The sequence below is a fragment of the Aulonocara sp. 'chitande type north' Nkhata Bay genome, linkage group LG3, assembly GCF_057382095.1.
Source record: "Aulonocara sp. 'chitande type north' Nkhata Bay isolate Kocher_YH1m ecotype deep benthic linkage group LG3, A_spYH_male_GT1.1, whole genome shotgun sequence".
NCBI lineage: Eukaryota > Metazoa > Chordata > Actinopteri > Cichliformes > Cichlidae > Aulonocara > Aulonocara sp. 'chitande type north' Nkhata Bay.
In genome coordinates, this window is record NC_141346.1 from 41,834,801 (window position 1) to 41,954,485 (window position 119,685).

Consider the following 119,685-nt stretch of genomic DNA (forward strand, 5'->3'; position numbering starts at 1 on the left):
GAGCATTTAGGTGTGTGTAAATGGTCTGATCTACTCAGGACTGGAATGTTCCAGCAAATTCACCCCAAAATCCGACCGTGCTATCCTGAGAAAAACTGCAAAAACCCAAGAGCTACATCTCAGACTCTACAGGCTGCAGTTAGCACGTTAAATGGTAAAAGTTCATGATAGTGTATTCAGAAGAAAAAACAAAAGGACCTTTGGAAAGACGAGACTAAAATTAGATGTTTGGCCATGATGCACAGCACCACGTTTGGAGAAAAACAAAAACTTCATACCAACTGAAGCACGGTGGTGGAGGGGTGATGACTTGGGCTTCTTTTGCAGCCACAGGACTTCGGAACCTTGTAGTCACTTCCCATGAACTCCTCTTTGTATGGAAATATTCCAGAGTTAAGCTTGGCCCAAAATGATGTCATGCAACAGGACCATGATCTCAAGCACAGCAGGAAATCTCTCAAATAAAGGTGTTGCAAGGTTTCAGTCAGGGCCTGGACCTCAACCTGATTGAAGTGGAGCCTTAAGAGAGATGTGTACAAATGGATATCTGCGAACCTCAATGAACTGAAGCAGCGTTATAAAGAAGAGTGGGGGAAAATTCCTCCACCATAATATGAGATACTGACAAAGTAATATAGAAAACAATTACTTTAAGATATTGCTGCTAAAGGTGGTTCAACAACATCATGGTGTTTACTTAAGTTTTCACAGTCCTGCACTGAGTCCTGTAAGTCCCTGTACTAAACATCCACATGTCAGCCAACGGCAGATGGCTTCATGAAATGTTAGCGCAAAGAGTTTTAAATGGTCTTGTAGATCAATGTAATGTTAGCATTTAGTTTAACCAAATAGTATTTATGGTGTCATCTTACAAGTCCAGCAATATTTCACCGTCAAGTCCTGCACATCTCTAATCCACAGTCCTCAATACTTCTTTTGATCTGCAGTCCTTCAGCATTTTGTGAATCACACACATACTAAGCCCGTTTTGTGTGAAAACGCCATCAGAGAATCCCGGCACTCACTTTTTATTGTGAGTGACACGTTAACGTCTTTGCTTTTTGATTTTGACTCACTCTGATGTTGAAATATTATTGAGCTGTTGCCTATTGCATCCCCCCCCCCCCCGCTCTGTCTTTCACCTCCTTCTGGTAGTAGCTGGCCTTGGTGCTGAACCCGCACCATTGTCAGCATCTGCTGGTAAACAGCTGACAACAACGGGGCAGATTAATGCCAAACAGTGAGCAAGCCTGAGGAACGCTTTGCATGTAAAGCAAGTCTAAGTAGGAGAGCAACAAAGAGCTAAAATGCAATGAATTTCTACAATGACCAGTCCGATTCCACACGCACACACATCTGAAATACAAACACCTCATTAGTCAGGCATTTCAGATGCTTTATTTGTACGTGAGAAAACATCCACCGCGCATGCATTTGAATGTGTGCACATATTTTGCTTTAAACATGAGCACACATGTGGTTCCACGCGTTACGGTAAATCCAATTACGGTGTGTGGTCCAGGAGAAATCTCGCCAATGCACAAACACACACACAGGCCACACAGTTAATGAGCCGCGCCGGCACCAGCCACAGTTTTGTCGCCCCTTCTTTTCCTCTTCTCCGAGCATTAATGCATTTCTCTCTCCCCGGCTCCGCGTGTCAAAGGATTACGGTCTCATTTGGAGTTGGTGTTTTTTCCTCGTGTGCCTCTGTCAGGACACTGCCACACTGCAATGAAATGTTAATCTTCACTAAATATTTTTCCAGTTACAGGATGCGACACATGATGCAGTCAAACAAATCCATCTCTACAAACTGCGCCCGTTCGTTCACATACATATATATCTTTTGCAGTCATCTTGTAAAATTGTGGATTGGAATTCATTATGATTTCTGGGTTGCATCCTAAAAATCCCATTCTTCCTTCCTTCCTGTCAACTTGAACACACAAATCTCTTTCCTTGTCTCCACGTTCCCTCTCTTTCTGCCTTTCTTTTATACCCACAGTTATTATAGACTCTTTGATGTCTGGCTATTCTTGCGCCTCGCTCAAATAAATGGAGCATTTGGACTAAGAGAGCCTGAAAAAATCAGGGAGAATGGAACCCAGCGAAATGTCATATCCCCACCGTACATTATTTTAGCAAATACACACTCACACACGCACTGCTACTCTCCTAAACAAGTTGTAGAGAGCAAATGAGAGCAAAGCGACGCGCTGATGGAAGCAATGAGCCGAGGGAAGGGAGGAGGGCCGGAGCGTGAAAGGTGCAAAAAGATGAAAGCTAGGAACATGAGAGCGCAGAGAAAGGAGACGAGGTGATATATTTACATGTAGCGAAAGAGCGTTTGCTTTTAGGATGAATTTTATGCTGTTTGCTGTCACTTTCTAGACACTCTCCCCTCATCTCATTCTTATTCTCTTATCAGCAGGTCTTCCATTTTTCTCCCCCCTCCTTTCATTTCCTTCCCTCCCTTGCCTACGTTGCTGCCTAGTCATTGGAATTCATTCATTTAATCCTGACAGCTCTGGTAGATACAGCACTTAGTGCTTATTGAGGAGGTAATTCATCTTTAATTCTCCCATCCCCTACTGCAAGTTAGTCATGCCTAAGTGTCTTCACAATGCCATCAAACGTAAGCGCAGCTTTCTTATACACGGACAAAGAGTCAGCAGCTGTACCTCGAAACGAAGTACAAACGATTGCTGGAACTGTAATGGACACACATGCCAGCTTTATACATGCTCTTTAAAAATGAAGTATGCAGCATTAGCAGCTGCTTAAACTTGCAAAATCTTGTAATAACAACAAGCAGCATTTAATTTAGATATATCCATTTAATGAGGATGAAAAGATGCTCGCTTTAAAATGATTTTCGTCAAACGAATCCAAAGGGGGGGGAAAACACTTTATTTCGTGGTGATACTTTCCACCCAAGTTTGTTCAATCTCGCCAGCATTTTTTTTGGTTTCCTTCTCCCAACAGCAAGCTGTAATGAGACACTGTTTGTGACATTGTATGAAGCCTTATTAAAGTATTGTTTACAGCTCTTCGGAGTGGAAAAACTGCGGCACAATAAATAACAAGTTCATGCTGTAGCTAGAAAAGAAAATCCAGCCCAACTCTAAATAGTTCTTGGCTTACATAATGCCTCTTATTTAAAGCCTCTGCACAGCTGGTACACCTACACTGAAGTTTTCCCTTATTGTTCCTGATTGGACCGCTTGTCAGGACTGGGAGGGTGTGAATAGGCTGCTGATTGTCTCAATGATTCACCTTTTACTTTTTTGTTTCGCCTGATACAAGTGAAATGAATCCATCTTCACAACACTAAATGCTTAATAACACGAGGAGTTCTCACAGTAGCAAATAATTCCAACGGAAGCGCTAAAAGCTAATATTAACAGTAGCATGCTAAAGCTAGTTCTTTGAGCTGAGTAACCAGTACACTTTATTCAAAACAACACTGGAAGCACTAAATGCTTAATAACACGAGGAGTTCTCACAGTAGCAAATTATTCCAACGGAAGCGCTAAAAGCTAATATTAACAATAGCATGCTAAAGCTAATTCTTTGAGCTGAGTAACCAGTACACTTTATTCAAAAGTTAGTTTCTGACAAGCAAAAAGAAAAAGAAAGCTCTCTTTTTAAGCCAATAAAATCAACTGAACTCATAGAAACTACCACAAGTGTGCATCAGTGTGTTCCATTTAAAATGGGAAGATGGAAATTCAGACTTCCCATCTTGGCTGGAAGACCAACTCAATTGGCACTAAAACACACAAGTGCGTAAAACAGTGACCTAAATGGTCACTTTAGGCTGTTTCTCAAAGTTGAGCCAGAGACTCCCATGTTCAAAAGCTAGCTTTATGGAAAAAAATAAACACGTTTATTTCACCTAGCAACATTTAACACCAGCAACCACTCGCCAACACATGCACTATTTCTATCGTAACCGGTGGTTGTATCACGTCCAACAAAACGCACAACTCTCAAGAAACGTGCACATGACGTCACATAAAAAAAACCTCTATAGCCAAATTTTTTGTATTATTGAATTTCTACCTTATTCATGTTGCTACAGTATTTGTTTTTAACTAAAAATAACATGTAACACCTTCTTCTACTCATTTTTTTCAGCTGGAATTGCAAACGTTAGCTATCCTGTATCGTGGGCAAACCCCACTGGCACATCTTAGTATTTTGGATTTTCCGCTGTGGAATTTTCTCTCTGGAAATTTGACCCGTTCAACAAACAGCAAACAGAATAACAACTTTTAATAGCACACCGTTTTTTTGCGATGTCATTTCACCTCTGCATGAATGCACAATTTCATCAAGTATACAAATCAAATGTTGAAGGTGAAATGATCGCTGTTATATTTACCCGTCCATAGTGACATTACAGCACGCACAGACGCACACAGAGCGGCACTCAGAATGATCCCTCACACAGCTTTTCAGACAAATCCAATAAATTGCTGCAAATACAACAAATTATGAATGCAAACTCCACAGCTAGCAGTAAATAATCTATGCTAATTTGTTTTCTCTATGGATGCCTACTAAGTGTTTTATGGCATTTGCAAACAATGCAAGACTCCATGCTGGTTTACACAAACGCAACACCCACACACGCTCGCACACACAGGCACAAAGCGCCACGGCATGACAGGATTGGCTGCTCTGAATCCCCGGGCCGCTTCACCAAAATGTAACTAGACAAAGTCCTTGCATCACACACGCACACACACATACAGCCAGAATGCAAAGAGAGGGATTCCCCAGACACACAATCACGCTGACACAAACACGCATGCACGAGTGAATGAGCACACTTTAACACAGTTCACACACAAACAGCACACCCAGAGTCACATGCTTGCACAAGCACATCTGACCACAGCATGCAAGCATCCAAGGAGATTTAATAACAGCATCGGACAGGAGGGAAGAAATCTGCCTTGCTAAAGGGCTTAATGACCTCATCTGTGGCCGGCAGCCGACATGACTGATAACATCCAAGAACACGCTCGCACACTGCCAGAGGCTCATCGTTTCCCGCTCTCTCAAACACACTCCTCACTGTGTTGTAAGGGTTTAATTTTACACCAGACTACGCTGCACCCTGATTAGCAGCGAGCTGCACCTTCCGCAGATTAAAAGCAAAACAAACAGGCTTCTTTTTTTTTTCTTTTTTTTAAAGTGAAAATTGCATACGCTGTCAAATCCGGCAGTGAGCTGAACAGGTACAGCAGGGTTCACCACTGCTACAACAGCAAGACCAGACAGATAAATAACATAAAATACACACCATACACTGCACACAAACAGCTAAACACCATGAGACAGAAGACGGGAGTGAGATGGGGATTTTAAGAAGGAGATCAAAAGATGAATTGCGATTTCCAGAGAGAGAGAGCAGGAAACAGATTATCCCTGCTCCGACTGGTGCTTCAGTTTTACCCGTTTTCTGTCTTGGCTTGCGTGTTACATGAGATGTGGCGTTTCTGTGGAACAGTGTGTTTGCATCCTTGCTGTCTCATTTTCTTTTCCCTGTTTTTGAAGTCTTCTATAATCTGCTGTGTGTGTGTGTGTGTGTGTGTGTGTGTGTGTGTGTGTGTGTGTGTGTGTGTGTGTGTGTGTCTGCAGGTTTCTTCTGTACCATTAAATAGAATAGATCAGATACATGTGTGCTTTCCACCTTCCTCCGAGACACTCGAGTGTGCGCCTAAACTTGTGTGTCTGCAGCATGACACTTCTTAAAGTGGATTTTCCAACTAATACCCTTCAACTTATTTCTCCCCACCTTCCGGCTACTTTATTTCCACTCAAATTTTCAGCGTTGCAGTGTAACAGCACGCTATCCGGGCCCCATGCTGTTTCCTGGATACTTCTCCATTTTTTTCTCTCATTACTTTTCCCTGATCCATTAGGACCCCTATGGCGTAAAGCTCTACCGGCCCAGCTCTCCGGGATTGGGAGGAAGAGATATCCATTTCTAGATGTAAATAAATCTGTTACTTCCCTGACAGCACAATTCATTAGTTCTCGCAGCAATCTGCCTGTTCACGCAGAGTGCTTCGGCGAAGCAGCAAGTGTGTGTGCATGTGTGTGTGTGCAGCAAAGAGGGGGTGTCAGGAAAATGTGTCAGCCTGCTCTTTAGAGGTTTGGATGTGATTACAGGAGGAAAATGCTTTCAAAGGACAGAGCAGCATGTGTACAGAAGTTAACAGTGGCTAATTGCAGTATGGCCCATTCTGTTACCTCACTCCGGACTGTATTTGCTTCTTATTAATAACCAAGTTTGTTTTTTTTAAATGTTTTTACTTCTCAAACTGGTGCGCTGAGGAGTGGCTTTCAGCATGATATACAAAGTATGAAATGCCTGTCTTTAATTCCTAAATGTATGCCGGCTCTCCGTGGTCTTCCTGGCTGAAGGATTGTAAAATAAAGTTACCATGTAAATATTTACCATTAGCCAACAGTGAGGAGTTAAGAATGCTTTAAAATCAAATATGGGAATTCCATCTTTTCAAAGAAGGCGATTGTTTATCACTTAAACTGCCTCTACCCACAAAGTGCAGCCAATCATGACACGTGCAGCATTAAATAGATGATTACTCTAAATAAATTCCCCAAGGTGTTGAGATGCCTGCTAACTTGTGGTGATGACAGGTGACTGTATAATGAAGCCAATCGGGCAGGTAATGACTTAAACTGCTGTCAGATTTGAAGTAAACACCTGAAATGACCTCCAACAGGTGCAAATGATACCACTGACTAACATACGATGGATCTGGAGCAGCGGTCCCAAACTTTTTTTACGCCACAGATGGGTTTAATGTCAGACAATATTTTCACGGACCGGCCTTTAAGGTGTCGCGGATAAATGCAACAAAATAAAATGATACGACCAAGACAAAAACTGTGGTATTTTGTAAATATAATAATAAATGCGATTTCACTGTGTAACTGTGTAACTTTATTAGCAGTGTCCTCCAACAACATTGAGAGTAACATCCTCCTCTCTGCCCCATAATGCTCTCTGGTCGCTATGGTAACGTGTAAATATTTCTTTCAAAATAAGACACACAAGTAAAAAACGGGAAACAACCCAGGGAAACCAAGTTAACAATAAAAACCCTAAAAACAATAAATTTCACACCCGAACCTCAACTCTCCCGGCCCGGTACCAAACGACTCATGGATCGGTACCGGTCCGTCGCCCAGGGATTGGGGACCGCTGATCTGGAGGGTTTTAGGGAGCAGTTAAATATTATATAACCTCCCGACTCACAACTGGGTATAACTGGTGCTATCTTCGTGGATTCTCTCTCAGCACTTTCATCCACGAAAGTTCAACAGTAGGATCAATCAACAACACATTCAAGTTAAACTTTGGGGGGAAAAAATCACCTTACGTGTATCTGGAGAGTTCTTCTTTCCTTGGAAAACAGGGTTTGTACCCTGCATGGAATGTAAGAACTACTATAGCCCCATAATAAGCTCCAGACATTATTCTTATATCGATCCCAAACACTTGAATTTCAATGCAAGTGAATCAGCTCTAACAAGGCTATGCTAGATTGCTTTGTATCAATGTTATACCGGTAATTTCTCAAGCATACAGTACCTGTTTTGGCACAGTGTGTTATCGATGTAATATTCATTAGTTGCTTGTGTTTACTGCTGTTTGCAAATAGTGTGATTATGTCTCTCAAGCTTATTCGGTGCTCTTTGCATCTTTGCCTCCTCCTCAGTGATCAGATCTGCTCTGGTGAGTTGAAGCCACACAGTGAGAACAACACTTCTGTCCTGATAACATCTGCTTTGCCACTGTTTCCCTTTGAGAATCTAAGCACCTTTTCAGTGCCAACACTTGAGGGTTACCTGATGCTTGGTGTCAAAGGGCCCAAAGAGTTTTATAATGAATATCACTTTTAAGCTCCTGGCTGCTGGAAATTTTTTTTCAAGAAGTTGACGTTTAAATATTGGCTGGATTTTGAGTTTGAGCCTGATTGCCATTAAAACCTCAGTTCATGCATCTCAGTTGGCAGCAGTGCCTATAACTGTCAGCTTTTCCATGTGGAAAGGCACCATCAGTGCTGAAAGGTAGATACAGGCTAAACAATGCAAACTGCAATCTTCATCTATCCCTGCCAGCATGGATTTAGAGTACTGTTGGGCAGCTGAGATGGTTTCCACAGGTGTCTCATAGGTCGCTACACCCCACTGAGTCAGTTCTGACCGTGCCAACAGCTGCAGCAGCAAACTGCGTTTCTGCCTCCAATGTTTGCTTTGCAGCCTGTGAGTGGCAGCTCGCTCAGAGTGTCAAAAGTGAGGCTGAAGCTGTCACTGAAAAGCTGATGGAGGCCCTGAAACAGCACATTTCCGTTTCCATAACAGCTGATGATTTCAGTGAAGCTCTGCGTCGCCTATTTGCTAACAAAGCTGCTTCCAACTAAAAGCTCACAATGCAAGCACATTAACAATGCTATTCATTTAGGGAGCCGCTTCAGAGCCCAGACTCATTTTGCTGATGGGTTTTTTTTTTGTCTTGCTTTCTTGGATATTTTAAACTGTGAATTTCATTATAACCATGCTTTTTGCAGACAAAGCCGTGTTAGCAGTGTTAACAGTGTTAACAGTGTTCCTTTAAATTAAAAACATACCCATTTGACCAAACTGGTAACACTGATGGAGACCAGGTGAAGATGGGAACAAGAAACCTTTAAACCTGTCACTCAGCAACAGAGGTTTCACTCAGCAGTGAGCCATTAAGGCCTCATTCCCTGACAGCTGGGTGAATAGTTCCTGAAGTTGCTGGTAGTGAAATTGGTTGCAAAGAGGCATACTGTGCTGCATTGAAAACCTCCTTGCAATTGCTTTGGTTTCTTGTAGATTGCCGTAATTTGTCTGCAAACACAAAAGCAATAGTGAAAAATCCAACAAAAATATTCAAAGTAAATTTTGCACCTTTTGAAATGTGCAGGATGAAGTATTTGTAGCAATGTCCGTGTGTGGTCAACCGTGACAATCTGCTAGCAACCATAGCAATCCCAAGTAAGTGTTTGGTGTAGCATATGCAAGCAATTTCACAACGAAACACCCAGCAACCCTTGACAACCAATCAGCAATCAGTCATTCTTTTAACCTCACAACCAGCCTGTAGGACTGTCTCTGGTATCTGGGACCAAAAGCAAAACTAAACAGATTGGGGTTAGCTAACTCAGCTGCAGGCGACTGGTCAAAATACATCACAACATATTTTTTGTGAGATTTTTGTTGCTTTGCTGCTAATTTAATGTTTGCCTCTTCTAAAGAGTCATTTAAGGAATACTGTATCCACCGAATCTTGACTTTAGCCGTTCAGCCGTGCTAGCCTCTTCCCCTACCGCTACGTTCATGTGCCGCTCGTGCGTCACGCAACAAAAACCCCTGAGCAGATAAGTCTGTGCTTTCCGTACAATGTTACATAATAGATAGGCAAAGAATCAACGCAGCACAAAAGAAAAGATTATTTTGGTGTGTGTGTGTGTGTGTGTGTGTGTGTGTGTGTGTGTGTGTGTGTGTGTGTGTGTGTGCAGAGAGGGAATATATGTGTGTGTGTTAGGACGAAGGCAGGGACAGAGAAAACTAATTAGCGCAGCACTTTAAGGATCACGGGCCACAGACTGCTGCGAGTGGGGACTGCCACAGACAATCCCAGTCAATTTTCCCACTCAGCGAAGAGAGCTGAGGCATGCTCTGACATTGTGTTTTATCTCAGCGGGCCTCTTCACTCATGTCAGGAGCTGGAGAGACAGGGAGGAAAGAAAAGCGAGAGAACGAAAGGGAGAGAGATGGAGGCAATGGTTGGTCAGAGAGTTGAGGGGGGGAAAAGTTGAGCAAATTAAAGAAAGAAGGATCAGTTAATGAAGACAAAAGAGTAACAGCGCAAAAGGGAGACAGTTTCGAAGTAAAATCCAAAACACACAGACAAAAAAAAAGTAGAAAAGGGAGACGGAGACAAAGAGAGCAAAGGCAAAGCTTCAGGGTTTAAACAGTTGCACTTCTTAAGGACTGTTCTCAGCTTTTAAGATGTAAATCAGCGGTATTTGAAAAGGCAGCGCTTTAAAAATATTGGTGTTGCACTGACAAAACATCGCTACATCTAATCAGTGACATTTGCTGAAATGTCAGCGGACTGTAGCTCGTTCACAGGGAGAGGGGAAAAAAAAGATGTGCAACCTGGAAGCAATTCGATTGTCGTGGACACGTCCAGACAATTGAAAGGAAAGAGTCCCTTTGTGAAAATCATTCAGCTGCCAAAACACAACAACGGGCAGTTTGACTCACAACGGGGCTCCAGTGCACTTTTGATGAATACCGTCCTAAAGCGCTCCCGTGCTGCCTGGGGAAAACACATTAATACAGTAGCTGTGTAAAAGCGCCTGGCGTAAACACGGAGCGAGCGCCCATATGGCTCCTGCATATGCAGTTGAATCTAATGCGAATAAATCATTGTACGAGACAGGCTTTGCACTTTAGCTGCTATTTTTATGGCCTCCCTGCCATTAGCATAGACACACAATACCCATCCACCCTCTTTTTGCACGATACAATACGCATCAGGCCAAAGCGGTGGTCTGCTGGAAAGCATCACGGATGTCACCACAGTGGATTAGATGGAGCCAAAAATGCTGAGGAGGCATGTGAAGGAGTTTCTTACTATTCTCACTAAATTAACTTAAAGAAAATTGGCATAACTCTAAGTGCATCGTCATTATTTTCTGTGCAATCACTCACTGTCCCCAGATCATGAATGCTGCTTATACGGGCTGATCGAATGACTTTTCATCCCTTCACGCCCCTCAGGGTGATTCTGGATGAGGTTGGGGATGTTTTGCTCTGGAGGAGCAGTGGACCAGCATTATTATTTTTAGGATGATTAATAATAAGAGGAAGGTGATCTTAAGGTTTCTTCCACTGTCATCATCCAGTAAACACTTCTGTGTGTTCAATACTTCTGTTTAGGGCTACAGATGTGCACAGCTAATGACAAATGTGTTTAAAGCTGATTAGCGACTGTGAGCATGTTCCCATGCTACGCTAAGATGCTAATCAAGGGCACTGGAAAGAGTGGTGCCCTGTCCCGAGCTATTTTTAGACCACAGATCACTGCATCCCCCACAATCATTCACTCGAAGTAATTAGGTTAATAAAAGCACTAACAGGGAGAATATTTAGACTTTAAGCTCGCCTGTAATTTCCTAAATTAATGTTGGTGTTATATTTATGTCCTCTGTTCTTCTTCTTCTTCTTCTGTACCATCCTCTAAAGAGAGACGCCAGCTTATGTCAGACTTCTCTCTTCTTCTTCTTCTTTTGACTACCCCTTTATGGTCTGCTACAGTGGCTCATCTACCTTCATCTCCACCATCCTTCTCTGTCACACCAACTCTCCTTCCCCTCATGTCCTCCTTCACTACACTGACAAACCTCCTCTGAGATCTTCCTCTCCTCCTCCTCCTTGGCAGCTCCATCTTCAACATCCTTTGTCCAATATGTCCTCTTTCTCTCATCTTCACATGTCCAAACCATCCCAGCCTTGTCTCTCTAACTTATTCTCCAAACCGCTCTGCCTGAGCCATCCCTCTGATGTACTCATGTCTTTTTGGTCACTGTCAATGAAAATCTGAGCATCTCCAGCTCTGCCTGCTGTCTTTCTGTCAGAGCCACTGTTTCCAAACCATACATCACTGCAGGTCTCACCAAATCGCAACACAGCACTTTTATTTACATTTGATCACATCATAGCATCATCAGCGGGTTTGATAGTGCAGCACTGTACTGTACAGCTTCACAACCTGAGCTGCTAGTTTTATACAGGTGTGAAACATTTTTGTAGTCTGGGTAAATGGACATTGATGTTAAATGATCACCTTTTAAAATGGACTCTCTGGGTAAGAATCTCTATTTCATTGACTGCTGTATCCATGCCGTTTGCTCATTCTCATATTTGCAGACACTAATGCCTGCACACAGTGTGTGCAATGATCGTTCAGTCCTCCTGCCATTCTCCATATGGGGGGCAGCACAATGAATGAAAATACAAAAAATTCTTGGAGACTTAAGCAAAAACAAGAGTGCTATTTCCATTCATACCACCCTACTCTCTCCTCCAAACTCACACACACGTTCTGAATCTGCTGGAATTCATTAGCCAGCCCGCTGCTTTATAGCGCACTGTTGTCAGCGCATAATTAGCAGTTGAGGGTTGTTTATGATGGCTTTGCAAGTGGAGCGGGAAAATGTGTGGCGAGAGCATGGTCCGAGGTTAAGACAGGCCAAGAAGGGAAGGAAAAGAAGCAGGGAAGACCCAAAGCAACCAGTGCAGATTAGCATTCGCAGATGGTGAAGAGAACATAATTAGATGATAAAACTGTCTTCAGATGGAAGAAAGAAATCCTGCAAGGAGTGGGGAAATGCTCACAACATGGGCATAAAAAGCTTGTCTTCTTGAAATCCCAGAGAGATTACTTTATAATCATGGACAAACACTCAGCTTATTTCATGATGTAAACATGATGAACTAGAGAGTACATATTTAGCACAAATATATATACATATAATTTTTTTTTTATAATCAAACAAATGTTATTTTTTCAAGGCTTATGTTGAGATCAAGATAATTATTTTGTGCTCACAGGGAAACAAAACTTGTGGCTACAATCCTCACTGGTCTTCCATAAGACGCTAATGTTAGCACAGTGTTGCAAAATTGCAGCCCAAACACAGCCAAGGTTCCCAACCACATATGAAAAATATATGGCACCAAAAAGTTTAGATTATGACTTGTGTTTTATGTTCTATCACCAGAAATCAGACGGATGCTTTTACAGTGTGGCCAGAATCAACTAGTAACGTTCATTTCCTCATCCTACCATTAGCATAGCAATAGCACGATGTTCGACTCTGCTACCTAGCTGACGAGTTGGACGTTGGACAACTGGATGTAGCCATTATGTCACCGACCAATCTGTGAACTTTAGATTTAAAGGCTTTAGTTTCTGCTCATCAGTGTTTTGTTTGTTTGTTTTATTTTTCATTTATTGGAGTTAGAAGAGATAATATTTTTACAAGAGGCTGCTAAGTTATCAGCTAACGCTAGCTAACATCATCTGCAAGATGCCTCTACAGACATGGCCGTGACTTCAAGATGGGAAAAATGAAATGGAGGAAGAAGTACCTAAAACCGGAATTCTTTTCCATGACCAGCAGGGAACAAAATCCTCCAATTTGAAAAGTAGTCACATTTAACATTCCTTGGCCCCCTTTTTCTATGTACTTCCTGATTAGCTAATGGCTTCAATCACTAGTTGCAAGCTTCACTGATTACAACATGGCGTCCACTTTAGTGGTTCTGGTTTTTATATGGTGTTTTTTTTTCTATTCTTTTCTACTCTACCTAAGCATACATGTCACAAAATGCTTTCCATCTAACATTCACACTCCGATAAACAAACTCAGGGTTCAGTATCTTACCCAAGGGTACTATGGCATACAGACCAGAGAAGTCACGGATCAAAAACCTGCCAGATAGCAGACGACCCCGCTCTACCTCCTGCAACCCCAACAACCCCATTTTATAAATTCTGATCCTCATAAGAGGCAAACATTAGAATAAAACTGGGCAGGATTTAGATAACGACCTTCTACAGTACCAACGTGCAGCAGTCTGCGCTTACAACCAACATATGTAGAAGAGCATCTCTGAATGTACATTGAACCTTGAAGCAGAACCTACAACAGCAGCAAACCACACTGAGTGCCAATGCTTTCCATAATTCCTTTGTAAATGTACAATGTCAGTAAAGGGCTGTTCTATTCTGTTCTGTTTCTGTCAGCTAACAACAGGAAACTGAGGCTACAGTTTTGCACAAGCTCAATGACACTGGAGAATAAAAGATTGGAGAAACGTGACCTGGTGGTCTGATTTCTCCTGTGATATTCTTCCATGAAAGTATGGATCTATCCTGCCTTCAATGGCCGGGAGTGGCCACGTCACAAACTTTTTGTACCTGAAAGGCCAATGAGTGTTTATGTCTCGGGGTGGACAAGTTTTTATTTGCATGTGTTGCTGTGTTTTATTAGTTTCATCTTTTAATAATGTACAGTGTTTTATTCTTATGGTTTTACTGCATGTTTTATTGTATAGCAATTGAAAATGTGACGTCATTTCTGGGGTAAAACCGCAAAGGATTGTATGTACAAGTGGCAAGTGGTACTAGCGGCACGGGCTATTACAGGACAACAGTTGCACAGAGATAAACAGAGACACAAAGAATGGCAAGAAGCTGTTGTATTATTAACTGCCACAGCCGATCGCATGACAGCCATGGGAAGCCGATGGGTAAAGAGATCAGTTTTTATCGGATTCCTTCATGGAAGAAAAATTGTTCAAGTCATGTTTCCGAACTCACGAAGAGGCGACAGATGGCCTGGATTGCAGCTATTCGAATACCAAATATAACGTTCCAGAACACTCCAGCTGTTAGTCTGCTCCAAGCATTTCCACAAAGGTAAGTCTTTTGTTGTAGTTAAAACGTAATTTATCAAATAAATCTTATATTGATTTGAACTGAATTCGTTGCGCTATGCTGCTTTGTTCACTGTGGCTTTGCGGGCTAATGTTTGTTGTGTTTTGTAGGAAAACCAGCCTACAAAATGCTGGAATGCGATCCACACTGGGCACCCTCTATCAACCTGGGTCATACCGAGTTCAAAGCTGCTACCACAGCGAGATTTGATCAGTTAAGAGAGAGAGCGATATCAAAACAGCCACGAAAAGTCCTGCGTATATGTGCTCAAGTGTTGTATTGAAGCAATCAAGTGATGAATAACTGTTTTCCAGTATGTTGTTTTGCAATGTTTTTTTTTTTTTTTTTTTGGGGGGGGGTTGTCAGTGTTGATTTGTTTTTCACCAAAGCAGCTACTAAAACATAATGAAATACAATTTTGCCTCTTTCTTGTAAGATTCTATAATAAAATGAAACAATGCCAGTTATGAATAAAAACAATAAATTGAATGAATTATGAAACACTTATTTTATTTCTATTGGATCTGAAAATGTTGTGTAATACTACAACCTGAAACGACAAATAGATTGTGTTGGAGATAAAGAAACAATTTTAACGACAGCTGTAAAATGAAATAGTCCAAATCAGAAAATAGATACACCAACGTAAACTGGACCTGGGCTTGTTGCAGGGATCTGAAGTTACTAAACATTTTGTGAGTGTATGCACTAACACTTAGGACCATATAATAATAAATATGTCCATGATGAAAGTTGGGCAGCGCGCTAACGTCCTTACTCCACCCTATATGCTCGTGTGGGTCTGACCCTTTCACTCCTTTGATTTTTTTTCCTCGTACCTTTTTTTTTTTTTTGCCTTTTCGTCATGTCTGTCTTTGTACGGACCTGCCGTGTTTTCCGTCGATTTGTACATATACATACATTTTGCAAATAAAATGCAAGTAGGGATTAAAACCGCAGAATTAATGATTACCGGTCCTGGAAATGCTAGTGCTTGATGCAGTGTTTTGATTTTGCTGCCACTCGTACCCACAATGCAATGCGCGAAAGTCACGTGGTCTGTCGATCTCTATATATTAACTTATCCCGGAGAGACTCCACCCCCTCCTGATCACTAATTGCACACACGTGGAAGGTCACAGAGGCCAATAAGGGGGCCTGGCAGGACAGAGACCGCAGCGGCGGCGACAGAGAGGTGGGAGGACGTTCTCGAGCGGAGCTCAACTGGCAGCAGCAACAGGCTTGGAGGCCCTGGCAAGTGGGCTGCAGAGAGGCAACGGGGATTAAGGAATATTCTGCAGCGTGCTGGAGATTCACAGCTGGGAGACGGGAAGAGAAGTATCGAGCGAGATACCTGACGCACACTTGGGCCTAGGATAGCGGCAGGCAGAGTTCTGACCTCTGCCTTGCGGGCGGCAGCCGGCGAGTCTTTACATGTACACTTTTATTTTAGGTCGGATGATCAATGTTAAATGTTTTTGGGGCTTATCATTGCCCGGCTTACATCATATGAAGTGCCACGTCCCCTCAGCTGCAGCGTGTTCTCAGCTTGATGCCATTAAGAGCGAATTACAGACCAAAAAAAAAAGAGCCGTGAATTACACACTACACGATTTACTGTGAACCGCTCCTTAATATGTAGGTAATTTGATTCCAGCACAGAAACTGCACTGGCTTTCGCCTACAATGAATGCTGTTACACAGAGCTAATTTACACAAAATAAATCATTAAACGGCTAATGCCGAGAAAATGGGGACCAAGGGTAGAAAATGAAGATTAATTTTCATGAGACCGCTCTCGCATTTCTGTTTGTGTACAAATTAAATGGGGAACAACACAATAATTAGAGAGCTTTGCAGAGAAAGGTGTATTTTTCTTTTTTGCTTTGACAGAGCATGGCCGGGTGTTCACGTTAAATTGGGCTCCAGCTGCGCGCCACGCAGATGTGAGAGCGCTATTGAACCAAATCATAAATTACCAAATGTCACCTTGAATGGAAAAACTGTTATTAAGCTTTACACCCGCTTGAAACACTTTCAATAAACAGAGACTGCACGAGGCAATTTATTGACCATGTGGCGCGTCTAGACTTGCCTGCTATGTCCGCTGTTACTATAGGCTGCTATAGTCGGTGGATTGATATTCGTCCACGACTGGCGCCCTGCGTGTTTGAGCTCACTTTTTTTTGTGACACGAAGCCAGCAGCCATCATTATCCGCCTCGATTCCTCTGACCCATGCGTACATCACAGCAAACAAACGCACACACAATCAGAGACACACGCAGAAAATCAAAGGTGTGTTCATCTCCGAAGGAGGCTGAATCAGTGTCTGATCTGATCTCGGGTCAGCCAGCCTCCCATCAGCAAAGCATTGCTCATAGTATGTGTTTTTCATGTGTGTGTGTCTGTGTGAGATCAATACCCAGATACAGACAGCTCAGCCCCACCCTGCCTCAGGTCTGGGCTCCGGGGAGCACACGCATACAGGGAAAAGAAAGAAGCAAAAGGTCTGACAGAGCTGGAGCTTTTAACCACCGAGTCTATCTTCGCTTCTGGCGCAAAACAGAAATAAAGCGAGGACAGAGAGGTGGGGAGGCAGAGGACAGTACGGCTCAGGAGAAACTGGTTAAATCGTGCGATTCGTGTGCACAGCGGGGTGGGTGTGGGCAGTGAGCGGGAGATTAGAAATGACAGATAAGGAATGTGACAAGGACGAAGAGACGGAGGGAAAGCGGGCATAAATACAAGAGAAATGCAGACTGTGGCATAAATAAGGACCTACTGTAGCAGAAAAAGAAAAAAAGTAAATTGATGGCCTTTGAGTTTTGTTTTAACTGTCTTTTCTCCCGCTTTAGCGTAAATGGCAACGTGCCGCAAAAAGGCCAGCTGTGAGTTGCCAAATGGATGTGAGAGCATGTGGAGGTGAGCTGTAGGAGTCTTCCTATATTCAAAGCGTTTTTTGTATTCTCTGATTCTGCGTTTCTATGAGGCTCTTTTATGAGTGACTGAAGGAGTGGAGTTATGTGAGATCAAGAGACAAGAGGAATAAGGAGAGAGGAGGTTCCTTCAGGCGTCCGCTGTGCTCCACTTGCCTCGGAAAGGTGTAAATTGAAATGAAAATGGGATCTGACTTTGATTAAAAACTTTTATATCCCCACATCTTCCACCTTTGCCTGCTCAGCCTCGTCGTTTCCCACAGAAAACTTTTATGAAGCCTCGTATTTCTTTTTGTATTTAGACTTTTTAGTGAAAAGAGGGTTTTTTTGTTAATCGATGCAGATTAACACCATTATGACTTTACTCCCAGGAACTGTACAGCTGGAGCCGGTTGCTGATTAGCTCAGTATGACCAATTTTCGCCTGGTTCCTTCTTCACGAGGAGCCGTCAGAGCGGGCAGCTGCACAGGTTTGGTCTCTCGTAAAGATCTTTAACTTGTTTAGCGACTGTGTAAACTACTAAAGGTCTTTACACATCAGAGGTGTAAAATTCGTGTGATTATTTTGTGAATTAAAAATATTTTTGGACTCAGCCTTCTTCTTAAGTAGCTTCAGGATGAAGAATAAACACATCTGACCAATCAGATCACTGCATTTGGCAACAATTGTGCTTTTAACTCAAGACGTGCACCTCTGTTGCATACACAATGGCATGAAGGTAGTGGAGACCCAGCTAGATGGTGATCAGTTGGCTCTCTGGAATGATTTCTCAGCCTCTTCAGATACAGTCCCAACTCTACCAGCAAGAGTTCACCTGAAATCTGTACGAAAGCAGCCGTTTTACAGCTTCAACTCCTGGATCAAACCATTAAATTCTCCCTGTTGCTACCTTCTCCTGAGAAATGGATGAATCCTTTTTCTTCCTTTTCTTCTTTGAAACATCAGGACCAGCTCATCATCACTTGAAGTCGACTCCGTTTTATCGAAGTGCATTTTTGAGGATGAATCATTTGCAAAATCGTAATGCTTTCGATGTGTATATACGTTACATGACAAGTTCACAATCCTTTTCAATATTTTTGCAATGGGCTCCGTGTGTAAAAGCCTTGAGATTGGAAAATGGGACACAGCTAGGCTCCACTGGTAACTAAGGCCCCAGTCACATGGGCTTAGAGACTAGTTACCAACTCCCTGAAGACCACCTATTGTTCTCTGGCTGGTTGGAGAGTGGTTGCTGGAGTAAGCCAGCATTTAAAATTATGAAGCTAATCACACAGAGGTGCATGGCCTGCACAAAAAAACTTCGATATTACCTCGTTATTATTCCACATGCTCGTGAGTTTCTTGTTATCTGTGCCTGTAGTTCCCAGTTTAGATTCAGATGACGAGTTTGATAGGTCCCTTACTGTTCCCTGAGTCTTGTCTTAGTGTTTGTCCTTTTGTTCCCTATCACTTGTGTCTTGTTTAATTTTGGGGATTTTTTTTCTCTGACATGTGTTGGGTTTTACATCATTTGTCTTGTTTACCAGATTAGCTGTCTTCCCACCTTCCCACCTGTTAGTCCTCCCCTCATTTGTCTCCTTTTGTCTTTTGTCATGTTATCCCTCTTGTTTCTAGGTTTTCCCCTAAGAGTCCTAGTATTTGGACTTCCTTGCACCTTCCATCCTCCTATTAATTTGGACTTGGGTATCTCCATTTGGGCCCACATCCTGCCTGCCACTAACTTACCATCTTCATCAAATATTAAACTCTGGGGTGTTTGGCATAAAAAAAAAATGAAAATCCGCTGCACTTACACCTGTAACCGTCCAGGACATTGTTTTGACCCAATGGAAATTCATGTAAAACAAAAACCCGGGCAGGTCGGGTTGCTTGGTGACACAATTATTTACAAAAATTTGATGTGAAGGTTGCAATAACATAAAGCAGAGCCAACTCTTGTAACTCTTTTAAATGGCACCATCTAAAATTCATTTTTAACTTTTTCAACTTTTTAAATTTTTAACTTATTTTACGGTATTTAAATGACAAATTACAGACGTATAGTGTTTGTTTTTTAGCAACGTCGAATATATCATTTCACTTTATGATGTTTAAAGAAATAAAGTCATTTGTAACGCTAATAAACCTCCAAACCTTAATCTAAAATACTAATTTGGTCAAATTTTACTTATAAGGAAAAAAATGATAAAAGATAAAAACTTAGGATAATAATAATAATAATAATAATGATGATGTATACTTTATTGATCCCCGAAATGAAGCTTATACATAAGTTCAGTAAGCAACATATGTAATCACACATCTATCTACTCCCGGGTGTTTGGTGGCTAGTCTATATCTTCAACTTTCCAACACTATCAAGCTCATTGCTGACATCACTGGTGTGGTCCAATCATCTGTCTGCCCGCAATCTTCCGACCAATCAGCCTCGATTCCAGGTTCTTCAGCTCTGACTGCTTACCTGTCATTCTCCCATGCAGACTCCTCTTCCCATCTCCACCTCTCTCATGTTACTCATAGTTCCAGCTAAGCCTTCATCTGCATCACCACCACCCTCTAGACTCCAGGGGGTTCTGTCTAATACCTGTCACCGATGGGAATCCGTGATGGGCCCTCAGAGTCCAACAAATAACTTTATTGATTCTGTTTATTAGTATGTTCAGTTCATCCTAACAATCTCATCTTATTAAAATGACTTCATTGCTACAGGACAGGTCAGTTTTAGTGTTAATGCTATAAAGTTTGAGATTTTAACGTGAAATTGACCACAGGGATCGACTCCCTCCTGAGCCTGCCTCAAGTGGCAGCTAGAGGAACTGCAGTTTTCACAACTTCTGTATTGGCTCCATTTTTTAGCTCCAGATGCTGCTCCTTGTATAGGGGAAGTAAACAAGCTAGCAAAGCTAATGAAAAGCACCATCTGTCCACCATTCGGCAGGTTACAATCAAAATTTCTTGTCAGGAAAAGTGAAAGTATAACCATTACGTTCACCATTTTTATGCTAATCGACATAACATTTCCGTGTAACCGCAGCACACAACCTTGACAAGCCATTCTTCTGTGAGAAATCAAATCTGAGGTTTAAATGATTATCGATCGGATTCTCCTATATTCTCTCCCATCTAGAATATTCACAGGCCCCAAAGACATGAAAAGACAGCTCAGAAATTTCATCCATCAACAAACACCTTTGATTCTGCCCATGCACAACAGAGCCCTGCCTCATCAAAACACAAACCACAGACGGATGAAGAGAAATGGATTAGAAAGTCAAAGTCTTTGACGCGCTGCTCAGAATTTATTGATTGCCTTCCTTTTTTTCACCCGTCTGCCCCTTTTCTTTTACCCTCCTCTCCCGCTTTTCCCTCCACTGAATTTTTGCAAAACCGCTGTAATCACTGGCAATTTGCAGGGAGCCTCACAGCTGGACACTTGCCCGCTGCTGACAGAGTGCGAGCATGTCGGAGCGCAGAGATATGTGTGTGTGTGTGAGTCTATGCGTGAAGGAGTTGTGTGTTTATTGTGCCTTCATGCCATTGTGTCCAGAAAGGTTCATTTTGGGAGAACAGGGATCCATCTCTGTATTGGAATTAGTGTATAGGTGAGGGTCCAGAGGGGACAGGAGGAGATTTTTATAAACTGTTGATTACCTAGGGGAGTCCCTCGACTTAAATTGAGCTGGAACCAGATACACGCACGCACATGCAGTTTTGGCACATCCACCTTTCATTGTGGTGTAGCAGTGTGCCTCTATCTCACACTGTCAATCTTTAATCCTTGCAGTATGCAGTATCCATTATGCTCTATGCCCATGTAGTGATATTGTGTGATTGGACTAAATGTTGTGTACCATTAAAAATAAAACAAACAGAAACACTCTTGTGCTTTAATGGCACTATTAGGAATCTCTGCCATATTAATCATGCCTAAGCCTGTTAGGATCCGTGTCACTTTCTTAGGATTAGTTAGCATTCTGGGAAATATGATGATGAGAAGCTTAATATCTCTCTTTATTCGTAGCTACAGCCAGGAGATGCTTAACTTAGCATTAGCATTAAGAGGTAAAACATCTAGTATCACTCTGTAAAGGTTGAAAACCAACCAGAGAGCGTTGTTTGTTTAAAGTGTCTAAAAACAAGGTGAGTTAAAAGAAGGTGGTGGATGGAGGGTTGTGCAGTAGAGTTTGGGTGGGGTGGGAGCAACATCAGCATGATTGCGGGGTTGTTATGAGCTGCCATTTTGTTAGGTACACCCTGCTATTACTGGGTTGGACCCCTTTTTTTGCCTTCAGAGCTGCTTTAAGTCTTAATGGCACAGATTCAACAAGGTGCTGGAAACATTCCTCAGAGATGTTGGTCCATGTTGACATGACAGGATTACACAGTAAATGCTTTAAATCACACAGTGGTGTAAATTTGCTGTTCCACCACATCCCAAAGGCGCTCTATCGGTCTGAGATCAGGTGACTGTGGAGGCTAGTGAACTTATCAGAATCAGAATCAGAATCAGAATCGTGTTTATTGGCCAAGTATATGTGCAGACACATACAGGGAATTTGGTTCCGGTAGATGGCGGCTCTCAAGCACAGCAATGTAAATCTCACACACACAAGTGTCTATATATACACATTACACATACATACACAAAGCTATGTAAACCAACTATAAATAACGAATCTAAACTTATATACATAAAATACAGAAATGAATGAGGTGGAATGAATACTACAGAATGTACATAAGGTGCAGTTGCAGTCTGGCAGTGGGAGCAGTGTGACAGGTCAACTGTTAAGAAGGGAGATGGCGAGGGGAAAGAAACTGTTCCTGTGTCGGGTGGTCCTGGTCTGCAGGCTTCTGTACCGTCTGCCAGAGGGCAGCAGATCAAAAAGTCTGTGTGCAGGGTGTGAGGGGTCTGTGATGATTTTCCCTGCCCGTTTCCTGGTTCTTGAGAGGTACAGATCCTGGATGGAGGGCAGGGGGGTGCCGATGATCCTTTCTGCTGCCCGTACAGTCCGCTGCAGTCTGCTCCTGTCCTGTTTAGTGGCTGCTCCATACCAGACTGTGATGGAGGAGCACAGGACAGACTCAATGACCGCAGTGTAGAACTGGATCAGCAGCTCCTGTGGAAGACTGTACTTCCCCAGTTGTCTCAGGAAGTACATCCTCTGCTGGGTCTTTTTGAGGATGGAGTTGATGTTGGTCTCCCACTTCAGGTCCTGGGAGATGGTTGTACCCAGGAACTTGAAGGTCTTCACAGTTGACACAGGGCTGTCTGATATGGTGAGGGGGAGCAGAGTTGAGGGATGTCTCCTGAAGTCCACTGTCATCTCTACAGTCTTAAGAGTGTTCAGCTCCAGATCGTGCTGACTGCACCAGAGTACCAGCCGCTCAACTTCCTGCCGGTATGCAGACTCATCACCATCTTGAATGAGGCCAATGACAGTGGTGTCATCTGCAAACTTTAGGAGTTTGACAGCCGAGTTCTTGGAGGTGCAGTCGTTAGTGTAGAGGGAGAACAGTAGTGGTGAGAGGACACATCCTTGAGGGGCACCAATACTGAGGGACCGGGTTTCAGAGGTGATCTCCCCCAGCCTCACTTGTTGCTTTCTGTCTGTCAGGAAGCTGGTGATCCACTGACAGGTAGCTGGTGACACGCTGAGCTGGGAGAGTTTGGAGGAGAGATGTTCAGGCACAATGGTGTTAAAAGCCGAACTAAAGTCCACAAACAGGACCCTGGCATAAGTTCCCGGGCGGTCAAGGTGTTGCAGGATGTAATGCAGCCCCATGTTCACTGCATCATCCACCGACCTGTTTGGTGGATTATTGTCATGTTCAAGAAACCAAGCCATCACAAGGTGGGTACACTGCGGTTAGAAAGGGAAGGACATGGTCAGCAACAACACTCATTTAGACTGTGGTGTTTAAATGATGCTCAGTTTGTACTAAGAAGCCAAAAGTGTGCCAAGAAAATGTCCCGCACACCATTACACCACCAGCCTGAACTGTTTATACAAGGCAGTTTGATCTGTGCTTTATCCTACATTTATATAGTGAAAGATCACACTAACAGTTTCCTCAAGGGGCTTTAACATAACCCTACAATAATTCAGAGAAAACCCCCAAACTGAGCAAGCTCTTTGGCGACAGCGGGAAGGAAAAATCCTCTTTTAACAGGAAGAAATCTCCAGCAACACCAGCACAGGGACGGGCAGCCATGTGGCACAAAGGGTTGGAGGTGAGGGGAGATCAAGCTTTCATTTTGTCTACATCAAATTCTGACCCTACCACCTGAACGCTGGAGCAGAGATCGAGACTCATTAGACTAGATACTAGATGTAATTATGAGCTGTATCCTCAGTTTCCTGTTCTTAACTGACAGGAATGTCATCCAGTGTGGTCTTCTGCTGCTGCATCTGTTTAAAGGCTTTTGATATTGTGCATTCAGAGATTAGCATGAGATGGATGAATGGATCCAAGGGGTGCCAGGAAAATACCTTTGTAGTAAAGAGCGATTGTAAACTTGAAGCAGTCTGGCTGTTTCCTCAACAAGGCATTTCCTCCCAGACTGGATATTTCCTCTTTTTCAGTTCATACTCAAATGGACTGCACTCAAATATTCAGCTTGATTTTCATCAGCTTGCTGCCATGTGATTGGCTAATTAGATATTTACATTACTGACCAGTTCAACAGATGTACCTAGTATATTTGTATTTATACTTGTTTTGCACATATACTGTATTTTATCCATGTTTGCTTGTCATAAATAAATGTAACATACTGGGGTGTTTGGGGGTGTTTTCTTATTATTTGTGACTAAAGATCTAAATTTACTAATTTAAAAAAAAGGTCGACTCTGTCCTGTGTAGAGCTGAAATCAAACAAAGAAAAATTACTGTGATAAAAAAAAAAACAAATAAATAAATCCAGCACTGATAAAGAAGAAAACAATCTAAAACGGGCACACTTTAGAGAAACTGTGAGTGCTGGTGGTTGATTTTCCTGCCCTGCAAAGGCCACAGCTGTCAGCCTCAAGACTTTCAAAATGACTCCGTCCAACGGCAGCGGGAAACATTAGAGGTGAAAGCCCTAACGCAGCTCGGGCTAAATTTTAGATGAGACTGAGAATATCGCTGTCTGGTGTGAAAAGTCTCGCAGTTTCCTTCTTCCCCGTTTGGCTGGACGAAGCGAGAACGAAATCAACGTTACGACTCTGTAACATGCAGCGTGTAACGTGATGTAATTATGTGATGGTCATTGAGATCCTGTGCATTATTAGGCTTTTTATTGTCACGCGTGTCGTTCGGCACCATGTCGGACATGATTGCCTCCCAGTAATTTTCAGCTTGGTTTGTACGGTGTAATAGCCATCGCGGTACAGGTTTGCTTCCATTAGAGCAGATGGGGAAATCATATTATCAGTGTCACCTGATTCTTCACAGATATTATAAAATTAGTAATGAAGAAGATATCAGGTTGTAAGAAGAACTAAACTGACTCGCACACTTTTGCTGACTACTTCTGGAGCTGCAGCTCCAATGCGATCTCACTCCGGGGCGTCAAAAACTGCCGTTCTGTCACAATGTGCTGCAGAGGCACTTGCAGGCTCTTGGCATCGTTGCCTCCTGTGTTGATCTATCTTTTCTACTTGTTATCCATCTTTCCTCTCTCTGTGAGTGTGGCTTTTGTGTTTCACTGGGTGCATGGCAGTTTTACTGGTCCACAAGTTTTCACCATCCACTCTCTGCAATAAAACGGTCTGTGCATTCATCACTCGTCTACACTGAGATGTACAGTAGTATTGTACCATATACCCCAAAAGACCTCTTTGCTCTCAGACTGCTGGCTTACTTGTGATTCTTCGAGTTTCTAAAAGTAGAATGGGAGGCAGAGCCTTCACCTCCCGGTTTGTTTTCAGGAAACAGACACCCTGTCTGCTTTCAAGATTAGGCTTTAAACTTTTCCACTTACCTCCTTTCGCTTTCCTTATTGTGATATACCACTATTGCATTTAATCTTTATTAATGACTAATCTCTGCCTTTGTCTTTCACAGTGTGTATTTTGTCCTGGTTCTGCTGCAGGCTTCTTCCTGTTAAAAGGGAGTTTTTCCTTCCCACTGTTGCCAAGCGCTTCCTCACAGGGGGTCATCTGATTGTTGTTTTCCTTTTTTTGTTTGTTTAATATTGTGTCCGTGTTAAGGTATAGAAAAAAGCACTTGAATGCTCACTAATATTGTAGGATCTTTACCTTACAATATAAAGTACTTTGAGGCAGCTATTGTTGTAAATGAACAGTATCGCCGGGCTAACTATGAGAAGTTGAGATTTACTGGAGCACTTGTGGTTTTGATTCTTTGACATTTAACCTGCCTGATCTGTCCTTGTCCTCCTGTGTCTTACAAGCTTGTGTAAAGCACGAGAGGCTTTGACACTCTGGTTAACACACCACATAAATCATTATTTCAGCACAAACGTCTTTTCTTTTAGCCACAGAGTCTTTGAAATGCAACAATTCACAGTTTTGCTTTTCAGGGAAAAAGACACCGACAGCGCACACCGACCAGTGTCTTTCTCCGACTCTCATGCACAATAGGTGCAATCCATTCCAAGTAAACATCAATACCAATCAATATCAGGACAGCCTGGTGCTATTTGTAGTAGGCTTGGCGATCATTAGAAGACAGTGCTGTGGTGCAGCGGGTTAACACTGCACAGTCCCCTGACAGTGGCAAAAATGTGCTTAATAATCCTCAAGATCAATAAAAAAGGGGGAAAGAAAACATTCTTTATGTTATGTGCATGTCTTTTCATTTCTCTTGTTTTGTTATGTTTCCGTTTTTTGCCCCCAAAATAAAAAACGGGGTACTACCAAAAGACAGGAATCCAATAACTGAAATAAACAAAGGTACGCACACAGTTTTAACACCTCTCTTTTATTTTTATTTTACACACAATCCCAAGACGCTACACGGTCACCCTGAACCTGCCGTTTCCACACCATCTGATGGTTTTACCCCAGAGATGACAAGGGCATATTTATTGTCAGGGCACTCTTCTCTGAAAGGCCACGGGGGAAAAGATTTAATTGGTTCGGGTGTGCCGGTCAGGAAGACAAATTGCAGAAAAATACCTCTGGGAAATAAAGGGCATGCATCCAGATATTATCCATGAGACACACAGTGGTCATATGTGACTGTGTGCGTACTCGTGTGCACTTCTCATGCAAAGTCTGTTGTCATTGATTCTCCCAGAGCCCTTGAATATAACTCCACCACAGGACTGGATGACTTTTGGATGGCTGATTGCAGAGCTGGTGACAATTTAAAGCAAAACTGCATCTACTTGTTTTTTCACAATTAGTTTTATAAAACTGGATCTAACCTGTTAGCTGACTTCAATCTAGTGTTGGTGTTACAAAAACATAAAAAGCAGTGGGTTTCATTTTGACTTGTTTGGGGATTAGGAATCAGTCCAGTGGGGAAACAACAATTAAAGGTCAGAATTTATGAACCTGAAAGGCCATAATTGCAGCACTGCTGGACTCAGGATTACTGTTCAGGGGGACCGTGAATCTTGTCACATATAAATAATGGTGTGCTGTGTTTTTATTAGCCATACTTACAGCATCACTCTAGGGACAGCATTCACAGACCTCCACTGCGACCCGGACTGAAATAGAAGATATTCATAATCTCCAGACGATAACTCCACATGAGTCAACGCCGGAAGAGTGAAAATGTCTCAACAGTGGATTAGATTGCTTAAAAAAAAATGAAAGGCATAATCTCCAGAGCTCCAGTGACATTTAGTTGCAAACATTGTGACAGTACAACCTGACTGAAAACTAAAAATATTTTCACTTTTAATATTTCTGTAGCCCATAGCAACCATGACCATAATCCTATGGTCGTCACACTGATGAACACTTAGATCATTCGCATACTGTCTCTACTAAAACATCAACTATGCCTGCTGTGAACCAGAGAACCCTGAATACTCTTACATGTAGTATGTGCAGAATACAGGAGTACAGGGAGTGCAGAATTATTAGGCAAATGAGTATTTTGTCCACATCATCCTCTTCATGCATGTTGTCTTACTCCAAGTTGTACAGGCTCGAAAGCCTACTACCAATTAAATTCAAATTCAAATTCAAATTTTATTTGTCACACACACACAACCATACACAGTATGACATGGGGGTGAAATGCTTGTAGCTGTACAATGCCCGACCATTAAATGACAGAAGAAAAGTTCTACAATATTTACAATTTACTACAAAAATTTACAAATTAACTTAGGAATTTACAGTAAAGAATGTGAGCAGAAGAGATTATAAAGATAAGGATTATAAATTATAGAAATTATAGGAATTATAGGATTATAGGAAATGTGTGGTGGTGCGTGTGGTGATGTGTGTGAGAGTCCAGTCTTATAGTGACGTGTTTGGGAGAGTCCAGTCCTACACCTGGTTCAGGCCCCGAATAGCCTGGGGGAAGAAGCTCCTCCTCATTCTCTCTGTTTTGGCCTTAAGGGAGCGGAAGCGCTTCCCAGACCTCAACAGTGAGAAGAGTCCATTGTTGGGATGGGAGAGGTCCATCATAATCTTCCTAGCTTTGGACTTGCACCGCTTGGTGTAGATGGACAGCAGGTCAGGGAGCTCTGATTGAATGATGCGTTCTGCCGAGCGCACCACCCTTTGCAGATCTCGTCTGTCCTGCTTGGTGCTGTTCCCAAACCAGGTGCAGATGTTTGACGTCAGGACACTCTCGATGGTGCAGGAGTAGAAGTTCTTGAGCACCTTCAGTGGCAGATGGAAGTCTCTAAGTCTTCTGAGGAAGAAGAGACGCTGACGGGCTTTCTTAACCAGGGTGTTGATGTGACAGGACCATGACAGGTCCTGAGTGATGTGGACACCCAGGTATCGGAAACTGTCCACTCTCTCCACTGGCGTGCCACTGATGATGAGGGGTTTGTAATTCCTCGCCTGCTTTGTAGTGAAGTCCACGATCAGCTCCTTAGTCTTGCTGACGTTTAGGAGGAGGTTATTCTCCTGGCACCAGGTCTCCAGGTTCCTAATCTCCTCCAGGTAGGCCGTCTCGATGTTGTCGGAGATCAGGCCCACAACAGCAGTGTCGTCAGCAAACTTGACAATGGAGGTGGTGTCGGATGTGGCTACACAGTCATAAGTGTACAGTGAGTACAGCAGGGGGCTTAAAACACAGCCCTGAGGCACTCCAGTGCTGAGTGAGATGGAGGGGGAGACTTGTTTTCCTACCCTCACTGATTGGGGTCTGTCTGTGAGGAAGTTGAGGATCCACTGACACAGTGATGAGCTGAGTCCTAGATCCGTCAACTTGGTGAAAAGCTTAGAGGGAATTATTGTGTTGAATGCTGAACTGTAGTCCACGAACAGCATCCTAACATAATTCCCTCTGCCAGTGTCCAGATGACTCAGGGATGTGTGGAGCAGGTGAGATATGGCATCGTCTGTGGAACGATTAGTCCGGTAAGCAAACTGAAGTGAGTCGATGGTGGGAGGAAGTGAAGAAGTGATGTGATCTCTCATCAGTCTTTCAAAACACTTCATCACAATTGAAGTCAGTGCTACTGGACGGTAGTCATTGTGGCAAGCGGGCTGTTGTTTCTTTGGAACAGGGACAATAATGGACCGTTTGAAGCACGTGGGAACCACAGCTTGGGCCAGGGAGAGGTTGAAGACCTCCGTGAACACCGGTGCTAGTTGATCAGCGCAGGCTCTAAGGACCCGGCCAGGGATTGCATCTGGTCCTGCTGCCTTCCTGGTGTTCACCCTCCTGAAGGTGTTCCTCACGGCATGCTCTGTGATGACGAATGCATTTTCTTCACTGGTGCACTCCGAGCGCGCGCAGCCGTTTGTTGTTTTAATTGCTGCGGCGTCGAAGCGAGCATAAAACGTGTTCAGCTCATCAGCCAGTGAAGCATCGGCATTCATCATTGAAGAAGCTGGTCGTTTATAGTCCGTTATAGTCCGCAGTCCTTTCCACAGGCTCCTAGAGTCGCACTGTCGTAGCTGTGACTCTAGTTTTTCCCCGTAGCTCCGCTTTGCCTTTCGGACCGCGCTGCGCACGTTGTAGGACGCAGCCTTGTATAGGTCCATATTACCGGAGACAAGCCCTTCATTGTAGGCAGCGGTGCGTGATCTCAGAGCGTCGCGGATGTTTTTATCCACCCACGGCTTCTGGTTGGGAAACGTTCGGATGATAGTTCTTTCTGCTGTGTCGTCCGCTAGTTTCCCGATAAATCTCACAACCGCTTCCGTAAACATGTTGATGTCATCAGAGCTGCGCCGAAACATGTCCCAGTCTGCGTCATCCAGTGCGTCCTGCAGCGCGGCCACCGATTGGTCCGTCCAGCGAGCGACCTCCCTCCTGATTGGTGGTTGCTGCTTTAGCCTTTGTTTGTAAGCAGGTATGAGGAAGATGGCGGAATGGTCCGATTTTCCAAATGCCGGCAGGGGTTGAGCCTTGTAACAGTTCTTGAACGGGGTGTAGCAGTGGTCTAATGTCCTCGTGCCCCGGGTGGGGCAGTTGATGTGCTGGTGAAGGTTGTGAAATGTCCGTTTGAGATTCACTCTGTTAAAATCTCCCATAACAATGAGTGCGGCATCTCGGTGAAGTGTTTGTTGATGTGTGAGAGCCTCATGTAGCTCACATAAGGCAGTGTCCGAGTCCGCGTGAGGCGGAATGTAAACAGTGCAGGCAATGACCGCAGTGAATTCCCGAGGGAGATAGCAAGAGCGTGTGAGTGGGGAGATGTTTGTGCTGTCGCACCATCTGTTGTTCACCATCAAACACACTCCACCACCTCTTTTCTTCCCCGACTCCATTGTCCTGTCCATGCGGTAAACCGAAAAGAACCCCGTCGGCTGCACGGCGTGGTCTGGTATCGCTGGGTTCAGCCAAGTCTCGGTGAAGCAGAGGAGGTTGCAGTCCCGAATGTCTCTCTGGAACTTGATTCTGGCTCTGAGGTCATCAAGCTTGTTCTCGATGGATTGAACATTGGCTAGCAGGATACTGGGCATGGGTGCGCGGTGTGCGCGAGCCCGTAGCCTGTTCCTGATGCCGGCTCTTTTACCTCGAGGCCGTCGCTTAGGGTCGCGTCCTTTGTTCTCTCTCAGGATCTCCTTTGGCCAGGTTGGGTCCGGAGTTAAACATGGTGAAATTAAGCATATTAGGTGATGTGCATCTCTGTAATGAGAAGGGGTGTGGTCTAATGACATCAACACCCTATATCAGGTGTGCATAATTATTAGGCAACGTCCTTTCCTTTGGCAAAATGGGTCAAAAGAAGGACTTGACAGGCTCAGAAAAGTCAAAAATAGTGAGATATCTTGCAGAGGGATGCAGCAGTCTCAAAATTGCAAAGCTTCTGAAGCGTGATCATCGAACAATCAAGCGTTTCATTCAAAATAGTCAACAGGGTCGCAAGAAGCGTGTGGAAAAACCAAGGCGCAAAATAACTGCCCATGAACTGAGAAAAGTCAAGCGTGCAGCTGCCAAGATGCCACTTGCCACCAGTTTGGCCATATTTCAGAGCTGCAACATCACTGGAGTGCCCAAAAGCACAAGGTGTGCAATACTCAGAGACATGGCCAAAGTAAGAAAGGCTGAAAGACGACCACCACTGAACAAGACACACAAGCTGAAACGTCAAGACTGGGCCAAGAAATATCTCAAGACTGGTTTTTCTAAGGTTTTATGGACTGATGAAATGAGAGTGAGTCTTGATGGGCCAGATGGATGGGCCCGTGGCTGGATTGGTAAAGGCAGAGAGCTCCAGTCCGACTCAGACGCCAGCAAGGTGGAGGTGGAGTACTGGTTTGTGCTGGTATCATCAAACATGAGCTTGTGGGGCCTTTTCGGGTTGAGGATGGAGTCAAGCTCAACTCCCAGTCCTACTGCCAGTTTCTGGAAGACACCTTCTTCAAGCAGTGGTACAGGAAGAAGTCTGCATCCTTCAAGAAAAACATGATTTTCATGCAGGACAATGCTCCATCACACGCGTCCAAGTACTCCACAGCGTGGCTGGCAAGAAAGGGTATAAAAGAAGCAAAACTAATGACATGGCCACCTTGTTCACCTGATCTGAACCCCATTGAGAACCTGTGGTCCATCATCAAATGTGAGATTTACAAGGAGGGAAAACAGTACACCTCTCTGAACAGTGTCTGGGAGGCTGTGGTTGCTGCTGCACGCAATGTTGATGGTGAACAGATCAAAACACTGACAGAATCCATGGATGGCAGGCTTTTGAGTGTCCTTGCAAAGAAAGGTGGCTATATTGGTCGCTGATTTGTTTTTGTTTTGTTTTTGAATGTCAGAAATGTATATTTGTGAATGTGGAGATGTTATATTGGTTTCACTGGTAAAAATAAATAATTGAAATGGGTATATATTTGTTTTTTGTTAAGTTGCCTAATAATTATGCACAGTAATAGTCACCTGCACACACAGATATCCCCCTAAAATAGCTCAAACTAAAAACTACTTCCAAAAACATTCAGCTTTGATATTAATGAGTTTTTTGGGTTCATTGAGAACATGGTTGTTGTTCAATAATAAAATTATTCCTCAAAAATACAACTTGCCTAATAATTCTGCACTCCCTGTATTTACCCCAGTCAACATCATGACCACCTGCCTGATATTGTGTTGGTCCCCCTTTTGCAGCCCTGACCCATCAAGGCATGGACTCCACGGGATCCCTGAAGGTGTGTGGTCTGTGGTATCTGTCACCAAGCTGTTAGCAACAGTTCCATCAAGCCTGTGAGGTGGGGCAAGTCAACACCTCATACTCATTGTTGCGCTCTTCCACCATTCCTGTTTTGTGGCAGGGACCATTATCCTGCTGAAAGAGGCCACTGTCATCAGGAAGAACTGTTTCCATGAAAGGATGTACATGGTCTGCAACGGTGCTTAGTAGGGGTGCAACGATACTCGTATTGATATTGAACCGTTCGATACAGTGCTTTCGGTTCGGTACACATATGTATCGAACAATACAAAATTTTTAATTTATTTTATCAACTTTTCTTCTGACGATGCTGTCTGTGTTGAGCGCTCAGTGAATCTCCGTTCAACTACTCCGCCTAGGCTGCACTGTCGAGCGCAGATCCACTGAGTGCATCACAAGCTAGCAAGACAGAAGTTAAGCTCGTTGCAACATGGCAACTGCCTCAACGCTACCTGAAATTGAACCTCTCCCACCCTCATTCAGATCTGGCGTTTGGAACTATCTTGGTTTTCATGTGAAGTATGACCCTGAAGGTAAGCATGTCATGGACAAAAGTAAAACAGTATGTCAGATGTGCCACGCAATGCTCAATTTGTGGGAACTAGTGCATTAGCGCAGTCAGCTTGTTAACGTGTTGATGCCGTCCAGCCCCACGCACGGGGCGATTCGCGGTAACTTGTTAACGGAGATTTGCCGCGTTATGGCATTGTCATTTTAACGAGATTAACGCTGACAGCACTAGTGTGAACACAATGAATATGACTGCACATTTACGCCGACATCATCCTAGTGCAAAGACAAGTGGAAGCTGACAAAAACAACAAGCATGCATGCTACAAACTTTACCGAGTCATTTAGACAGCCGTTAGCATATGATTCTCCTTATGGGGACCTGATATGTTTAATATGCTGCTGAGAATATAGCCCAGAAGAAGCGGATAGTATAGCTTTTATTTTGGAAAGAGCCATTTCTCTGTAATAAACTCTCTTTTCCAAAGATGAGTGATTCCTCCATCAGATTTATTTTTTTTATTTTTTTGTTTCAGCAACATTAAATTTAAAAACTGTACTTTTGAGTTAAAATATACATTTATAATTTTAATAAATGATAAATTAAAAAGGCATGAACATTTTTTGTATCGAAAAAATATCGAACCGTGACACCAAAGTATCGAACCGAACCGTGAATTTTGTGTATCGTTGCACCCCTAGTGCTTAGGTGGGGTCAAAGTAATGTTCATATGTATGACGGGACCCAAGGTTTCCCAGCAATTTCCCACTGTCTGTTTGCCTCCCTACTATAATGCATCGTGGTGCCAGGTGTTCCTCAGGTAAGTGATGCAGCTACAGGCAGCAATCCATGAGGAAAACGTGACTCATCAGACCAGGACACTTCCTTCCATTGCTCCATGGTCCATTTCTGATACTCATGTGTCCATTGTTGACACTTTCAGCCATGTGGGTTCACTGCTCCACCACAGTTCCTTCCTTCCTTCCTTGGACCATTTTTGATAGATACTGACCACTGCAAACCAGGAACACCCCAAAAGAGCCGCAGTTTTGGACGTGAACTGACCCAGTCGTCTAGCCATCACAAATTGGTCCTCTTCAAACTGGCTCAAACCCTTATGCATCCCCCTTTTTCCTGCTTTTAAAACAAAATATTCACATGCTCCAGCAATGATAATCAGTGTTATTCACTTTACCTGTCAGCGGTCATAATATCATGACCGATCAGTGTAGTAACCGCTTATCAATCTCTCATTTATTCCATAATTTATGGGAACATCTTTTCACTCTGCACCACTGCACACAGTTAAATGTTACATGTTTTCATCATCTATTCTGTTTACATTGAGAGCAAAGAGAAATGCTCATGCACACACCTGGCCAATAAAACTGATTATAATTCCATTACAAGAATATTCAATGAAATTATAACAAAGATGTCACATTAAGATTAATACTGATTGGTTCCTAAATGCATTTATTTTATATTTATATTCATTAATGTGTAAGATTTGTATTAATTAATTTCCCTGTTCTAAACAAATGAGTACTATCTTGTACAGTTTGCACAAACACTGTCATGTGCACTAGTGTTTGCTCACTCCACAGACCTACTTTCCAGGTCCTGAGCTACATGTACTGCCTTTTATCAGATACCGGAAACCCCACTGCACACACGCACACGCACACACACACACACACACACACACACACACACACACACACACACACACACACCTAGAAGGCTATTTTTAGGAGCTTACAGGTCCTGAGCTACATGTACTGCCTTTTATCAGATACCGGAAACCCCACTGCACACACACACACACACACACACACACACACACACACACACACACACTTAGAAGGCTATTTTTAGGAGCTTACAGATCTTCATTTAGCAGCAGCCATGAGCTCATGTGAGTCTCAAGGAAGAGGCTGTTTTTATTTTTGTCCTATTTTTTCCCACAAAGTGGATTTCTAACCACGAAGCAAATGTATCAGTCTGACAGCACGACACAGATCGCTTTCTAATTTTAGTTTATTAGCTACAGTTTCTATTTATAATCCAATTTCATTCAATTTTATTTATGTAGCACCAAATTTATAAGTGCAAATACATCTTTAAAATGTTAGATTTTATTCCAGGCTTTTTATTATCGCTCAGACATCATGACGTAATCATGGTCTGTAACCAACGCAATTTTCTGTTTGTCCCATCAATCAGAAGAGGCAGACTGCTGTTAGCAGAGCCTGCACTTTCACTCCACTGTGTGTGTGTGTATTAGTGTCAGAGTGACAGGGTTTTCAACATGGCACAACATTTAACAGGAAAAGGGGGGAGGGCTCGTGACAGGCTGCAGCGGTCATGGTTTATTTGACAGGCGGTCTCCCCCACAACACTGTCAAACGACTGAATGCGGAGAATGACGTCCATAGAAACTCCTAAAACAACAACTCAGCGTCTCTGCCATTTCTGGAGGTTTCTGTGCAGCTGAGCCTGTGATCGGTGAAGAGGCATACCTCCTCATTCGTGCAGGAGATGCTATCTTTCATCCGGGATGTGTTAGGTTTGTGTTCTTCTGTAGCACGTGTGTCACATGGAGCATTGTTGAAAAATAGCATTTCTGTTTGGGCTGATGTGCACCTGCTAATACTCTGTGTCCCTGACGGTAAATGCAGCCAAAATGAAGCCGATGCTGTTTAAGCTCAACATGTTGTACAGTGGCATGAGTTGACATCTACAGGGATCAAACATGGATCTTCTGGACTCTAAAGATAAATATCTCACTCGATGTCTCACAAGACAAGAGCAAAGTAGAAAAAAGGAAAAATAAAGGTGCAATATGTGAGATTGCTCTTCAAAACAAAAAAGTCAACACAAGAGGGTAGCATTTCTGTCCATCTTTGTAGCTGAAAGAGAAAACACATGAAAGAAAATGGCAACGTGGTTGACAAAGACAAGCAAACTGAGGTGAAACAGACAAAAAACATTTTTTAATTAGAGTTAAATTAGGGGGTTAATCAATTTCAGCAACTGCACTAGAGGGGCAACCTCCCAAACAGGTGGAGACCACTCACATTTTTTCCATCCTCATCTTTTTTTAACTGTGTTTTCACTAGTTTTGCAACTGAGTTGTCTCAGTGTCACTATTTCGATCAAGCTGTCTGTCTTTTTACTGTTTTTACAACTAGAAAACACTTAATGTAAAAGGAATTGGATTAAAAAAAAGACACATGGGTGGTCCTGGGCTTTATATAGCATCATTCTGTGTATGTATGCATGCCCTGATTCAAGGAAGAACCACCAGATTGGTCTACATTACATATGAGCTGCTGTCCCAAGTGTTAATAAAGGTTAACACAGATTGTTTGAATCTGTTTGCACACATACTGTACTGTTAGCATCAGAATTAGCATGCCTGATTAGCACTGATGGAAAACTGACAGCACATGAGTTACAGTAAATGAACCCCATGGGCCTGCCAACAGTGTATTCAGAGTTAAAAAGACATTTAGGGCTGACGAGCAGTAAACAGGATGGCCGAGATTATGCACAGACACACAAACACAGCCCCTCCTGGGAGAGCTGCTCAGCTACAGCACAGGTACCCACACAGCAACTCTCTCTGAGGGATTTGAAAGGGCTTCCAGTGACTGTCAAAACTTCATCCAACTCACTGTCTCTCCATCTGAGGCACAGAGAGTGTGACAGTAGCTGCTCATACCACTGTCTGCACCACCGAGCTGTCAATTACTGGAATAGCGTGAAGCCATCACTTAGCGCTTGTGTGTAAATGTAAATGTAGATCTGCTGTGCAAAAGCAAAACTAGAGTCCTCTCATCAAAGCACTGCTCTGTGGCTGACCTACTGATATTGAAATCAAACCGATCAGTTAATGCCAAACCTGTGATAGCAGTGAATATTATGACTTGACACTTGGCACACAGAGCAGAGTTACCAGGGTTACCAGTAGGACCTTAAGAGAGCTGTGAATAAACAGACAGTGGGCCAAACTTTCCCCACAATAAGGTGAGATACTGATAAAATCACACAGAAAATGATGACTTCAAGTTATTGCTGCTTAAGATAGCTCAACAAGCTGAATCACGGGGCGTATAATTTGACAAACTGCTTCTGCATTTTTGGCTGATGTTTTGTTAAATAAATAATGACACAGTGTTGTAGCTCATCTGATTTTAAAATTTTAAGTTAAATTTTCACGTCTTCTTATATAAAATCTGCATCGACAGAGTGAATACTTTCTTTTTACCGTGACTGTATTTTGAAAAAATAACTGAAATGTGTGGCAGCATCTGAGTTGACCTCATGAAAATCTTTTAAGGTTCACCGTTAATCTAATAACACACACTGTGATGCGTGATAAATAGCTGTGTGTGCGTGTGTGTGTGTGTGTGTGTGTGTGTGTGTTAAACTGCATTACCAAATGTATAGTGAGATGCAGCTGCACCGCTCGTAGCCAAGAAGAAAGTGGCCAGCTGAAGATGTGTTAGGAAACTTGCTATCAAATTTGAATATTTAACGAGCGTCAGTTAAAACACTGATTAATTTGAGGGCGCTCCAGAAGTTGCTAGAGCATGAAAGACAAAATTAGGAAGGAGGGACCATGGAGACAGAAAGACGTGTGTGTGTGTGTGTTCATGTGCACACACATGTGCTGGTGAAAGGATTCAAACGCAGACAAAAGCCATCCTGAAATATGATGATGTTGAATTATGAAATCAGGAATAATTGCCGTCTCTATCAGCTGCTCCTCCTTAGCCGCTCTGTTTTCACACAGCATATGTAGTTTTTAATGATGAACGTGGATTTGAGGTTGTTTAAAAAAAACAAAAAACAGTGAGGAACAGTCTTAAGAACAAGAAGCCTGAGCAGATGCTGGGTAATTAATTAACTCATTCACTGCCACGGTTTTTGAGCATTTTTACTCATTTTTGAAGAGCCACAGAAAACTGTGTGTTATGATCATATAAACGCTGAACCTACCAAAATGAAGAACAGACTCTCTTCTTCCATCCAAAAAAAGAAGCTTGTTTCTACCATTTTCCATTCTTTAGTAATCAGCTGTAGAAGAGAGGTGGGTTCCACCAAAAATGCCTGTTTTGACCAAAAAAAGGGAGAAAACGAGCTTTTTGTGAAAAATACATTTCAAGCAGTCTGATGTTCACTGACAAGCTGCCCGAGGTTGTATTCTAGCCCCTCCCATTGAAAAACGTAATTGACGTCTATAGACGTCAATTGAAAAACTTACGTTGAGTGAATGAGTTAAAGAAGTTAGCCATGTTAGTTCAAAGAGTGGTTGAAAACTCCATCTGTATCTGACTTGTTAGTGTCTGCTCGTCTGCTCACAAAACGTGTTCCAGTGTATTATATTAATCTGACAAACGTCCATGCAAGGTGATGCACAGGTGTCCAAAGTTTTGACGCTTTGGTTTAAATTACTTGTGTTCAAATTTGGGACCTGCACTATGAAGTAACTTTAACACTATCTTGTCTGGATTCAGTTACCCTAACATTAGTATTCAGGTTAAATGGCATCAGAGTGAGCTAAATGGACACACACGAAGCCGGCGTGGTCTGGCAGCTAGTCTCTCTGGCTGTTGGTGGAGCTCGGCATGGTCTGGCAGCTAGCCTTGCTGGCTAGTGTTGATACCCGGCGTGACCTGGCAGCTAGCCTCGTTAGCTGGTGGTAGAGCCTGGCGTGGCCTGGCACCTAGCCTCTCTGGCTGGTCAATCACATGATAGAGTGAGGCTAGCTGAGCTCACCCGAAACCTTGGTTGATTGTGACCCACACCAATTTTCACACCTTGGCTCGCGTGATTAGGTAGAGGATCAATAGGGGGTCTATGACCCTCTTGAGGGGACACTCCCATAGGGCTTAAAATCTGGGACTTGCCAACAATTGCTCTTAGAACTGAAGAAGCTTCTCGGATTACAGGTAAAACGTCTTCAAGGGAACTTTCCAAGCTCCTTTGACTGGATAAATGTCCCAACAGCAGCGCGGTTTCTTTAATATTAGTAAAGAGGTTTAAAAACATGTAAGAGTAGATGAAAATAACCCCTGCTGTGGATAAATCTGCACTGTGTGTGTGAGTATATGTATATACAGAATGTGCATGCTGAAGTGTTTTGGTCAGTAAGAGTGGAAAACACCTATTTGAAGCCACACAAGCAAGAAGGGAAACATGCCAGCTGGACAAATGAACAAACTTCTCATCTATCATTAAGACACGCGGGAATCTGATGAATTATAATTGTTATATTAAATTAGAACAGCTAAAGTTTTGTTCCTTCAGCTGCATCCTCAAACAGGATGGTTTAAAGGTGAGAGAGGAAGTAGTAGAGAATAAATATAAAAACACAATTCAAGCCTAGACTTAGTCAACCTGCCATGTTTGTCTCACACATCAGGTCTCATCTACTGGAGTTAGGAACTGAATATCTGACTGTAAACCTGAAATAACTGTTGTTACACACTTCTCACCCAGCAGTAACAACAATATTGATCTTTGCTTTAGGTTGGGTTTCAAAACCTTATGCAGTCTAAAGCTACGAAGGACTTTTTCATTCAGCTTAGACAGCGATCTAAAATCCACTCATTCCTGCCTCATTCTCACTTAGAAAAGGTCACTTGTGCTTTCATTCTTTCCATACTTGACTATTGTAGCCTGTACACCGTACAGTCATCAGTCATCATAACACACACAGGCTACAATTAACTCAAAATGCCACCACGAGGCTTTTAACATCAGTCCTTGCAGCCTTTCGCTGGCTTCCTGTTAGTTTTAGAATCAATTTGAAGATTTTAAAAGGCCCACATGGCCAGGCCAACATGCATCTGTGAGCTGCTGACTCCAGTGGGGGAAATAATTATTTGATCCCCTGCTGAATTTGTAAGTTTGGTCACTTACAAAGTGAACAGTCTCTAATTTTTATGGTAGTGCGATTTTATTTGAGAGAGACAAATTATTAACCAAAAATCTAGAAAAACTTCACATAAAAGTTCTAAACTGTTTTGAACATCATTAAGTGAAGTAAATATTTGATTCTCTACAACCCAGAGAGAACTCTGGCTGCCACAGGCTGGGCCATTACAATCAGTCAGTTACAAATACTCCTGATCTCAGATTGTTACGTGTAAAAAGCACACCTGTTCCTCCCATTCAAACCTCTCCACCACCACAAAAACATCCGACCACTGTGCTGACCAACAGGGGTTTCTTCATTCAGTGCTAACTCATGTTTTGCTTTGGTTTCCAATACTTATTTCACTCAGTGACATGCAAATAAATGTCTAACTTTTATACGTTTTATGTGTTTTTTTGTATATACTGTATGTTCAGTATGTCTCTGCCATAAACCTGCGAGGGACTGCGGGTGAAAATAACATGATGGATTTAAACGCTCATGTAGATTAATATATACAGTCAGAGAGGGACAGACAGCAGAGCAGAGGACAGACGGGGAAAAGGGTGAAGGACCAAAAAGATGCAAAAGTAGCTCAATTAAATAAAAACACTTCATTCCAACACCATGATTGACTAATGTTGAAAACCTTTTTAATTACAAAGAAAAGCTTGATGCAGCAGCACTCTGACCCCCACAGTTAGAGGTGTTTTCATTCTCAGTATGAAGCAGCAAGGATACCATGTAGTTTGACCTTCTGGTTCCTCATATCTGTATCCGTGGCTTTCAAATGCAAAAAAAAAGAAAAAAAAACCCAAATGCTTTTATCCAGCCGCTCTCCTCCAAGGTTATGACTGAATACAATGTTCCTCATTATTTCCACCCTGCACTCACCAGCAGCCTAAAGCTTCCATGTAAAAGCGACGGCCTTTGCATTGCTCAAGGGCTACAACTTGTTGGTTATTCATTTCCTCCCACGCAACTTTCCTACATTTCTACATTTCCTACATTCCAGTCACAAAGCGCATCTGACCTTTAAAATTCTACTACAGCCATCTTTTTTTGTTTAAATGCAACTCCTGACCTCCCTCCCCTCACACCTCCTGCCAATCATACGGCGCATTACAGATGTGCTTTGGGCCAATGGGATGGCAAGTGGCATGTGCAGATGTTACCTGCGCTTAGGAGATGGTTTGAGTGGCAGGTCCAGATGTTCCAAAACACCTTAAAAGGTGATCGGGTGTAGATGCGTGCATGCTGTTGCACGCAGAAATGTGTAAAAGCACACACGGGGTGCCGGGGAGTTTATTTTTATGTCACTTGTGATGTCAATGAAATAAACAGACGAGAGCATTGGTTTAAAATCGATCGCAAACATTTCAGGGATCCGACGCACACGGAGCAGCACATGAAACTCTCTGGTCATAAATATTTTGTACTTGTAAATCGGTTTTGTACTTGTAAATCAGGATTTGTGTGCGTAAAAAAGATTTGTGTGTGGACTTAGCCAAAAAAAAACCCTGCAAGTTACAAGTACGAATTTTGACCCTATTTTTCTTCCTTTCATCTGATTGGTCAATGTCATGTCAATCACAAATGTAACAATCCAATCAGAGAACAGATGGGTTTGGCTGTCGGAGGGGTGCTTTTTTTGAACTGCAGGTCCTTGAAGGGTAATACAGTTTGAAGCTGGAGGATCTCTATATAAATATCCGATAGCAGTTAGGTCCCCTAACATTCAGCAGCTGTTGAAAGGGTAAAGTTGTGGTATATCAGTGGTTAGAAATACCATTATTATTTTAGGATTAGTTTAATACAAAGTCAGGGCTGACCCGGGACCATTGCTGTGAGTCACAGTGCGCAGCATAAAAGTCCTTTCACATGGGACGCAGGATGTGCTGCTAATGCTAACTGCTAACTAAAAGCAAAGGATCCAGAATTTGTTGCGCTGGCTGCTGGGCTCTGTGGGTTTTTGCAGCAGCTCTACCTGTACTAGATGCACCTGCTCCTTGTCTTTTCTATCTCTGACTTTATGTGAACTACAAGAGTTTCTGGTTTTTTTGCTAGTTCTTCAAATGTTCAATAAAAACATCTATGCTAATTCATAACGAAGAAAGCTTTGTAATGAAGACTGTCATTTCCAAAACACTGCCCGCCCCCACCCCGCGGTCCGCAGCGCTGTTGAAAAGGCTGTGGAAGTCCCTGTATTAAACACGTAGTCCTGTGACACAAAAATCACCAAACTCGGACGACCACAGACTGTTTTCCTTCGTGGTGATGAAGGAAAACGCTGGGTTGGCATGTAAAAGGGCATTTTTTTCCCTTCAAAGACCTGCAGTTCAAAAAAAGCGCCCCTCCGACAGCCAAACCCATCTGTTCTCTGATTGGATTGTTACATTTGTGATTGACGGGACATTGACCAATCAGATGAAAGGAAGAAAAATAGGGTCAAAATTCGTACTTGTAACTTGCAGGGTTTTTTTGGCTAAGTCCACACACAAATCTTTTTTACGCACACACAAATCCTGATTTACAAGTACAAAATATTTATGACCACATTTTGAGCCCATACACATGCACACGACGGCTTCTCTTAGGAGAGCTACCTGAGGCACCATTTCTTTCTCCGTGGAAGACACGTCGACATGGCAACCTGCTGAAGCGGCAGCTAGTGGCCTTCTTATCAATTCAATCCAAATGACTCTCCGGCAAAACAACGACGACTCCTCAAACGGCTGCACGACGCTGGCAGACGCAAGCTCGGCACTCCGCCTCAGACCTTGAGATTTACACAAATGCACTTTGTGCAAACACACGCACCTACACGCACACAGAGCAAATAAAAATTCAAAATTAATGTTGAGTATCCACAAATTCTCTGTAAACATCTTTATAGTGTATGCCTTCTCTGCTTATACAAATGCATAAACACACTATCATGTTGACAGCTTTATAAGTAGATTTCACTTTCATCTCACTCTCTTCTGGACACGCACACACACACTTTCAGGCACACACACATATACGCAGCCACATCCCCGTGGAATCCATCTTCATTTGCTACGTTTGAGAGCAGCCCTGAGATCCAGCGTGCTTCTCCTCCATACGTCAGCCTTGTGTCTCCAGACGCTCCTCCATGGTCTTCTCTGCTGTCTAATCAGAGCAGCGGTGTATCACCCAAACCAAAGGCAAGGGCATACTCCTCTCTCTCAATTATCTCCCTACAGATTAAACTACAAAGTCCTGATTTATAACAAAACATTGAGTAAAAAATATTACCTTATCTGAGTTACTGGCTAAAACAACACGAGTTAGCAGCGTGACTGAGCAGAGGTCAATCTGGGAATGTGAATGTGTAAAATCCAGGATTTCCATGACATCCAAAAGCAAAAATATGACCGTCCACGCATTTATTATTTGAGATAATAATCAATTTTATTATATTTTAAACTAGAATTTATTTAAACAAGTTTGTTAGGTTGCGAAATAAACTTAAAATAAAATAAAAAAGATGCATGACTGTTAATCTAGGACAAGGGGCCCAGTCAACACAATTATCAAATTATCACAGCATATTTGCACTACATTTAATTGAAAGTAAATTAAGTATGTTAAAATGTTTCAAGTCCCTTTGCATTTGAGCAGTGCTGCAGCAAAGTCGACATGTCGATGACTTTTCTGAAGGAAAAGCTCAAAAGATGAAGGATGAGTAGTTTAGTTTGTTTTTCTGTAAAAAAAAAAAAAAAAAAAAAAAACCTTGATTATTAGGCTACGTTCACACTGCAGGTCTTAAAGCTAAATTCCGATTTTTTGATCAAATCCAATTTTTTTGTCTGCTTGTTCACACTACAAATAAAATGCGACAGCAAACGTGCTCTAGTGTGAACGCTCAAAGCGGCCCGCATGCGCAAAAGAAGACGTCACACACAACACGCTCTGTTTAGACCCAGAGCAAACAATATTCTTTGACTGATGGCCTTAATATAAAGACTTCGGACTTCACGTTTCCCAATTTTTGCTTTAAGTTATTTTGTTATTTACATAATAATGCAGATAACCTAATAATTATCCTTATTGCTGTTTTAGAGAGGAGCAGTGCTTCAAAGGATAGTTGCAGATTTCTGTCAGAATCTGCAGATTATACAGTACAAATAAAATGTTCACGTTTCTCCAACGTTGTCTTCCCAACAGTTTCACTGACATCTACACTGGATGGCCAGGAAGCGTTCGCGATGTCTTCTCCGGCGCTGATAATTGGCGTCTGTCTTGTGTCAGTGACGTAAAAGATGGATTTAATGCGACATGACCGTTCAAACAGCAGTCGCTTTCTAAAACATCGGATATGAATCGGATTCAGTACCACATATGAAAGTGACCCAGATCGGATTCGAAAATATCGGATTTGTGCCGTTCATACTGTCATACCATGATCGGATATGGACGCATAGGGTCAAAAAAATCGGATTTGATGCGCTTTCGCCTGCAGTGTGAACGTAGCCATAGATGTTGAAAATATGCACTCATACTGCAATTTATATGTGCATGTGGTATATACAAATGCACAAATGTTTATGAGTGTACTTGTTATACGGTGACCCATCCAGTCGGTCTGTGGTGACCTGTGCTTAATGGGCGTCTCTCTACAGCTGTGTTTATGTTACTTGAGCAAAGCCGAATCATTTTTGGGGCTTTTGGTAGTCTAAATGAAAAAGATCGTGCTCGTAGCAAAAGCTTAGATAAATGTTTCTATTTCCCAACCTCTGGCTGCAGGTGTTGTCCAGGGTGCTGACATCAAAAACTGGAAGGATGATGTTGATAATGCTGATCATTGCTATATGCTGAGGTTATATGCTGCACTGCACTAAGAGAGAGCGAGACAGACAGAAAGAATGTGAGATGAGTACAACGTGGCAGTCAGGGCCCAAAAATGTCTGTCCCAGAGTTGCATTTGCTATGTCGTGGCCAGCTGCAGCTGATTGCGGCACGGTGCGATACATAAAACATAACCTATCATTTTTAATGCACTCATTCAGATACTGTGAATGAGAATCAACAGGGGGGACATCAACAGTGGGAAAAAAATCTACGTAGCTTTCACGTCTGAAAAATAATGACGTGACAGTAACTTCGTAAAGCTGCATTCTTTTTAATGGCCATCAGGGGGCGATACCTGGTGGGTGCAAAGTGCCAGTGGAACTATTGGAAAACAACCCTCAGACCTGAACTCAGTAAGCACTTTTGTCAGACGTGCATTTCAGGCCACCTTGAATAAAACATGAAGTCCATTTTACAGCAGGATTTGCCAGGATCTCCTTATCGGCTCGCAACTTGTGACTGACCCGTCGTTTGCTAACGACAGCGGAGAAAATCCGATGAACAGAACAAGCCAGGATCAGCAGGGGAAGGCCACAAATCAGTGGCTTACATTACATGTAGTTAAAATCATTATTTTTACTGTCTATTAAAGGAACAGCTAGAGACACAGAGAAAGGCAGGCCGGCACCAGAGCCGTGGGAATAACTAACAATCATGGAGTAGTGCACACAGAAAAATGACACCATCAGCATTAAGATTTGTTCCCCATCGGACTCAGCTTCACAGCCGCTGGGTACAAAAATCTCTCAGGAAACCAAAAGTAAATAAAAGTAAAGGACAAGTGCACCCTGATGGGCATTAGCTCCTGGACAGCATTCAGTTGATAATATAGATGCAGTAAGTCAGCCAATAACAAAACCTGATCACCTGTTAGCAGAAAATGACCGAGGTGGTTTAAAGCAATAAGGGTTTGCTACAGGTTGAAGAATTTTCTTCAAGCAGCCGGCGCTCTCAGATGAATATGCTTCCACGTGGTTGTCGCTGGTCTTTGGAAGCAAATTACAATTAATTCTGGTCTTTGGCACAGCTCAGTGTGTGACTGGGAGCATGTTTGCCTGCGTCTGTCTGAGCGCACACAGCCAGGTGTGCTAAGCGTGATTAATACTTTGGCAGACGACCGAGCAGAAAAGCAAAATTAGATTAGAAAGACAATTAAATTTGTGAGAGATGTACCTGTGTTTTTCTTTTGGGCAACTGCTACCAGAGATAGGAATAAACATGCAAGCATATATATGTGTATATATGAAACAGAGGCATCTTTATGTGTAACTCAGAACTGAGGAGGGTCTGAGGGCCTGTGCAGCTGTGATGTTTGCCGAGCTAAGCTAAAGCTAAGCTGGGATACAGGGTAGTCTGTCAGTGTGCCAAACTGGCGCTCTCCTACGGGAGCTCATTAGCTTAGCATTCTGCCTCAGTGGTCCCGACATGAATGAAGGAAGCGCAAAGGCAGAAACAGGCATTCGTGGCGCTGCCTCCCACACCAATCTGCCCCGCCTCCCACCCTACTTCCCTATCTTCTTCCTTTTTTGCAGTGATGCCTTTATTTCATCTCGCACTCAATCTATTTCACTCCAAAAATGCCTCCCGATGAGCCAAACGGCCCTTTCAAACATCTCTCCGACTGAAGCCGCTTCACTCGGCTTGCTCGCTGTTTTCCTTCCACTTTAATGGCAGCTCAAACAGAAAAATAAAGCATTTTTCTCAGGTTTAACAATTTTCTCCTTTTTGTCGGCGCTTTGGTGCACCATCTGTTTCTCCCTAACAATTAGCCCACTCTGTCTGACAGCCAGAAAGATGTTTACATCTATGCCGTGCAGCAGTGGAGCTGCACTATTTCGAGGCCCAAGCTACAAAAGACAGGTGAGTCCTGTTAATAGACTTGCAGAGGCAAAGTCTCACTTGAAAAAAGACGTCTCATCTGAGTAGTGCTCTTTGACAGCAATGAATGAGTGGATCCTGATATAGGGACTTTAATTAGAGGCTTTTTAACTGATATGTCAGCTGTGTTAGCAGATTATTAAAGAGGGAATTCCCAAGCTGGAACCTCTGTGAAAATCAAACTTTGCTCCCAGATCTAGAGCCAGTCAGGCCACTTCTTGCAGGATGTGCTGCCTTTGCTACACAACTTCTTTAAAGAGTGTGTCAGGTTTTAAAATATTCCATGTTAAAGTGCACTTAAATATTTTAGAAGATGCAAAGTCTTCCTTACCTGTCATTCAGATGACACCACTGGAAAACAAAGAAGCCCCAGAGCCACAAAAGTGAAACTGCGTGTGAAAATATCGGCCCATGAGCTCCGTGAAAGCATACGTCCATTATTCAGCAGTTCTTGAAGAGCGGAATATCAAAGCCCTCACGCCTCCACTGTAGGGAATTTTTAGAGTTTCAGGAAGGAAACTTGTCACTGCACTGCACCCATCAGGAAAAAAAAGAAGGAGCTTTTGATCATTTACAATCACAGGATGGCATGCATTATTCTGCACCGCTCACACATCATCTGCAACACGACAGGCAGTTGGATTATTAATCAAGAGATCTGCCATTTGTGAGTCACTTTAACGTTCACTGAGGGGAAATGGCTGAGCGATTTGTTCGAGATCACCCAGATCCCAACGCAAACTGCATCTACACGCAACAACAACAAGAAAACTGAATAAAAATGACTCAAACTTTGTTACACTGCAAGAAGGTTCAGACTAAATTTGCACTTTAAGCTCTTCTATTGCTAAGGTTTCAAGTTTAACCAGGGAGAAGGTTGTAATCATTACAGAATGGTACAGAACCAGCCAGGATCAGCTGGGGAGGGCAGGGGATCAGATCCCAATCCTCTCCGACATTTTTCACATGCATTTCTTTCAGTCCCACTCAAGCTGCTGTACATACACACACACACACTGAGAAGAAGAAAAAAATGTTTCAAAGATTTATGTTGGTAAAAAGAACAGAAGAAGAAAACAGGAAAGAAAATATGGCGAAGACTTCCTGTCATTTTTGAGCAGAGCTGAGTTACAGTGGAGGGTCGCGCACCCTAGAGGCAAGACTATCTTTGAAGAGCAGCGACATCAAAGCCCATTTACTTACTCGTATTCATTTTTTAATCAGCGTATCCCTGCCGGTCATCGGAATTCTCTGCTTACTGTTTTTCCCCTCACTGGATAAAGTGAGTGATTACCAGACACACGGAAGGCTTTGTCTACCTGAATGCACACACCTGAGTTTGAAGCTCCACGTGCTCGCAGAGAAATCTGCTGCATATGTCATACGTACAGAGCCTCACCTTAGTAGAAAAGTATTTTTATGCATGAAAAAAGTAAAAGGATGTTTGAAACATGCAAGCACATACCATGAAACTTGTCTGAAATTTCATCTGGGATTGTAAGGTTACTTTGACTTCAAAAAAAGAACAAAATCCACGATGGGTAATGGGCCAAACTATTGTACACAAGTAATCAACAGTATACCTTACAGTATTCACTTGATTATCAGCGGGCGTGAGCACCTGTGTTAAAGCAGTTCTGTTAGTTTGCAGGTCTGGAGCATTCAAGTGTGTAGTGAACATCCCAGCAAATTTACCCCAAGGTCTGACACTGCAGTGCACAGAGAAAATCATGAGGTACATCTCAGACTCTACAGAACTCAGTTAGCATGTTACGTGTTAAAGTGCTGAACAAACTATGTGTTGTTTGCTGGGTGGACATGCTGCAAATTCCCATAGGGGACAATGATATTACCATTGACCATCAACAATAAAATCCAGCTTGGTTTAGCAGCCAGAGGAGTCGCGCCCTGGTGGGCATTGCAAAGAATGCAGGTAATAAAAGCTGGCCTGTTCTCATTTTTATTTCATGAAGTGTTTTAAAACCAGGATACTGTTGTGTTTTTACCCAAACCAAACCTTACTTAACCAGTGCTCTTTTTTGTCATCCACAGCTGATTAAAAGGGAGTTTTTACACCCCGCCCCCAACTGCCAAGACGTTGCTTATTAAAGTAGATCATCTGATTGCTGATGTTTTCCCCCTAATATCGTGTTGTCTTTATCTTACAATGCAAACCACCTCGAGAATATTTTGATATAGATGCAAAATATGGCTGTACTGAATTGAATTAAATGTGACAAATTTAAATTAGATTTGTCTTATTACTATTTTATTACATTATCAGAGAAAGATTAGAAGTAAATGGCAGCAATTCAAATGTTTTGTTTAATTTGCAGGGAAGTGGTGTGAAGCTCGTTGATTGTCTGCAGCTGGAATCGATGCACATTGTTATTTCCGTTACCGCGACCTCTGACACTCAATTGAATCCCTGCAGGTTTTGTCGGGCTCTTCCACCCAGCGGACAGCAAAGCTGCGACATGAATAGGGATAAAATCATATGAGACAGAGAGCACCAACGCACACCAAATCAGCCAATCACATGGCAGCAACTCAATGCATTTAGGCAATTAGATATGGTCGAGACAAGCTGCTGAAGCAAAGGCCAGAGGACAACGGTCAAACTGCTTTGAGCTGAAAGGCAACGATAACTTGAATCACCACTTGTTGCAGCCTGAACATACAGCAGGTCTAACCTTGGAGCAGCAGAAGACCACACTAGATACGTCTACTGAGGCTACAATTCAAACAGGCTGACCAAAATCGGACACTAGAAGATTGCAAAGATGTTGTCTGGTCTGATGAGTCTCGAGTGCCGTGTGATATGAGGATGGTAACGTCAGAATTTGGTGTAAACTTGAAAGCAAGGCTCCATCCTGCCTTGTATCAGCTGATTCCTGAAGAATAACTAGGAAACCTCAAATCATCTCACACTGGTTTCTTGAACACAACCAGTCAATCCAGTAAAGCACCTTTTGGATGTGGTGGAACAGGAGACTTGCATCATGGATGCGCACCTGACAAATCTGCAACAGTCCCAACACTTTTCTTTCTGAAGTAGTTCTTCAGGAAGCAGCTGACACAACTAATTACCACCGGATGGAGGTTCATATTTCCTGTCGTGACATCATATTAATCCCATGTGACAAGGAAGCAGAGGTCGCAGGCTACCCATCATCCTTAGATTAATGTGACAATAGGTTACGTCCATGCTGCTGTCACGCCTTCACCAAGCATGCCGAACAAAGCGCGGAAGAGTCGCTGTTATTACTCCAGCTATTGTTTCCTCTTCTCAAGTTTGACAGGCTGTTTAGTCTTTTTCTTTTCTATCAGCAGGACGACGGGAGCGTCAGGGAATCTGCTTCCATAAGCTTATTTCTTTGAAATCATGAGGCATGTGGCACAATGTGTTCGCTCGCCGATCACAACAAAAGCTGTAAGGATCTCTCTGTATTATGGATCGCTGTTTGATCTGTCACTTTTTATCTGTCACTGTCTCCCTGTTAATTTCACCCACATGTGCTTCTTCTTATTGGTCTAATTTATTTATTGTTGGGGGAACATCCTTTCATGTTTCTCGATGCTGCCGCCATTTTTGCACACAATGCATACCTCCTGCTTGACTGCATCTCCTAAAGCAAATGCATGCAAGTCTGATCCCTTATTGGATCTGACATGTTAAAGCAGCTGTGTTTCTGCTCCTGCTTTGCACATAAATAATGCAAACATGCAACATGCAAGTATTGTTTCTGTTGTGCATGACGGGAAACCTGAGAATCATCTGTTTAGTGGATTGATCTCCCATTTGCAGTTTCAAGGGTTTTTTTAATGGTCTTTTATTTGCCCCCCACCCGCTGTTAGTTAAAGAAAGCGGCTTAATGACAGACAGAGCAGAGGGCTGTGTTCTTTCCGCATTAGCCGATATGTAGCCATTACAGCCGTCCCTGCGCTTGGCAGCCTGACAGTTTAAATTGTGGAGAGAGAAACAGCAACTTCATTTAACATTACTCAAGCTAGATTGCCCAGTGGTTCCCTCACACACTTTGTTTTTGCCACCTCCTCACAGGTTTCACTCCAAACTCCTCTATTCAGTAATTTCAGGAAGCAAAGAAAATAAAAAAACATCTCCGTGAGGTCTGATCTAAAGAGGAAACCATCGCACGACCCATACTCACTCAACCAGCACAGGTTCTGGGGCCAGTCTGCTCTACTGTTGTTGATTCTGCGTCAATAAAACCTCCATTCAAAGCGAGCAAATCACTGCAATGCACAAAAATGTTGTATCTTAGAAAAATACAAGATTGTGAATGCCAATGACTTGTTTTGGCATCTCCGCAGCAGGACCGAGTGCAGCTTCCAGTGCCAGAGCCGTCTCAGCATGTGCTGAACACAAGATTGATTGCATAATTTGCTGCATCTATTTGAAGCTATAGACTTGCTGGCAAATCATTTGTTTTCCAGTAAAGTGCACAAGGACACACAGGAAACAGTTAATTAGGTAAAAATTCCGGGCAAATATGAAATTTCTTTGTGATTCAGGCGACGAGTGCAGATGTAGTATCACGCACATAGAAATATGAGACTAAAAAGTTGCAAAACTTGGAGCAGAGCAGCGTCAATATCATGCGCATAATTGGGTCTGAATGACTGCAGCAGGCAGTGATCACTGGTCTTTTCACAGGAGATACTCTGACATAAACAGAGGCTCTGTTCCAACTAATCCCAGTTTAGAGGCATGTCAGTACACTTCACAAGAAGTTCGGACCTCCTGACAACGGCGCATCTTGATCATTTAGACCTCTGCTCTTCCTCCTGTGAAAAGAAGCCTAATCAGCTCACAAAGGTGAGGTGTATCTTTCACTAACCTTAGATGATATAGTGTAAAGCCACAAGCAAATATAAACTAGGATTTTCCAATGAATTACAATTTGAAATAATAACATTACGCATCCGATCTTTTTATGAACAAGAATATGTTTATTAGTGGATTTAAGTTTGCACATTTAAGTGCACCCATTAAGAGACCAGAATAAAATGTTCTCCAACCAATAAATCTCACTCTGTATATGCGTATTTATGCACTTGCAGTCATATCCAGTGCTGTGCAATTGTAATACTGGTGAGCTCATGAACAGCAGACTGAGTAAAGAGGAATATTTTAAAGCAATCAAATCATAGCCAAGCTTTCGCTGCAAAACAGGAGGAAGCTAATTTCCATGTTGATCTGTCTTCATCTAATTCTAAAGTGTTAATTTCCATCTAAAGGCTCCGCAGCTAAACATGGCTGCTGAACCTTTCCTCTGTGTGGGTATTCCTGCTTATGCACGTCTGTGCACGGATATACACACATTTGTGAATCTATGTGTCCATATCTGCAAGCACTGTATTCCTGTGAGCATGAGCATTATGCAACGGAAGCAAGCATATGCATCTATGTGTCGTGTACGGTGTGTTTGTGTGTTTAAGACTCCATTTCAGTCATTACACCTTCAGTCACACCCACTTAAAAGAAATTAAAAAAAACAAAAATAGGTCCAAATGATACCAAAGGTCAAAGCAGGAGCACAAACACCTGCTAATTGGTGAGCGATGAAAGGTGGCTCAGTTGATATGGCTATAAATACGGATGAATAACTGTAGTTTGGCATTGAGGTTTTGCAAACATAGCCAAATTGCAGCTCACCCTCCCAGTGACCAAATATAACTACAGTGCCTTGGCTGATGCTTATTGTGGTGGAGGATTCACACTCCAAGGGAAGTTATCAGGAGGAGTAGGAGGAGATATGTACATGTTGTGCAAAAGTCTGTTTGAATTTGGCTACAAGTCTTCAAGATTCACTAGTTTGGCTCCAAAAAAATCTGGCTGCTAATCTTTGCAGAGTAAACTGAGATAACTGAGTTGCCGGGGTTTTAGCATCTTCAGTAATAGAGTACTTGGTGGGGATCCCACCCTCTGTGGATTACTTGTCCCACCTCTGCTATAGTGTTTTTATCCCCACCAGAGATACATCTTTTCTCCCTCTAAGCTTTTTAGCCCTGAATTTCGAAATATCTAATCTATAGTATGAACAGCAATAAAATCAGAAAGTGACTTCCACCTTTAGCATTTGACATGCTCTTGACAGCAGAGATAACACTGTGACGGGGCATTAAACTTTTTAAACCCCTATGCACCACCGATAATTAGCGAGCATTAGCATGCTAAACTAGCAAAAGCAAAACATATCTATAAACTATCCAAGTATTAGCACATTAGCCACATAATTGCAACCTTGTTACCACACTGACCCTAAGGTCAAAGCACCTTTCTGTCATACTTTTAAATCTGCTAGCTTTAAAACTTCTCATATATACACAGACTGTTTATATACTTATATTTTTTCTGAGATTTCTAAAAAATGAAGTCGAGCAATTACTCAAGATAATGCATCTATTAGTGATACATTTGTCATTTAAAATAATAAAGTGCTTGTAGTATATATAATTTGTTAAACAGCTTAAATGCTCACCATGTTGTTAGCTAATGCTAGCACCAGAAAGGCTATAGGGCAGAAAGCATCTTTTCTCTAATGTTATTTGTAGTTTTCAGTTACACCTTGCTTAGGTTTAGGGGGAAAAAACTACATGGTTTGAGTTAAAATATATTGTATAAGAAATGTTAACTACATCTAAGAAAGCCAGTCTGATGCAAAGCCCTGGAGCAAACTCCCTGCTTTATCTTTATGTGCTATCTTTCTGGATTATTGCAGACGTCTTTTATTCAGTACCATGATAGAGATCAGTGTTTTTCTTGGTATTTGAACTAGTTGCAACTGAAAAAGGTCAACTTTTTAAAACTCCCAGCGATTTACTGATCCCATATATTGATGAGGGTTGGGGGGCTGGGGGTTGCCTGTCACCGCAGTGTTTTTCAGGTTAAATAGTAGAACAGTGAGGGACGTTGCTGTCGAGCTGTGATTGGGATCCCGTCTTGGCTAAAAGCGGGATTATGACTGAGCCGCTCTAAGCCAGCACTGTTGCATTTTCATTCAGCTACATCCTGCGAATCTGCCTCATTTTTATCACGTGAAAAGACCCATTGCATGTCTGAATATAAAGGCTGGTGGACAGATCCTCCCACAGAAAAAAAATCTAATGCTCAGAGAGGCCAAATCATTTAATGCATCACAATCAAAGCTGGAATAGAAGCTCTTGTTTATCGATTGTGGAGATTTTTTCACTCATGAATAAACCCAGTGATTCGGAAGGTGCCAAAGTTAATCTGCTTTGCATAAATAAATTGTTAAGCCGCATCTGTTCCTTCGACAAGCTTGAAATCGAAGTGAGGAAGTCAGAAAATTACCCCATTATTTATACACTACAGAAACACCTGAACATGTAAATAAAATGACAGAAATTAGCTTTCTTTCTATGCAAACTCTGCAAGGGGTGGCAGAAGGGAGGCTTTCATGAAAGCGTTAGTTTAGAGTGAACTGCGATCACACAGGCAATATCTCTGCTCATACAAATTCATTCAACACTTTATGGAAATGAACACTAAGCAACGAAATGAGGTGGGGTCACAGTGCATGGTAACATGAGAATGCTTTCCCAGAAGCAGACTGGGGGATTCAAGGACTTGTCAAGGGAAAATCACAGAAACAGTTTTCACAGCATTTCATGTCAATTTAGTCTTCTGCCTTTTTGATTATGTGAAGAGACATATTCATTGTAGCGAGTTCCCCTATTGGCTACTGTATATTCTGTTTATCTGAAAGGAAAAGCATGCCACTCAGCACACTGACATAATTCAGCAACTATGGATAAATTGCCACAAGATTTCGTACAGACACTTGAGGATAATCCTTTGATCCTTTTTGTTGTTGAACAAGTGTTGGTAAATTATAATGGCATTAAGCCCGGTTCGGTACCATTTCCAGTACAAGTATAACAGAAAGCTGCAGAATATAAACAGTGTCGACCTATGTGGACAAAATGCCACAGATTAGCTCAGGTGGTAGGTTGCAGCAACTCCTTGTTTTCACTTTGAAGTTGGCCGCTGGTAACTTGTGGACATTCCAAGCTCCGGTTACCTAGGTAACACTCTAAAGTATGGACAGCAAGGTCATATGTTAGTCAATGCTAACCTGTGCTCTGATTCGTAGTCACTTTAAACACTCGCCTGGAAGTTGAGAAAAGCATATTTGGGTCCTGCCAATTTCACATGGCCAGTGGTCGTAGTCGCGTCAAGTCACCAAGCATCACTTACCTTCTGTGGCTGTGGTCCAGCATGTGAAGCCAGCATAACTTTCTAGTGTTTTGAGACCTTGGTGTTTTATTTATTTTTCCTTTTTAAAAAGAAATGGAGATGAATTGGTCATTTGTACATTTATTCTATTTTTTTCCTTTAAGATTTTATTTGCAGTGTTCACAGGGAGTATTGGATTTTGAGAGGCAATTTGCTCTTCTTAATCTATACATGAATATACGAAGTTACAATTTCCTCTTGTTCACTTACACCCTTGATCTCTGGGTCAGCTACCTAAAAAAGAAAATAAACCCAGAGTGAGGATTTCAATTAAGGAGTTAATGTAGTGGTGCCAGTGGGTAGCATACAGAAATAGACATTCCCAACTGCCTCCCTGACTCCCACTCCCCTTGCTTCTTTCCAGCTGTTTTTAAAGAAACAACCATCCATCACCAGCCATTTTAAAAGCTGGTGTGCGTGTGGACCTGCGCCAAGTGAACAGCTAGTGTCTGTCTTGTTCACCTGCGTGTGTCTCCCAGGTGACACATCGCATCTCGTCACAACGGTGACTCACATTCGCTCAGAGTGGTCCAAGGTTTGAGGAGCGGGAACACGAGGAGAAGCACTTGGCTACAAACCCAGCGACTTACTGTTACTGTGTCTGCGCATGAATGCACTAACATGCTCAAACACACCCAAAGGTGTTTGCTCACTCTCAGGGGCACCAAACCAGGGAGCGATACTAAATGATTTAAGGAGACAGAGCTGGACAGCAGCCCTGGAACATACCGCACATTATGCTGTTGTTTTTCACTCTTAGAGCTGCTTCCAAGTGGCACTTAACTTCTGTGCATGTGCAGAAACCCTTTTTTTGGCCTGCCACATCACATTTCGCCCAACCAGCTGTGTGAAGTCTTTTGGAAAGACTGTGGTGCTCATGATTAACTGACTGATAAGAGGAAGCGGAACAACCAAGTAAAGAAAGGTCACACCGCTGTTGGGAACAAGGCTCCGGTCTCCGGTGCTCCACTTGTGCTTTTCCGGAGTCTGTTTTGTTCTGGTGTGAGCTGGATGCCCTGCAGGCTGCCTTAAATGGGTCGGCACGAGCCGTCAGAGCCTGAATCATCCTCGAGACCTGCAGCTGTAAGTAAGTCACATAGAAGCTGATTATTTAATGTATGAGGATAATGTATTTAATTTGGTGTTTGCATTCATTGTAACTTGCTCTGCCTAGGCTTAGGAATCAGCCAAGCATAAGGTAAAGGAGCTGTTTTGTTTTTTAATCTCATTGTGAATTTGTCTGTATAACTGGCTGCTAAAAGATTTAATCTTTTCTTTGTTTCCATTACTTATGATATGGATCCATGTAGACATCTTAAAGGTTAGTAATATGCTTAAACTCCTATATAAAAATGTAGCCATGGATATTATACATCCGCATGCCTTTTTTCTTCTTGTGTGGGTCCATAATTCAAAAGCATTTGTGCAGCTCAGAGCAACAGACATACTGTTCATCATATAGGTTCAGAGAAATGCTTCAACACCGAGACTGAGAAGGGAGAGAAAAATATATGGTTCAGCGTCTCCCCCCCACCCCCCAATCCACCCACCTCACAAGAACAGCACAGTAATCAATTCCGTTTAGTACAAATCCAATGCACTTAAACTTCCAGCACGAATAACCAGAGGCTGCAGAGCAGAGGTACATTTATCGATAAAGCAATTAATTCAAACCACTCCTCCTCTTTCTCCTTCTCCTCTGGCTGCTGCCTGCCCCATGTTTGGGAAAAGGGGGCTTTCAGGTACCTGTTACTCCAAAAAAAAAAAAAAAAAAAAGTAATATAGCATTTAATTAAAAGGTTCATTTAAGGCCATAAAGTTGGGCTAAGTTATAAGATATGGTGGAAAAAAAAGTCAAAATACAATGACGAGATGTTACAATAGAATTAATTTAAATAGGCACTTAAACTTTACTTGACGTCTACTGGGTTAAAAAAAATAAATAAAAGACTACCACTAAGGGCTTCTGGGTAAATGTAACGTCGCTGCTCGTTACTTTATTTGCGTCGTGACTGTTTTAAAGAGTTGTAACGTCATTTACGGCAGCACACTGCTGACTTCGCGGTCCACTGCAATCTTAATAGAGACTGAGGGAGCACCAGTCCGTCCACTGGAGTGGAGGGAGACAGTGGAAAAAGAGCATCCAGCAGAGCTTCTCTCGTCTGTCACCGCCGTCAAGTCAGACGTTAAAAGCTGGGGCACTACCGGAATTGAAGTTGTCACTTTCAACATAAAAGCGCAACTTCACTGAACGAAGGTTAGGTGAGTACTGAGCTGAAGGCTGTGCATATCTCTTTGCTTAACAAACATACGATATGGGAAATAATTATATCCCTAGGTTTAACGAAGTCTAAACTTCTTGGTAGACCCTTGAAAAGCGACATGATCAAAAGCTGTAGCTTTATTTTGAAAATATCCACCGGTAGCCGCGCTCTTATTTTGTCCGGCTTCGCGCTCCCTGTGCCTCTCAGAGCTCGGTCGGCTCGCAGAGACAGCAGGATGCCAAAGGGAGCACTCCGGCACACGGCGTCCGTTTTACCGTCTCCCCACGTCGTCTCTCAGTCACGGCAACTCTGATGGGCGTTTTTATCTTGCCTTTACCGCCCTCGACGCTTGGATATTTTCGGAAGCCACGAAATGAAGCGAATGAATGTGAGCAACAAGAAGTATCCTGTTGTTGTGCCTGTCTCCAGCATCACTAGTAGTCAAGTACTCTCTGTGGATGCGGTGCCCCTAAGTGGTTGTAGTTGTCTGATTCTTAAGAGGATTTGATGTAGTGATCAGTAGTGGACTACCCAACTTTTTTCCCCCTCCCGCCTTTTTGTTGTCTATTTTTTTCTTTTTGAGGTTTTCCGTCTTTGAAACAAAGATTTCAGGATAGACCAACTCCGGAAAACCGGCGACTTCACATCTGCTCCCGGCGGAATAACCATTGTTAGCGGTTATTCGCCTTTCACAAGCATCGTCTCTGGGGTGGGAACACGACTGATGCTTGCCTTGTTCGTCCATACGAGTTTTGTATCGTCTCGTTCTTGTTTGTCTGTTTGTCCCACAGTGGCATGAAAATTCATGAATGCGTCCAAGGACATGTATACAAATTACGCATGCACCATGACGGTAGTAGTCTGTGCGTAATATCCTATTATTATACCCCTACTACACGAATGCAATAACAAACATATTCAGTCTCATACCTGTGTTTGGAGAAGATTTGACAGATCCATCCTAACTTGATTGGTGTGTGTGAAGCATGGACGTTATGACTATGACAAGGTAGACTACTAGATCATGTTTTATAAATAGATTTTAGAGTATTTTAAGTAAGCTTAACCACCTTAAGACTAATTAGGGTTCATGCCATACCAGTGCCTGTAAAGGTGGTCAAACTTAGTAGCAAATTATAATAATAAAATAATAGCAAACAGCTATTAGACACAGCTCCATGCCTTTGCCATAATTAACGCTCCCTGCATGCGTGCGTGTGTGTGGATGGATCAGGTGAATCTGCGCGCAAACATGCATGTGTTTTCCATGTGCCTGCCTGTGGGTCCCTGGCCGTGCTAACATGCCCTCCTCCCTCCCTCCTTTCTGTGCGTGTGTACAGCCACGCTGGAAGTCGCCTCCTATGTGGCCGTCGGGAGTGGGGAGCAGGCAGCCCTGCCCGCGGGAGTCTGCGCTGCGCAGGGCGGCCATCAGCGGCAACATCAACGCCCTGCCGCCGCACCACGTCCCCACCGGCCGCAGCGTCCGGGTCTTCATCTGTGCCAACCCCGACGGTAAGAGTGTCAGCGTGACACCCCCCCCCCTCTCTGCCTTCCTACCCACCACTCCTTCCTCCTCCTCCTCTACCTCTCCCTCTTTTGAAGCCCGTGCACCCTCACAGTGACACAATGCTCTCGAGTATTTCACCATATTCTTCATGTCTGGAGCCGTACTCTGCCTTAAAAAGAATTTCTGGGTGAAATCAGCCACGCTCATTTCAAGACAGCGTCTCAAAAGTGCAGCAAGAGGCTCGTGCAGCTCCGCCACTTTGAAGCTCGGGGTCCTGTGATCCACTATTGATTCAGGTCTCCTTTGGAAAGACGGGTCAGGACTCTCAGATTGAGCCACAAGCTGCGACATTTAAAGACCGGCTTACTTTAGCGGCTGGCGACGTCTCAGATGAGGTTACATTAGACCATGTGACAACTTTGACTCAAGTGAAATTGTGTATGTCACTGATGCAATATAGAGCAGACTGCTTTCAACCTAGCAGAGTGCAAGACAGTCGGGTCGTGAGGGAGACACCCAGTTGCAGCTCTGTATTTGAATATGCCCTTTGGGTAAGGGGGTAAAAATAGGCTCTGCAAAACTGGAGTAAACAAGGCAAGGGAAGTAGAGAGGCTACGAGAGAAAGGGATGGAGGGAGAGTGGAGGAGGAGGAGAGAAGCAGGGCACGCCAAGGATTTAAAAAGAGAGTTTGCCTTTGTCGATACGTCACTGTCATTTGCCTTCCCTCACTGAGCAAAATTGCTCTGGACCCCAGAAAAACCTGAATGAGCTGACCCTGGATTATTGCACTGTAATGGCCTCTCACCGCTGAAAAGTCTGGCATTGTTTAGCCACCTGTAGCTGAGTCAGATGTTTAAACCGTACCGCCTCAGCACGAATTTAACGCTCCAGTCTACACGTGGATTGAAAATAAGGACGAGGGGGACGTTCCGAGGAGTTCTTTTCACACCGATCGCACTAATGGAAAGACCCGCATCTCAGCCCGAGGCACGAAGACAGCTAATTATGAGCTGCTGTTTTGAGATGCCTGGTATCCAGCTTCTACTAATGAAGCCGTAGAGGTGCAGAGGCACAGCCGATTCTCCCTCAGCCTCACCTCGGTCAAATAAAACAGCAGTTCTGTGCGTTTCTTTTGGTTTCTTTGGTCAGAGGTCAGGCAATTAGCCACATTATCACTTACATAACACGCTCGCACTGTTCTCAGGTACTTTCCCATACTTTTAAACTTTCTTGTTTATGTCTGCAGGCGCTGCATGCAAGGAAAGCATAAAAGAAAGGCTGTTATTAGTGGATGTCACCCAGGTCAGCCCACAGCCTGACTGCAGAGCTTCTTTCTGCATGTTCACTAGAGGGGGCTATCCATGCATTTATTTACTGCACTTCACACAACTGTACGTGCATTCAGACAGCTGTTGTGCATTATTGCACATCGACATCACACTTTTACGTCATTTTTCCACAACTCATCATGTAGTGAAAAAGCAAGTCGGGATTGAGGCTGGAAACTCAGACAAAGGTCAAGTTTGCAGCCCTTTGTCTGAGCTGCATTCAGATATGGGAAGATGAGCTCTGCTTCCACATGCAGGAGTTGATGGTCAGGTGGACTCACTCAATCTTTCCCTTGGTAACAGTTGGCGAAATATATGCTGCATATAACCCAATAGATTTACTATTTGTAACGTCAGACACTAGAAAGGGGAACAGCGCTGTTGGAAGTGATCACCTCGCTGTCGTAAAAGTGTAACTGCTTGGTTTTATTGCGCCTGATGATCCGGGGATCTCTGCTTTGACTTATATATATACACAGACACACACGCTTGCAACGTGTGTTACGGTGTAGGCTCTGCTGAATACAATGACCCTGATGCACCTTAATCAGAAAGCCACAGATGACCGCAGAGCACGGTCTCCGGTGCGTTCGCCCTCGCGGACCTCTGCTGTGTTTGTTTACATCGCCTAAAAAGGGGCACGACACTCAATTTGAGCAGTAATTTAAAAAAAGAGCACAAGATCACTGCAGAAAGTTTACTCGCCAGTGCGGCGATACAGACTCTATAGAGGCATTCGCGTCCTTGCCACAGTGTACAGCAAAGAAATCCCTCCATCAAGGCTACAGCATGTCACCACAGAGACCACTAATTATATTACATTTCACCTTGCAATTATTCCCAGTGTTCCAGCTGGCTCTATTTAACTTTCTTTTCAGCTTGTTTTGTGGCTTCTGAGCGCAGATTTCCTTTAAAAAAATTCATCCCTAATTCTCTCCTAATTTTTTGGGATTGTGTCTGGTGAAAGAAAACAAAAGAGAGAGAGTGGGAGGGAGGGATCGGCAGGCAGGAGCTGCAGGGAGATGGCAGGCGGAGAGCGTGGCTTTTGTTCAGTGAACTGCTCCTCCTGGGCCCGGCAAGTGCCGGAGTTTCGGGACGAGCCCAACCCCATTATGCGGCGAGTTTATGACACGTGCCGCCGAGGCGGTTTTTACCCTCTTGTGGCGTCTGCTTTCCTCCTGAGGGTAGAAAGGAAGCTCACACCGACTAGTTTGGCAGCAGCTTTCAGTGACCTCTTCTCTGAATTTTCCAGAGTGCTGCGGAGCAGTTCGGCAACCTCCCTCCGGGAACGTTGTTCTGACAAATTCTGCAGCTGCCCTGTCATACCCGTCTAACTCCCTGGGTGTTGGAGCCATTTCATGGAACGCACTGTAAAATATTTTGTCAGGAGTGACAGCGATGAAAGGAAGCAACGTGCTCCCATAATTCCTGGAAAACAGATGCGACTTGTAATCGGTTTATATTAAATAAGCCAATCGTTGTCTTTATGTGTGAATGCGCACATAAACTGCACTTCAGAGACAGAGACGGGGCGCTTTTCAATCTCATATTGAAACTAGCACGCCCCAGTAAATGTTTTTTTTGTGCGTCTTGAGAGACATTTTAAATTTGCTAATGGTTTCTGAGTCAGATTGACTTCCAGTTATTTAAACTTACTGATGGACTAAGTAGAGAAAGGCAACTTTCCAAACTGATCAAAGTAAAAGGAGGAAAGGAAAAAAGACACTTTAAAAGACGGGAACATCTTTTACAGTAATTTGTATTTGTGAATACAGTTGAAAACCGTAAATGTTGGTGCTTTGTTACACTTTTTTTTTTTTTTTTGATTGAAGTCCGACTCGACTCGCAAAATCAGGATGGATCACGTCCCACTACCTCATCAACCTCACAGTCAACCTTAAATACTGCTGCGACTTGAATGAGGTGGCTGATCAGACTTTGGACAGTTCCATGCTGCCGTGTGTAAAGACTCAGTTCTGTAACATTTGAATTCAAGGCATCAAATACATTGTGAAAAAAAATTCTACATTTTTCAATTTCGAATTTTATGATTTTGCAAAAAATTCCTCCTGAAAAAACATGCAGGGGCCAAAAACAGAGTCGACATCAAGTGATGATGAGCAGGTCCTGATGTTTCTAAGCAAGCAAAGGAAAAAACTGAGATTCTGGGTTCATCCAGTAATCAGGAGAAGGCAGCAGCAGGGAGAATTTCGTGGTTCGATCCAGGAGTTGAAGCTGTATCACGGCCGCTTTTGTACATATTTCGGGATGTCAGCGGAGCATGGCGCAGGTTTCCATGACCTCCCTTTGGTGTAAAGTGTAGGTAACACAGTACCTTTTGTCTATATAGTGTGCTTGGTTTCCAGGTTTATGTGGCTGACAGCAGTGTTAAAGTTCAGCAACATGACAGACGATCCTGAAATGATTAATCACCTGCAGCCAGCGTTCATCCTCAGGATAGCTGTCACAGTAGCATCCATGCATGCAAAGGGGGCTGGAGTCACATACATAAACTACAAAGCAGAAATGGAAACGTGGAGAAAAGCCTGCAGCTCCAACACTTATTTAGCATCTACTTTACCTTAAGTTCATTTACAGTAATAAATCGTTTATGGGTTATTTTAATTGGTGAGTCTAAATGTACAGCAGGTGTGAATATGAGCGTCTGTCTCTCTGTTAGTCCTGTAACAGATTGGCGACCTGTCCAGGGTGTAACCCCCTCCCACGGCCCAACCACCATGACTCTGAACTGGATCGTTTCCGTAGTTACGTTGTCCTATCATCCCGTGTTAGACTGCCAATAACTGACACACTGGGGCAGGTCCGGGGAGGGTTTAATTGGCACTGCGCACCCTCCATAAAGCAGACTCTCCACACAGCAGGAGCAAGAGGAGGCGCACACCTGGGAGTTTAATTTGTTCCATGATGATGAGCCTCATTCACAGACACGGTTGAACAATTTAGCGTGCCAAAATTAGTAATGATCAATGGCGGGATATCATATAGACATAATATTTGCCTTTTTGCTCCTTTATACTTGTTTTTTTCTGTAAGCCTATAGTTCTGCTGACCTGTTCGGTCACCAGGAGTGGAGCCTGCAGCTTAAGATGACTCAACACAGAGATGCTTGACCCCTCTCTCCTCAGACACAGCCGAGTCTTTCACCAACAAATACAAACACCTGGTAGAAAAACAGTTGATGAGAGGAGATAAACCAGTGTCTCTGCACGCACACGGTTACATTAAGTTCTAACTGAAAGTCAAATGAAGATATGGAGACACTCTTTCTCTGATTTCTCTGGTTTTATTTGGAGTTTTATGCAGAGATACTGACACGAGGTAGATTGCTTTTAATATGACTCTTATAATTATTTTAATATAGCTTTAATGGAACTGATAGAAAAACATCACCTTGATTGGGAAGCTGCTGGCGATCCTGTGACCATCGTCAGTCCATGAGGTCATGGTCCAGCTGCACATACAAAGCTTACACTCTGCATAGAATAGCAAACCTAGCTGTTGGTCTTCCTCTATAGTTCCTTCAAGCACTCAGTAAATATACTGCAGTTGTCTTCACAAAGGTCATACTGCATGCAAGTCGCCTAAAACGGATACTTTCAGGATTCAAATGAATGCTAAGATTAGAAAATGTTGGTATAAAGTAGATGTAAACACTGTAAGCCAGAATAAATGAGTCTGAATAAACAGTACTTTAAAAATCCAAAGCAAATGTAATACGAGCCCAATAGGCGTCTGATTGCACATTATATAAAAGGAGCGTCGACATCCTCCACATCTGCTGATGTTACGAAACAAGAAAAAACATCCAGGAAGTCATCTCCACCTACTAACATGTGGAGCGCCACGATAACTCAGGAAACCTTACCCCATCCGCCATGGATAAAATGCATAATAATGCAACCTGGCTCTATTTTTAGAGGGTCACAGAGGGTTTCCACTTGAAATTACTGTGACTAAAATGTTTGGAGCATTTGTTGTGCTTCATTTTTGTTGTCTAAAATTTTTTGGTAATTTTTCAGATGAGACTGAAACAGGTGCACTAACATTAGAAATTTGTGACTCATTGGTATAAAAGGTGTTTATTTGCGCTGTAATTCACATGCGAATGGAACTCTGGGCCGGCTGATCTGAGCCCAGTGTTGGTAATTTCGACAGCTTTTCAGTCTTTGGGGCTGAATTTCTGGGTATTTTTCAGCCCTGGGGCTTAAGGGGTTAACCAGAGAGCTGAGTGAGTCTCAGTGAGGAGGCAAGATATTAGTCTGAAACTTCCATGAATTACAAGGTAGCATGCCGTGTCCATGGTTACTGCCATCTTCTACAGGGAGGAGAGCCTGTGAGATGTTGAAATTCTCCGCTCGTTGCGGCTCGCTGCAACATAGCTGTAAAAGGTTGTGCATTTAAGGCACGAATGCGAACATGTCAAGCCCTAACTGCCCCACACGAGTGGCTTTTGAGTGAACAGCTGCAAGCACAGATGTTACAAAATGAACATTTTCATGTTTGGTAGACCGGTTGTGCGTGCGGTCACTGTTGTGGATGTTAAATCAAATGCAAATTAAGTTGCTGGCAGAGAGACCGTGGGGAGTCCTCTAGTCACGGTTACATGCAATACCGAGGTACCATCCATTACTGTACTTTGCTGTTTTCCCTGGATGCGCGTCATCAAGCGCGAGTGGAGGGGCCGCGGTAACCTCTGGCGGGTTTTCCTACATCCCGATTCGGTCTCCTTGTGCTCAGGAAATGCAGGAACATCTGGCCTTTATGGATGGCCGATTTACACAGCCACAATTTGCCTTCAGTATCTTCCAGGTCACTCGGTATTGATTTGCTCACTGACTATGCGTTTACTTTTCCACAGAAATGCTTTCATGTTTTAGCCCAGTGCATCACCATCCAGTCGAAGTCTAAGTGTAAACCCTAAACCGCAGTTTGTTGTGTCTCTCGTCTGTGTTCGTTTCATTACGTCCAAATAGACAATCCACAGTATCATCCTAGAAAACATCTGTTCTTCAGTTTTTATCTGACTCCAACTTTTGGTCATTATTCACAACATACAGTCGAACTAAACTGTCCAACTAAAAACGTCATAAATTGACTTTTCAGAAACTCATGATGTCATCAGAGAACAGATACTGATCAGCCCAATCAGTGACCTTAATGCGGTATGATGATATTCTACGCAGACTTTATTTTGTTAAAGAAGAATTAAAGTGAAGATATGTGCAGATGTGCATGATTGTTATGAATCCCCATCTTGTTCATGTATGCATATGACCGAGAGGGCGTTTTTGAATTGCTTTGTGAAAATGTAAACCCCATAAAATTCTAAGGTTTTACATATTAGAAGATAATAATAAAAACACGTGATCCTTAACAGATCCATCCATCTTCTTCCGCTTAACCCCTCAGGGTCACGGGGGTGCTGGGTACGCCCTGGTTAGGTCACCGTTCTGTTTCGTGCCATGTCATTATTTATTTACATTATAAGATTCGGTTACTTGTAAAACCCCCTAAATGGCCTGTATTTGTATAGCGCTTTACTTAGTCCCTATGGACCCCAAAGCGCTTTACACTACATCCAGTCATCCACCCATTCACTCACACATTCACACACTGGTGATGGCAAGCTACATTGTAGCCACAGCTGTCCTGGGGCGCACTGACAGAGGCGAGGCTGCCGGACACTGGCGCCAACGGGCCCTCTGACCGCCACCAGTAGGCAACGGGTGAAGTGTCTTACCCAAGGACACAACGACCGAGACTGTTGGAGCTGGGGCTCAAACCGGCAACCTTCCGATTACAAGACGAACTGCCAACTCTTGAGCCACGATCGCCCGTTGTTCCACAAGTCTTGTGCTTTAGCGGCAATAGTTTGAATTAAGAGTTCTGTATGACTTTAATCAGCCTCTTTCACCATTACAGGGGAATTCTAGCTCACTCTTCTTTACTGTGTTCTTCAGACCATTGAAGTTTGTGGTTAAGCATTTCAGTCGTCTTGAGGACTTTGATTGGAGCATAGCAGCAGCTTGCAACTGTGCTTTGGGTCATTGTCCTGCTGTATGACCCAGTTTTGGACAAACTTTACCTGCTGCAAAGATGGCAGAAGACTCTGGAGTACTTTGGTAATCAGACAAATTCATGGTCGACTCAAAGCCCATGGAGGTAAAACAAGCGCAAATCATGACCCCTCCACCACCGTGCTTCACAGTTGGTACGAGGTCTTTGTGCTGATATGCTGTACCTTGTTTTCACCAAACATAGCCCTGTGCATTAGGGTTAAACATTTCCACTGTGGTCTCATCTGTCTAAAGGACATTGTTCCACAAGTCTTGAGCTTTGTTGAGATGCAACTTTGCAAAGCTAAGCCATGCTGCCATGCTCTCTTTAGAGAGAAGAGGCTTTCACCTGGCAGCATCTCCAAACAAAGGATACTTAATATCACTACTTTTTAAAAACTACTCTAGTGTAGTTTAAAAATATATACAAATGGAGCTGGAAATGAGCGTATTAGGTCAGCCTGCAGAACCAAAGATGACAAAAAAGGACCGTAATTGTCTGGACTGTGTCTGTCAGACTTTCTTTTTCTGCTCCAGTACAGTGGAGGTGAATGGAAGCACTGATGCATTGTAGATCCTCCAGAGCAGCAGTGAGTCTGAGTTTCTCCTGAATATATTAAATTCCACTGACCTCTGTGGTATCCGGCAGAAATCTGAGCGACAGACTAAACCTGGCCCTTAAACCCTTAAATCACATCAGAAACGCACACACAGACACACACAGTGAGGATGACCGCTCTGTCCCGCCACTCTACTGTTTGCTGAGACACCCGTCTTGTGGACAACGCTCTCTCTCTTTTAATCAAAGATCCCCAAAGCAGTTGTGTATACCGAGTGCCTCTGGAGTGAAGCTTGATGAGAGCAGAGTGATTGCTTTGTCAGAGCCTTGTTGATGAGACTCAGAGAGGGCAGCTGTAGAGTGATCGCCATCTGGGGGAATGAGTGACCAGCAGAAGCAATGTCAAGCATAACCAACTATAGAGGGAAATGTGGAGATTTTAATACCGAGCGTTGCAGCTTTCCAAAGTGTGGCTTTTGTATCATTTTTCAATCAAGCCAGTTGGGCGTTTGACGGTTGTTTGGACAAAACAAGCAATCTGACGCCATCATTTTGGACTTCTGATGGATATTCCTGTTATTTTCTTCTTTTTTTTTAAATGCTTAAAATAAGTCAGGATGAAACAAATGATAAAAAAAGAGCAGGGAAAGCGTCGGGGACATTTGGCTGCTTTTCTCTGTTCAACTGACTGCCCATTCGTTACCCAAAAGGACAAGGGAGAGGGAGGAGGAGAGGGGAGAAAGGGAAGCTAGAAAGGAAAATAAAGCAAGTTGACAGGACATATGTGAAAGGAAAGATAGATTGGTCGGTGCTATTGAAATGAGCAGATTGGAAAATTGTAGGGAGGGACACACACAAGCACACACGGAGCGAGAACGCGGGCGAGTGAAGGATCTAGTCTTTGTCCCTTTGCACGTGGGAGCGCAGACACACACATACATCAGGCTGCCATAACTCATCATCATCCCACAAAAAAAATAAATAAAAAGAAAGAAAGAGAGGAGGAGGGGGAGAGGAAGGCATCTCACTGTTATCAGCACAAAAATAAACAACAACACAGTTTAGTCTGTCAGGTCGAGCGAGATGCAGATTTGGATTGGACTTCTGCGTCGTCCCGAGCACACGACAGGCCAAAATCCTCAAATTCTGCTGTTTTCCCTCTGCTGTGACCCCCCCAATCCGTGTCAGTGTAAACTATTACACGTTTATTGTTGTCAAACGTATCGCTGATGGAATGAGATGAGCGCTCCTTTGATGCAGCAACTGCCATTTATTTAATTTGCATACGATTACAGCCGTTCGGTTTTTCGAGCTGACATTTTGCTGGGTTAGCTGTGGGCAGATACATGTACGGTCACGGCCCGAAGCCTTACTAAAGATAGATGAGAGATAGATACGTCAGACTAAATTTGTGGGCTCCTCTACTCGTGCTGCATATGACACAGTTAGCAGCTGAAGGGCTGTTTACCCGCCATGTGTGCGCGCGTGCCCGCATGTGCGCGCGTGTTCGAGCCGGCTACTCGGTCACACAGGGCCTCTCTGTTGGGCATATTCTGTTTTTAACTATCCGTCCACACCCTTCAGATAAAGAGAGGGAGAAAGAGGCCGGGACTGTCCAAATGAATTACAGTAACCATTTGGTAGATAGTGAAAAAGAGGGGAGAGGAGGAAAGAAAGTGGGACACAAAAACAAGCCGTTGGGCACTCGCTCTGTGACACTGACTGTCCAATATGATCACTGCCTGTGTAATTCTGGATAATCCCACATTCTTCAAGAGTGTGAACACTGCCGGCTCTTCTAGCTAATCATGTTTTTATAGGTGTAAAAACAAAAGAAAGGTGAGGTACACATTTGAGAGTTACATACACATTGACACACTGGCTGAATTTGAGCTGACAGGTGAAACTATCAGTCCCAGTGTGAGGTTTATACCACAGCTGCCTGAAATTAACAGTACTGGAAATAACTGAAATCATCTTTTGTTTCTGTAATGATTAATCCAGCAGTATGCACAAGCTCTGTAAATTAAATGATGTCTTTAATGCTAAAGAACAATTCTTCTTATCAATTTAAAGACGTTTGGTTTTTTTCTTAGTTTATGAGAGATTATGACAGCTGGTCTAATAAATTTGTTAAGCCCTGCATATGCGTGTTGCATAGACTGTATATAAAAGATGGACATAAGCTCAGGAGGGAATCTGGCTGATTTTAAGGATACGATGAACCCGTGTACATTAGCTGCTTGTTGTTGACTAGGTGACCACGCCCCCGAGAAAACTTACTGTTTCCTCTAAATGTGAACATAGCATGAACATCATGTTTGAGTAAAGACTTCAAAATATGAAGGAAAATGTTTACTCAGCTCAAACATCAAATGAAAACTCTTTTTTGTCAGACTTATATTGACTGACTTGTTTGTGTAAGCAGAGCAGTCGCCCCCTGCTGGCCGTAGGAAAAAGCGGCGATTTAGCAGAGCGTTCTCATTCCCGACGCGTAACATGCCGACAATTTGTCACGTCCCGAGGCGTCCCATGGGAAGGCGAAAGGTAACCGCGTCCCTATGATACGCGTGCCGTGTATTCCAGCCCTAACCCTAACCATGACCTGAAAGGTGTTAGGTAGTGTTTTCCAAAGCAATTAAAGTAAAATACATGTACACGTGCAGATTGAGTCCAAACGGTTCTCATGTTTCCTCCTTTTTCGCAACGTTTGGATGGCTGAAAACGTAACATCCCGAAAATTTGTCACATAGCGCAATATGTTACGTGTCGGGTTTAAGGATCTTAAATGGATTAGCTTCAATTTTCAGACTCAGATGCTAAATTGCTAAAGCGACACCTAATATATAGATTTTTGAGTACTTTGAAAGCTGCTGAATCCTTACGTCTGTGAAAGCATTTTGTCAGCTGTGTAAAGGACAGTCGCAAAACTTGTGACCTTGGTGACCCTTGGTTGGCATCAAACAGAAGCAGATAACGTGATTGCAAAATTGTTCCTTGTTAGGGATTCTGAACTTCTGGATGAATAAAAGAGGGAATTTAAAAACATACATGACCCTCAGCTCGCAGGACGACTTGTTGAATAAGAAAAGTAACAGCCAGATTCAATTAACGTTAAATACGTATCCCTATTCTAAACTGTGGCAGCGTGGAGGCAGATTTGCAGAAATATGAATTGTTATTAAGCAGATTATAGTAATTATTAATGGCTAATTTTTTTGGATGCATTTGAGAAATAAGTGATGGTTTTCTGGAAAAATCCCCAACAATAAATTATTATTTTCACTGGCGTTTCGCAGGCGTGGAGCTCATTAGATTGCGAGTAAAAACGGTTTAATGTGCACCTCTTAATATTTTATCCATTTTTCTATTTTTAGACACAGAGGCGGAGAGGAACGCGCTGAAGGAGCACGTCTATCCCAAACTACGAGACTTCTGCAGGGAGAATTATGGAATTGAATTCCAGGTAAATGGCTGCTTTCTCCTTTCTCTTTCTTTCTAACGTTGATTTATTCTTTTTACGTTTCACCTTCTAACAGCTGCAGATTCTTGTGACTTCCAGAGCATTAGTGCTTTCATATTTACATCATAGCTTACACAGCTATAAGGTGCCCGGAGGGAACCCCGGAGCTGCTAGCAGAGGCGCCCGTCCCTTTAAGCGGACAGAAGGCCAGCAGAGATAAGGTTTCCATCGGTGAAGGCTGGCACAAATCTAGCTATGGATAAGGCAGCATGATGCAAGGGCTTTCCCTTTGTTGTTGTCAGAGGACGGCTGCATTCTCCCTGCGGTGTCCACTGATCGAGATCATTTGCATTGCAAATTAGCATCAGTGTTCACAGAAAGATCCCTATCAGAGTTTTGTTTGCTTAACAAATCCAGGTGGGCTGCCTCAGATTGTTCCTGGAAGGATTTGTGGAGATTTGTTTCCGATGAGGGGGCTTATGACCCATGAATTGTTTTAGAGAACGGTAATCAACGGGGTTTCGGTAGCTAATTCTCATTTCACGCCAGGAATGTTTGGATCAAAACAGCTCCAAGCACAAACCATCTGAAAATCTTGGTACATATGTGTTTAGGTTATCTCCCCCTGTATGCATAAGAGTTGCTCAGACACTTGGGTATCGTTCATATTTCAGTGACTGTGGTACTTCCAGATCCTCTTTTAATGTTCTCATTGTCAGTGGGGTTATGGAAGCAAACTACCATGTGGCTCCATAATGAATTATCATTTGTTTTAAATTTTATCATTTCTAATCATAAAACTTAAAATGACCACCCCAGAGAAATGGATATTAAATGTGGCCTACGATTAAAAACCCATAGTACATTAAGAATTCAGTGGCTCCATGGTGTAACGGTTAAAACATTCGCCTTGCATGGGAAAGAGAAGGCACAATCCCAGCCTCAGGGGTTTGCAAGCTGGTGTACTCCTGGTGCCGGTCCCGAGCCTGGATAAATGGGATGGATGCGTCAGGGAGGGCATCTGGTGTGAAATCTGTGCCAAATCAAATATGTGGATCCATCCACTGTGGCGAACCCTTGGGAAATAAGGGAGCAGCAGAATGGACCACAGTACAAAAAGAATTCAGGGGCCCTGAACAAGTTTGCACATGAATTTTAACTAAAAGAAAGTAATATGGTGTAAAGAGGAACGCATACATGATTGAAATAGCTGAAATAGCAAGCTTAAAGCGGGATTAATGTTCAAAATTGTTAGCTAGTAGCATGTAAGCTGTTGATAAGGTTTGTTTGTATTTTTGTCTTACAGTATAGATAAAGTGAAAACTTTAGCTAAATATTCTGACAGGTAAAACAACTAGCTAACAGTATGAATACAACATTGGGAACTATTTATTAAAATGGCCAGTAATTAAAAATGTTAGCTACAAGTATTGATAAAAAACATTTAATTGTTAGCAAAACATGCTAGTTGCATATTAGCTTGTTAGCTAAAACTGTTGGATGCATGTCAACTAAAAAAAAAACCCAGATTTTTATTATTTTTATGGTTTATTGTCTTTTTAAGTTGTTTATTTACAATGGACTTATTATATACACATTAATACAATTTGAGATATAAAGGTTGTAGTGATGTACAGCAAGTTGAAATGCTCTAAAAATGGCACTACAGCATTTACTTGATTTACACTACATTTGTTTAACTTGATTTGATTTATTTGCAAAGACGGCATTTGACCATGTCACAGTTTGTAGTGAACCATAGACACGGCTCACAGCTGCGATACGTGACTGCTAATTTAGAAGCAAGCCTCTTCCAAACATGGAATGAAGACTCCTTGCCTTTAGGAAATTTGTATGTTTTAAACATCAGCTGTTATTTAGCTCACAGTCTTCTGTGATTATTGAATTCATCGGAGCACTTTTTCTCCCAAATTCTGTATTATATGTGCTCAACCGCAGACAAATTCATTACACTGTTGTAGCAAAGTACACAGCACAGTATTGGGAGAAAAACCTACATTGAATATACAGTATAATTAACCCTACGGCGAGCTGAGTAACCTTACATGAATTACACAAGTTTCCAGTATTACAAGCATCTCTGAGATGACTGGACGTGACGGAGAATTACAAGATAAAAGAAGCAAAGTGTTGCAGAGACGTTTTGGCTCCGGTACCCGTGGCCACGTGTCTGTCTGGTGATTCAGCTCGCTGTGATGCAGCATGAGCCGAAGTGATTAAGCAGAAGGCCTGGGAGTTAATACTATGACTCACTTACGCTGCTCATCCTCCTCCTCAACCAAACCCCCCACACCTCAACTTCACCCACACCATGTGAGAACACCTTGGATAAAACTGGAGCCTGATCATGATTTTTCCTAGTTGATACGATGTTGTGGCGAGGACGTCTTTCACGTGTGAAAACCATACATGATTTCCACACACAGGATTTTGTAGGACGAAGACATTTTTTCCATTTCTCTTTTCTTTTGCTTTGATTTGTAATTTATGCATAATCCCGCCTCCCCTTTCACACGCGCCTCGTTTCTCCGCTGGCACACACTGACACACATGTACTATGCCAGGTTGGCGAAACCCAATTCTCCCAGGTCCCTCAGCAGTTGACTCAGTTTCTATCCAGAACCTGATGGAGGATGGATTTGAGGAGATGCGGGGGCGGATAGGGCACGAAAATCCAGCCCAGGGGCCGAGGGCCGCGTCCTCATTCAGTCAACGCTCAACAGCAGCGGGGGGATGAGGTGCCATGATCCCTTTTTAACCATTTTTATTCCCAATGTTTCCTGCTCTCTCTCTCTCTTTCATCTCCCATGTGTATGTGTGTGTGATCACTTTTTTTACATAAATTGCCAGGGTTGTGGTCCATTTATGCTCAACACATTTGTTGCTTTTGCACCAATGTGACATCATGGTCCGTTTTCAAATCTTTCCCATCACCGTTGCAGATCTTCCACCAGGAGTTCGGTGCCATATGGGCATCGTATAAATGCCTGTACAGGTGGACTCGTTCACAGTCTTGCCTCAAGCTTGTCTATTTTAAAAAATAGCTACAGTAGCAAACAAGCAAGGTTACAAAAATTGAGAGATGCATGACCTGCCGGAGTGACAACAGAGCACGACTTGTGCTTGCACGCAAAGAACAAAGAAGTAGCAAAAACTGCAGTTCCTTTAATGGCCACTTGAGGCTGGCTCCGTCCACACGTAAACGGCGTTTTGGGTCACGGAGATTTTTAAAGACTCCTTGCAGGGTGGAGATTTTCGAAAACTTTTTGCGTTTAGGTATGGACGAGGAAAACGGAGAATTACTCACGCCGTTTTTTTTATGTCATGCTACACGCGATGTTATTGTTTACAGGGGTTAAATTTCTGCAATGGCGGTTAATCAGCAGTTTTTACACACTTACGCGTCACTGTCCCTCCATTTAGAAAGACAGAGGCGTCAGAGTGAACTTCGGACGTGGCTTCAACATTCAACACAGAAGCTCTCACAACCCAAATCCCGACGTCGGTTTCTAACAAAATTGACTTTTTTTGAAAATTCAATTTATGTATGCTGTGTGCATTTTGTTCATTCCAAACTAAAATACTGTCTTCAGTTAATAACGTTTGAAATCATGAAGGCACTTGAAAAGTAACACAAAATTATCTGTCTTTCCAGAAAAACAAACACTTTCCAGAACTACTTAAGGTTTTGTGAGGGTACAAAACCCTGTTTACTCTTTCCATCCCAGGCTTCTAGACTTCTGATTGGCCAACATTTCATTTTTAGCCTTTACATGTGGACGGAGATATTTTTTCAAAAGTGCACATTTTTAAATTTAAAAAAAAAAAGCTAAAACGGAAAATCTCTGTTTATACAAAAACACCTGTGTTCGTGTGGACCTAGCCTTAGCTTTGCATTCATGCAGTTTATAAATGCAGCTTTTTAACCAAACTGGCTGATAAATTACTTTTCCACCCTTTCATCCATATGAGGACACTTTTCACTCCCAAACCAATGGATGACATCACAGTGCTACACCCATCCTTTATACTGTCCACCAGCAAAATAGATGGATAATAAATATATTGGTAACTTGCATCTTAATAGAGTTCTAATGTCCCTTGTTTTATATTTTTGTGAGTTTTTGTGAAGCTGCTCATGCTTATATGTTGTCTGCTGCTAACAAATATACTTCTATATACTTAGTACTCTAACATATTAAGAGAGTTGATTTTAAAAGACGGGTCATTTGCAGCACTTGACAATAATAAGCTTTTCTGGTGATCAAACCAGCATTGATGGCTTTTCAGCTTATTAGACACGCCTAAATCAAAATTAATGCTGAGCAGTCCAAGCCTGCCTCCATAAGGTTACGGTGTTCTGCTTTAGTTCGGATTGGTTCAGTGGGGATCTGATGTTAGAGGCTCACAAAATCTCCACAAAGGCCTTTTAAGAAAAAGGAAAAACACCACAGTGTTATTGTCGGGGGTCAGAAGCGAGAGTCCTCCTCGCCGTTATCGACCGGTTCCTCCTACCACATTGATTAGCCTATAGATTTGGTCCTTAGTCCAGTTTTTATTGTCAATTTCTCATCTCGTGCTGCTCTAAAATACCCAGCCCGCTTACTTCCAACCCATCTTGCATTTGTTAGTCTCATAAATCATGTAACAATACAATCGCTTCCTCCCACAGACTGAAGTCAAACTGAATCTCGAGGCCAGTGGAAGCGGTTCTGTTAATAATGTGGTTGCCAAACTTACTGGCCGTCTCTCTCACACACACACACACACACACACACACACACACACACACACACACACACACACACACACACACACACACACACACACACTCACCCAGTGCAATTCCAATAAAAGTTTTCTGGCCACAGCTGCGCAAATCTGCTCAGCGGCTGTCACTCTGACGGCTTTTACATCTCCCAACACAAGCGGCACGACGAGAGACGAGATGAGGGGTGAGACGACGTTCCGCGATGATTAAAAAGCCTATTCATGCATTCTATTATGCTAAAACGAGGGGTGGGGCTGTCAATTTGGCTTCTTCGGAAAAGATGTAGTGCTCTCGAAATATGTCACACGCTTAAAAGTTTTTTTTTAATCCGTTTCCGTGCACGAGTTTGCGGGAAAACGCAGGTAAAATTGGACAGAAGCGATTTCCCGGGAGACATTTAATCACGTTCCTTCCGTGTCTTCCCACCGAAACTCTGGTAATAAAAAGCATTTCAAAAAGCCTATAAGTATAGCAGGACTTCTGGTTTATTTATCACTCTCCGTCTGTTTACCTGGATGCCAATATTTCCAGATTTTGTGCCTTCACACGTGGGCAGCAGGCCGCCATCTCCGTTCACATCTCTTTCATCTCTAACGGAAACATGTCAGCATACCAACAAACAGCCCCCACAGGACCGATACGACAACCAACAAAGATAATCAGAATCAAATATAAAACACAGCTCCAGTCACATAGAGAACTATTCACTCCACAAACACAGGACCCCTACCTCCGCCACGACGGTTGTATGTTCGCTGCTGTCAGATGCTTCAGAGGAGAGCGTTTGTGGGAAATTTGATGGACAGAAAAATAAGTGAGGGTGGGCTGTAATCACAAAAGCACAGACCTTATTCTAATATTTGCGTGATGATGATTAAGACGTTGCATATTTACACGAATCACTAAATATAAGCTGCTCACATTTGCTTTCCAAATGCCATCCAGCAACACCTACGCTTAATCTCCTGCACTCTTAACCGTCGGGAGGTTTGAGCTCACCTCAACCTTCTTATAGCCGGTGGCCAGCCTAACTAAGAGGCGCAAAAAATAAATAAATTAAAAGAGCGATGTTAGCCAGATGATGTTCTTTGGGCAATGTTTCCTCGATTAGAGAAATGAATAGACTCAGAGCAACTGGTTCCCACAAGCGCAAGCGGTGTGTTTACACTTGCTGTCAGGTTTATGAGTGGTTAAAATGCAAAACAGCTTGTATGCCCCGGGATATACAGTCTCTGAAACACTTTAATTCATCTCAAACTGCTTATGTTTTGCATAACTGTTTCTTTGCCGTCTGCAGACATTTCCACATTGATTGGGCCATGGGACGTCTAAAAAAGAAGCATATTCTTTGTCCTCACTCATAGCATACTAGTTCCCAAGCCAGGTATCCTGACTCCACAATCAAAAGGATAAAGACTGAGGAATCCCAAAGGCGAGATTAGCTGCAGGAATAATAATTTAATTTCAGATATTTTGCTTTGTGGTTCAAGTTTGAACCTCCCAGAAGAGGCAACTGCACACTTTCAGACAAGTTTTAGAAACTGAGGCACATCGGTGCATTCGGCTGGCCCACAATTGCTGCACCTCTGCAAGCAGCTTTGCAACCCAGCTCCTGGCTTTCATCCTGTTCCTCCTGCGTTTCATCCTGTCACATCCGTTGCTTCTCCTCTCCCCCCGCCTTCAGGCACGGAGGTATTTAGCTTACAAGAAGCAGACTTATTCTCATTCACAGCAGCGCGCGCAGGCCAGCTGGCATAAATGGATCCTTTGTTTACGACTCCACAGTACACCCACGTTGGTCAACAGGCCTTCTTTTGGGTTTTGCTTATTGGTTTGAGGAGCTTCCCAAGCTGCGCCCGCTCTCATTTAGCTCTCAAGCACTTCCATCTGTTGTGGACGCCATTAAGCAAACAAACCTCATCTCACATTAGGAACGCTGGTCCCAGCGCAGAGTTCGACAGCCTCTTAATAAGAAGAAATGTGATTTTGTTTGAGGAAACTGGCATCCTCGGAGTGCACCGTGCAGAACCCTCTGCCATAAAATATACATCTTCCCCAGCCATTTTTGCTAAAAGCCCACTCCCTCTTCTGCTGCTGATCTTATTACCTCACACTTTTGACAGCTCTCGGTGGCTGAGCTGCAACATCTGAAACACTGTGCCCAAATTACCCCGGTGTGTCAGTGCTTGACAGGTTTTCCTCAAAGTCATCTTCTCTCTGCCTTCATTATTGACAGCTTTAGCCTTTAGAGTCGAGAGTTTAACCTCTTATCATTGCTAAAATAAGAAAGTAACCACAGCATTAAGAGAGCTAACATAAAAGTCAAAATCTCTGCTTAACCCCATCGCCCCTTAGGTGGCCACTTTGTGTTTAAATCACTGCAAGAAATGTATATTTGGGTATGCATTGGGTGCTAAACCTGAGCTTTCCAAAATGGGCCGGTATTCATCAAACATTCTTAGAGATTTACTACATATTCTTAATAAAACTGCCTGCAGCACAGAGCTTAACATATATTCATGTTAGAACTGTATCTATTTTTACCCTTGTTTTTTTTTAGCCTGAGAGTGCTTCTGTTGGTGGGGTTTTTTGATTACAGGCCCTTTTTTTCCTGCTTTTCCTGCATAATCCCAAAGTCTAATAGTCCGACATTCAATACATTAAAAAACAGGAAAAAAAAAAGGCTTCTCCTGCTCTTGACCCGCCACGGGCAAACGCCTTCCAAGGGCATTAGAAAGCTGCTTAGCAGAAGCTGCTCCATCTCTTACGTAAGCAACGGCACCCCCACCACTCTAGTTTAGGGAAAGCGTGGGGAGAGGGAAAGCTATCAGAGAGAGGAACGGCAAAGACAAAGTTGGCATAAAAGAAAAAGCGAGAAGGAGGGCGAAAAGACACAAGAAAACTGTGAAACGGTTCCAGCCAAATCCAGTCCCACTGGAAGCTTTCTTCATCTAACCCAATAAGCCTTCGTAACTATTCCCCCAGCCAACTGCTTTCCCTCTTAACTTCATTTACGTGTCCTTGCCTGTTTTGGATCGACATTCCCCCTGACTGTTTTTGTTGTTTCTCCCCATCCCTCTGTACTCCGGTGAAGCGCGGCAGGTGACGGGGCAAATTTAATCAGTATATCCTCCCCCACGCACATGCACGCAGTGAACAGATATGACTAATGTCGTCATTTAGCTTTTAATTACAGTGCATCCTCCCCAATCACCTGCTGAAGCCCAGTAGGAACCTATCGTAATCAGGGGCGCTCATCTCACTTCATTCCTCTTCCCTCCGGTCTTTGTCAACACGCGGACGATTGCCGTCCCCCGCACACGGCCATGGGAAGTAGATTAGTGGCGCTGATACGCAGTGACTGATGATGCCAAATGATGAGTTTTACACTACAGGCCAACTCGACGGATGCTAATCATGTGTTCCCACTAACGAGTGGGATAGGGGGTTTTTTTTCAGTTTTTTTTCTTTTTTCAACTTATAGTCTTCTGGTAGTTGAGGAAAAGGTAAAGGGTCTTTCTCTAACGAAAGCCACAGTTATTTATGTTTATGCAAGCGGTGCCAAATTAATTTGTCTTTTTGTCATAAACTGTTTTTAAAAGATGGACTTGGACATTCGTGGTTAGCGTTTTTTAAGGAATTGTATTGTGATGAAGAGGGTTGGGTCTCAATCGCAGTCTGGTGGTCTCTGATATAATGCAGGTTTAAGGTACTTCCTTGTTGGCTTCAGATTTCCAACCCAGAATCTACATCCTTGTTTTATACCGGTGGTCCCAAAACCCCGGAGTCGTTTGGTACCGGGCTGCGAGAGTTGAAGCTCGGGTGTGAAATTTATGGTTTTCAGGGTTTTTATCGTTAACTCGGTTTCCCTGGGATGTTACTCTTGCAGCTCTTACAAATTAAACAAACACTGCACAATCATAGGGGGAAACTAGCTAACTTTTAAACCCCCTTTATTATGTCTGTTAATTTAAATAAGACCATCACTTACAAAATAGAGCATTGGAGTTTATAGACTTCTTTGCAAACGTTTCTCTTTTTAACCAGAAGATGTGCCCCCTGCTGGCCATTACATAGAAAGCATATTCAAGGCTACTAGCTTCAACATGGGAAGCAGTTTCCGTCTTTCATGTACAGTCTGTTTATTTACCATCTAGCTAAAACAAAAAAAGAAGATATTCTCTGGTTATAGCATCTTAAACTTGAGTGGTTAGAGCAACTGGCTTGTTTTCCAATGATAATATTTGCCTGCCTGAGGCTGTGGAAGAAATAAATATGCTGTTGACAGCTGTCGCCTTTCACAGTAATACAGCTGCTCACAGGTGCACAACAATCAAGCAGATGAGCTGAGGCGTAGTTCCAGCCCTCCTGCTGCTCTTACCAATAATGGGAGAAGCGAATATCTCCCAGACACTCTCAATTTCTTTGCTGTCCAGTTATATAGGCCTGCCAGTCACTGCTGTTCTCTGCCAAGCTGCGGATGTGTCAGTCATTGTGCCAGGCTAAACTCATTTGAACTAGCAAGTGTGGTGAGCAGCAGAGCATGAAGGAAGACAGCAGCGATGCTGTATCACTTTGGCTTCATCTCAACCCTCTGAAAAACCTCCTTTTTGCCTCTTACGCTCAGCAAGCATGCAGTCAGTCTGGAAAAACAGCTAGTTACGAGCAGCAGAAGAGGGATGAATCATGGGATGATGCTCATACAATAAGGCTGCTGAAACGTGAGCTCCAAGTAGTAAAAGGCCATCATGTGTAGCCATCCATCCATCCATTATTCTTGAGCCTTCACAAGTCAGGCCCAATCCAGCGGGCTGATTTCAGGAAGATGGTAGTTGGTGAGCCCTGAACCAGCAGCATCGTGGTGGAGACACACACTCACATCTTTACAGGCGTTCCCTCAGCCTTCCCTCATCTACTGAGAAATCCTCCCTGCGGCGTGTTTATAGTTGGATTTGTCTCAACTGCCAAAACTTGTGACAAATGTGTTGAGGGAGGATGAGTGTGTGTGTGACTGGTGTAGTGGGTTTCATTGACAGCAAGCAGGTGTGTGTATGTGTGTGTTTAAAGAAAGTACTGGCTTTGCTTCAACTGATTTGCAGACTTTAAGCCCGCTGATCCCCTTTTGAGACGTTTTGCTTTGTTTAATTATACGTGGTCCCTTTTGTGAAATGACAAAACTTGGCATCAGTTTTCCTTAATTTTCCGTGAATACATTACTACTTTGGTTAAATGATTTCCTCTGTTTTATACGGCTAAGCTTATTATGCTTCAGTGTGTCCACAGAAACTGGCCATTCTGTAAGTTTTTAAATTATTGCCAAACAGAGTTTTCTGGGATCTGCAAATATTCTCCAGCTACAGCACGAAATCCATAGTTTTATTTTTTTAAAAGAAAAGGAGAACGCTTCAGTGAATTATTTATTCTTTTCTTATGGAGACTGATTATGAGATTAGTTTAAGTAAGCTATAGGATGTTAGATAATGATGACTGAGCTTAATGCCAGCCCGCCTCAGCTGATGGCTCGTTTACCACTGCAAGCTGCTTTGCAACCCACTCTGTTTGATGTGGCATCATAAGTGTTGCTGTTGTGTCCTGCTCTCTTCTGAAAGGTTTTCTATAAAAACTACACCCTTACTGCTTCCATAGGAATTAAGAAATACACTTAACTGATCATCAGTAATTGTGAGCACCTTTATTAAAGCATACATTTTGGCAGTCGGATGGTCTTCACACCTGTAGTTGGTTTACATTGGTCGAACTCGTGATGTTGATGCGTTTGTAAAGTTGTAGCTTTGGTTTAGTTTCTTTTGTTTGTGGGTGACAGAATACAGGGAGAATTTACATTCATTTTATGGTTAGTTGCTGGCCCGTACTGACGATTTGTATACTCTGCACATCTATAGTACTCTGGTGCATCCCAGAAAGTGAAGCATACCTGTGTACGGTAGGTGTTTAGCTTAAATTTTCAGCATACACCTGGTAGTTGGCTCAAATCAAATTCACACCATAAACAGACTGCTCTAGAGCTCGGTACCGGGCCACTACCACCCCCTCTACAGAGTCTTTGTGTGATTGTTTTGGTCCACACCCAGGTGTAATTACTGTGTTCACAAAGGGAAATCAAACCTGACTTTGATTCAAACTGACTAAACTCTGCAGGTGTGAAAACACCCCAAGAAGAACTTGGCAGCACATTTTAGGTTTGCACATTTGCATCTAAACAAGCAACAAGACGTCTGAAACGACGTCCTTTAGAACGGACGAGACTAAAGTGAGGACGTTTGGCCGTAATGCACGGCGCCATATTTGTCGAAAGCCAGGAACAGCATTACAGAATAAACATGGTATACCAACTGTCAGCACAGTGGTGGAGGAGTGGGCTTGTTCTGCAGCCACAGGAACTCGGTACTATGCAGTCATTGAATTGACCATATACTCCTCTGTACACCAGTGTTTTCTAGAGTCAAATGTGAGGTCATCTGTCCCACAGCTAGAGCTGAAACTGGGTCATGCAACAGGACAACGAGCCCAAGCACAACAGCAAATCTGCAACAGAATGGCTGAAAAAGAAAAGAATCAAACTGCTGTCAAAGTCCAGACCTCAGCGTGACTGAAATGCAACTTCAATGAACTGAGGCAGCAGCGCTGTAAAGTGGGCTAAAAATCCTCCACAACCATGTGACACACTGATAAAATCATTGCTGCTGAAGGTGGTTCTACAAGCTATTGAGTCATGAGCCATGCTACAGTAACTGTAGCTCCAAAAGTAGCACCGAATTTAAATGAGTGCAGATGGGAATAATAATATATTTTGCCTAAACTGGTAATGAATTATAAAGTATTAAGCTGCTGCAAGGCACAATTTCCAGAACAATAATGATTCTGCATGTCTCTAATTTGTCTTTGTTCTTATTAAAACTGAGAATTGCTTGTTTGCGTGTTCAGGTGGTGGACCTGTACTGGGGGGTCGATCCAGAGGAGTGGGACAGTCCAGAGCTGCAGCGACTCAGAATGAAACTCCTGGAGGAATGTCTGAAGACCTCGGCTGGACCGTGCTTTGTCGTGAGTATCGTGCACTGCGTAGGTTATCCTTTTTAATGATCTGTTGACTTTGTGTTTACACGATAAGTACAAAAAATTCTGTAAAGAAAGCGTTTCCTTCTGCGACTGTTATTCGTTTCGTTACTTGCCTCTGATGTGGGATTAAAACTGGGCTGTTTTTGGGCTCACGTTCCTTTGAGTGAAATCGCATTTTACTTTTAGACCTGTCTTTGTGCTGAAACAAAGACTTTGACGAACCTTCGAAATCCTTTTGGGCAGCTTTTGTGTGGAGTGTGTGTGCAATCAACGTGTGTTTATTCTGTTTGACAGCGGACAATACGACAATACATGGGCCGCCTTTTTTCTGTTTTTCAGCGTGTACAGTTGTTAAAGGGGCCATCCTCCTTTCAGAGAATAGCATTCGAACAGTAACAAAAATAAAACTACCTCACCAAAGTAACAAAAATGCTCTGTCGCCTGTCAGCATGAATGATATGACAGTATTTCCTACAAATGGCGATTGTATTAGCGCTGGAAGCTCAATGCAAACTTAAAGATGCGCTTAAAGATGTGAAGACCTCTGGAAGGAGAGAGAATGGTGTGATACATCTTTACGCTTGACAGTTCAGTGATCTTTTTTTAGATAATTTTAGGGCACATAAAAAGGAAAAAAAAACAGGCCCAAGGAGGAAAGGATGGAGACAGGACTGCACCGAGGAAAACGACAGGAAGAGAAATTGATGGTGAATTATTCAAATGGAACAGATCCATTTCTAGAGGTTGAAATTGAGGTGAGAGATCACAGGGAGACATAATGCATTATGGGTGTAGCAGGAGCGCTGGTCTCTAGAGGGAATAATCCCCATCCTCGGAATGACTTTTGTATTTCCTTCTTCTCCTATCGTCCACGCACTGCTGCCTACTGCTATTCTAATTCAGCTGTTGTCATCGCCGTCTGTCACAAACACATTTCACTACATCTCAGATTCATCGTACCTCGTATCCAGTGGAGTGAGGCTACTTATTTCGAGCACTTCCTCCAGCTGATTAAAACAAGACACCTAATGCCGCATGGGGAAATTTCATTCGCTGGACGGATACAGTATATTTAATAGTTCTTAATATGGCATCGAGACTCCTAACTCATCAGTTTTCTTGAACGTAAACCGACCTCAGCCCAGCTGAGTAAGTAAGTGAGAAACCAGAGTCAAGCTTTTGTTTGGAGCTGTAAAATGAAGCCTTTGCAGTTAAGGGTTGCAGTTCCTCAAAAGTCCACTAAGTGCACATCAGCCTTGAAGCATGAGTGCTATAACCATTGTAAGCGTTTTGAGTGGATATGCAACAGTTTGCAAGCTCAAAGATTTCTATGGAAGTGCACTTCTTGCGACATCTTTTCTCCCGGCACTCTGTCGCAGCATTTCCCAATGTTTCTGTGATATAGCGTCAGCCCAAGCAGGCTAAACTGGCCTAAATGATCACATGCGATTTAAAAGGAAGTGGCACAACCTCCTCTTTGTGCCGCTGCCCGGTGTTTGTCGTAGTGTTGAACACGCCGCACTGATTTCATTCATTCCTGTCGCCTCTCCGCTCTCTGTCCCTGCTGCAATTTCACCAATTTAACCCCAACTGACCTCCGAGCAACACCACACTGCACACTCAGGGAAAGTAGACACAGGTACACACACACACACACACACACACACACACACACCCCTTTGTTCTGTCTCCAATCCACCTTTCTTCTTCTATCCTACTTTCCAGCGTACAAACAAACACCCTCACAGGACGTTGCAAACAGAGCACAGTGACCTGAGGGAGACTGAGAATCACCTCGGGTGTTTTCTAACTTTGGGTGATCGAGACTGTTCCACACACCCGTACACAAGCATTCACACATCCTCCCCCATCTGGCTGCTTAAATCTTTAATAGAATATTCTAGTCCTGCGCTCCCCGTGGTGAATGTATTTATGCCGAGGAGTCCGCAACACCTCCACAGGATTAAGTCCCATTCAGACTTGTCAAAGCCAGCTGCTGCGCTCCCTGCAGCGCGGCTCCCTGTCATCGCCACGCAGGCCGTTCGGGCGGGATGGCGGCCCCGTTTCCAGGACTGGGTAGCTCAAAGTGGCGGCGGCGGGCCCTTTGATCTGGGACTTGGATCCTCATTTATGACAGTTCTGGGTTGTCTGAGCTGTCTCTGGAGTCCCGTTTATTTTTACAGGGCGGTAGACCTAGATATATATGTGAGGATGGGGAGCATGTCAACAGAATTTAAGGTCTTGTTGTTTCAACAACAAGGTAGGTCGTAGGTTTTAAGGATGTGAGGCTGTGTGAGGATTCAGTTTTCTCATTTTGCATCCTTTACGTTTATTTATCTTATTTGTTTTTGTATTTTACATCCTTGCAAACTCAGCTGCAGTCTCTCGTGGTTTCCAGACACAGTTATCTTCAGACCTTCTCAGGGGCTGTCCAAGTGTCACCCCAGCTAACACACATACACAAACACGTGGCAGTAAGAGGAGACTTCAAAGACAGACAGGTCTGCCGGGTATGCAGCCCACAATGACTGTCACAGAGCCCAGTGCATCGACCAGAGAGGAGGGATGGCCAGAAGAAAGGAAAGAGATGAAGGAATAAACTATGAAAAGCTACTTTTTTTCCTGCATGCAGACACTACAGAGGGAACAGAGGGAAAGGATTGACGTGTAGTGTAGGTGTGTTTCTTGCTGCTACAGAGGATCTGTGAAACAACAGGAAACCTTTTACACTTTGTTTGGTACGTACATGGCTCTCTACATATGCTTCCATGCTGTGCTGTACTCAGATTCTAACTCACAGCTTTGACACCTTGTCTAACATATCTCGCTTCTAATAACTGAAACAAAAACGTTCATTTTCTCTCTTGCCACAAGGGGTCGCCACAGCGGGTAGCGCTGCATGGTTTGTTTGGCAGCTTTAAAGCCATTCCTGACTGATCTGTGCCCAGTGAATGCAGTAACCACGACACCATTGCATGCACTAACTAAACTACTGCAATATTGTGCTACTGAGATGGCCACATGTTCACATTCAAATCACAGCAACGGTTGCCTCAAGGTGCTTTATACTATAAGGTAAAGATCCACGTTTGTTCTCTTACTTCTCTCTTCTCTAAAGTTACCTGCAAGCTCGTGTGCATTCGATAATCAGACAATCCTCTCACCTTCTTGGCAAAGTTGAAGTGATTACAGATGAGACCTTTGATTGACATGTAACACCTTGGTAAACACAGTAAAGGCGATCAGAGCTGGGAACCATCAGCAATAAAGGGATGAGTGAATTGTTTCCTGTGCAGATGCCTCGAGCCGTTCCTCTCTCGAGCTACATAAGTTTAACACGTTTCTGTTGCTAGCATCCAATAAGAGCATGATATAAGTTATAGATCATGGTTGGGCAATATGTGAAGTTTTCAGCAGATCAAGCCACAACCTTACAGAGTTCTGCAGTCAAGTTTCAGCTTAGTTCAATTTTAGTGCTGTAGTGAAACACAAGAATAATTGGCTCAAGGTATTTTACATTGTAAGGTGAAGACCCTACAGTAATACTGAAATGGTTGGACGTGGGAGTTACAAGTTAATTGTTAACCAAATAGAACAACCCCAACCAACCTCCCTGAGCCTGGCTCTGCTGGAGGTTTCTTCCTGTTAAAAGGATCCCACTATCGCCAAAGTACGGAGCCCCGCAAGGGACATTGGAGAAAAAAAAAATAAAGATGAACTTCTGTGAGATCTCGCTAAAGTTTTGCGAGTTCCTGAGCTACTTTTGCGAAAAGTAAAAGAAAATTAAAGAACTGGAGAACACTCGCACAAAACAAAACACATCAAAATTCAGCAAACTAACAATGATGTTGCTTATATAAAATAATTTGCAAAGCAAATAAAGAAAACAAAGAGAAACTACTACGGCAGTGTGAGCTTTCCTTCTGCAGGAATTCTTCTCTTTCATAACAGTAGTTTGATTTCCATTTAAGAAGCAAAATGAAGGTGGGCTGAGAGCTTCGGTCTGGCATCACAGCTTTCAATGATGAGGTGCAGGTGTCCCAGCTGCAGCACACACATGCAGGCTGTTTTTAATTAGGATGACATGCCTCCTCATTTCCTGCCTTTCTATCATCTTAGCCCCTCCCACCATCAGCTTTAAGTAACGTCAGAAAAGCTGCATCACCTGTCACACACAAGCATCACCTGTTTATAACACAGACTGATAGATGTCAGTGACTTTGTTTCTCAGCTGCTTCTTCAGATCGTGGCGTGATGTTGCTTTTTGGGATCTTTCAGCCTGCTTCACGTCATCACACAGGCTTTGTTGAGGTGATTCAGCAGGTTTGCTGTAATCAGGCCTGTGTGTGTCAAAAAAATGCAGCTAATCACAGTTAATTCATGATTTAACAAGGGCGGGCAGTTACTTCCACACATGGCCAGGTACGCTTGGATCTCTTTTTCTTTTAAAAAATGAAGACATGATTTTAAAAACTGCATTTTGTATTTACAATGTGTTTGATGATCTGAAACATGTCAGTGTGACAAATACGTTTTTCACAGCGCTGCAAGTGTTAGCGAGAGAAACACCAGAGGCACGGCGAGAATGTGCGACCATCTAGATTTGGAGTCGCCTCACTTCATAAGACAGGCTCGACTGTTATATAACCAGCTTTGTTATTGGATGTGTCAGTCTTTCTTTATGAGTAACAGCCACATGCAGCGAGCGTCACTCAAAATGCACAACTCAACACAAGACAGGTGCCAGTGCGGGGCTGTGAAACAGACACACACACACCTGGCTACGAGGGGCTTTTCTCTAACCTGTCGATGCAATAAAGCTGGTCTCCATGGCGATGGTAGGGGTTGGCATGGTGATGGTGTCACTGACCCGGAGATTAAGCATGACAATGAGCCATGACTTTTTTTTTTTTTCCTTTTCCTTTTCCTTTTTCTTTTCTTGTCCTTCGCTCTCCAGTGGTCTCAGATTTCCCCCCGTTACAAAAAAACTAAACTAAAACTTGACGATCGCCTCAAGGGAACGTATCAGCAAACTGTTCCGGCTCTGCTTCCCCAGCTTTACTGGATGTAAGAGGATAGTTGAGGATACTGTAGCTCGTGTTTGTTTCCCACTGCTTCTCCTCCATTCAGTTAACATGATGTAAGCGCTAATACGATATCCCAGACCTCTTTTCTTCAATGATACTGGAAATTATGTCTTCTTGCTTGTGGAAAGATTGCTCCGATTCAAGCGTAGCTTCTTGGACAGTGTGAAGTGTTTATGCAAATCCATCCGACGCGCTTATTCTAAGCAAGTTTTGGCCACAGAGTGTTTGTACTGAGGGTCAGGATGCATACTGGTATTAAACCTACCCAGCTCTTGACTGCACTGATAAGCTGCTCCTCACAGCTTCAGAAAATCAAATGCTTTTCAAGTGGTGGGAACATTTCTTGACCTTTTATTTCTTTATCTTAACCTTCAACTCAAAATCCAGATCATCTACTGTTATTTTAGTCCATCTGGATATATTTTCTTACTCTCCTGAATGCATTTGTTCCCACTCAGCTGCAAATCTTAAAAAAAAATCATGCCACAGAAAGGCTCATGAATTTCAAATGGGTGCTGCAGTTTTTTTTTTATACAATGCATTACTCATGCAGGAGTAATTAGGATATATTTTAGGGGCTTCTTAAAGCAGCAGGAAAACATGTGGGACTGAAATATTGTTCCAGTGTTCATTTAAAGAAGACCTCCCATGTGCAAAGCTCAGCCTTCAGACAGCTTTAGATGCTGAGTTTGAGGCAGTTTTCTTCACTCGTTGCCTGTTTGATGTCAAAGGAAGTAAATACCCTAAATACACAGAGACACACAGGTTGCAAAGAAGCTCCGCCCTCCTGTTGCTCATACTATCCGGTCGTTAAGTGATGACGTGACGAATCCTACTTCCGGGCCTAAAGTAGTCTGCGTTTAATATGGCTTTTGTGTTGTTAACATGTTTAATGTTATGTATTTTCTTCTATTTAATCTCAAAAAGCTCCTAAAACAGTCAGTGATCACTGTTGACCTCCCTCGGCTTTTATTACCGCTAATCATTTATTTAAGCTCAGTTTTTAAAACCTTAGGATGTAACTACAGCCCAGCCCATGCAGCAGTATATGAATGACTAACCTCGTATTGTGGATGGATTATCTCAGTTGTTCTCCTGGCTGAAGTTTGGTCCTTTTACAGCATCCTGCCATGCGATTACATTTGTTCCTGACCACCGACAACACTCACGTTAACTTTTATCGAGTGGAAAAAAAGTTAGCTTGTTTATATTATGCTAACATAGCTGTGTCGCTAGCGGTCACGTAGCACATCATTATATACCAGCTAGCCAAACTTCAGTAACCCTACAAACGTCACTGCTGTTTAGTTTTCTGTCTTCATTTATGCTGGAAGTGATAACAGAGCTGTACGTTTTAATTTGTTTCCAAAACCCCGCAGTCAGGACATGCTATATTGTATTTAGATAGAAGCTAGCGAGCTAACTTCCTGCTAACTTCTAACTCCGTTAAATGTCATAAATTCCGTTTTCATGGATGTCTGGATGTTAAACTCAATTGTTACACCTGGTAGAGCAGAACGCTGATCATTTTATTAAAGATGAAAGACTTTAGACAGTTTTTCAACTCTCAGTAATGCCATAGTGATCGTTTGATATATGGACCTGCAGCGGAGTTTAGACCCAGACACGGCTAGTGACGTCAGACTTAACGACCGGATAGGCTGTCACCAGGCCATTAATGAAGTCATATTTTTGAAGCCTCATTAGATGAGATTAGTTTTTTCTTCTTGGCATATCAAAATTGTAACAAGTGAGGGGGTGCATCTGAATTTGAACCCACCCACTCATTCGCTAATGACTTGTTAATCAAATCATTAGCCAATGAGCAAATCCTGGACAACCCTCCTTTCTGACACTCAGAATGACCCAAATTCACAAAATGGATCATAAACTCTGCAGGAAGTGTTCACAGAGTCAGCAGGCCGTTTCCCCAGACCAGTGAAACCCAAAGTGTGGGCCCGGGCCCCTGGTGGGCTGCAAAGGTACTGCAGGGGTGTGAATTAAGTGAATTTAAAAAAAGGCAGGTTCAAGGCACTTATGCATTTGGATTCACTTACCATATTTCATATTATATACTAGCGTATCATACATGTACTTTGAAATCTGCATTTAAAAGTTTCGCTTTTAGCAGTATTGCTTTTTTTAAAGCCACAAGTTACCGTACATGGATGAGAGAGTTGAGTGCCCTAATCAGCTGGTGCTGTTTAGCTGGGTTATCAAACTGGATTTATAAACTGCATATGTGCAATGCACAGAGATACATATCAGATTAGTGCTAAGCAACTAATAAAAATCCAAGAATTTCACTCCCCCACATAAAGCACAAACATGTTGGGTGGATGCAACATCATAACATTCGTTAGATAATACGTTAATTGTGCTCCAAATATAACAAACAGCATAATCACATTGAAGAAGTCCAATTCAAGTCGTGGATGAGTCTCAGCTGCCTGTGTTAGAAGACCTATCAGTCACTCAGTAATGGATCGATGGGCTATAAAAAAAATTTTTCACCCCACTCCAGGAAGCCAAAACTAATTTTAGGCCCCAAACATGCTTTTTCATGCTGTAACACAGGAGTCCTTTTGGAGCCAGTCTCAAGTAGATCCTAGAAAATATGCTGTTTTTGCACTTCTGCATTGGCGTCATGTATAAGCTCTAAAGGCTGGTTTATTCTATCTATTTAGGACAGCCAGTCAGAAGAAGTAAATGGACAGTAGATGAATCAGAGGAGAACGTGACTGCACCAAGAAACAGTATGACATGGATAAAGAATACACAAATCAGTTCAGATTTGAACAGTTTTTTAACCATTCTGTTCTAGTGAAGTCAAAATGATGGTGAAAAACTAATTTCTTGCAAAATTACCATGACGATTGGCACATACTACATGCTGATAGGCTCCAGTTTGCACATAGTGAGATGTAACACAGCTCTCAGTGTCAGAAAAAAACGTTTTTTTCTCTCATCATCTGCTTCTGTTCAGAGCCATATTTCCCTCTGCTGTGCAAAAGCTTATGCAGCAAATACCCGAACAGTTGACTGTGTGTTTCATTGATTAATTGACCGTGTGAGTGATTGATTTGCTAATTCATACTGTAGCTGTGCACAAAATCTTTGCTGCCTCTCTCAGCTGGCTCATCAGATAAAGTGCACTTAGTCAGAGTATATAGCCCCTTACCATCACCCCCCCACCCCCCACCCCCACCCCTTTCAAGGATAAAAAAAACAGAGTAGAGAAAGCGGGAGGGAGGCAGAGTTGGCACTGCCATTTGGCCACTGTGTGCTTTGCTATTGCCACTTTGGCTTCATGTGTTTTCTGCACAACCTAAAGTGTATTAAGAAGTAACTTCTCTCAAAAGACTAGCATATGGAGTGACACACTCACACACACAAGAAGGAAGTTGTCAGCTTCCAGGCAGTAATCCACCATTGCGTATCTGCTCTCCGGCTAAGACACGGGTGTTAAAGCCACCCGGACAATATTTGCAATTTATTTGTTTCTTCATTTACAGTTTGACTTCAGTAAGCTAAGTAGGTGACAGAAGTGACAGACGGGTGGATTGGTGTGAGTGTCTGTGTCTGTGTAGGCATCTGAACACCTGATTTTGTAATTTTGATAGGAAGCATCAGATGGTTTTATCTTAATCCCCATCTCTACACACACACACACACACACGTGCATGCACACAGCTACTCCATTCACCCTACATCACTGGGATGCAAGCTGACAGAGACTTTGTCAGCAACTTGGAGAGTGACTGTTCTCTCCTCTCTCTACCTCTCTCTCTCACACACACATGCACGCACACACACACTCAGTATTACTATAGCTCAGCCCAGTGCCTCCATCCTCTCCGACACATCACTGCAGTGCCGTGAGTCACAGAAGGTCATCTGAGGTAGGCAGATGAGTTGACCTGCAGGGCATTTCAGTGTTCACAGGTTCCTGGAAGATCTAAGCTGCACCTAAACATTGATTCTGAAATAGGTTGATCTTACATAACGTAAAAAAATGGCTGGATCAAAATGGTCACTGCCCACCTGAGTGTCCCCAATGTGGATAACTGCTGAACTCTGTGGCTTTCTCCATGTGCCTGAGCAGCGTGTATGGTGCTGTAGCAAGAGGTGAGTTCAATATAGAGTTTGGAAGAGTGGAAGAACATCTGTGTTTCTTTTGGCTCTGAAGAAAGCCATCAGCTAGCTTAACTACAAAGACCAATGGCCATTCATTCTAAGATCAATTATTATTATTATTATTATTATAGTTCATTAGAGCACATCCACTGTATTCTACTCTGTTGTACTTGCTGCTACAATAGAGCCAGGCTACTTTAAACTCAATCTGATATACAAGAATAGGCAGTGCTATCCAGTTTTTAAAATATGTTTGAAAATACAAATGCTGAAATACAAATTTAACCTCCAGATTTAATTAGATTGTCCAGTTATTAAAGCAAATAGACTCACTGCACGAGAAAAACAAATTCTCACAGATTCTCACAGCTTATGTCAGTCAGACACATAGAGTTACATTTATAAAATCTTCAAGGGACCCCAACAAGATCACTTTAAAAAGGAAAACGTGATCATCAGTTGGTTTGAGTGTTGTTTTAGTTCTGTACAAGCCCACTGGACACTTTCTCCTGAGAAAAAGGAAAAACTTTAGGCACCTTATTAGGTACACCTGTTCAACTGCTCATTGGAATAAATACCTAATGAACCAATCACATAACATCTCAGTGCATTTCGACATGTAGACATGGTCAAGACGACCTGCTGCAGTTCAAACTGAGCATCAGAATGTGGCATGGTTGTTAGTCTGAGTATTTCATAAACTCCTGATCTGCTGAAATTGTCCCTCACGACCATCTCTATGGTTTAAAGAAAAAGGTCTGAAAGTGACCAGAATGCTTCATACTGACAGGAAAGAAAGAGTAACCTAAATGCAGAAGCGCGTCTCTGGACAAACATTGAACCTTAAAGCAGAAGACCGCTCCGAGTGCGACTGCTGTCAGCTAAAAAACAGGACGCTAAGGCCTCAGCTTTGGTGGGCTCACAGGACATTGTTTGATCTGATGAGTCTTGATTTGTGTTGCGACATTCAAATTTTAGGATCAGAATTTGGTGTAAACAACAGGTGTTGTGGTGTAATGGTGTGTGTGTTGGGGGGATTTATTGGCACCCTTTGGGCCCCTTAGTATCAGCAGAGCATCATTTAAACACCTAAATACCGTTGCTAACCATGTCCATCCTTTCCGATCGCTGCTTCGATCAGGATAAGAAACACATGTCAACATGAACCTGGAATCTGGGACGTTTGGAACACCTCGTTGAACCATAAAGAATCAAAACAGCTCTGAAGGCGCAAACTTGGGTCCAACCCAGTGTTCCTAACGAAGAGGTCAAAGGGCAGTGAAAATCTTTCCAAAAGGCACCAACACCAGAGCACAGATCCAGTTTGGTGGCTGAAGGTTTGCACACTTACTTCCTGCACATGTATCTTCATGCTGTCCCAGTAGCTCAGTCTCAGATGTTGCTGCTTGTACAGAACACAAAACCTGTGTTATCACATTGATCTCAGTGAGGTTTCAGGTTGTTTCTTGGTTTAAGTAACAAAAGGAAATGCGATATTTTTGTCTTTGTTTTTGGAGTGCAAATGTTAAAAAAGACAAGAAACCACATGGTTTTCTTCATTCTCTCTTATTTGGAGCACTCTGAGCCAAACAGTTCATTCGTTACTTGAAACATTTTGGGCTTGGATCCAGCTCATGACACAACTGAAGATAGCGAGCAGCCTGCCCTACTTTTCTGTGAAACTCTTTATTTTGGCAGGAAGAGCAGGCGGGGAGTCGCGCACAGGGGGAATCCCAGCCTTCTCCTGACATTTCTTGCTTGTATTGTGTCTGTCTTTTAAATTTGCCTGGCACTTATTTTGCTCTCACATTGGCATTCTTGTTTTAATGGGCTTCTTGCTTTATTGGAAATAAAGTCACAGTAGCGCTAAGCCTGTTGTTTCATAAAAGCCCTTAGCTTTACTTTTTGTTGCCAGAGCACCATCTTTAATATGCTGTTGCACTCAAACACGGCACACCTCCTCCTCCGAAGCAACTGACACAACCATCTTGTACGTTCAAACGAACGCTCGCTATATGGACACAAAACTGGTTGAATGTAAATGAATCTCACTCAGGCGACGGTAGGCCGTCCTACGGACACATGCCGTCATCTGATCGTTCTCTGCATCTTCTCCCACTGCGACTGCCAAGAGAACAAGAAGTCCAGCGTGGAACGGCTTTGAATCGTCATTGAAGAGGGGGGCGTACTGTCGCCGTGGCTTTCCCGCTCATCGGAGCTCGCCGTCATTTGGCTTGTAGCTCGCACGGTTTGTGTCATGACACGTGGAGTAAAGATCAGCTGGTTTTACAAAGGAGGTCTTCTAGTATCTTATTTATTTTTGCTCTCATTGTCCTCAGATGAGGCTGATAGAGAGCAGCGAGAAAGGCGCCAGAAAATGGCCCAGATGATTTCTAGTGGTATTGAATGTGCTGTCACTCCAAAGCTGACGGGAAGCTCGACGGCTCACTGGAACTCTTGGCAGATATGCCACGCGGAGTTCGAGATAATAGCGGGATGAAGAGGCTGTGATTTGATTCGATGCTGCCTAATTATTCGTCCACTCTTTGCAGTGTTCTTGCATCTGACTTAGAAGATTGTGGATGAGATTGTGGGTATTGGCTTGGCATATGATGGTGATGATAATAACCTTTACTTATAGCACACAAATTCAATTTCACAATCCTAACTTCCACTTCCCTTTAATTAGTGCATTCAGTTCCTTTCCTTCAAAACAGCCCCGTCTGCTCTATATGAAAAGCAAATCTGCTTATTTTCCCTAATACTGCTTATTACTGGGAATTAGAAAATTTGGACCATGTCTGTGCATTTTACAGCCACTTGTCATTCAAATGTTTTTGTGCACCAGCAGAACAAATCTGTTTTTTGAGATTGTCGCTTATGTTTAAGGGTGCACTCTGCTTTATTTGAATATATATATATCTATTAGGGGTGCAACGATATTCGTATCGATATTGAACCGTTCGATACAGTGCTTTCGGTTCGGTACGCATATGTATCGAACAATACAACATTTGTAATTTATTTTATCAATTTTCCTTCTGACGATGCTGTCTGTGTTGAGCGCTCAGTGAATCTGCGTTCGACTACTCCGCCTAGGCTGCACTGTCGAGCGCAGATCCACTGAGCGCTCAACACAGACAGCATAGTCAGGAGGAAGAGCGCAGGGCAAGCTAGCGAGACAGAAGTTAAGCTCTCCTTGCAAGATGGACCTCCCCCACTCTCATTCAGATCTGGCGTTTGGAATTATTTTGGTTTTCATGTGACGTATGACCCTGAAGGTAAGCGAGTCATGGACTAAAGTAAAACAGTATGTTGGATGTGCCATGCAATGCTTAATTACATTGGTGTGAACTAGTGTGTTAGCGCAGTTAGCTCGTTAACGTGTTGGCCGTCTAGCCCCATGCACGGGGCGATCGGCGGTAGCTCGTTAACGGAGATTTGCCGTGTTGTGGCGTTAAGGTCATTTCAACGAGATTAACCTGAAAGCACTAGTGGGAACACAACGAATATGACTGCACATTTACGCCGACGTCATCCTAGTGCAAAGACAAAAACAACAAGCATGCTACTAACTTTAGCCGAGTCATTTAGACAGCTGTTAGCACAGGATTCTCCTTATGCTGCTGAGAATATAGCCCAGAAGAAGCGGATAGTATAGCTTTTATTTTGGAAAGAGACATTTCTCTGTAATAAACTCTCTTTTCCAAAGATGAGTGATTCCTCAATCAGATACAGGGCTTGCAAAATCGCTAGCCCGACGTCCTGGGGCTAGCGATTTTTCCAGTCGGGCTACCAAAATCTATCTCTGCCCTGCCCGTCGGGCTATTGTAGGAAGGAAAAATATATGTCAATGCTTTTGCATTCTTTCAGAAATGTAGCTGGGTAATTATGTCATTGGCATCGGTGAGCCACTGTCAATATGTGACATATTGAAATCGCGTTTGAATTTGCGCTTGTTTTTTTGCTTTCACTTTGCAATGACAGCACTGATCTGTGAGTGATGATAATTTGTGCACCAATTCCTCTGACATCGTCTTATTAATCGTTAGCTTACTATGCAAACATGACAAGTGAAATCTCCCGCAGCTTAAACATGTGAGAGGTTGATCGCAGAGAATCGCTGAGCTTATGTGAGTCCGTGTGTAAAAGTAGCAGTATATATATTTTAGTTCTGCTGAGCCAAATAAGACAGGTCAGGGTGAAGAAGTGACAGCCAAAGAAAAGCTTACCACAAAACGGAGAAGTTATGACAAATCAGACTATAAGGCAAAAAGAAAGTGCAGCTTTATGGTTTCATGGACAAAAGAATTTCTGTGGCTGCAATATGACGAGCTAAATAACCAGGGCTGCACATAAGTGGTCCGCAGGTGCGCATTCGCTGTCAAAATAAAAAACGCGCACAAGGGTTAGGGTTAAATTTAAAAACTGTACTTTTGAGTTAAAATATATATTTATAATTTTAATAAATGACAAATTAAAAAGGCATGAACATTATTTTTGTATCGAAAAAATATCGAACCGTGACACCAAAGTATCGAACCGAACCGAACCGTGAATTTTGTGTATCGTTGCACCCCTAATATCTATATATGTATATATGCTTGACTTTGATCACCCTCATGGTTACAGGTGGGCTGGAGCCTATTCCAGCTGCATGGAGACAGCAGGAGATGGGGTACAGCCTGTGACAGGACTAGAAGATAGAGACAAAGAGACAGACAACCATTCAGATATACGGGGAATTTAGAATAACTTGTTCTCATTAACTGCATCTCTTTGGATTCTGAAAGGAAACCTGAATACTTAAGGTGGTAAAACCACACAAACGCAGTCCAGCCAGATGGTGGATTTAAACCCAGACCATTCCCTGCTGTAAGGCAACAGCGCTAACCTCTGAAAATGTTCCCTTTTTAAGTCATTTTAATTGTTACTGTATTGAAAGCACATGTCAGAAGCAAGATTCAGGAAAAATCAGAACAGGTATTATAATAAAAACATCTACCTCAACATGCCTTATACACTGAGTTTCGAGCAACAAGGGCCGAGTTGGCAGCTGCTTTTTTGCATGAAGCTGAAGCCTAAATCAGATGCCTCTGCAAACTCCTGAAAAATAGTCCTGTGTAATATGGCAGCTTCATGCCTTATTTCCCTCTTCAAATGACATACATTCAGGTGTATATATTTCCATAATATATAAGAATGTTTGCATGTTAGCCACCGGGTTGGTTTCAGTTTGAAAGCAGGATGCAGACAGGTCTGTGTTTGTGCCTGCAGGAGAGTCGGAGCACTTTCGTTTTCATGCTTGCGTGCAGAAACCTGCCTGTGGACACGTACAATACTGGCTACCAGGCACCAAAATAATTTGAAGTGTATTTTTCTCATGTCATCGTGTTAGCATAGGTTTAGGAAATATTAAAAATACTGCAACGGTATTCATTGTGTACTGCCCACCCACTGCAATACAGATCAATCCCACTGGTTGCCTGTCTGCACCTCTGCATACAGCATGAAGAGAAAATAATGCATACCTGCCGGCCACTTCATTAGTAACATGTTGCTAGTGCTTGGTTGGCATAACAAGTAAAAAAAAGTATTTTTGTTTGAGTAAAAAGACAAAAATTTGATTGAGTTGTCACGAAAAAAAGTTTCTGAGCTCTGTGGGTAAAAGCGTATACTGCTTATCCACCTCATGGTGTAATCATCAGTCAACCTGACAGGTTAGCATATAGCATCAATATAGCAGCTGAAAACATCAAGTTGCTGCCATGTAATTAGCTCATATGCGCATTAACAAGCATCTGAACACACACACACACACAAGGCTTCTGATTGTTGAGTAGCCAACTCAAAGTCACTGCCTTGACCGATGCTCAGGAGGTAAAGCAACTCATCTACTCATCAGAAGGTTGACGATTTGCTCTAGTCTGTATACTAAAGTACCCATAGGCAAGAAACCGAAGCCCAAATCGCTCCTTGTGCAAAAAAAAATGCTTGTTAATAAGGCATGATGTATTAATCGCTTTGGGTGCTCATGTATAGTAAGAAGGCACTAAATAAGAAGCAGTCCATTTACCTTTTTAACCTCGTTTGGATCCATTCATAAATTCAAAAAAGTTTTATTAAAATAGTGCCAAATTGCAACAGCAGAGGTCTCAAAACATAAGTTAAAGATCCTACAATAACACAGAGAAAGCCCAAAAATCAGGCAGCCACCTGTGAGCAAACGCTTGGCAACAGTGGGAAGGAAAACCTCCCCTTTAACCAGAAGAAACCTCTGACTGAACCAGGCCCATCTGCTGCGACTGGTTGGGGGTGAGGCGAGGAAGACCGGACAAGAGACAGACTTGTTAGGGCAGCGGTCTCCAACCTTTTTGCGCCACGGACCGGTTTATGCCCGACAATATTTTCATGGACCGGCCTTTAAGGTGTCTCAGATAAATACAACAAAATAAAACCAGTACCGGTACCGAAAAAAAGAAAATTTATTCATAACACACGTGAGAAGACCCAGGAAAACCGAGTAAACGATAAAAACGATAACAAAATAACGCTGAAAAACGATAAAAAACCCGAAAACTATACATTTCACACCTGAACCTCAACTCTCGCGGCCCGGTACCAAACGACTCACGGACCTGAGTTAGGGAACATAAGTGTATAGAAGTCAGCAGAACAGGTGAAACAGTATTAGGACATTTTCATGGTTCTTTACCTGCTTTTTTTAATGTCTTGAGTGTTTCTGGCTCATGTATGAAGGGTTAAACAAACAGTAACTAATAAAATAAATAACTGGTGGAAAGCTTGTGTCTCCTTCTGTAAACTAAAGGTTTCTCTTTCACAGCGCTGTATGTTGTGATATTTGTGTGATAGTGATTAACTTTTGGTGAGCATTATTTCTGAACCCTCACCGAATAAATATTTCTGTGTGGGGAAAAGAGGCGCATCATTTCCTTACTGTAACTGTCGCGTAAAGCAATTTCCATCCTCCATAAAGCTGTCATCGCTCAGCACGGTGCGCACGGGAGTGGGGATTGCGGCGGCAGTTACATCCCTGCCGTCACAAAGTGGCTGCTTGATGTGCCCACCGCACCGCGTGTGCGCCCGTGGCTCTGAAATTGCTTTAAATAAGTCGCACTGTGCGCATCATTGACTTCGCCATTCACCCCGCGCCACTGATCCAAAAAATAGAGCCCCCGAAACTGTCGCGACGAGACGCATTTCCCGCCTCTCCTTCTCACCTCGCCCTCTTCCTTTCTCTCCTTCTCCTTTTTCTTTCCATCAGGGTCTGGTGGGAGAAAAGTACGGCAGCATCCGAGTGCCGGGGGAGGTGGAATCGGCGGAGTTTGAGATGATCTTGGATGCAGCGGTGGAGGCGGGGCTGGACACACACATCCTGGAAGAGTGGTACTGCAGGGATGAAAACTCGGTGCCACCCGCATACTACCTCAAACCCAAAGCCCAAATGCTCAAGAACTACCAGAACTCTGTGAGTCCAGAGCTTCAATCGCACTCAGTCACACTAACAGGAGGCTCCCGCTGTTCGTGTCCTTGATTTTTGTGTGGAATGAATTAAATTCAGCGTGCAGGAAAAAGAAGAGCAGCTGTTCTTTGAGGTCGATGAGTGAACTTTGTCTTTTTAAATGTTTCACATCCTTGCAAATCAGCCTGAAAAGCCACTTAAAGAATCTGTTAGCAACATTTATTTTAAATAAAACGTCCAAGGTCTGCCTTTAACTTTCAAGAAGTAGTACGCCTCAGTTTTCTTAAGTACACCATCTTGATGTTCTCTTGAGCTTCGCTGAAGTAAAAAAAAAAAGTGCTGTGAAAGACTTTGATGATAAAAATAATCACAGAGAAAATTCAAGATTTAAGCATTAAAGAGAACCAGTCGTTTTGCGTTTCCTTACTCGATGTCATACATAAACACACCGGCCATTTTTTTTAGGTACACTTCGTCGCACATTTTTTAACACAGATATTTGTAGGGTCAAAAACTTCAACCTGAGCATCAGAATGAGGAAGAAAGATCATTTTAGGTACTTTGAACATGGCGATGGAAAAATCTGAAAGTCTGAGCAACGTTTAAACAGCACAGCCTACAGCCAGGTATTGTTTCTGACCATGTCTGTCTGTGAAGGTTCTCAGTCATCCAGGTCATCGTAGTCAAAGGAGCTTGCAAAGAAAAGCGTCTGGACTTCTTTAAGTTGCTTGAAGACGTTTCACCTCTCATCCGAGAAGCTTCTTCAGTTCTAAGGTCAAATGGTGGGGAGTCCCAGATATAAACCTTTGAGTTCCCTCCCCAGACGCCTTAACGCCCACTCACATCCTGAGCCATCTGATCTCAGGAATTCGCATGATAAGGTGGGGCCAGGTTTCACAATGAGCTCACCCGAAACCCTGGCTGATTGGGACCCACACCCAGTTTCACACCTTGGCCCAGGCGATTAGAGGATCATCAGGGGGTCCTTTTGTCCCTCTGTGGGGGGAAACTCCCACTAGGTTTAAATCGGGGACTCCCCACCATTTGACTCTTAGAACTGAAGAAGCTTCTCGGATGAGAGGTGAAACGTCTTCAAGCAACTTAAAGAAGTCCAGACGCTTTTCTTTGCAAGCTCCTTTGACTTCTGACCATGTCCAACCCTTTATGACCAAAGTGAACCCATCTTCTGATAACACCATGTCACAAAGCTCAGAATGTCTCACACTGGTTGTTTGAGCATGACAATGAGTTCACTGTACTCAGATGATCTCCACAGTGATCAGATCTCAGTCCAGTAGAGCATCTTTGGGATGTTGTGGAATGGGAGCTGTGTGATCCTGTCATGTCAGTATGGACAGAAATCTCTGAGGAATGTTTCCAGGACCTCGTTGAATCTGTGCCATGAAGAATTAAAGCAGTTCTGAAGGCAAAACAGGGTCTAATCATGTACTAGTGAGGCATATATAATAAGTCCAAGTAATCTCTTCAGAACATCCATGCTTCTTTGTAGACAGTTTTTGAGTGACTCTCAGTTAGAGGAATAGCTCTAATATGTTCATCTTTATGAGCAAAGAAGCCCCACCCCCTTTTCTTCAAACCTTCTGTTTGCATGTGGCAACCAATCAGAATAAAATGAACCTAAAGGGAGAGGAGCTAAAGTCAGCTTTATGATGAGCTTGTTTCATATGAAACACTTTAATGTTTCCTGTGTCGCCGCACACGTCTTCTTGCACAGAAGCGAGTGACAGCACTCGCTCCGTACATGGTAAGAGTCCATGCTGTGCAGTCAGACTGTCCTCTCTCTGCCCCCTCTTCTGCTTAGATGGAGTCAAGCAGCGTAGTCAAGACCAAGAACGACAAGGCCTGGAGGAACGTGTCAGAGGAGATCAAGAGGATCTTCCGAACGGCGGTGCTGCAGCTGCAAGAGAAAGGGACCATGAAGAGCGCTCAGGCCAAGAAATTCCTTTGCTCTGGTAAATTTCACGTCTGCTTTTTCTTTTCATGTCATACTTTTCTCGATACCTTCTTTTCAAATAGGAACACGTCTTTGTCTGCTGGACTGCTGCTCACTTTTATGTTTCTGGCTTTTCATTTGGTTTTTGAAAATTATTGGAATTTTAGATTTTAAAAAAATTGATTTGTTTCTTCTGTGATACCTCGCTGGATGTTTTCAAGTTTTAAAAAGTCGGCTTGGGGTTGTTACAATGATGTTACAATAAAAGCCAGCTAATTTCTCCTTACAATTGTTCAATAATGAAAAAAGTTTGTTGGTCGCAGCCTCGATTGCTACAGTAAATAAAACACACGGTGAGTTTATTCCTAATAAATAAATTAAAAAGTTGTTTTATGCGCACAACATAAAATACCCAATTAAAGAACACTTATATGCCAAGGTTGCAACTGGCTGGAATAAAAACAACATTAACCTTTGTGGGGAACAGAAAATCACACGGCAAAGGCCGTATATTTAATAAGTGAGCCTGTCACCTTGTAACTAAATTGATAACAAGAGATGAGATGCAATCAGGATCTATCAGAGTCACCTCAGCGGACGACAGTGATTGATCGATCACATATTCGCCTCTCTTCCGAGTTATTTATCCAAGCAGCGTGTCGCAGTGTCAGACAACCCTTCTTTTTTTAATCAGAAAGAAGCTGATGGTTGCCTTTCACAACTTTTTATTATTATTTATTATTATTATTATTGTTGCGAGTCTGTTTTCTGTGTTGTCTGTGCCCCATAGCAGCAGGGGTGTGTCTAAATGGAGATGTATGTGGTGGCACTTGCCCTGGTTGTAAGTAGATGGCAACAGATTTTTGCATTTCATTCATCACAAGCAGATTTCACACATTTGATAACTCGGCTGCGTTCAATCACAAACCGACTGAATACTAGAGACTGGCTTCTGATTGTTTCTTATTTATTGCCACTTTGATGCATCAAAGTTGCTTCGAAGACAGCAACTGACTGCAATTGGTGCAGACCTGGTCCCCGTCTCAGAAGCAGTTATTTCAAAGGCAAGGATTGCGAGTTAAGTGCACAAAGTTGCAGCTGCAGTCTCCAACCATGGTGTTTTTCTAGTGTGACTGCAGAACAATGTGTCATTGCAAGTATACAATGAGAGTAATAGAATATGAATCTAAATGAACTCTCAGGGCAGCCATATTTCCGATGCATGTTTAAAATGAATAAAATAAGAAATTAAAATCATTACAACTTGCTGAAGTTGCATCTAATTTTCTGACTCTCTCTGCATTAAAAGTCACCTCTATAAAAGGCGGTCCATCTGCTTTTCTTTTCTGATGCTGTCACAGTGCAAGCAACACACTACTAATGACACTTTAATGACAGTCTTATCAACCAGGCACAGTTTAGTCGTTTAAATTGTGGAAATCGGGAATAATACGAGCTAATTAAGGAGTGTCGCTTAGAGTTTTATCATTTTAGATAACAAGGACGCTTCTAGTTTTTATGCACATTAATTGAAGAGTCTGTGGAGGAAGTTGTGCCGTCTCCCAGAACTCCCAGCATTCCTTTCACTCTTTGTCTCTTCCCCTCCGTCATTAGCAGACTGCCCTGTGAGCTCAGCTGAAAGCAGAGTTTCAGTCAGTGGGCTCTTTGTGGGCGAGCCTGTGATACAGTTCAGTAAAGCTGCATTGTAAGGCTTTTACAAACCTTCTTGTGAATAAGATTCAAGAGAAATATAATGGGAGGCTAAAAGCTCCTTAAACCTGTTCCGTTCTGCTCGTGTCATGTCATGAATTTTTACCTTTGCAGGTTGCTCGTGGGTTTTGTGTGCTACTCGAATATGATCAATTAAAAAATGTCTTTTTTCTTCTTTCAGCCTTGGAGGATGAATTAGACTTTGCCCTTGGGAAACAAACGCCTGCCTTTCTCAGGAAATGTGTCTGCTACATTCGCAAGATCTCCAACTTTGACCGCTTCGCCAAACTCCCTGAGATGGCTCGCTACATGGACATCGTGGTCAGCAGCGATCGGGTCATGCGCAACCAGGAGGCCTACGAACGCCTCCTGAAGGTGCGGGATGAGTTCATCCCCACGGTCGTGGCCGCCTCCAATCTCCGCGTCTATTCTTCTGTCACCCACTGCGACATGAAGTTAGGCTACTCCCAAGAAGTGGAAAGCCACTATGTAGAAGGTCTGTGCAAGCAGTTCTACGAGGACATGGTGGACATCATCCAGGCCACGGTCCAGCAGAACTTTGACACGGAGTCTGACCCGCTGTACGACGAGATCCTGCAGCACCTGTCCCTGTGTAAGTCCTACGCGGCCCTCTACGAGTACAAGACCGAGTCTCTGGATTACGTGCAGGAGTATCTGATGCCATCTAAGGGGAGCAGGACAAGCCCTCTAGTGGTGTACGGGGGACCCTGCACCGGAAAGACGCTGCTGCTGTCCGAGGTGGCAAAACAGGTGAGGCATGCAGGCGGTAACTTCGTCTTTTTGTGCCACCCACGTCTCAGTTTTCCTCTCATTTTGGCTCTCGCTGTGCGTTCGCGCTCGTCTGTCTGATCCAAGCATGTGTCCATCTTTGTACAACAGAGCATGAGGGAGCGTGCGACTGTTCATCTCTTCTCATCAAACGCTTGCTTGACCATCTGTGTGTCTGCCAAGAGGCAGTCCATCACCATGCACATGCTTCTAATTTCCCACGAAGCCATGCAACTGCGTGTGTACACGTTTGCCTACATCTGTGTGGAACTTCTGGAAAGTTTGCTTATTGAAACAGTTGCAATGGGTACATTTATTGTTCAGTGGAAGCCAATGTGTGTGTGTGGACTTCTCTTTGTGCACACGCACCTCACTCTCTGTTCACTCTCCGGCTTTTGTGTGCCATCTGGCCGCCCGGCTACATTAAGATCACACTGTAGCCAAGATCACACAGCAGACACCCACACATCCACCCCTCCTGTCCAACCTTTGTAATAAATCTCACATTTATTTTAAGCACCATTCAAGTATTTGCCCAAAAGCGGAGCTATAGAGGTGGTATAAAAATGTTACAAGGTGCAACAAAATGATGATGAAAGCCTAAAGTTCAGCGGTAAAGATTTCCGGGAGACGACAGGAAAAGTTTTAAACTTCAAAGTAAAAGGATGAGTGGGAGGGTGTAAGAAGACGCTGCAGTTTAAACAGCAACATTAAAACGATCTATGGTATGGACTGCTTATCTGTTTTCTACGATCTGGTGACTGTGGACGCCGTCCGAGTACAGTGAACTCGTTGTCGTGTTCAGGACACCAGTTTGAGATGATTGTGTTGCCATCAGAAGATGGTTCACTGTGGTCATACACAATCACACCACAGCAAGCCTGAACTGCTTTCACGTTGTTTACACCAAATTCTGACCCAACATCTGAAAGCTGCGGCAGAAATCGAGACTCATGAGATCAGGCAACATTTTTACAATCTTCTATTTTGTTTTGGTGAATCTTTTTTCAAACGTTATCCTCAGTTTCCTGTTCTTAGCTGATAGGAGAGGCACTCAGTGTGGTTTTCTGCTGCCACAGCTCATCTGCTTCAGGGATTTTTATTACGAAACAATTTAACGGAAATGTAAACGCTACAAATGATTATTTAATAACCGTCAGCTATTTCCTCTAAATAGCATATTTTATTACCCTGCTTCTCTGTGAAGCATCTGTGATGGAGAAGACCCGGACAGCCAGCACACAATCTTCATTTCCATCTGAAGATGAGGTGCACTGCATATCTATTTAACTATGTCTTTGATGTGTAATGTAGTATTTAGCCAGTCCCAGTCAAAATGTCCTACACTGGTGTTAGAGTTTGGACTGTTTTATTCTAGTAATACTGATTTTCTTTGCACACTTTAAGGAAGTAGCTGAAAAGAATGAAAGGACAAAGACTGGATTTTTTATTTGGAGCTTAAATACCTCAGTTCTCAGAGTAGCTTTAGGCCTCGGTCGTGTTTTATGATGATAACAGATGTGCGAGGAAATAAAATAGATTTTCATATCATCACCCAAACCACACAGAAATGCAGAATTAAGATAAATATATCGGATGATAAATTAAACTAGCCGTTAAGGAGACTTTAATAGCGTAATACACAGCAATAGGTAATGGGTTCCTAAGAGTGGAATGGCTGCTTTGGCACAGTTAGAGATTACTGGCTATGCAGAAATTAGTCTTTAGAGGCTGCTGAGTTTGCGGCTCGTGATAATCGTCGGCATTTAGTGTACTTAAGGATCGGGTTAATTAAAGTTATGCACATTTATAATCAAGTCACTTTCAAAACAAATGTGCGTTTTATAGTTCTGTGGTGTTTCTGTTGCGGTTATGTTGCATTTTATGTATGTGCTATATTAGTTGGTTGTAATTAAGATGGATGTAGCTACGCTCAGTGGTTTCAGAAGTCCTGTTTTGAAGCCTCGAGATCAACATTTTCCCCGCTGTCTGATTGGTATTTTAAAAGCCAGGCGTGGATATGACAGTGTAACAGCGTGCTCATTGGCTAATCACTTATCAATCACCTTGTTAGCCAATGAGCATATCCTGGATAATCAAAGATTGGATTAGCCGCTTTCCCATAGACTTCTTTACAGTCTTTCTTCTTCAGCTCTCGCCCCCTGGTGACCATTAAGGAGAATGCAGGCTTAAGGCACCTCGTCATCAGTGTCACGTTTCAAACCTGTAACAGCCGATTTAGACTCATTCCAGTTGGACATGGAACTGGAAACCCCTTTTAACCCTACGCCGTAACCTTCCACGTAACCTGACATGCACTTCCCGGGACATGTAACTACACGCAGGGTCAGTGCACGCCAGGACGACTGAGCAGTGTCGAAGGTTATGGGTTAAAAGAGGTTTCTGGTTACATTAAGTTATGACATAGATTCATTTTCTCTCCTGGATACTCCCTCTTTTTCTTTTTTTGATAGTTTCAGAAATGCTCCCTTCAGGAATTTGCTGACACGTTTTCATTTGGGACAGGGTTGTTATTCTCTTACTGAAACGTAACATGTGAAACAAACACCAACGAAGACTATAACAATGACGTCGCCCTTTATATAGGTTTGCAGTTGGAAAAATCTACACAGCCAAAACAATAAGAAACGGACTCTTTTTTTTTATAAGTTCACAGAACGGATTATTTTGCTATCACGAAAAACGCCTGTTAGCCTTGAGAAACACATTGTCATTGTCTCACCTGGTGCCCAGGTGCTCTATGTGCGTGTGTGTGTGCTGCTGCTCTCTTTTGTTCATCCTGCATCTGTGTGAACATAGCTCCTCACAGCTGCTAACACACTGCTGTGTTGCCTGGCTCACTGACGTTTGTAAATGTGCAGTTCCTAGTGTTAGAAATCCTTTATTTTGTGTGCCATACTGTTTGCTCTGCTGAACAACTTCTGTGTTACTGTTAACTGTCGTCTTTCATTGATGTAAGTCAGTCATGTGATTACAGCTGTGAGTGAGAAGCGTGCACAGTTAATACCATTTGCAGCAGAATGTCACCTCCCCTTGATCCTGGTTCTGCTGGAAGTTTCTTCCTGTTAAAAGGGAATTTTTTCTTCTCCCTGTCAACAAGTGCTTGCTCGTAGGGAGTTATGTGATTATTTATAATTTCTCTGTATTATTGTAGGCTCTTTACATTACCATATAAACACCCAGCACCAGCCTGGTGTTCCAGGTTTGCAGAAGCAAAGCTTTTAAACATTTTCTACAGTGTTATGAGTTTGCTGTTTTATTGCATTTCAAGTCCTTCAAATTCATTTTTTTTTTTTTTTTACTTCTATGTTGGTAATAAAAGCCTGGACACCTTGAACGCAGCGTTGCTAAAATAAACCGATTGTGCACAAAGACAGCCTGTTGTGAGGATGTCTATCATTATAATGTGCTGAAGTACAGTTAGCGTCATGCAGTAACTTTAAAAAATATTTATCTTTGAGCACAGGAAACTGAGACTTTGTATTTGACAGTATACTATTCAAACAGAAGGTCTTAGAAACAAAAGCCGTGCTCTAATGTAAACCTGCCTGAGAATAAAGGCTGTTATCTTCTGCCTGCTGAGTTAAATAAAGGTGCCAGACACTGTTTGAGGAAAAATGTTAAATGATTTTTCTACACATATGTTTGGTCTTTGATATTTACAGTTTTATAAATTCAGCGTCTGCTCACATTCCTTACCCGCAGAATGAGGAATGGAGATGCAAACACATGTAAAACATAACATTTTAAATACGCAGTAGACCGAATCTGTCTGTGTGTGTCTGTCTTTTTCTCTCCCTCTCTCTCAAACTCACTGAAAGTCAAATGTGGAGTGTCTTCGTGTTGCCCTGAATATGTCAGTTAACATTTTTAATGTCAAATGAAATCTCTTCTGGGCCATTTAATGAATTCATGACTGAAATTATAAGATCACTATAGCTTCAAAACTAGAGTAGTTCTCATTTACAGAATATTTTAACAGAGTGTTACACATTACACATGTCCAGTAACTAGAAAATGATTAAAAATGGTTTCCATGTTGGATTTATCCATAGTAATAATCTCTCAATGCTGTTTTTCAGGCCTACACGTGGCTGCAGAAAGAGATGGGCCCTGAAAGCGACCCAGTGGTCATTGTTCGTTATATCGGCTCCAGCCAGCTCTCCACAGACCTACGAACCCTCCTCCAGAGCATCTGTGAACAGATTGCATTAAACTACCGCTGCCTGATTCACTTTTTGCCTAACAAGATTCAGGAGATGAAGGAACTCCTGATCAACCTCTTAGGGGAACCGTCATTCCACAGGCCCTTGGTCATTGTCCTAGATGCCCTGGAGCAGCTCTCTGAAGCTGATGAAGCTCGCAAGCTGTGGTGGCTCCCCATACACCTCCCTCGGACGGTCCGCATTGTGGTGTCAACATTGCCCAATAAACACGGCATCCTGCAGAAGCTTCGCCACCTCATCCATGATGAGGGGTATTACGTTGAATTAATCCAGAGAGACCGCAAAGTCTGCAGTCAGACATTAAAGCAGCAACTGCTGGGGGTGAAGAGAAAGGTCACCTCAGGCCAGCAGATCTATGTCAATGAGGCACTTGCCAAGTGTACTTTGCCAATGTTTGTTAACCTCATCTACAGGGAAGTAGTTCACTGGAGGTCACATAAAGATGTGGACGATAAGTCGCTCTGTTCGACGGTGCACGAAAGCATAGAGCAGTTGTTCTACTCTGTGGAAAACAAGTTAGGCCAACGATTTGTCTTCAGAGCACTAGGGTATATCACCATGGCCAAGGCTGGGCTAACTGAAGTTGAGCTGGAAGATATCCTGTCCCTTGATAACATAGTTCTTGGTGATGTCATTGTGGCAACTTACCTCAAAAACCCATTGAGAATCGCCTATGACTTGATTGCGAAGCTCAGAGAGGAGCTTGAGGGGTATCTGGTGGAACGTCAGGTACGGAACGTCACTTTGATGGTCTGGGCCAACAGGCACCTGCACCTTATTGCCCAGAAGCTGTACCTTAGCAATGAGGAGGACGTGCATCAGATGCATAGCCTCTTAGCTGAGTATTTTCTAGGGGCATGGTCAGGGGGCAGAAAGAAGATCTTTACCTATGATAACAACCATTTCACTTCCTTGAACATTTCTCATCACAAAAACCCTCACCATCAGCAGTCCCATGAAAAGACATCTTCTGATAAGTACTCCTATGACAGACAGACTCCTGAACAACCTTGGGTGTTCCAGTGCAACCTTTTGGAGCCTGACATTTTCTTTGTCAACCACAGAAAAATGACAGAGCTGGTGTACCACCTTACCAGGAGTGGGCGTACAGATGACCTCATGTTTGGTGTCATAATGAACTTCAGCTGGCTCTACACAATGATCAAGATTGGCCAGTTTGAAAAGGCTCTAACAGACATTGACCTAGCTTACAGTTACACCCAAGAGAAAGAGCTGAAGTTTTTAGCCACAACTCTCCGTAGCATCAAAGTAAAAGTGCTGAAGAATCCGGCGTCGCTGTCTGCAGAGCTGCAGCAAAGACTTCTGCCAGTTGTCACCTCCCTGCCTAAACTCAGACACCTCCTTCTGGAGTGTGACAAAGATGGCCCAAAGTACTGCTCTATTGTGCCTCTCCACTCCTCTATGGATGTTACTTACAGTCCAGAGAGGCTTCCTCTTTGCTCCAGCTACATGCAGATTGTGGAGATCCTGCCCACTCTAGCCCCAAACATAGTCCTCGTAGCACTGGAAGATGGATCTGTCAGCACCTGGGATGTAGAGAGCAGGCAACTTCTACGGCAGATCGACACAGCCAGATCTGTTGTGCTGGGAATCAGGTTAACCTCTGATGAGAAGTATCTGGTTGTGGCCACAACTAAAAACACACTGCTCATCTATGATAATCACAAGTCCTGCCTTTTATCTGAGGTTGAAATCAAGGGCTCCAAGCATGCTGGCATCACTGGTGGCGTTGCTTTCATCAACGGTTTTACTTTATCTACCCATCATGCTTTGGCATGGCTTGAGGCTAGTAAAGATGTGAACGTCATTGACCTCCTCTATGGTTGGCCTTTGTACCAGTTCCACTGCTGGTATGAGGTGACTTGTGTCCAGTGCTCGCCAGATGGAATGTATGCCTTCTGTGGCCAGTACCTCAACACGGTCTCCATCTTTCATCTTGGAAATGGTGACAAGTTGGCCACTGTGACGTCTGAGTTTTCTGGAGGGTTTGTCAAGTCCATTCTTGTACTCGACACTCTCAGCCAAATGGTGATGATTGACAATGAAGGCAGTTTGTCCGTGTGGAACACCAAAGAGGTCACTAACCCGAAGCTGATGGAGGATTATGATTGTAGAGGGGATGAGACCGAAGTAGTGGGCATTGAGTTAGCAGAAGACCAACGTTCCATTCTCATTTGCAAGGCTCGAAGTATAGAGGTGCTGGACACAAAAGTATGGAAGATGGTAGAAAAGTTTAAAGCCAAACGTAGTGAACGCTTTGTTGCCGCTGTACTCTCCAAGAATGGCCAAAGCATTGTGGCCTCCATGGAAAATACCTCCTCTATCTTTGTCTGGAGGAGAGACAGTGGACAGTGCATGGCTAGCCTGATTGAGATCTCAGGGGCTATCGTGAAACTCATCAAATCAATCCACCACAACTTGCTCCTTTCGGTTGCCAGCAGTGGAGTTCTGTCTGTTTGGGACATTGATATCATCACCGCCATGTCCAACATTGACAAAACAGGGAAGAAGATCCAGACCTTGCAGCTGTCTGGCAGAGAGGACTATGTGTTTACCATGGACGGCTCAGAAGCTGTCCACAAGTGGAACTTTAGCACTGGCTTCATTGAGACAGTCTTTAAGCACGAGGGCATAGTAGAGAACTGTGTCCTAACCTCCTCAGGGGATCTCATGGTGACTTCGGATGACAAGTCCAGTCAGTATGTCTGGCAAACCAACACAGGAGAAAACATCTTCCGCATCAATGGACAGAGAATATCACAATTGTTAATTACGCACAATGACCAGTTTGTGGTGTCCCTTTGTGAGCAGAATGCCTCCAGAGTGTGGAGGCTTGCTACGGGGCACAAAGTCTGCAACATCTTAGTTACCCTCCAGAATGCACTGATCACCACAGCGAACACTTTCCTTGTGGGAACGTCAAAAAACAAGCTTCTCGCTGTCAGCCTGTGGTCAGGCAGCGTATCAAAGAAGTTTGTCTGCGATGATGGCATTACCATTGTCAACTTCAAACTCATTCCCGACTGCCCTGACTGTGTAGTCTTCATCACGTCCACCGAGACAGTCTTCATCTGGAGCGTTGCAGATGAGTCCGTTTGCAGGAGAGTCCAGTTGCCAGCCAATTTCCTCAAAAATCTAGAGGACTTCCAAATCTCACCCAACGGAAAATTAGGGATTGTCTCCAAAGGTGACGAGAATATTAACGTCTTGGACCTTCACAGTGGGAAGCTCAGGCTTGTTCATGCCGCCGGTATAATTTGGCGTCAGAAGTTATCAAGAGATGGGCGTTACCTTGTATACATATGTTTCCGGAACTGTGACGAAGACGACGACGCGGGCGTTGTGTCCAACCTGATCGTGATGCGCCTTGCCGATGGCAAGAGCATTGGCACATGCTCGCTTTACAAGACCCCCACCTTCCTGTCTCTCTCCCAGCGAGCACTAAACATCATCATCGGCTTTGAGGACGGCAGCATTGGCACGTACACAGTAGTGGATCGTGTGGATGCTGCCCTCAAGATAAAGATAGCCACCTCCAACAGCCGCCAGATTGTCAACAATGCCTCCCAGAAGGTCCGTCCCAAATGCAGCAATCATTCCTTTAAGACTGTTGCCGACTGCATTTGGAGAGAGTCAACAGAGGTCTTTTCCAGGGACAGCCCCATCAACGTGTCCGACTCTGGAGAAGGTGAGTCGACAACACCTACGAAAAAGACTGAACTGCTGCAGTGACAGGTGGAGAACAGAGGAGTGGGAGGAGCTAAGGTGGGAGGGCGGAGACAGGCGACAAAGCTTAGAATCTCTGGGGTCGCAGTTGATTCTTGTTTACAGCCACGTGATTCAGCTGCAGATGTCAGCCCTATGGGTAGTTAATGGGCCGACCGGTTTTTATCGCTGCACTCAAGTTATGTATGAATTACTTCCAACTTACGACACACTTTGTTTTACGCATTAAGACTGTTAGAAAATACTGTTTTTTCAAAAGAAAACACATGTAAATCGTGTGAAGTATTAGTTTGCCATTATGTGTCCTTTTGCATTTGAAGAACAAAGTTATGATTCAGAAGTCTCGTTCAAACATTTACAAAGCCATTCCAGTGATCTCAGCCACTATCATCCTACCATATCTTTATTTATATTGTGCACATTAAGCCATACTGTTGTTCGTAAAAGAGTATATTCATGTTTGTATTAATATCAGGCTGTACTGTACAAAATGGAAGAACTATGAACATATGTACATGTCTCTTTTTGGCTGCTGCAATTTGTCCTTAAAAAAACTAAACAAAAAAGTTATGTTGTGCTTAATGCAATCAAAGTGAGTGCCTGGAATTTAAAATGTTCTTTATGTGCAGATTACAAGATTTATGAAAATGCAGGGAATTTGTACACACAGTCTACGCACCGTTGCATAATACTTGCATTGACGCCAGATGTGAGCGATCAGTGTACTGGTCAACAACGCGGGAGATGGAAGGCATTGCTCTCTGTAACGATAGTTGTAGAAATTTCTTGGAACAGTTTACGTAAATTGGATGTGAATTTGCCTGCAGTTCCATCAGTTTGTCTGCTGTTCGTTTTTTTAAGGGAAACACCACTATTGAGCATAAAAGTAGCATAGCACCATGCACATTCACGCCTTAACCAGTGTATTTGCTTTAGGCTTAGTGGCGTTTGTTCAAGTGTTTCAGTATTAAAGAAAAGAGTGATTAGCCCAATGTTTCTCTGAAACAGCTCGGCCGTGTGAATATATTTAGAAGTGTAGGCTGTAGGTTGAAGCACTTTATAAGTGGTTTTTGTGAGAAATTATTAGATTTATTCATATGAGACGTATAAATTGTTGAAAGTGATCTAGGTTTGTCTTAAGATTTATCTACAGAAAGACACAAGCTATTCGGACACTTGCAGGCTACAGCGGGCTCACTTGAAATGCTAGTCTCTTCATATGTGCCTGGTATCATTACAAATGTCGATGCTGTCGTTTTAGCAGCTGACGTCATAGTGGAACAGCTTTGGTAATCAGTGGTATTAAATATGGGTCGGTACTTGACATTGTTTGTCACCCTGTGTAAAAACTTTGGACAAGACACTGAAGATTCTGAATGTGGAGGGAAAATGTATCATGTGGTGGATATTTCAGCACAGATGTAAAGCAGAAGTTACATTTTAAATGTACATTTTTAAGTTGGACTTCCTGCTTTTATTTCAAATTGCGTGCCACGTTGACACCGTTACATTTTTCTTACACATTCACCAACTTTAGTTTTCATGCTGTGTTTTTTTTCACAACTTTTCAGAAGGTGATTTCTAAATTGTTTCTGAGCTCTATTAAAGTCATTCTAGAAGAAAATCTCACCACTCAGCAGCCATCTTGCTAACACCTCCGGGCCCTTAAAACAAGTGCTAACAAGACCAACTCCTTATCTAAATCAGTGGGGTGAGACCCATTACTTTAATCCTGTCGAGGCCACTTCAGCCAAAATGGGATTTGTATCCTGTCTGCAGTAACTTTTATGTGGTCCAAGGTGCCTCGGACCTTCCAACCCGTCCATATGTTGAAAGCTGGGAGGGGAGCAGCAACACCTTAACAAAGCAGACTGAGCACCAGTGGCATTAGACAGAGTTGGCCAATAGTGGGTTGCAAAGAATCTTGCAGATGCAATTGCACACCCTAACTGAAGGCTACTTTCAGCCACTCCTTTATTCAAACGGGGTCCCAGCGTGTAGTTCCACATATTTGATTTGGCAGATTTTTATACCGGCAACCGCTGAGGCATTTCTGTCTCCTCCCAGGATCAAACTAGGGGTCTTTCGCTTGTTAAAAAAAGGGTAAAGTACCACACTATGGAGCCACTTATTGAATTTTGCACATAGGATGGACAGAAGAGAATCAGCTGATCCATCAAATTATGCCCATTTTCAGTGATCACCTGCAACAGCAGTTACAAAGTTTAGTGACTTTGCTTTTACTAAGTTTGCACAACTTTATGGCTCAGTCTTGAGTGCCAATTTGAGCAACAGCTCTGGATCATCCTAAGAGAGCACACGCAAGTATTGGACAGCAGCTCTTAATTTTCAGCAGTCTGTCTTTACAAACATTTATGAAAGATTGAGTCTTGAAGAGCTCACTGAATTTGAGCGTGGTGCTGTAGTAGGATTCCACTGTTTCAAAAAATCTGTAAAACTTCCTAGATATTCCACCATCAGTTGTAAGTGTGGGTGGGAATGAGGAGTTTGGGAACCCCAGCAGCACAGGCACGAAGTGGCAGACTACCTAACAATAAAAAGCACGGTTGTTGATTGAGCTCCAAACCTCCTCTGGCATTAACGTCGGCACAAAAACTGTGTGCTGGGAGCTTCGTCGCATGGGTTTGCATGGCTGAGCAGCTCCCGCAGCTGTAGCGTGTTGCTGGCTCAGTACTTTCGTCCACGTAGCGTATTTCCAGCTTCTGCTGCAGCTCTTTGGAGAGGTGGGAAGCACGGCCATCTTTAAACATTCGTGTCTCTCTCTGATCTTTTTGACCCTTGCCCGATAAATCGGACCCTGATAACATTATGACATGTTGAGATCAGCTGACAGTCTGAAGGAATATTGGAACATCTTTGAGCTCGTACCTTGCAGGTGCCATGGGTGGCTTTTCTTTTATCTCTTTTCAAAGCATGACTGTAATTGAATTTGTCTCAAGCAGTGTTGAGCTGTGGCGAGTCCAAACTTTACCAAGGCATGACAGAAACAAAAAACACACACTTTCACTTTGACATATACTTTTTAAAGGGCTATTCCATCTTATTCTATGTTTACCAGTTTTGAAGAGTTAAGATAAAGGCCCTTGGATAATTTCAAACTAAGTAGCAGCACCAAGCTTTAAAACACTTTATTTCCCTCCGACTCAAGACTTTAAAAAAAGATATTCTTTCAAGTAATTTGCCAAAGTCCCGATTATAGTTTGTGATTTACTTTTGTCGACAGTTGTTTCTGAGGCTTGTACTGTAATTATATTGTTACCAAATCGTTTCAGTGTTCGACTGTGATTATGTTTATGATAGAGAAAAACTTGCTATCTTTGCTAAAGAAGTTTAAAAAAAAAAAGAGTCCTCTTATAAAATATATCGGAATGCCAGTTTAAGAGTATATTTGAATGTGTCCATATGGAAGCCAGTAAAAATTATTGTATGTTAAGTAACTTGAATGACTTTTAATAACTTACATGTTTGCAACTCATAGTTGACATACTGGTAATGAATGTTTCTATGTATTCTTATCGTCAGGACTGACTTACCTGTTTAGAGATTTATATTTTCATAAATGTTGTACTTACATTTTGTTACAGAGTTGTTTAACTGGAAATTCAAAGAGAAAAAGAAACTTATGTCTGAAGCAATATGAACCTAGTGTGTATGCATTGTTTGTATGAAAATTTTAATGTAATAAAATGGTTCACTTTTTGCCTCCACGCTGCCACCGCCTCTGGCCTTTTCTTTCGTTTTTGCTTTCTGCAACTAGAGGTTGCTGGACCACATTGTCATCGAGTGTCTTCTTTTAGAAATGAAAGCGTTCTTCTTGTGTGTCGAGAGATTCTCTGCTCAGCTCATTCCTGAAGTGCCGGTAGGTGTAAATGAAGTTGCAGAGCATGCTGTGAAACAGAAAATTCGTGAAGGTTTGTTTTTTTCCCCCCGGAGAGCCAGAAAACATTGACAGAGCTGACAGCCTTAAACACACACACACACACTGAACCGAGCTGTAAAATCATTTGATTGGTCAGTAATTGCTCTTCTGCACAAGATGCCCAATGCCAGACAAGCGTGGCGAATATCTCTCCAACGCCGGCTGACGTTGTCATTGTAATTAGGCGATGCGTGTGCGGTGCACCTGTACGCTGCCCTGCACTTGCACACGCTCGCCGAGACACACAATCCTGCACCGTAAACACATCCAGGATCAACCCGTGATTAGCCAATAAAATCCTGTTGCTTTGGGCTACCATTTTAATTTCCCAGTGGTCTAACTCTAAGCAGATCCGTGTGTGTGACCGTGTGTGTGTGTGTCCTGTCTCCACAGCAACATCAGGTCCACAGCAGTCACAGGCTTGGCCACGCCTCCTATTGTAATGACGGTGAGCTCATGTCTGTTGGCTGTTGGGGCTGCTTCCAGTCATTAGGACAACAAGGGCTTGACTATCGCTAGCACATTCCACCTGCAGAGCCACACAGGCCTGTAATTACACCACTTTGTTTGTTCAATGGGAGGTCTCTGCAGGTCACATGGTGCACCGATGTGTGCGCGTGCATGCATGTTTGTCCTACAATAGGTACAGTTTGTCATTACCTTTTATTTACCCAGCCCTATAAATAGCCACTTCACTGTCAGCAGCATTGAGCCGTCCTTTTTGTCATCCTTGTATTTTTTCAAGTGTGACCTGTATTTCCTGTGATGGGAAAGCCTGTGACTCACCCATATCTTCCTCTCTCCCCCTCCCTACAAGTACACTGTGGCACACCAGATAAACCAGCCACAACTAAACACTTTAACCCCACGGGCACCTGAAATTTAAACAAACTCTGCTTAAAAAGAAAAGAGAGAAAAAACCCCTGAATCCTATGGTTGTAAGACGCTTTGTATTTGCCTAACTAAAAGCTTTTCGCCAAATACGGGGTGTTTGCACAGGGAGATCACATCAATCTTGTGCCAGTTGTGGGCAAATATTGTATCTGCGAGGAGAGTTACGATGAATCCCATAAATGGAGCGCGACCGCTCATCTCTCATTATCTCGTATTCTCTCCTCTCATCAGCCCGTTGCAGAAGCGCCAAACCTCAGTTACAACTACCAACAAGCCCTGACCTAGTTCCTCTGAAGCACGCCGGGAGCAGAGACGTGTGAGGAAGGCGCTCCTGTCCGAGTCTGCACCTCTGTTTCCATTCCAGGTGAACAGCTGGAAATGGGAGATGTTCGAGGAGCTGTTTGCTCGTGACAGGTTAAAGAGATTACAGTGTCTGCCGTGCGCTGCAGCATTTAGGGGAGAGTTGATGTGATCACAGAAGAGAAAGTCAGACATTATATGGGGTGGACAGCGACCTTCATTTACTAATTGTTCTTATTTTTCTTCTGTTTTCTTGCTTTATATCGATCGGATCAGTGACAAAATTTAGGAGGCAAACACTGGTCTAGCCGTGACTCAGTTCATGTCAAAGTCCATGTACGTTTCTGCAGACTGACACGTCACGCCCGACAATGAGGATATTCAACAGTGTGACATGGGATCAAAGCTTTCTGAAACTGCAGAAGTGACTAAGCTTTAATAAGTGTTGTTGTTTTGGCAGGAGAAAAGGTCAAGACCACAAAGTCGGGGTTTCTGAAACCATGAATGTTTGCCTTTAGAAAGCCCAAAGCTGAATCCTTGACCTTGGAAACAGCAGGGGAGAAAAACATCGGACCACATTTAGTAGCTTTTTACACAGATACTAAAGGTGGTGGAACAGTTTCAAAAGCGTGGCATGAGCTATTTTCTTAGCTGCTATAGAGTTGAAACAAAACGCAATGAAATATAAGTATTTTTTTAGGTTAAAACAAAATCTTGCTGTAAGAATATAGGCATTTAAATGTTACGTAAAGTATTTGAAAGTTGAGAGAAATACATGTCTTAGGTGCACCTTGGTAGTAGTCGGTTAGAACCTTTTTCCTTCTGGACTACCTTCATTCTTTGTGGCATAGATTCAACAAGATGCTGGAAACGTTCAGGGATTTTGGTCCACGTTGACATGATAGCATCATCTGTAATGCCAGTCTTCCCGTCTGCAAACAGCGAGCCCAGCACAAACATGCTCTGTTGGATCTGGTGACTGTGGAGGTTACTTAAGTACAGAGAACTCTTTGTCCTGTTTAAGAAACCAGTTTGACTTTTTTGACTTAGCAGCAGCCATCACAACATGGCTACACCCTTACACCACGAGCAGCCTGAACCATTGATACAAGTCAGAATGGATTCATGCTTTCATGTTGCCAAATCTTTACTCTACCTGGATGTTGCAGCAGAAATTGAGACTCAACAGACCAGGCGACATTTTTCTAAACTTCTGTTGTCCAATTTTGCTGAATCTGTGCAAACTGTAGCTTCAAGTTTTCTCTCCCTAGCTAACAGGAGCAGCATGTGGTCTTCTGCTTTTTGTAACCAATCAGCTTCAGAGTTCAACATATTGTGCATTCACAGATGCTCTTCTGCGTAGGAGTGGTTATTCGACCGTCTCATTCCTATCAGCTCAAAGCAATCTGGCCGTTCTGCTCTGACCTCTGACATCAACAAGGTATTTTCTCCCAGAGAACCGCCCCTCATTCTCTATAAACAGAGATGGTTGGGTGGGAAAATGCCAGAAGATCACCAGTTTTTGGAACACTTGCACTAATAAAGCAACTTAAATCACCCATTGTGATGCTCGGTTTAAACTTCAGCACGTCATCTTGACCATGTGTAGATGCCTAAAAGCACTGACTTATTGCTACGTGTTTGCCTGATTAGACATTTGCATTAACAAGCAGTTGAACAAGGGTATCAATCAAAGTGTCCATTGAGTAGATCCTTCTCAAAGAGAATCTCCCAGAACCCTGTGACAAAAAAACAACACGGAATAAGCACAGCAATGATATTAATCGGCCTGCATCAATTTGTAAAGAAATAAAAAGGTGTAAACATGACAAGAAGTTCTTTACGGTTCAGCTTCATATTTAGCAGATACATCTGATCCATACAACATAATGAATGAACTCATGTCCCCAAATTCTTTAAACTATCGACTTGTATTTTTTCAGCGACTTAAAGTGTCCGTCCATCCTTCGTCTGCATGAAACCTTCATTCTGCTCAAGAATGAAAGTTAAACATAGAAAACAAGAAGGAAGCAGTGGAGTGAAAACAGACTGAAAGTATTTATGCGGCACCACAGGCTGTATCTTTGAACATGTCTAGGAGGGGACTACTTTGCATCCAATGCGTAACATTGTTGTCATGTTTTGTCTCTTTACCGGAATGTTAGATGTCATCCTGTCAAAAGCTGCCAGAGTGGAAAAATGCCTCCACTGTAGTTTAAGTTTTTCTTTTCCAAAAGCACACACACACACACACACACACACACACACACTAGACTGATGCCACTTAAGCCTTGTTCCACAATTAAAGGAGAACACCCAAAAGACACTTTCTTCCTGTTATTACATTACTGTCTTTTGTAACACAGCTCCAATGAAGTTTAAAAAAAAATTTTTTTGATCCCTTCAAGGATGAACTTACTCTGTGCATCTGTAAACACTCAAACTTTTTTTTTTAGTTGCATGTCATTATTAGGAAAGTAATTTGTCCCGTAAAAAGTTGCTCGTCCATCCTGCTAATAAATCAATATTTAATAAGAGTGTCGCTTAAGGATCCAGACCAACACACATATACATTCTTGTTGTTATTTTCCTGAGATTTCCTCTAAAAAAAGTTAAGATTTCATTCATTTGCACAATAATAAGTAATGTGAGAGTTACTTTTAAGCCAAACTCATCCAGGAAGTGCACTTCTTCCTTTTTCTTTCTTTTCTGGATGGATGCCAGGCTGCTTTAAGGGGAGAGGGAGTCTCAACTCTAATCACTTCCAAGTCAGATGATCAACTGTGGTCAGGTGGTGGCTTGTCAAGCTGGACGTGGGTTAGGTGGTCAAGACAGGAAGTCACATTAAACATAAATGACGTTCATTCCACTCAGTTTTAATTCCTTCACCCACGGATTAGACCCACTTCATTAAAGCTTCATACAAACTTAAGCCACTGTGCCAGATATCAATATGCCTGTTAGAGGTGACTTTTATCTGGTACTAATCTGAATTACAGTGATGCTGTGCTTTTTAACAGAAGTGCATAGCCTTCATCACTACAATATGTTCATGATTGTGATCTCTTAAAGCAAATAATTCTTGTAATGATAAGAAAGAGAGGATTAAGAAGAAGGAAAATAGAAGAAAATGTATTTCCAATTTTGAAAATATGTTATTTGGCAACAGATTCGCAATCCACAAAACATTATACATGTATATAGTGTATATATCATTACTAAAATTTACTTATGTGTTCTAATTTTAAAAGTTTTGATCTTGATACACTGTTTCAGGGGTCAAATACTGCTTTTATGGGCATGTTTAAAAACTGACGTCAGAGTGTGTAAAAAATGCAAAGGCAGGCATGCAAATAGATATTTAAATCAAAAACAAGGGAGGGAAATTAATGCTAAAAAAAGACACTGAAAGAAATCACTATGCCAATTTATAGATATATTAAAAAAAATATAACAATACTTTTTTTTAAATCGAAATGTTAGGAAATCTCATGTCATTTTCTTGTAATCCATCAATTATGACAAATATTCTAAAATTACCAATAAGAAAAT

At 42.9% G+C, this 119,685-nt stretch overlaps 1 protein-coding gene across 4 annotated transcripts; it reads left to right on the top strand.

The window, feature by feature from the left end:
- Positions 1 to 56,385: 56,385 nt before the first annotated feature.
- nwd2 (NACHT and WD repeat domain containing 2) lies at positions 56,386 to 114,334 on the top strand. Of its 4 annotated transcripts, none has more exons than XM_086281284.1 (8): positions 56,386 to 57,040; positions 58,383 to 58,554; positions 69,891 to 69,979; positions 81,714 to 81,830; positions 98,355 to 98,558; positions 100,375 to 100,525; positions 102,398 to 102,987; positions 107,109 to 114,334. In XM_086281284.1, exons 2-8 carry the CDS (start codon positions 58,404 to 58,406, stop codon positions 111,003 to 111,005), a joined length of 5,199 nt encoding a protein of 1,732 aa, XP_086137410.1. In that variant the 5' UTR covers positions 56,386 to 57,040; positions 58,383 to 58,403; the 3' UTR covers positions 111,006 to 114,334. The 4 variants fall into 4 exon arrangements, with proteins under 4 accessions (XP_086137410.1, XP_086137402.1, XP_086137396.1 ...); XM_086281276.1 differs by lacking the exon at positions 56,386 to 57,040 and adding an exon at positions 57,055 to 57,905; XM_086281270.1 differs by lacking the exon at positions 56,386 to 57,040 and adding an exon at positions 57,055 to 57,751.
- Positions 114,335 to 119,685: the final 5,351 nt, after the last annotated feature.

Excerpts from the sequence above, each read along its gene's own strand:
- nwd2 (XM_086281263.1), top strand. Across the intron at positions 58,555-69,890 it reads CATCTGTGCCAACCCCGACG|ACACAGAGGCGGAGAGGAAC; the intron begins GTAAGAGTGTCA and ends TTCTATTTTTAG. Across the intron at positions 81,831-98,354 it reads CGGCTGGACCGTGCTTTGTC|GGTCTGGTGGGAGAAAAGTA; the intron begins GTGAGTATCGTG and ends TCTTTCCATCAG.